Genomic DNA, 144,179 nt, shown 5'->3' with positions numbered 1-144,179 from the left:
GGATCGCTTTGTGTATTTCGTCAAGTTCCAGTTTACGTGCTGGCTTGACTGTGACAAGTCCATAATTTATTGGGGAGTAGGTGTCAGGGATAGTCTCTCTGCCTGAGTTTCAACCACCGTATCTAATTTTAAGGCCATTAGACTGCACGTTTGGTGTTGGTGGGGGTAAACCCGATGGCTATTATATGAGCTACCGTTATCTTATCTCGGTTGTTAAAGATTCAATAGCAGCCGATCAGCCGACATAATAAACTCGAGACTGTTGTCAGTCGCGGGTTAATGTATTAATTAATGCTCTTTGTTTTGAGCCTTCTATCATTACGTATATTTTGCTTTCTTTACGTAACTGGTTTTATATTCATTTACTTGTTTGTTTTTAAATATTATTTTGTATGATCAAATCATGGGTTGTCAATTTTAATGATGGCTCTCTGTCAAGAGTCTTTTCCCGTTTCGTGTTTTCGTCATTTTCTTTTTATTCATATTTGTTTAACTATCATGAGATCGTTGATGATGTCAGATGTTCTGAGATATTTTTGTTCTTTCTGTATGATACAATAGGCGGCTTAAATGTCTCTGAGCATTCGGTGCTTTTAATAATCAAATGCCAGTGTTTCGTAATGATACGTCTGATTTTTCGACTATCTGGATTATATTTCGTTATCATCACCAGAGGCACATTCATATTTCTATCCGTATGGTTGCTGTCGATTTTGACGACAGGTAGATAAACTGGTATTGATAGAGGTGTCTATCTCTTTGCTTGAGGAGCCTCTTTTACGCAGTCTTTGTTTAAATTTATTGAGGCTGGTCTCCAAGATTTTTGGATCAGATGTGTTTCTCATATGGCGTATACATTCGCCCTTTATAAGTCCTTTAAATACAAAACCTGGATGAGCGCTTGACCGGTGAAGGTATTGAAAAGTCTCAGTAGGTTTAATGTACATTTGGATATCAAGGATATTGGAAGCCCTGAATCTATTTCCTTTGTAGACTTTGGTGTCTAGGAATATCATCTCTGTTTCTGAAGTATTATACGTGAATTTGAGGTATTCATGCTCGGCATTTGCGATTTCGAAAAATAGCTTTTTTTGTTCATGAGAGCAAGCAAATACCATGAATCCATCGTCTCTGTATCGGTAATGTAGGAGTATACTATTCCGATATGGATATCTTTCTATATTGCCATTTCAAGATTTCATACATTCGGAGGTCGCATATTTCGGGACTTGGTATAGCCCCCATTGCATTGCCTATGACCTGTTTGTAGTATTGTTTGCCGAATTGGAATTCATTGTTTTCCAATAATATTTTGAGAAGATAAGTAATGTCTTCCCTTGGCGGCATTGATAGAGTATCGGTTTTGTGTTCCAGTGGAATAGCTCTCTCTACTGCCTCGAGAAGTTCTCCGAAAGTCATATTCGTGTACATACTTGTTACGTCATATGAGACTAATATTGTCTTTGATGGAAGTGGTATTCCTTCAATTTTATTGATAAAGTCTTTAGTGTCTTTCAAGTATGTTTTTTGTTTCTGTACTAGTGGACCAAGAAAGTTGTAGATAAATCTACCGATTTTCATAGTTGGCGAGTTGCATTGTGATATGATTGGGCGACTCGGTATCAGATGATGATTCAGTAGGGCTTTACAGCTTACATATTTATCAAAATCATCCTGTTGGAGTTTATGTATTTTCGGTAAGAGGTACAACTTTCCGGGTCCAGTTCGTTTCATGTCTACCAAATATTTGTATGTGGTACTATCTATGGACCCGTCATTGTACATTGTGTTAAATTTTCTCAATGATTTTTTTTCTATAATATGTTCTGTAGAGTGATTCTCAATCGGAACATAGTGTTTATCATATTGTAATTGTCTGAGTCCTTCCTCAATGTAATTTTCTTTGTTCATTGTGACAATCATATTTGATTTATCTGCCTTTTTAATGACAATGTTTTTATTCATTGATAGGCTAGTTAAGGCCATCCTGCCTTTGTTTTTGACATATTGTGGCATTGTTTGCCTTTTGTAAGTTTACTTATCTCCATTTGTGTGGCAAATATATAGTTTTCAATTGCATTGTTCCTACAGTACTTTTGATCAAAGTTCGTATTTTGGTAGAATGGATAAATTTGTTTATCAGAACTAAAATTGCCGAACAGATATCGGCACCGCATTTTGCGCGCAAGTTCTTTGAAGTCAATTAGAAGTGCGTTTGTTGTGTTTACACTTTTTGGCAAGGGGCTGAATTTAAGCCCACGGCCTAATAATAGGACTTCATTGTCAGATAACTTATAGTCAGAGAAGTTTTTTTATGTATTTTCTTGCTTCTGTATATTTGAATTGAGAAGCTCTCTCCCTACGGGATTTTCTAGATTTAGACCTTTTTTGTTTGGACTTTCTGCGCTTTCGCGTCTTATCTAGTCGCCGGTTAGCCATGCATGACTGGGCGGAGTACAGTAGTGTGCCGACTTGTCACTATTGTTTCTATTTCATGGTTTTGGATTTGACCAATCAGAGAAGGTGTAGTGTAAATTTGGCCCTTCAGACTTGTTTTCTGTTCTTAGTATGCAAGTAACATTTTGATACTTTCTTTTTTTGTTTACAACTTATTTATTGGTTGTATATATATACAGAATAGGTTTTTTAATGTATGCATCATTAATTTAACGTTTTGTTGTGGTTATAATTTAGATGATTACTCCAAAAGGAGTATAACATGGATTGGTTATATCTTATATTTCATATGAATATGGACATAGAGAACGTACCTGTAGGTTCTCAGTGACTTGCTCCAATGTAGGAGTCCTATAACTAGGTATTGTATTTTATGGCATGTGCGAGTAGTCTCGTCTTATCGATGATGTCCTTGCGGTGCGAGTCAAAGCTCGTCTTATTAATTAAAACGTACCTGATTTCAACGAACACTATAACACAGAGATGATGTATGGAAAATTAATGTATTATAAACATTATTTTACAACAATTTCACCAATGTGGTTTCAACATAGATTAGAAACATCCTTTTGAATAAACACTGATTAGCCATGTCTTTATAATTCACATTTTTCTTTAATGGCTGGACAATTTTTCGGCTAAAGCTTTCAGTTCCTCAACCACTGAAGATTGGGATGATGTTGTTTTGGGCGATAGCTCCATGGTTTTTTGTAGGGTGTCCTCTTATCCCCTTGTGGCATCCTTTTTTCCGACCGGGGCTTGGATTTGAATCGTTCAAATTCATGTTGCCAGTGCTGCTTTTTTTCTAGGGTTAACCCAAGTTGATGAAAGAAATCAACCCTTATTTTTTGCGTTCCTTCGTTGTTTTGTGTGGAAGTGAGCGATTGCTTCACCTCCTCCACTAATTTTCTTATTTCAATGTTTTTTGACTGGATACCTGTTTTTGCAGGTTTTTATAAGGCTGCTGGTAACAGACTGCAGTCCTTGTTTCTTTAGCTTAGAAAAACAGTCGTTGAATATTCTCGTGGTCGTGTTGTCACATTTTGGGTTAAATTTGAATGTGAAGTCCATGACGTCCACGTGGATGTTTGGGTAGTACCTTACATAACGCATCAGTGCTACTAATATAATCACGCCTACTCTCTTATTGGGTTAATTGCTAATTATAACCACCCGGTTTATAATTGGCGGTCTGTTGTTGCTAATTATAACCACCCGGTTTATAATTTGCGGTCTGTTGTTGTTGGTTGTGTACTGTTGGCTGTCGTACAGCTGGTTCCGACCATACCGTGCAGAAGTATAACTCTGACACCGGCGAATAAGGATTAACTTTAATCATTTATAACATAATTGAAACTTTCCACAGAGAAAGTACCACGAAATAAAATAGTCTTGTGGATATTTATAGAGAACGTAGAATTTCACAGCAACATCATCAATGACCTGTCTGGAAGGTGCAGCTTTTATGGTCATAACACTTGCATAACCATACATAATGCTTATGCTTAGTTGACGTTGACACTTAAAACATAATGGAAAAAAAATGAAAATTAACACATAGTTTTCAAACACCCACAAATTTCTATTTTAAGAAATATAATTTTTCCATTAAATAATACAGATGAAGATTTTAGGATTAACAAAATACATTTTTAAGTGCACATGTTTTTTTTGCAGTAAAAAAAATCAGAATGATTTCAAATAAATTAAGTTTTAATGTTATAATTATTTGGGCATTAATTCAAGAATATCTGTAATGTGCATATGAAATTCAATGATATTTTTAAAGAAAAAAATGCTTAGAAACATTTCTATTAAATGATACATCCTGAAAAATGAACCTATTATTCGTGTTTGTTAAATCCATTGCTGTTAATTTATCGAAACCCTATACATATATGCTTGCATTTCATACCAAGCTGGATACACATTCCCTAGGTGAAGGACACATGGCAAATGATGAGTGAGTGACCTTATAAACCTATTTCATTTGTCTAGGAAGCTGTTCCTGTTATTTACATCACAGGGATCTGAGAATTAGTTACAGATTATATATAATCATGGACCCACCAGAGTACCCAAGACCATTTTTAAACGTTTTTAGAGGTCTATATCAAAAAACGATCATGTGATTTGCATATACATGTAGGGGGAATTGACTTGTAGTCGCGTTTTTTTTTTTTAAAATTAATTTCTCAATGGCGGGATATCACAGTTGTACAATACTTATATGAACTGACTCTATAGTACTTCTATATTTCGCTGGTGAACATATATATACAATTGTATCTATGTAGTGTTGAGAGTTGGTGAACATACAATTGTATCTGTGTAGTGTTGAGAGTTGGTGAACATACAATTGTATCTATGTAGTGTTTGAGAGTTGGTGAACATACAATTGTATCTATGTAGTGTTGAGAGTGTTGAGAGTGAACATACAATTGTATCTATGTATTGTTGAGAGTTGAACACTGCAATACAAGGAAAAAAACCAGCACGTAACGTTACACAACTACATTACAGGATGTATGTACATTATCGTATTTTTTTTTGGTATTTAATCGAAGCAGTGTGTGCGTTTCTGAAACCGTGTACAATTTACCTGTCCTACATCTTGAATGTATCACAATTTAAAGACCAAATCTATGTACGTTATTATTCATTCATCTTTGTAACCGCAAACATTTACATTGATCGAACATTGTACAAACGATCTAGAATAAAGATGAAAAACAAGTACTATGACATTATTCCGTGCAGATAAACCTACCATATCGAACGGTCAAAGATTGTCTTGTAGTTCAAGTTTGTTAACATGCCTGCCATCTTGAAACAGTCACAATTGCTAAACCGACAATTGCCGAAGAGTTTCGTAGATAGGGCCACAGGGACCTGGCACAAATATCTAACCAACAATAATATATATGGTTGGATTTACTTCCTTGTCCCATATTTACCATTTGAAGTAATACGTATCCAACAGACTTACGTTTGATTGGATCCCGTGTCATCTGGAAAATCCTGTTGATATTACTTCTTTGACCCCTATATATGTATTATAGTATCAAGGGTATGAACTCTACGGTAGAGAAAAACAGACATATTTTTGTATCCGAGTTGTTTTTATAAACGGGCTCTACATATCAGTGACGCATATCTAACATTAAAGTTATATGTGCCGTAACTGGACAAAAAATTTGATATGTTATTTTTTCTTTATTAATCTATTGAAAACCACAAGGTTTGACGAATTAAGCTGTGAAAGTCATTCAAATGACTTCAGATGCCTTATAAATATTAGCCTCAACACATATACTGTAAAGTTGTTGTATTTTAAGCGTTATGTATGTTTAGATGGAAACATACCTGCAATTATAATTTTACAATTACTAATTGTGAAATGAAATTGTAGACCAGACCACAATTTGGCTTCATGGTCTGACTGTATGTACTCATTTCAATTCACTATAAATACAAATATAATGATTTTTGGCAGTACTGCCAAAAATCATTTTCAGCTCTTATATGTGCTTGTAAAATAAAAACCTATGGATAGAAAGTAGTGTAATTCTCAAAATGATGGTTACTTTTGGTGATGAATAACAAATTAAAAGCTCATCTTGATTCGTGAGTATGAAAAATACGGCACCTATAACTTTAAAAAGAAATAATTGATACCATAAAACATGTATATACTATTGACTATAAATTTGTGTTAGGTCCCTGTGTTTAGACTTGCACATCTAAAATGTTTGTTTTTCCCGTGCGAAGTTGATCGGGTCACGACAATTACGGAAGCGTTTCGTATGTTCACTGGAGTTTGACGTTCTGTCAATAATAGATAGTTGAAATATATATAAAAAAAATACCTCTATATATACTATTTATATAATGACTTATGTATAGTATAAATATAAGAAATACCTCAATATACTATTTTATATAATGACTTATGTATAGTATAAATATATATAAAAAAACACCTTCTATCCTATTTTATATAGTATATAGGGTATTTTTTTTATATTTTTTTATACTATATATTATTGACAGAACGTCAAACTCCTGTGGTATGTGCCTTTAGCCTATACACTTGTAGCTAACTAAGTATATCGATCGGGCCAAGAAAATGTTTTCCGGAGTTTCCGTGAATTTTATTGTGGGCCACATTAATTATTTCATATTTTTTTTCATGACTTCACATTTGGTGTCAGTAACGTATTACCCAGTTTTAGTCAACATTTTATGCAGGGATCTAGAGAACGTGGCAATTTTCTTGTAAATGTTTGCGATTCACAAAAAAAAAAAAAAAAAAAAAAAAAAGGCCAAAGAGGCCTTCACCTGAGTGCTACTACAGAAAGAGCATTGCAAAGTTGGTTCAAATCTGTTAAAAGTATTTTATGAATTCAGAATAAAACTTTAAAGTTGAACCTTAGTATTAGAATTTTTATTTTTTGTTTTTTATTTTGATAGTTAGTGTATTATGTTACCAAACCTTATGCTTAAATTTCCAATTTGCTTTGCCAACGTTAAACAACAAAACCAAACTAGAAGTCAGTCAGTGTCAGTGATTTTATAGATTTCACTTTTTAATCTATGAAGATTATTTGGTTCCATCAAACCTGTGAATTCAGAAGCAGTTTTTTTGAAATTTAAGCCATTTTGACCCATTTTGGGCACGCCCCTCTGGTCCCTGGGGTCAGCCAAGACCAATATGGATATGGTGTTAAAATGCTATTTCATGGCTAATAATTCTAACCCAGTTTGACTCATTTCCTATTAAAACTAAGCAAATAATGTTCATAAATGTATTTTTCCTATATAAATGTTTGCGATTACAAAAAAAGGCCCAAGAGGGGAAAGTCCGAGATCCGAGGGCCATGCAATTCACAATTTTTGTAAAGGGCCTTATGACCTTCCAATCTATGAAGAGTATCTGGTTCCATCAAATCTGTGAATTCAGAAGAAGATTTTTGAAGTTTTAGCCTATTTGACCCCTTTTGGCCCCGCCCCTAAGGCCCCTTGGGGTCGGTCAGGACCGATATGGATATGACGATAAAATGCTGTCACAGGCAAAAAATCTAACCCAGTTTGGCTAATTTCCTATGAAAAATAAGCAAATAACATTCATAAATGTGTTTTTCCTATATAAACTATAGTAAATTTGACCCCCCTCCCCAGGGGGAAACATGAAACCCCAGGGTCATATAATTCACAATTTTCGTAAAGGACCTTAAGACCTCTCCATCTATGAAGCGTATTTGATTCTACCAGTTCCAGAAGAAGATTTTTGAAGTTTAAGCCTATTTGACCCCTTTTGGCCCCACCGCTAAAGGCTCCTAGGAGTCGGTCATGGAAAATTTGTTAATAGGATTCAATGGCCATTTCATAGGGATAATTCTGACAACATTTAACTAATTTTCTATTATAAATGACCAAATAATGCTCCAAAATGTGTTTTCACTACATAAACTATAGTAAACTTAACCCCCTCCCCAGGGGAAACCTGAGACCCCAGGGTCATGTAATTCACAATTTTTGTAGAGGGCCTTGAGACCTTTGAGTATTTGATTCTGCCATTTCTGTAATTTCAGAAGAAGATTTTTGAAGTTTTAGCCTATTTGACCCCTTTTGGCCCCACCCCTCAGGCCCCTAGGGGGCTGGGACCATATAATTCACAATTTTGGTGGACCTTTGGCTATGAAAAGTTTCTGCAAAATTTCAACAAATTTGGTTCAGTAGTTTTGGAGAAGAAGTCGAAAAAGTAAATTGTTTATCGCCATACGACGCACGACGGACGACGACGGACAAAAGGCGATTAGAATAGGTCACTTGAGCCTTCGTCTCAGGTGACCTAAAAACTGAAAAGTTACCTATATTGTACCTTTAACAGAGCTCTATCTAAAGTTTACATGTATACTATGATATATTGTCAATCTCCTTATTTATTACATATAACTAACAATATTCAGCATCAAAATTACATCAGCCACCTATTTCAATCATTCGCTAAGTGGAATTAAAGTTATAGTAATAGCACAGGCGTTTGGCTCTATAGACATTTTCTCCATATATATATGTATGATACTGTACAATATTACATAAAGAGAGCAAAATGTCTATAGAGCCAAATGCCTGTGGTAATAGTAAGTATACCTAACAGGCTTTACAACCTTTAGAAGTTGGAAAGTATTTATACATGTACAGTATCTCTTTACTATACGAGTTTGAATGTATAATTAAGAAAAAAAGCACAGACCATTTCCACGCAGCCTCGCTTTCAATGCTTTCAACTTTTCTTTACTTTAATGGTCAGAACTGGGAAACTAAACTTGACCGTCGTATTAATATGTGAGAATTTTTGGAAGGCCAATGAACGCATTTAGACTGGTTTTCTTTGCCCGACTATTCACTTTAAGTGTAATTATTACTTTATTAATATTAAAATATTTTTAAAATCAGAATCATCTATTATATATATATTGCCGTGAATATGAGAAGGCTTCATAAGTTGAAATAACTTGTTCCCGATCCCATTGTTCTTACACAGATAAAAAATGTTTTAAATAAGAAAATAACTTAAAACTTTAGTCTGGACTAGGAATAAAAACGAACGTTACATACCTTACCACAGTACACAAACTTGCCTAGACACTGAAGGATCACCTCCAATGCCAGGAAGAGCGCAACGAAGAGTTCCATGATGAATCTTGGATAGGTAGCAAAGAGCGTGCAGTATCGTCAGAGAAAATCTGAGAAGTGGGCAGAGATCTGGCGCCAAATTCAGAACCAACAATAGTCCTCGTGCCACGTGACCAGCATATTAATCCAGCCAGTAGGATACTACGACCGGTTAGTGAAAAGTGGTCAACTCACCACATCACGGGGATCACACAGGGATACGAGAATTACTGATTTCTGATTTAGACCTTTAAAACGTCTAAATATGTCTTAGGGCACTCTGGTCTAAACTGTGACTAATCTCAGATCCCTGTGGAGGATCTGGAAATTAGTTTAGAACGTTTTCTAACTTTTTTTAATCATCTATACATTTAAGACCCTATAAATGTCCCCATAAATAATTCCCAATGAACTGTCTTAAAATAGGTCTAAGACCTTGCAATGAATTTCAAACACTATACACAGAAAATATTAATCCATACTACTGTGACTCTCACTCTACAATTAATATAGAGAAAATATCTTACTATTAGAAAAAAAAGTATATATTAGCGAATATGAACTCCCCGAATATGTTTCAGTTTTTAAATCCACATAACCCACATAATGAACATGATATACTATCTACCTAAGACTAATATCCTAATCCTAATACAAGATTTGTCAGAGAGAGGAAGAAATATTCATATGAAAAAGTAGCCCTAAATTCACAATCTCCCTTTTAAAGGCCCCGCCTCCAAAGCCACCTCGGAGGTCAGGATCCCTATCATATTGTGCAATATTGAAATCCAACCTGTATAAGGATAGCTGACTAATGAATTACGAGGTGTTATCCCGAGCATAATTTTCTCAAGAATAATTTTCGATTTATAGGAAATACCAAAAGAGTACCGCCCTTTTTGACCCTGGCAACTTCACAGATCGATCTCCCAAATGGGTTCAGCCTCGTTCATTTGTACAATTTTGAAGCCCCACTTCTACAATGAATGCACATACCATTGCCATGGATGAGTCTCTATTTCACATTAGCTCATTCTTAGTTACGGAGAAGAAGATCGTTTATATGACGGGAAGACACAACTCCCATCTTTTTACTATTTTAAACATCCCCAAATAGCACTATTAAAAGAGATGCCAAATTCCATTGCATTATGAGTGCGACCCCATTATAAGTTTACAGAGAAGAAGAATTTAAATACTGTAAAAGCCAAACAATTGACTCCATTTTGACCCCGCCCCTCTGGCTCCCAGGGGAGCAGCCCATCATTATCTAGACAATTTTTAAATCCTCCAACACAATACACTATCACAGAAAGCTAGCCTTTGCATTAAAGATGGATATCCCATGCTTATATGGTATCAGCCCCCCCCCCCCCCCCCAAATAGATCAACTTTTGAACAACAGACCCCAAGATCAAAGTCTCTCGGGGGGGAGGAGCTGAGTACAGGGGAGGGGGGGGAGTAGAATATGGTGTGGTGGGGGGAGAGGGGGGGGGGGGAGTGGACAACTCCAGTCAACATTTGAATCTAATATTACATGTCAGTAATCACGATAAATGAATCAAATCCTTTAAATTCCCTGATCCCTTATATGTTTCATACAGAAAAAAGTGCATAGAGAATATATACAGTGACAACAATAACTTAACAATATAACATTACACATAACATAGATATTTAATCACACAGACACCAAATACATAGTGTAAGAAACAACACCCAACACGGCCATTGCACGATCGTCTACGCTAGTGTAAGAGATAGTTTTCGTCATACGATTGATCAATTCAAACAGTATTTATTCTTTTCATCTCTGTTCATGGCCAAATCTATAAATCTTTTCCTAAGTTAGATTATTCTTTATGATTCCTTAGTTTCACAAAAGTTATGCTAATAAATTTGGCCATGCGGAGGATTATTATGAGAAATCAATTTTTAGATAAGAATGAGAGTTTACTAAATAATCTAAGTTAATATATTGTCATTTAATTATGAAAATGGTAACTCAGTTCCACTCAATGCCATCATTAGTCACAAAATCAAATACATTTTTTGAATGTGTCACTAGTCCTATTCATTATTCTTTATTCTAACCGGTTTCTTCTCAAATTTTAATTTGATGAGAAGGAATTGCTATCACATTGTCAAATTTCATGTGAATTCTCGAGGGTGTAGATCGATTATGGAAGAAGTTCGATTGTTGTAATGGGACGGACGACCTGAGCGAAACGCCACAAATCGCTATTAAAAAAAAAAAAAAAACGAGCTTCTCTCCACGCGCTTTTCGTCCAGCATCCACACGAGACAACCACTGGGTCTAATACCCGATCACTTACGTAAAACTCATTATTATCGAAAGTGAACGGGACCCTCCCTAGAGTATCGAGAGGAGTGGCGCTTTCCACGCGTGACCTCTTGTCGTTCTACACTCAGGAAATATTCTCAATGTGTATTAATAAATAACATCACGACTAGAATAACTTACGTTTTGAAAGATGAACGTGTCCACCACTTTAGTCTGTCTAAGTGTGGTAAATGCATGTGTATATAGCAATGAAAAACGATGTCCAGCCCGTCCCTGTCCAGTGTGTGAATGCGAACATATACAGAACGTACAGGTGCACGAACAGGTACACAATATCACGTGAACACATTTGACATAGACACTACTAAAGCACGAGGACTGCTGGCACAACATATCAAACAAACCGATCGTTATACCACAGGGATCTGAGAATCTGAGAAGTTTGCGTGTTATTTTTAAACGGCGACAGCACTTATAGCTTTGTATAGGTCACCGTCTATCATCGGTACACCAGGACTCGAAGCGACAGCTCAAAAATACAGCATGACTCAGGGAATGATTCAGTCATTGTTTTTAATTATACAGCACAAGTATCGGCAGGACTCTAATACCTTCGGATCTCGTCGTTTTCAGAAAACCATGTCGAATTAGATTACAATGTAAAACCATGTAGAGTGAATTTTTAAAATGAGCGATCTTTCTCTCTATACTGGAATAAAAATCACTGATTAGAAAATTTAATATATGGTTGAGAGTACCGTGGCTCAAAAATATTTAGATTACTCACACATTTTTCGTACATATTTTGAAATGAACAATCTATATGGTTACTTTAACTAAAAACACCCAGTTCACACAAAAATCTCATCTACTTAAAAGGATAATACATATATATAGTCACTTTCAATTAACAAAATGTCGGCTAACCTGGGTTTCTTTCTCAAATGATGTCTTTCAGCACACTATTCGTACAGTATTTATCAGAGCGAAACATCAGTGTACAGGCTTAAAGCTGTGGGGTGTATGTGTAACTACTAGCTAAAATTGATTATTATGTGGTGAGATGAGATTCTATTTAGCGTGATAGTCAACAATGATTTAATCAACTTAATTACGTTTCATTCAATTGATACTATTTCGGTTTGCGTTTGCATCATATTTGAGCACGAGTCCAGTTCTAACATCATGTGTGTAATAATGGCACCTCTAGCCCGAGTCATAACTCTGGCCCTAACACTCAGACTTAGACATAATGAACAGATATGAATGGTCCTGTTTAAGGCACAGACAGCATCAGTATACTTTCTCGAAAACTCACTGATTAACGCCGACATACCGTTTGATATACTGGAGGCCAGGGTCATCTCCGTATCGGCAAAAACCCGTAACAGAAAATGAAATTAAAAAACAGATTAGACAAGGATCTATGTTTTATCTATATGTAAATATAAAAAACATTTTTTAAATATTACAATCACCAATAGTTTCTTGATCTAAATTACGATAAATTAACATGTTATACACTATAGTATGCAGAAGTGAAACGATAGAATTTGGTATAACGTAATTACTTATGCAATCTTGTAATTCCCCAGTACATGTATGTGTTACAGTGGATATATTTTCGGTAATGATAGTGCAGTGTAATTGTATACGTTTCTTATTAAAAGAGGTGTGAAGGAACCAGTCATGTGATGCTGTACATTTTTGTTTCTGACGATAGTATTGCGTTCCCCCTGTTTTAACGTAACGTTATCATGAACATTTGTCGTTTCAACACAGACAAACGAGCAAATCTCCTTCATTCTCTTTGCTGACGGCAGAGGGACCATCGAGTTATAGTCTTAGTTTCCCTTAGCTAACTACTTTTTATTGTATTTGTGCATAAATATAAAGTTTAAACATTATACCATGGTCTGATAAGTATAGTTTTTTCCAAATTAAAATGTTTTAATATGATTTTTGAATGCATGAAAACAAGTTTTTTTTACCTGGTTTGTCCAGAACCTGACATTCAAAACCGACAGTGCATTTTCTATTATTGGTGTATAAGTTAATGTATTTTTTTTATCCTACTGCATCTAACTATTTAGGAGTGTATTTAAAAACCCCATGAGGCATACAGAGTTACGTCTGCCGATCGTAACAAGAGGCCCAGAGGGCCTGTATCGCTCACCTGGTTTGTAATGCCAAGTAATGTTCTGAATACAGGTTCATTGTTTCTTTTCTGAAGGAATTTTAATATTAACCTCTAAGTCCCCTATTGGGCCCCACCTCTCCTGCCCCCAGGGTGTCAGAGACAAAGTTCTGTTCTCCTTCCCCCAAGGATGTTTATGGCCAAATTTGGTCACAATCCAAGAAAAACTCTAGGACAAGTAGCGATTTATAGGATTTACCTCTATTTCCCCTATTGGGCCCTACCCGTCCTGCCCCAGGGGGCTCAGGGTCACCATTTATGCAAAATCTGATCCCCCTTCCTCTAGGAAGTTTCTGGCCAAATTTTGTTGCAATCCATGCAGTACTTTATGACAAGTAGCGATTTAAATGAAATGTTGACGGACAGACGAAGGACCAGAGCCAAAATTTATACAAGTTCTGTTCCCCTTCCCCCAAGGATGTTTGTGGCCAAATTTGGTTACATTCCATGCAGCACTCTATGACTAGTAGCGATTTAAAGGATTTACCTCTATTTCCTTTATTGGGCCCCACCTCTCCTGCCCCCAGGGTGTCAGAGCAAAAATTTATACAAGTTCTGTTCCCCTTCCACCCAGGGTGTTTGTGGCCAAATTTGGTTACAATACGTGCAGAACTCTATGACTAGTAGCGATTTAAAGAATTTACCTCTATTTCCCCTATTGGGCCCCGCCCCTCCTGCCCCCGGGGGATCAGAGCCAAAATTTATACAAGTTCTGTTTCCCTTCCCCCAAGGATGTTTGTGGCCAAATTTGGTTTAAATACGTTCAGAACTCTAGGACAAGTAGCGATTTATAGAATTTGCCTCTATTTCCCCTATTGGTCCCGCCCCTCCTGCCCCCGGGGGATCAGAGCCAAAATTTATACAAGTTCTGTTCCCCTTCCCCCAAGGATGTTTGTGGCCAAATTTGGTTACAATCCATGAAGAACTCTAGGACAAGTAGCGATTAATAGAATTTACCTCTATTTCCCCTATTGCCCCCCCCCCCCCTGTCCCCGAAGGGTCAGAGCCAAAATTTATACAAGTTCTGTTCTCCTACCCCCAAGGATGTTTATGGCCAAATTTGGTTACAATCCATGCAGAACTCTAGGACAAGTACATATTTATAGGATTTACCTATAATTCCCCTATTGGGCCCCGCCCCTTCTGCCCCCCGGGACCAGTGCCAAAATTTATACAAACTCAGTTCTTATTCTCTCAAGGATATTTCTGGCCAAATTTTGTTACGTTCCATGCAGAACTCTTTGACTAGTAGCGATTTAAAGGATTTACCTCTATTTCCCCTATTGGGCCCCACCCTCCAGCCCCCGGGGGCCAGAGCCAAAATTTATACAAGTTCTGTTCCCCTTCCCCCAAGAATGTCTGTGTCCAAATTTGGTTACAATCCATGTAGAACTCTATGACTAGTAGCGATTGAAAGGATTTACCTCTATTTCCCCTATTGGGCCCCGCCCCTCCTGCCCCCGGGGGGGTCAGAGCCAAAATTTATACAAGTTCTGTTCCGCTTCCAAAAAGGATGTTTGTGGCCAAATTTGGTTACATTCCATTCAGAACTCTATGACTAGTAGCGATTTAAAGGATTTACCTCTATTTCCCCTATTGGGCCCCGCCCCTCCTGCCCCCGGGGGATCAGAGCCAAAATTTATACAAGTTCTGTTCCCCTTCCCCCAAGGATGTTTGTGGCTAATTTTGGTTACAATCCATGCAGAACTCTAGGACTAGTAGCGATTTAAAGAATTTCCCGTGAAAGAGTCTCCCGTGTATGCAGTGCGTATCGTGGGTGAAGTGCGAGGTGCGTGTTTTGGGAGACTGCGGTATGTTCGTGTATTGATATTTTGTATGTATTCTTATACGGAAGGGAACTTAAAATTCCCCATGGTGTTATTGGAATACATGACACTGTTGTGCCTTATTATAAGTCAGATAAATGTTGAATAAACCGCACGAGCAAAACAGGTAATCATGGAGAGCGAATTTAAGAAAATGTACCAGACAAATGGACGGATAAATTAATATTGCATGCGATATCCCCTGTTTCGGTAAAAAGGGGGATAATTAAAAGTCTGTAAATGTCTTATATTGTTTCGAAATACTGTCCAAAGACTATTACCATTATCATGTCATTAATAGTTTCCATTTTTAGCTCTAGAAGAGAGGGGATTTATGGAATCACTTTGGCGTCGGCGTTCGAAATCCCAGGTTAAGGTTTTGGTGCAAGTGTTGCCATACTGCTATCCGTCACAATTGGCATTAATTTCTACAATCATTTTGTAATTGTTGTGATGGGTATGAAAAATCATTTAGATAAGCAAAATGCTGGATTTTGAGAATTTCAAGAGGCCCAATGGGCCGAAAAGTTATGTTATGTAATGACATTACTATATTTTGTAATACTGAAAAAAAATTACAAAGAACCTTAATTAAATCAACAAATCAATGCTTTATTTGTGATTGTAAATCCAACTATGATTATTTTTTTAAAGATAGTAAATTCCCAAAAACGAACACGTTTTAAAATGTTTTAAACTTGCTATACTCCGTAAACCTTCCCTGCTATACTCCGTACACTTGTTATTTTGAAATGGCTATACTCCGTACACAAGACGACTAAATTACGTATTGAAAACGGCATTTATAGTACAAATCATGTTGTTATATCGGTCTAATTACAATATTATAGCAATTATACATATTGCTAATGTACAATAAAGGTCATCCAAGCCGAAGATTTGCAATAAAATGAAATTATTTTCAGATTTCATCATCTCGCCGAAAGTACACGCCATGAACACCATACATATTGTCAAATAATTTTATAATGACTCCTTCAATTTACAAAGTTTATACCTTTAACGAATCTAGAATAGTTTGTGAAACACCTAAACCAGGAAAAGACAAGCAATATTAATTTTATATAGCTGAAAACATTGATTTGATTATCGGTGTTTTGTGCTGTCGCTTCGAGTATAGCTATATCCGGTGTACCGATGATAGACGGTTGTGTGAGGATGATTTCGCTTTTTCCAACGGTAGAACGAATATACGTACCCGGCCTACTATACCTTTCGGCCGGGTACGAATAGGTTCCTATGTCTCGTAGTGGAGCACTGCCTCCGAAAATCACTCGGGCACAGTTTTCTATACTTTTTTGTAGGTTTCCAATTATTTTAAGCGTATACATGCATTTACATATTATTTTTGTCTAAAACAAACATAACTACCATTCTTAATATATACCGTATCGCTCACAAGACGTCAAATTCACAACTTGTGGAATTGCCGTATAAATTCCCTTCAGAATGACTTTCATATGTATTATGTAAAAAAAATTAATGATCGATGAGAATTTGATATTTTATATAGCTCAGTCCTATTCCCTACTAGGTAGTAGGTAAGCGATATCAAAAAAGTACGATAAAATGCAAAAGAAACGTTTTATAATGGTTTGTAATGTATAATCATTACTTTGCTCCATTAGCAGTAATAGGCACCAATTGTAGCTCTAAAGACGACACCATTTTCTGTCTAAAAGTCTTTTGAGCTACAATATTGCAGCTATTTCCAACGGTAGTAGCCGTTTTTGTGAAGACGTGATAGAAATGGGATTTTTAGCCGCTAAAGCTAGGTTGGGTAGAAGTTTTGTGTCGGGGAGCTTTCTGCCCTTTACGTGTATAGTAAATGTAATGTATGATTTTTACCGATTTTTTTTTATCTAGACCCCTTAAAACAGTCTATGGGCATCTGGTGGGTCCATGAATGATATAAACTGTAATTAATTCTCAGATGGTTCCAGGGTTGAAAATATTTGAATACGTAATAGATTACATAGAATCACCTCAGGACCACAGGGATCTGAGAATTAGTTACAGATTATATAATCTTGGACCCACCAGAGTGCCCTATAACCATTTTAGACGTTTTAAAGATCTAGACAAAAAACGGTAAAAAATACTCTATATAGTACCATGTAGTGTAACTTGCAGTCGGCCGGAAAACATAGAAGGTCGGGTATATACATAGACCCTACGTGACATTAGTTGTCAATGGCAACAAGCATAAAATGATAAAAACCATGTTCCAAAAAACTGCCAGAGAGGTACATGGGAACCTATTTCTCCTTCCCCACTGTTAAGGATGATGATGTAGAGAATCAAATAGTGTAAACATGCTATCCGACAATATTCTATGAATTAAAGAGAAAGGTCGAGTATTAGATCTGAATAGACGATTTAATAAGGGCGCAGCCCTTCGTGCCCGAAGCACTTCTAAGGTAACACATACACGAAAATACAAGGAAAAACCACAATCTTCAAAATTCAATCCTACACACTGACAGCTTCAGTTTGCGGCCGCGATTTTTTCATTCATATGGGGTGGTAGACTGGATTACATGCCTTAGTACCAATTCTCTCCGCTAGCTCATAAATACTGTGTCGTGCATGATTTTAATGCCTGCCTTCAGTCATATTACCCCTAACTCACTAGCACCCCCAGTTATGGCAAGCCGTTTTGATATTTAATACATAATAGCTTAAGTTAAAAAGTTATTTAGCTTAAGTTGAAAAGATTTCAACTTAAGTTAAAAAGATTTCAACTTAAGTCAAAAAATGGTTTTTTACATTATCACTTTTTTTCACTTAAGTCAAAAAAAATCTTTTTGACTTAAGTTGAAATCTTTTTGACTTAAGCTGAAAAAAGTGATAATGCAATTAACCTTATTCAACTTCAGCTAAAAAAATCCGGTTGTAGATAAGTATATCGTATTTCCAATATTCCACCTGCCATCCCCTTATATTTATAATGGGTTAGGCTAGTCCATCTGTGTTCCCGACAAGCTTGTACAGCCATATTGCGAAAAAGAAAATGGCCGACGACGTGCTATCAGCAATTCAGAGAAATATTCGAACGGTATCAAATCAACTACTTCAAGGTAATCCCAACAGGCATCACCTTAGAGACATTATTAGACACTCCAAGGAAAACTTAGACCGTGTTTCCTCCACAGATGCTTTACAGTTTGTCGATGTCCACGCTGCCCTGGATGATTTGTTAGCTCTCGTCGATCGCGATCATTCCACATCTGCCGAACAAGGTTCCGCCGTTGAAGAAGTACAAACTTGAAGAAACGAGTAAGTTCTTTATTAGAATGATATTGTTTTTACTCAAATATGATCATCATATCACCCAACGACTGCTAGAACCACCGTATCAAACGTTTTTCACGTTTTACTTTTTGATAGGATTTTCAAAACTGGCGCTGCGCATGCGTCCTAGACCAACTCAAAACAAAAACAAAAAATTTGGAAAAAAAATAAATTAAAGATGTTCCACCGCTGACAAATGGTATTTTTTCACTATCAAAAACAGTAGCAGACGATTTAGTATTTTTCTTCAGTTAAAAAAGTTACTTACTTTACACCATTGAAAAGTTTGAGCTTCTTATTTTACTTGAAGTTAAAAAAAATATGAAAAATAATTAATTGCATCCTGAAAATATTCCGTGTCACTATATCCTATATAGAATGAAGTACTGATTGCGCATGCACCAAAGGCAAAATTAGTTATTTTATATTATTTTTTTTTGTGTTAATTAGACATATATATATACACGATTAAACACCAATTATTGTTCAAATGATGAATATCATTTATGCTCTGTCGGCGGTGGAGCATCTTTAAAGCGGCTAAAAGCGGTATTAGCCCTTATCTTAGCTGGTGCTCAGAAAAGATTTGATAATAATTCCAACCAAGATAAATATATGGGATAAATATGGGCTATCTACAAATTAAAGCCGCTTTTTAAAAGGTTTTAAGGGGGAACAAGGCTCAAATTTTACATTTTTTGTCACCTGCTAAAAATATTTAAATATCCGTATTAAGTTTTGTTTTATATACAATCAATTATTTTTGCATGATGATGTGCAGTGTATAGGTATATCAACAATATTATAGTAAGAACTGTGTCCCTTTGGCCTATATTTTCCATTAAAACATTTTTTCACAATCATTGTCATTTTTACAGTTGTCCTCGAAAAAAATCCATAACAGTAACAAATCCATACTCCAATTGGGGTATAATACTGTAGTTTGCGTATAATACGCAAATTGGTGGTTTACTGTAACGTCTTACTTTCTGAAGCGGGTCGTCATTTCATGAGCTGTCATTTTTTTTAAATGAAAATTTACATTTCCTCAAAATCTTCTGTCCTTAAAACAAGGACTAGACATCATGAAATTAGTAAGCTTTGTCTTTACATTCATATTTCTTTTGACTCCATAAGACAAGTATATTTGTTGAGAAAAACAGTTTTTATTCTGTAAAGAGAGAGTGACGAATCCTTCATACATATAAATCCTTTACAGCTAGTATAAATGAAAATATTTGTGTTTGCTACAATAATTTTCAGTCAAAGTATGAAAATACATTAAAAAAGAATTGAATATGTCTGAAGTGTCATATTTTTCGTTACGCACCATCTCACTTATTTAAACAGGTTAACGTTGTGGACACTCTCGCATAATTTTATACTACTTAAAATTATTATATAAATGATCCCTCAAAAATACAGGACTGCTATATATACTTATATTATAATATTACTCAAATGCAGGACTATCCCGCATATATAGGAGTGTCCCCAACCTGATAAAATAAATACTTCTGAACTAGCTAGGTTATGTTCTGTGAGGTTCTGAATATGGTTATGTTTTCATTTAACCTTACAATTAATAATACATTAACCTATAAATACTAGGTAGATCTTGTTTAACTTGTAACTCAGTTTACCACTTTTTATTTTTTCTATTGATATAGGATCACATAGAGCACGTGGCCGTCCTTCAAAAGAGATTGACCTCCAGTTTGTGAAAACGCAGCTTCAACATGGCTTCACTGCTAAGGCAATTGCACATCAACTGAATTGCAGTCCGGTACTTATATATAAGCTACTCAAGTCCCATGGCCTGTCAGTACGAGATTTGAAGTATTCAGATATTAGTGATGCTGACTTATACAACACAGTTGAGACTCTTCATAATTCTCATCCAAATTCTGGAAATGAGGTAATTGTCATTGAATTATGACATGCATATGTCTATCATTCTCTTCACCTACTAGCTTATCTGTTCTTTCTTAAAAGTAGTAAAAAAATGGGTTACAGGGATTTGAGTCAGTTTGCTAAATACATATATATATAACTTGCAACTGCTAAGTTAAAATCTTTGTTTTTTTTGTTCATTGTTATTACCTATGTGTTTTAATTCAAAAAATAATTTTTCAAAACTAAACATTATCATTAGTTCTGAAACAATAACAGAAATGCCAGCTGTTTAACCAGATCAGATTTGCCAAACTGCCATCTGATTAAACTACAGATCCTTATAAATATAACCTCTGTTAAATAGAGGATCTGACAACATCCCATAAGGGATGTATACTTAAAAATCACATGCATTTTCTACATCATGCTACATCAAATGAAATAAAACTATGTTTCTTCAAAGTATACAAATTCAATTAGCTTTGGGGCGTGATGACTACGTACACGAAAATAACTGTGACATTTTTTTCAAACTATTTCTTCCCTCTGAGATTCACTGTCAAGAATTTGCAGGTAACAATTTGATTGGCCATTTCCAAAGGTCACCGTGACATGAACCCTAATAGGATTTTCTCAGATCCTCTATCAAACTTCGTGATAATAATATAGGATCTGTGTTTTAATCAGATTGACCGAACTGTAACCACTTTACCCAGTGATTTACTTACTCAATAATATCAGGGCCTATATATACCTTTTCAATTTGGAAAACACTAAATTGCATCTTTTTTAAAACATGTATATTTTAGACTTTGAAGATAATTTGAGAAGATTTTTACATTAGATTGGGAAAATATAACAAAAATTATCGGAGAAGGGGCCTGTACTAGTCCCCAAATGTACCTAAAAAATCACTTTACCAGAAAATTAGGTTACAGCTGACTCAACTACCAACCTAGATTCCATAACAATTTTACATATATATATATATATATATATATATGTTTGACTATGTAGGAATTCCATTACTTTCAGAAGCATTTTTGACATATTAAATGTGTAACCTGCCAGTTATTGTATACAAGGCTTTTTCTCACTGCTTTTGGAATGGGGCCTGTGTCTTTGAATTTGGTAAACGTGCGACAAAACCAAGATTTGGGAAAATTATGAAATATGAAATAAAGCATAACAATAAAGATATATACTTTTCTGAAGCTAATTCACAAATATTTAAAGCCTTAACCAACTAAGTTCATGCAATGTTTTTGGATAGTTTTCAAGAAACTTTGGTTTTGGGAAATTTACGGGTTGAATTGGGAAAAAATTAGAGGTTTTGCCATGGGGAATGGGGCCGATTTTCGGCCCCAAATCATGCTTGGAAAAAGCCCTGGTATAGCAATAATGGTAATAAGATAAAGGCATAAACAGAATTGTGATCTGATTATCCTTTCAAGCTCTGAATATATATGTCCCATTCACAGAAATCAGAATGCAATAGTGAACAATACTATTTCATTTGTAGACTGCAATAGTAAAAATTGTATGTGACTTAGACACCGATTATCATAAACATTTGGACACTATTGGTAAATACATTTTTTAAATACCTAGATGATGCATGGATTCTTGATGGCAGAAGGGATCCAAGTGCAAAGAAGAAGAGTGAGAGAAACCCTGACAGCAGTTGATCCCCCAGCTGCAGCCCAGAGGTGGAGTCAGTCTATACGTCGTCGAGTTTACCGTGTGCCTGTCCCCAACAGCCTTTGGCATATAGATGGACACATGCGTCTTGTTAGGTGAGCTCATACATCAAAAAACTTGTTGCTCACAATTGCTATTCAAAAATAACTCTTGTTTGACAGATCACTCAACATGTGTTTATTATCATAATGTTAAAACTCATGTACTGTTTGCCATTACATAGTGGTGTCATGTGCATGCCAGTGGAGTAATTAATAATTCAAACCAACTTTTCTCTAGATGTGCGTGAGGAGTTGTGTGTGTGGGTGTGTGTGTGTGTGTGTGTGTGTGTGTGATAAAAAACAGAATAAGACTCTATATATATATATAGAATGCATGAGAAGGATTCTAATTGTGGATGAACAAATTATATCTAAGCTTACTGCTGTATTCTAAGAATGTATACGGAAAAAAAAAAATTGAAAAAGTTACAAAACTTTTCTCTAGAACTTTTCAAAACACTTGTTTTAAAACATGTTTACCTTGTTAGGTGCATGATATTGTCTGAAAAACAATTTAATCAGCTAGTCCAGTAGTTCAACTTAAGTGACACTGGCTCAGGTATGGGTATACCAAACAAATTGTTCCTGCTTTATTTAGCATACAATTTAGATTTCCAAGAGTAGAAAATATTTAACACTATCATAATTAATGATTATGGGATGGGTTAATATTTTTTATGTTTTATTTTTCATAAGGAATGTGTTGAACATTATTATTATTCTATATTTTGCTATATGATTTTGTAGTCACAGAATAAGTCTCATTGCATTGTCCCTTTTCAGAATTTTTTTTAAAACATAATTTATTATATATATTCTGCATTTGCCTATAACAGAATTATCTACCCTTGTGAGTAGGTATTGATTGACATTGTTTGCCATTGTAACGTTGTACTTTTCATAGAAAATACCGTGAATTTTGCCCACAAAATAAAAGACATCACAATGGATATGTACCCTCAAGGGAGCTAACTCTGTAATATGGAATATCCTATTGAAAGGAATTTTGGTCTTAAATCGATTTTTTCTTAATTTGCTTTGTTTGTTAAAGTTGACCTCAGTGTTTTTCCCTGGGTATTTTGGGAAATTGCCACCTGGTGAAAATTGGGAATTTTTGTGCGATAAAAGTAGGAAATTGGGAAAATTTTTAACTGTGTTTATGGAAATTTTGGAAAAGGTAGAAATAAACAATTATCCTTCTCTAAGAAACAAGTATAAGAATGTATGCTAAAATACAATGTTCAGACTTGGGATTTCCAGATTTTTTTGGTTTCGTCACACAAAATACGCTTCAACTCACTGATTTGGGAAATTTAGGCATAGATTTGGGAAAAAATAACAAGAAATACAATTGGGAATGGGGCCGAATTCCGGCCCCAAATATATAGGCAGGAAAAACACTGGACCTCAAGCTGTTTTGGAAATTTTTTTTATGCTTATGTCTGTTAGCAAAGAAGAAAATGAACATATGAAGAAAGAAAGCATAATTGTAGGGAAAATTTATTGACAGAATTGAAACATTTTAATAAAATAAAGTCATCTTTTTAATTTGTAGATGGGGAATCGCTACACATGGGTGTATTGATGGATTTTCAAGACTGATCATCTATCTCAGGGCTGGAACAAATAACAAGTCAGCTACTGTTTTGAGACTTGTGGGTGATGGAGTATTAGAATATGGACTTCCATCACGCATCAGGGCAGATAAGGGAGGAGAGAATGTCCAGGTAGCGCTCTTCATGAACTTAATGAGGGAGGGAGAGAATGGCTGTCTCACTGGACGTTCTCAGCATAATCAACGTGTTGAACGGCTTTGGAGAGATGTCCACAAGGATGTAATTGAACATTTTTATAGGACCTTTTACGAATTAGAAGATGAGAAGGTACTTGACCCTGACAATCCGATTCATATCACGGCCATCCATCTTGTTTACTTGCCCGAAATCAATTCTGCACTAGATCGTATGAGGACGGCGTGGAACAATCATAGACTGAGGACAGAGAGAAATCGCTCTCCAAACCAGATTTGGTTTGAAGGTATGACAGATGAAAGATCTTTGGATCATACTCCTGTGAGGGAAATTTATTCAGGGAGTGTGATTAGAGACAGCATTGCAGAGAAATTGAATTCCTTTGGTTTAAGCCTTCAAGATGTTGAGCCAAGTAGTTCTAACCAAATTGACGATGGTGATCGTGTTGTGATTGAGACAACCGGTTTAGACTTAGTGGAGGACTTTGTTGAACGAGTAAGGAGGGAAGCCTCCAATAGTCCCAATATTGTATCTCTTCGGGAAAAATATTTGTTTTTCGTTTCGAGGATAAGTGACCATGATTTTAACAATTAACGTTGATGTATATATATATACCTTAATGCCTTTGGCTGACCATTAGAGTAGATGGGAAATATACAGAACATTATTTGATATTCATGATCACTGCGCAAGTATTAATGCTGTTTTTGATATCCGATGATCATGATATGTATCAAATCTCGGCCATTGACAATGCAATGTATATATGTAATATAGTTTTGGCCATGTACATAAATGTATATTTGCCATTTGCAAGATTTGGGACTGAAATTCGAACCCATTTCCAATGACATCAAATAATTTTTTTTTCCAAATTCAAGCCTTAAATATCCCAAAATTGAAATTAAATCATCCAAAAATTTTGTATGAACTAAGATAGTTAATTAAGGCTTGAATATTTTTGTATTTACTTAAAAAAGAACATAAATTTAAACTACAATGGAAATATTAAAAGGCCTTACATATCAAAATGATGGCCAAGTTCTACTTATGTTGATCAGTTTTGAACATTGAAATTATGGAAAAAAAGCCTATGTAAATTTAGCACAGTTCTAAAATTAACGCTTTGAAATAGAGGCTTCTTGGAAATGTTAACACTGACAGACATAGTCAGTCTGAAGGACATTATATGATAAACTTCTTCGCATGCAGAGCAATTTTGACATGAAATTATATTTTTCTATTTCAAAAGAAATTATACTGGATATATTAATACACTCTTACTGATTTGTGTCTTCATTTTCTCAACTAATCACTATAAATTATTTTCCCAAATCTTGGATTTTTATATCATATTTTCCCAAATTTAAAGTCATGGTCCACATTTGTAGTGGGAAAAAAACCCTCAAAAAAAGCCTTGTCATATATATATGATTGATCATGAGGATGTTTGGCAAGTACATGTACCCCCCAGTCGGTACTACAGAGTACAGGGGTTTGATTGATTTAATGTGGATTGAATAGGTAACTGTTTGATTACAGGAGACTTTTCTCGTACATGTGATAATTATATGTATACATATATGATTTGAATAATATTTAAAGTACAGAATGAAGACACAGTTACCTGGTACATAAAATTTGTTGATTTTGAGATCAAGGGAAAAAATTCAAATTGGTTATATGTCACATGTCCTTTTGTAATTCTGGAGAGACTGGATGTAATTTTTTAAGGATTTTGGATATATATAAGATCTTTTAGAGTGGTTAGTTAAATCAGGTTATTTTTATCTGTTCTCTAGATTTGTACTTTCATTTTACATGTAATTTCCAAATTAATCAGCTCATTATTACAATTAGTGGGTTATATGATAGTTACATGCTGTGGATTTGGCTATCAAGATACTGTGCAGCTTTATGGTGCTTAAGCTTTATATTTATGTATTTAATATTGTTTTTATTGACTTGATATAGTTTCAATGAAACTTTTATTGCATGTAATTTATCAATTTTTAAATTTCTCTATTTTCATTTCACACCAATTAGAAGATATCACAGCTAGGGAACATCTTTATGTAGTTTCCTGGCACTTTGTTTTATAAAAAAAATGCAAATTAAGAAATAGAGTTATTTAATAAACTGATAAACTAATTATATAAACTACATGTACATGTACAATATTCATGTAATCAATAAACAACAATGCATTCATTATCATACTCATCAAAGTTTGCATATGATTTGTGTATTTATAATGCAATAAATGATTATATATATATATATGAAGATTTTTTCTGTTGTCTTTGTTAGCTCACATGATCCATAGGACTATATATAGTTCTCGAGTCAATATTATCTTTAATATGATAATTAAGTACAAATGCTTATACATACATGTATATTTTGATGCACATTTGACAAATTACTGAAATTTGCAAAGTGCTAAATATATATTCATTACATTATGTCACTGGCAACAAATTGAAGATTTATAGGGTATCCTTATTATTTTCAACCCTGGAATATTTCATATCAAAACCGAAGGCAATTCAGTAGGAAAAAACTGCCAATCACTGCAGGCATGCAGAGACTTTTTTGAAGATTACAGTCGGCCATACCCTGATTCAAAGCTACACAGTTAACCAGTGTATGGTTATTCTTTTGATGAACATATTCTAATATAAACTGTCTGTCTTATCTGGTGTAGCCAAAAAAGTCTTCAGATTTGTTATAAATTATTCGGGGGTGCATAAATGATAGTGATAGTAACTCTGCCATGTAGTGTCAAGGATGGAAAATATCCTGCTTAAGTAACATCGTGATGTATCATGATGTATCATGGTGGTGTATCATGATATATCATAGTGATGTATCATGATGTATCATAGTGATCTATCATGGTGTATCATGGTGGTTTATCAAAGTGATGTATCATGGTGGTGTATCATAGTGATGTATCATGGTGGTGTATCATGTTGATGTATCATGGTGGTGTATCATAGTGACATATCATGGTGGTGTATCATGGTGGTGTATCATGGTGGTGTATCATGGTGGTGTATCATGTTGATGTATCATGTTGATGTATCATGGTGGTGTATCATAGTGATGTATCATGGTGGTGTATCATGGTGATGTATCATGTTGATGTATCATGTTGATGTATCATGGTGGTGTATCATGGTGGTGTATCATGGTGGTGTATCATGTTGATGTATCATGTTGATGTATCATAGTGACATATCATGGTGGTGTATCATGGTGGTGTATCATGGTGATGTATCATGGTGGTGTATCATGGTGGTGTATCATGTTGATGTATCAAAGTGGTGTATCATGGTGATGTATCATGTTGATGTATCATGGTGGTGTATCATGTTGATGTATCATAGTGGTGTATCATAGTGATGTATCATGTTGATGTATCATGGTGGTGTATCATGGTGGTGTATCATAGTGGTGTATCATGGTGGTGTATCATAGTGGTGTATCATGGTGGTGTATCATGGTGGTGTATCATAGTGGTGTATCATGGTGGTGTATCATGGTGATGTATCATGGTGGTGTATCATGGTGGTGTATCATAGTGATGCATCATGGTGGTGTATCATAGTGACATATCATGATGGTGTATCATGGTGGTGTATCATGGTGATGTATCATGGTGGTGTATCATGGTGGTGTATCATGTTGATGTATCATAGTGGTGTATCATGTTGATGTATCATGGTGGTGTATCATGGTGGTGTATCATGTTGATGTATCATGTTGATGTATCATGTTGATTTATCATGTTGATGTATCATGGTGGTGTATCTTGTTGATGTATCATGGTGATGTATCATGTTGATGTATCATGTTGATGTATCATGGTGGTGTATCATGGTGATGTATCATGGTGGTGTATCATGGTGATGTATCATGTTGATGTATCATGGTGGTGTATCATGGTGGTGTATCATGGTGGTGTATCATGTTGATGTATCATGTTGATGTATCATGTTGTATCATGTTGATGTATCATGGTGGTGTATCATGTTGATGTATCATGGTGGTGTATCATGTTGATGTATCATGGTGGTGTATCATAGTGACATATCATGGTGGTGTATCATGTTGATGTATCATGTTGATGTATCATGGTGGTGTATCATGGTGATGTATCATAGTGATGTATCATGGTGGTGTACCATGTTGATGTACCATGGTGATGTATCATGTTGATGTATCATGGTGGTGTATCATGGTGGTGTATCCTAGTGATGTATCATGGTGGTGTATCATGGTAATGTATCATAGTGACATATCATGGTGGTGTATCATAGTGGTATATCAAAGTGATGTATCATGGTGGTGGTGTGTATCATGGTGTTTATGGTGAGTATCATGGTGGTGTATCATGGTGATGTATCATGTTGATGTATCATGGTGGTGTATCATGGTGGTGTATCATGGTGGTGTATCATGGTGATGTATCATGGTGGTGTATCATGGTGGTGTATCATGGTGATGTATCATGGTGGTGTATCATGGTGATGTATCATGTGTGTGTATCATGGTGGTGTATCATGGTGATGTATCATGTGATGTATCATGTGTGTATCATGTGATGTATCATGTGTATCATGGTGGTGTATCATGGTGGTGTATCATGGTGGTGTATCATGTTGATGTATCATGTTGATGTATCATAGTGATGTATCATGGTGATGTATCATGGTGATGTATCATGGTGATGTATCATGGTGATGTATCATGGTGATGTATCATGGTGATGTATCATGTTGATGTATCATGTTGATGTATCATGGTGGTGTATCATGGTGATGTATCATGGTGATGTATCATGGTGGTGTATCATGGTGATGTATCATGTTGATGTATCATGGTGGTGTATCATGGTGGTGTATCATGGTGGTGTATCATGGTGGTGTATCATGGTGGTGTATCATGGTGGTGTATCATAGTGGTGTATCATGGTGGTGTATCATGGTGGTGTATCATGGTGGTGTATCATGGTGGTGTATCATGGTGGTGTACTGTTATCATGGTGGTGTATCATGGTGGTGTATCATGGTGGTGGTGTATCATGGTGGTGTATCATGGTGGTGTATCATGGTGGTGTATCATGTGTGTATCATGGTGGTGTATCATGGTGGTGTATCATGTGATGTATCATGGTGTGTATATCATGGTGGTGTATCATGGTGGTGTATCATGGTGGTGTATCATAGTGACTTATCATGTTGGTGTATCATGGTGGTGTATCATGGTGTGTATCATGGTGTGATCATGGTGGTGTATCATGTGTGTATCATGTGATGTATCATGGTGGTGTATCATGGTGGTTTCATGGTGGTGTATCATGGTGATGTGTTATCATGGTGGTGTATCATGGTGGTGTATCATGTGTGTATCATGGTGGTGTATCATGGTGATGTATCATGGTGGTGTATCATGGTGGTGTATCATGGTGATGTATCATGGTGTGTATCATGGTGATGTATCATGGTGATGTATCATGTGTGTATCATGGTGGTGTATCATGTGTGTGTATCATGTTGATGTATCATGTGTGTATCAATGGTGATGTATCATGGTGGTGTATCATGGTGGTGTATCATGGTGGTGTATCATGGTGATGTATCATGGTGGTGTATCATGGTGATGTATCATGGTGATGTATCATGGTGATGTATCATGGTGATGTATCATGGTGGTGTATCATGGTGATGTATCATGGTGGTGTATCATGGTGGTGTATCATGGTGATGTATCATGGTGGTGTATCATGGTGGTGTATCATGGTGATGTATCATGGTGGTGTATCATGGTGATGTATCATGGTGGTGTATCATGGTGATGTATCATGGTGATGTATCATGTTGATGTATCATGGTGGTGTATCATGGTTGTGTATCATAGTGATGTATCATGGTGGTGTATCATGTTGATGTATCATGGTGATGTATCATGGTGATGTATCATGGTGATGTATCATGGTGTGTATCATGTGGTGTGTATCATGGTGATGTATCATGGTGATGTATCATGGTGATGTATCATGGTGATGTATCATGGTGGTGTATCATGGTGGTGTATCATGGTGTGTATCATGTGGTGTATCATGTGGTGTATCATGGTGATGTATCATGGTGGTGTATCATGGTGATGTATCATGGTGGTGTATCATGGTGGTGTATCATGGTGATGTATCATGGTGGTGTATCATGGTGGTGTATCATGGTGGTGTATCATGTGATGTATCATGGTGGTGTATCATGGTGATGTATCATGTGTGTTATCATGGTGGTGTATCATGTGATGTATCATGGTGGTGTATCATGGTGATGTATCATGGTGATGTATCATGGTGGTGTATCATGGTGGTGTATCATGTTGATGTATCATGGTGGTGTATCATGGTGGTGTATCATGTTGATGTATCATGGTGGTGTATCATGGTGGTGTATCATGGTGGTGTATCATGGTGATGTATCATGGTGGTGTATCATGGTGATGTATCATGGTGATGTATCATGGTGGTGTATCATGGTGGTGTATCATGGTGATGTATCATGGTGGTGTATCATGTTGATGTATCATAGTGATGTATCATGGTGATGTATCATGGTGGTGTATCATGGTGATGTATCATGGTGGTGTATCATGGTGGTGTATCATGTTGATGTATCATGGTGGTGTATCATGGTGATGTATCATGGTGGTGTATCATGTGTGGTGTATCATGTGGTGTATCATGGTGGTGTATCATGTGTGATGTATCATGGTGGTGTATCATGGTGGTGTATCATGGTGGTGTATCATGTTGATGTATCATGGTGGTGTATCATGGTGATGTATCATGGTGGTGTATCATGGTGGTGTATCATGGTGGTGTATCATGGTGGTGTATCATGTGATGTATCATGGTGGTGTATCATGGTGGTGTATCATGTGATGTATCATGTGGTGTATCATGTGGTGTATCATGTGTGTATCATGGTGGTGTATCATGTGTGTATCATGGTGGTGTATCATGGTGGTGTATCATGGTGTGTATCATGTGTGTATCATGGTGTGTATCATGTGATGTATGTTATCATGTGATGTATCATGGTGGTGTATCATGTGTATCATGGTGTATCATGGTGATGTATCATGGTGATGTATCATGGTGGTGTATCATGGTGTGTATCATGTGATGTATCATGGTGATGTATCATGGTGGTGTATCATGGTGATGTATCATGGTGGTGTATCATGTTGATGTATCATGTTGATGTATCATGGTGGTGTATCATGTTGATGTATCATAATGTGATGTATCATGGTGATGTATCATGGTGATGTATCATGGTGATGTATCATGGTGATGTATCATGGTGATGTATCATGGTGTGTATCATGTTGATGTATCATGTTGATGTATCATGGTGATGTATCATGGTGATGTATCATGGTGTGTATCATGTGGTGTATCATGTTATGTATCATGTGTGATGTATCATGGTGGTGATCATGTGATGTATCATGGTGGTGTATCATGTTGATGTATCATGGTGATGTATCATGGTGGTGTATCATGGTGATGTATCATGGTGATGTATCATGGTGGTGTATCATGTTGATGTATCATGGTGATGTATCATGGTGATGTATCATGGTGGTGTATCATGGTGGTGTATCATGGTGGTGTATCATGGTGATGTATCATGGTGGTAATGTATCATAGTGATGTATCATGGTGGTGTATCATGGTGGTATATCATGGTGATGTATCATGGTGGTGTATCATGGTGTGTATCATGTATCATGGTGATGTATCATGTGATGTATCATGGTGATGTATCATGGTGATGTATCATGGTGATGTATCATGGTGTGATTATCATGGTGATGTATCATGTGATGTATCATGTTGATGTATCATGGTGGTGTATCATGGTGATGTATCATGGTGGTGTATCATGGTGGTGTATCATGGTGATGTATCATGGTGGTGTATCATGGTGATGTATCATGGTGATGTATCATGTTGATGTATCATGGTGGTGTATCATGGTGATGTATCATAGTGATGTATCATGGTGGTGTATCATGTTGATGTATCATAGTGATGTATCATGGTGGTGTATCATGGTGGTGTATCATGGTGATGTATCATGGTGGTGTATCATGGTGGTGTATCATAGTGATGTATCATGGTGGTGTATCATGGTGGTGTATCATGGTGGTGTATCATGGTGGTGTATCATGGTGGTGTATCATGGTGATGTATCATGGTGATGTATCATGGTGGTGTATCATGGTGATGTATCATGGTGATGTATCATGGTGGTGTATCATGGTGGTGTATCATGGTGATGTATCATGGTGGTGTATCATGGTGATGTATCATGGTGGTGTATCATGGTGGTGTATCATGTTGATGTATCATGGTGGTGTATCATGGTGATGTATCATGTTGATGTATCATGGTGGTGTATCATGGTGGTGTATCATGGTGGTGTATCATGTTGATGTATCATGTTGATGTATCATGGTGGTGTATCATGGTGATGTATCATGGTGATGTATCATGGTGGTGTATCATGGTGGTGTATCATGGTGGTGTATCATAGTGGTGTATCATGGTGGTGTATCATGGTGATGTATCATGGTGGTGTATCATGGTGGTGTATCATAGTGATGCATCATGGTGGTGTATCATAGTGACATATCATGGTGGTGTATCATGGTGATGTATCATGGTGGTGTATCATGGTGGTGTATCATGTTGATGTATCATAGTGGTGTATCATGGTGATGTATCATGTTGATGTATCATGGTGGTGTATCATGGTGGTGTATCATGGTGGTGTATCATGTTGATGTATCATGTTGATGTATCATGTTGATGTATCATGGTGGTGTATCATGTTGATGTATCATGGTGGTGTATCATGTTGATGTATCATGTTGATGTATCATGGTGGTGTATCATGTTGATGTATCATGGTGGTGTATCATAGTGACATATCATGGTGGTGTATCATGTTGATGTATCATGTTGATGTATCATGGTGGTGTATCATGTTGATGTATCCTAGTGATGTATCATGGTGGTGTACCATGTTGATGTACCATGGTGATGTATCATGTTGATGTATCATGGTGGTGTATCATGGTGGTGTATCATGGTGGTGTATCCTAGTGATGTATCATGGTGATGTATCATGGTAATGTATCATAGTGACATATCATGGTGGTGTATCATGGTGGTGTATCATGGTGGTGTATCATGGTGATGTATCATGGTGGTGTATCATGGTGATGTATCATGTTGATGTATCATGGTGATGTATCATGGTGATGTATCATGGTGATGTATCATGGTGATGTATCATGGTGATGTATCATGGTGATGTATCATGGTGGTGTATCATGGTGATGTATCATGTTGATGTATCATGGTGATGTATCATGGTGATGTATCATGGTGATGTATCATGGTGATGTATCATGGTGATGTATCATGGTGGTGTATCATGGTGATGTATCATGGTGGTGTATCATGGTGATGTATCATGTTGATGTATCATGTTGATGTATCATGGTGGTGTATCATGGTTGTGTATCATAGTGATGTATCATGGTGGTGTATCATGTTGATGTATCCTAGTGATGTATCATGGTGGTGTATCATATTGATGTATCCTAGTGATGTATCATGGTGGTGTATCATGTTGATGTATCATGGTGATGTATCATGGTGGTGTATCATGGTGATGTATCATGGTGATGTATCATGTTGATGTATCATGGTGGTGTATCATGGTGATGTATCATGGTGGTGTATCATGGTGATGTATCATGGTGGTGTATCATGGTGATGTAATAAGAATGACTTACCATAACCACATCTCTGAAGACGGTTGCTTTCTGCATGTGATGGCAAAAAGTCTGCATTGGCTTTGGATAAGGGAAAGACCAGAAATTTCCACTCTCTTCCCTTCCTACCTCTTGTTTCTGGAAAAAATGTGTAAATTTTATTTCATTACCACAATCGCTTTTTTGATACAAAAGGACAATTTAGCCTTAATGGTTATTTGACTATTAATAATATGACAAGAGGCCCAGAGGGTCTGTATCACTCAACTGGTTTATTAAAACAAGAGGACCAGAGGGCCTGTATCGCTCACCTGGTTTTTTTTTTGGTTTTTTTTTGTAATTATCACAAAGACTCTTACAATTAGAAAAAATTAGTAAAATTGACTCCAAAATTTATTTAATTTTGAAACACAACCATATAATGATGCTATAGATACCATACAAATATGCTATCCAATACAAAGGTTCAGAGAGGAAGTAATTTATATGAAAATAGTAGCCTAATTGACCTTTTTGGCCCCGCGTCTAAGGCCCTAGGGAGTCAGCCCTATACTTTGTACAATTTTAAATCCCCATCCTATAAGGATGCTACTATTGCATTATGAGTGCTCTTCCATGCTGAGTTGCAGAGAAGCAGTCGTTTATATGATAACAGCAAAAATTGCTCCCTTTCGACCCAGCCCCTCAGTCACCGGGGGGATCAGTCCCACTATTTGTACAATTTTGAATCCCCACCCTATAAGGATGCTACCATTGCATTATGAGTGCTATTCCATGTTTAGTTTCAGAGAAGAAGTCGTTTAAAATGGAAATAGCCAAATTGACCCCTTTTGACCACACCCCTCAGGCCCCCCGGGGGTCAGCCCCATCATTTGTACAATTTTGAATCCCTACCCTATAAAGATGCTACCATTGCATTATGGATGCTATTCCATGCTTATAGTTTCAGAGAAGAAGTCGTTTATATGGAAATAGCCAAATTAACCCTTTTTGACCCCGCCCCTCAGGCCCCCAGGGGGTCAGCCCCATCATCTGTAAATTTTGAATCCCCACCCTATAAAGATGCTACCATTGCATTATTGATGCTATTCCGTGCTCAGTTTCAGAGAAGAAGTCGTTTATATGGAAATAGCCAAATTGACCCCTTTTGACCCCGCCCCTCAGGCCCCCAGGGGGTCAGCCCCATCATTGTACAATTTTGAATCCCCACCCTATAAGGATGCTACAATTGCATTATGGATGCTATTCCATGTTTAGTTTCAGAGAAGAAGTCGTTTAAATGGAAATAGCCAAATTGACCCCTTTTGACCACACCCCTCAAGCCCCCAGGAGGTCAGCCCCATCATTTGTACAATTTTGAATCCCCACCCTATAAGGATGCTACCATTGCATTTTGGGTGCTATCCCATGCTTCATTTCAGAGAAGAAGTCGTTTAAATGGAAATAGCCAAATTGACCCCTTTTGGCCCCGCCCCTTAGGCCCCTGGGGGGTCAGCCCCATCATTTGTACAATTTTCAGTTAGTAGCCAATAAGGATGCTACCAGTCAAATTTTGTTGAAATCCTACCAGCGGTTATGGAGAAGAAGTCGATTGTTGACGGATGGACGGACGGACAGACTGACGGACGACGGACGACAGACGCTACAGTACGGCATAAGCTCACCTTGGTCCTTTGGACCAGGTGAGCTAAAAATTATTAGTGTTGGGAATCAGTCAGACAAATCACAATCGATTAATCGGACATTAAAACTGATCGATTATTGTTAGTACAATCAGTTTCAAGACATTTTTTAATTAATATTTAAATGCCCACTACCTTTCCAAAATGATTTTTAATTTGTAAAATTGAAATGCAAAACAAGGTTGATAATTTTGTAGAGTCGTAATGTTATTGGCTAACTGTTAATACTATACTCATCATATTCTTCTGAAAAATTTAATCAAAATCAATAAAATGTTAATTTTTATAACACAGGTCGTCTTAGGTATCCCGTTGTCATTCTAAATACCACGCAGTAGTTGAAAATTACTGCGCCAGTCGGCAAAACTAAGAAATTAATCTCCACAGTTATCATACATTTCGCAGGAAATCTTGCATATGTTTGGTGTTGTAACCTCATCATAGGCCATCGATTTGTATTTTCTTATGTCATTAATGTTTTAAAGAAACCTTTACATTTAACTCAATATATTTACATTCTTTGTTATCATTTTTATTTAATTTTTATTTAACAAGCCAATTGATGCTGATTTCATTTGCATTAAGCTCATGAAGATTTCTGCAGCAACAATTCTGTTCAAGTATTGCTTGCATTTGTCAATCATGTTACACTAATACATTTCAACTTGAAGATAACATGCATGAAAGTATCTTTGCAAAATTGTAATCAAACATTGCTCACATTGTCACTCCTGTTAACATGTATACTATCTGACAGTAGATTTGTAGTTATTTTATTGTCTCCTTCGACGGCTGTTTGAATGTTAAAAAGAGAAACAAGAGGCCCATGAGCCTTAACAGTCATCTGACTATTAGCAAAATACAACATAGTTGTAGATTTTAGCCTATTTGACCCCTGTGACCTTGAATGAAGATCAAGGTCATTTATTTGAAAAACCTAGAAGCCCTTCATCCCAGCATATCACGGGCCCAATATGAGTATCCTGGGCCTTCTGGTTCTTGATAATAAGTCTTTTAAAGATTTTAGCTTATTTGACCTCTGTGACCTTGAATGAAGGTCAAGGTCATTCATTTGAACAAACTTGGTAGCCCTTTCTCTCAGTATGCTACAGGCCCAATATGAGTATCCTGGGCCTTTCAGTTCTTGAGAAGTCCATTAAAGATTTTAGCCTATTTAACCCTGTGACTTTGAAATGAAGGTCAAGGTCATTCATTTAAACAAACTTGGTACCCTTTCATCCCAAGATATTGAACAATGTGTAAACAGAGACCTAGAATCTCTGAACGTTTGGGCTAAATCTTGGCTAGTGACTTTCAATCCTAACAAAACTGGTAAATTCTTAAACTTTACGGACAAACATAGACACCTTGGTGTAATAATTAGTTCAAATGCTAAATGGGGGATTCATGCGAAATATATCATTCTGCTATGAAAAAAATGTTTAAAAAAATTAAAATTCATTTTAAAAAAAGATGCTCTACTCTGTATTTATAAATCTTTTATTTTACCCATTTTAAAATATGCATGTGATCTTTGGGATGGTTGTTTGCTATCAGATTCTATAAAATTAGAAATAGCTCAACATGATTTTTTTAGCGGCAAGAATTATTACTGGTTTACCTTCATATGTAACTGTTTCAGCTTTATACTCTGAAACGGACCTTGAAACACTTTCTGAGAAATGCAAAAGAAGAAAACTTTGTTTAGTCTACAAGATTGAAAATAATTTAGCACCAAACTATCTCCATTCACTTCTTCCTCGGTTATACAACATGTAATAACTATGCTTTAAGATATAACACTAATTATAGAATTTCTCTTTAAGGATTCCGATTATTTCGTGTAAACCTAATCTACAGCTTGAGTTAAAAAACTTTTCTGCTAAAGTTAATTAAACAAGAGGCCCATGGGCCTTAACGGTCACCTGAGTTCAGATACAGAATGAAACAAAGACATATAAACACTATCGATATTGGCCCATCAGGCCTTGAAGTCAGTCAGTGATTTTATAAATTTGACTTTTTAATCAATGGTATTTGGTTCCATCAAATCTGTGAATTCAGAAGAAAGATTTTTGAAATGTTATCCATTTTGACCAATTTTGGCCCCGCCCCTCTGGCCCCTGGGGGTTGGCCAGGACCAATATAGATATGGTGTTAAAATGCTATTTCAGGCTGATAATTCTAACCCAGTTTGACTAATTTCCTATGATAAATAAGCAAATAATGTTCATAAATGTGTTTTTCCTATATAAACTATAGTAAATTTTACCCCTCCCAGGGGCAAATTATGACATCCCAGGGCCATGAAATTCACAATTTTTGTAAAGGGTCTTATAAGACCTTCCAATCTATGAAGAGTATCTGGTTCCATCAAATCTGTGAATTCAGAAGAAGATTTTTTTTAAATTTTAACCATTTTGACCCCTTTTGGCCTCGCCCCTCTGGCCCCTGAGGGTCGGCCAGGACCAATATAGATAAGGTGTTAAAATGCTATTTCAGACTGATAATTCTAACCCAGTCTGACTAATTTCCTATGATAAATATGCAGATAATATTCATAAATGTGTTTTCCTATATAAACTATAGTAAACTTGACCCCCTCCCCAGGGGGAAAACAAGAGACCCCCAGATCATATAATTCACAATTTTTGTAAAGGACCTTTCCATCTATGATGAGTATTTGATTCTACCACATCTGTGAGTGGAGAAGAAGTTTTTTGAAATTTTAACCAATTCTATCCCTTTTGGCCCCTCCCACAGCCCCCTGGGGGATGGGGGTCATATAATTCACAATTGTTTAGGGACAAACTATGCACGTCATAATGAGGAAAAACGGTATAAAGCTAGTATATTAATAATCCGAAATAAAAGGCCAAAATAAATAAATTCAAAGTAAAATCAAAATCATTTCTATGGAATATATATTCAGCCACTATAGGGCCTTCTTCAGTCCGAAATAACACTAACACAACGTGTTCGTCTACATGTTTGTTTACATCTATTGTGTGCAGGTACGAAATGTCTCGGCCCGTTTGATGTATACGGCGAGTTTGCACGATGACGGACAAAAGGCGATTAGAATAAAAAACTTTTCAGCTTAAGTTAAAAAACTTTTCAGCTTAAGTTAAAAAAAACTTTTCAGCTTAAGTTAAAAAAAACTTTTCAGCTTAAGTTAAAAAAAACTTTTCAGCTTAAGTTAAAAAAAACTTTTCGACTTAAGTTAGTTAAAAAAAACTTTTCAGCTTAAGTTAAAAAAACTTTTCAGCTTAAGTTAAAAAAAACTTTTCGACTTAAGTTAAAATAACTTTTCAGCTTAAGTTAAAAAAAACTTTTCAGCTTAAGTTAAAAAAACTTTTCGACTTAAGTTAAAAAAACTTTTCAGCTTAAGTTAAAAAACTTTTCTACTTAAGTTAAAAAAAACTTTTCAGCTTAAGTTAAAAAACTTTTCTACCTAAGTTAAAATAATCTTTTCAGCTTAAGTTAAAAAACTTTTCTACTTAAGTTAAAAAAAACTTTTCAGCTTAAGTTAAAAAAATCTTTTTCAGCTTAAGTTAAAAAAATCTTTTCAGCTTAAGTTAAAAAACTTTTCTACTTAAGTTAAAAAAAAACTTTTCAGCTTAAGTTAAAAAAAAACTTTTCAGCTTAAGTTAAAAAAAACTTTTCAGCTTAAGTTAAAAAAACTTTTCTACTTAAGCTAAAAAAAATCTTTTCAGCTTAAGTTAAAAAAAAGACTTTTCAACTGATTTTTAAAAACTTTTCTGCTTACATAAAAAAAACTTTTCGACTTAATTTTAAAAAGATCTGTTCAACTTTATAAGTAAAAAAAATCTTCCATTAACAAAATTAATTATGATTTATACATATTGGATCAAATATGCTTTAATAAGATATTTCATAATGTTTTATCTGTAAAATGTCTGTGATTGGTTGTGATTAATTGTAAACTAGTCTAATTTGACTTTTTAACAAATGCAATTTTTTAGATGAGCAACAGGAGCTAAATGAACGTTTGACTTAACAAAGTATACATGTTACCACACATCCTCAATAACTAAAGTTTATTATTGGTACTTATCAAATTATACTAACTTGAATTTGTCCTGTGTATATCTATTATAATTAATATATGCCATATCAATGACATTCCTCCTCAAACAAAAAAAAAACAAAACAAAGCAAATCACACTTGACACTTGTCACTGTCAGTTACTAAAGTATACATCTATTGTTGGACAGATCAAGTGAAGTGGATGATATTTGTATACATTGAAGGGTGGACAATGGCATGTTAGTTATACAGACTAAACTAAGTAATTACATGTCAACATATGTAATCATTACTAGACAAAGAGTTTAATAACCTTGTTTTGAAAATCCACCTGTATATATTCATGTAAATGCACAGTGAAACCATGTATTAATACAAATATCTTATAATACATATATGTAAATCTGAAAAACAAATATTGAACAAATCTGTTTTTCGGGTGCTTTGGAATACACTTTGCAATATTTTAATATGATAGGAGTATAGAAATGTTATACAATCAGGATTGTATGAAGAGAAATCTATAAGATGGAAAACAATTACTTTAATAATGTCAAACTTAGGTAGATACAGAAACTTATCACAAAGTAACCAACTTTTTAAACATTTGATAATTATAATTCTGCTTTTTAATTGATTTTTTTGCATCTACGTGTAACTCAGAAATAAATAAAATTTATGAATTAAAGCGAATGCATCTTTTCAAATTAATAGATTATCTAATAAATATGATCATATGTTTCAAAGGAACTTACATGGCATATAAAGGGTTAATTACAGTCAGCAATAGTATACAAGAATTCACGTGTAGATTTCCATATGTTAAACATCAGTAAATAATTGATTTTTTATACCGATGGAAATATTTGAAAAAATATAACTAAAAGCCTACATTTTCTAATAATATAATAATTTTTATGGAATTGCAAAGTATCACTGGTTAATTTCAGTCATTACATGGTATATCTTAAGGTTCAAAGGAACGTAAAAGGTATTTATATTACATCTTGAAATCGTCAAACTAAAACTTATAGAGATTCAATTAAAGACGCCTTTGTAATAGTTGGTACCGTTACCTTTCCGAAACAGAAATCAATAGTGTCATAAAAACAATTATAACTAACATCAAAGTTATTATTAACTGTGAAGATTGCTTTCGTTGTTTTGTAATCATGAGACGGCCTGCGTTATGAAAATTAACATTTAGTTTATTTTAATTAAAGAAGCTCCAACGCTGACAGAGCATAAACGATACTCATCATTTCAACAATAATATTGGTGTTTAATCTTGTATATATATGTTTAATTAACACAAAAAAAATGAAATAATTTATTCTGCTTTTGGTGCATGCATTATCAATTCTTCATGCCATATAGGATATAGTGCCAGGGATTTTTTTGTGACGGAAATAATTATTTTCAATAATTTTGCCTTGAAGTAAAGTTAGAAGCTCAAACTTTTCAATGGTATAAAGTAAGTAAAACTGATTTGCCTGATTTTGTTATATTATTGCCAATATTTGAAGTGGTCAGTATGTATCTATCATTGGTACATTAATGCAACTTTTGTGTTTTGAAATATGTGTTCACAGAAAAATTATTCAGACAATGAAATACATAAAAATAGTTTATATTAAGTTTATTTACTTTTTTTGTAGGGTTTGTTTTCATTTGAAATTATTGGTTGAACCATGTAAAAATGATTTGGATGTGTTCGTATGATATAGTAATCATTTCAACTTTGGGAATGTCATGGAAAAATGAAATTAAAACATTAAAGTTTCACATACATCACTATAGGATACAATCAGGGTCATGTTATGTAGAAGGTACAGTAATGAAAACATTTATATGTTAACTTTTTGGCAAAATGGTACAGTATACTATCACATTTAGTGTAATTCAATATTATACAGTAAAATCACATTACATCCATAACTAATATTCTTATCCATACATTTACTGTATACGTTTATACACATATGCTATTGATCGTTCTGCCAGTAAATATATGCAGTGTCATAGCATGAAAATAAAGTTTGTATGCACTTTAAAAAAAAAAATGGAAATAGCTGAGTAACAAATACATGTACTGAGTAACATAATCGTAAGTGCTTATAATTAAAAAACACAAATATTAAGTTACTTTAAATTGTCAAATTCGGAAGTAATTGTTCATATTAATAATTAAGACATCTTTCAGTGAAACAACCCAGTTTTTCTAACCATTCATCATTATAAATAGAACCCGGAAAGTTTCCACGTGGTAATCGTGTTTATTAACAAAACTTAACAGTCAACCATTTACTAACCTCCAACTCTCCGTCCGCGACGAAAAAGCCTTCTAGTCGTCTCTAGTATGTCTGCAACTTGTCTTCCTCTGGCATTCTGGACAGCGTCAAGCGCGTTGTTGACGACTGCCGAGGGATCCATTGAACAGAAAAATGCAATATGCAATAGAATAGAATGAAGAGTTTTACGTGCCGTGACGCTAAATATAACGTTTCGGGGCACGAGAAAAGATAGGAAATGGAGTAGGAAGAGCAGAGTATATAGAGAAAGCATAGAGTGAGGAGTCGTCTGCTATACCTACATGTATATATCTATTAATTTGGAAGACGACTCCTAGATTCTAAAATGTCCTACCATGGAATCGTCTAGCAGTAACTAGCCCTACCCATCAAGAGCAGGGGGAAAGGAAGGAACCTAACCTATCAATTTGGTATATAGATTCTATAATTTTGAAGCCCTTCTAATTTATCTATGTGAAAATATCTAAACTATGACCTGTACCTATACCTAACCTCTGGGCCGGCGTTATCACACCTACTCTTCATCGAAAGACCGCAGAGGGGTTTTTATCGTGCAAGGCTGGGCATTCTCACACGGGACACCGTCTTTAAGTCCCGTCCGACGGACTAAGTGTTAGTAGTTGTCGTGCGCGTGCTCGTGAATTTTTTGGTGTCCCTACATTTAAACACAAACCAAGACTGACTCCATACAAAAACTGTTCTTCTTGTCAATGTCTCTGCTTTCTGTATTGCCATACCTATCTTTCGACACATAATACTGTACATTCCGACGTTTTTAAAGTATGTTTGTGCATATTGTGACATTAGTTTTTGTGAGGGAGTAGAGAATTTTAGTAGGACGACTATAGGAAGTTATTATAGAAAGAGGGTGTTGAGCCGAAAGTGCATGTATGGATAATTTGGAAAATTAATAGATAAAAAACAAACAAAAAAAAACTATTAAATGAATAAATAGATAAATATTTCTACGATAGTGGACAACAGAGTGGGAATTGAAAACATGAGGGCAGGAATGGGGATTGTATACGGGGTTGGGGGGGGGGGGGGATGGGTGGTTGTCGATGGATGTGTGGTGTGTGATGTGTTGGCTGGTTGTTTACTTCAGTTCTCACTCCTGGTGTTACTAGAGTGCCCCATCAATGGGGACGAGCCTGGAAGAACTCCCGATGCCATTGTTGTATTTGTTAAAAAAGGGGTGTGTTGACGAGGTTATGAGTTCCGATGGGTGGTGTGTGATGTGTTGGCTGGTTGTTTACTTCAGTTCTCACTCCCGGTGTTACTAGAGTGCCCCAGCAATGGGGACGAGCCTGGAAGAACTCCCGATGCCATTGTTGTATTTGTTAAAAAAAAGGGGTGTGTTGACGAGGTTATGAGTTCCGATGGGTGGTGTGTGATGTGTTGGCTGGTTGTTTACTTCAGTTCTCACTCCTGGTGTTACTAGAGTGCCCCAGCAATGGGGACGAGCCTGGAAGAACTCCCGATGCCATTTGTTGTGATGTTTGAATTATCCCTATATTTGTTTTGCGACGTGATGTCAGTATTGATATATGTTTATGGAGAAAAGGAATAGACAGGAGGTAATGGGGAGGAGTATTGTGCTATGTTCTTTGTGAGAGATGGAGAAAGATAGAGTGTGAGGAGAGTGGTGGGAGAAGATAGAATTTTTGGAAGTGAGAGAGGACGTAGAAGATATAGGGGAGAAAAGAACAGAGTGTGGTGGCCAATCAGGTTCACCACCCCGACCTATTTCTGTGCAACCCATAGTAAGGATATGGCGATGGTTTATTGAATGGATTTCACCATTAGATAGTATGAAGATAGCTGAGAGGGGTTGGACGAAGTATGATGGCCATTCAGATCCCCCGCCCCGACCTATTTCTAGGCATCCCATAGTAAGGAAATGGTGACGGCTTATTGAATGGGTTACTTACTTAGTTCCTGTTATGTTTTTGTATATGGAAACCGAGAAGAGAGGAGAGAGAGAGAGAGATAGAGGGAGAGAGAGAGAGAGGAGAGAGAGAGAAATGGTATGTTGGCCAATTAGGTCCACCGCCCCGACCTATTTCTAGGCAACCCATAGTAAGGAAATGGTGACGGTCTACTGAATTGGTTACATGCCATGTTTCTATTTGTGTGAGTGTTGTATATTTAGGGATAATGTGTGTTATATCTTGTCATAAAAATCTATTGTTCTGAGAAAGTTGAGTAAAAGTGTGTGGACTATGCTCTGTTTATCCAGTGAAGCTAGACAATGGTTGATGGACCTTATGGGAATATGATGTTTATTGAGTTCCCTGAGAAGTTCTAGTCTTGCCGAAAAATGTTTAGAACAAAAGAAAAAAACATGATCAATAGTCTCTAAATTACCACAGAATTCACAATTGGGTGACATGTGTCTTACCATAATACTTATGTTTGATCTTAACTTAGTTTTGCCTAATCTAAGCCGTGTGATAATTCTATCATCGGTTTTGGAGTGTCCGAAAAGTCTAGGTTTCCTAACTGGTTTGTCTAAAATCTGCCTTAAATTATTAGAACTGTCTTCCCAAATTTTGTCCCACTTCTGGTCTATAGCTACATTGATGAGTGAATAGGCTTCAGTTTTGGTAAGTCTGACATCTACATCAGTTACGTTATGACCAAGAGCTTCCCTAGCTAACCTATCAGCAGCTTCGTTACCTGGAATATCTACATGAGATGGTACATAAACAAATTCTACTGTTCTACCCTGATCTGATATGAGTTGTAGGGAACAAAGAATAGAGTTGAGGGTAACTGGTCTAGTAGTGTTTCCGGTTTCAATAGATTGAAGGGCCGAAAGACTATCTGATAGAATGACTGCCTTATCTGGTTTGGTCTGATCTAATAAACGTAATGCTAAGCCTATAGCTATAAGTTCACTGGAGTACACAGAGCAGTTGTCCGAGATCCTAACCGATATGTTTGTGTTGTCGTCAGAGGAAAAAACACCTAGACCTACTCTACCTGTTGTTGGGTTTTTGGACCCGTCAGTATAGTATTTTATGCTATCACTATATTTATCCTCTATAGTTGCCATTGATATTACCTTAGCGCCTATTGGATTTTGCTTTTTATTGGTGGTATAAAGTAGCTCATAGTTTATTACTGGTTTAGGTAATAGCCAAGGTGCGATGGGATTCTGGAACTGTTGATCTATGTTGATGTGATCTAAATTTAGTTCAGATAAAAGTCTATTAACTTGATGATCATATCCTGGTTTTTTATGTTGATGTAATTTATCTCTATAAACAGTTCCCTTAGCATTAGCAACTAGTTTAGTAGGAGGGAAAGTTGTACCTAATGTTTCTGTTCTAGCCCAATACTTAAGAATGAGTTTTTCCCTCCTGAGATTTAGTGGCAATTCGCCGGATTCAGCTAATAAACTAACTGACGGAGTGTTTTTAATGGCTCCTAGTGCTATTCTAAGTGCCCTACGATGTATTACGTCTAGCTCACTGAGTACGTTATCTGAGGCCGAATGATATACTTGACAACCATAATCTATTTTGGATCTGATCAGGGCTCTGTATATATTCAAAAGTGTGTTTTTATTAGAGCCTAGATTGTTGCCAGAAACATAAAGAAGTGTGTTAAGGGCCCTTTTACATTTTTCCTTGATGTATTGTATATGTGGTCTCCATGATAGTTTTGGATCTAAAATCATTCCTAGATATTTCACTTTGTTAACGTACTCAATGCGCTTGTCGCCTAGATATAGATCTGGTTTTCTAATTTTCCTAGAGAAGGACATAGCTACTGTTTTACCCTTAGAGATTTTAAAACCCCATTTATCAGCCCAGTCCTGAATTAAATTTAAAGTTCTTTGAATGACTCTACCATTATGACATATGATGTTATTGGTGTTCCAAATACTGGTATCATCTGCGAACTGGGCTATGCTAGCTATCTGTTTATTTTTGGAGTGGTCTACTAGATGTTGATGTAATTTATTTATAAAGATGTTAAATAAGGTAGGGGAGATGACGCTACCCTGAGGGACCCCGTTATCTAGCAGTTTCTCCTCTGAATGGGAGTTATTTACTCTAACCTGAATTTTCCTGTTAGTTAAGAAATGGGTGAGAAATCTGAGGATGTTACCAGATATACCTATTTCTTTAAGGGATAATAACAGTCCTTCATGCCAGACTAAATCATAAGCTTTCTCTAGGTCTAGAAATACCGCTATAGCATGATGGTTTTTACTTAGCGAGTTTTTAACCTCTGACGTGAGCCTAACGAGCGAGTCTAGTGTAGACCTATTGTTTCTAAACCCGCTTTGGTTAGTGTTAATGATGTTGTGTTTCTCTAAGTAGTGTTTTAATCTAATATGCAATGGGTACTCGGCATATAAATATTGAGGGCCGCCATCTTGTTAGGCAGTTGTCATCGCACGCAAAGCAGTTTCGAAACGGCGACTGTGATTGGCTGTTATGTATGGAGTGTTTTCATTGGATGAGTATATTGGACTAGTCCAAAGGCGATTTCACGGTTGACTTGACTTTTTTTGCATGATCACAATATTGGAACAGCGATCGATATATTTTTACACTTAAGTTAAAATAAGTGTTAATGCAAAAATGAGAAATCTAACTTAAGACAAATTCTTTTTGCATTATCATAGTGCAACAATCTTTTCAACTTCAGCTAGAAAAGATTATTTTGCATTATCACGTTATTTAACTTAAGTTAAAAAGATTTCAGCTTAAGCTGAAAAGATTTCAACTTAAGTTAAAAAGATTTCAACTTAAGCTGAAAAGATTTCAACTTAAGTTAAAAAAAGTTTGATTATGTTAGTTTTTTTAACTTAAGTTGAAATCTTTTTAACTTAAGTTGAAATCTTTTCAACTTAAGCTAAATAACTTTTTAACTTAAGCTATTATGTATTAAATATCAAAACGGCTTGCCATAGTGGATCGTTGAACCTGGAATATCGAGGATGACTTTTGTACAAGCTTAAGAAACAGTTAGACCCATATCATAGCATAAAAGCAACTGGAATTATAAATTATACCTACTAACAGTTACATCTATTAGTATATAGCTTTCTGTATACTGCAATATGTATACATGAACATTAAGCATGAATCAGGACCGGAAGAAAATAATATAGGTTTTATCAAGGATTTATGAGTCATTAGTTTTATTTACATTTCGTATGCAGGCACGTTACATTTGTTTAAAGTGAAAAGTCGGGCAAGGAAAGTTAAAGTTTGTAAAAATGGAGTGAATGTATCCGGTATAATTTCTTATGGAATAGAAAAATAAAATCCACCGTTAAAACCTCTCTACATGCGAAGAAATTAATTTATAGTTTAGGAATCCTAAAACGTCCTCCCGACTGACTATGTCCATGGTTACATTTCCACACAGCCTCGCTTTCAAAGAGTTATTTCAAAGGTCGGAACTGGGCAACGTAAGCAGAACTTGACCGTCGTTCTAATATGTGAGAACATTTGGAAGGCCAATGAACGCACTTAGACTGGTTTTCTTTGCCCGACTATTCACTTTAGTATTCTAAATAACATATAAGCTACTTCCTGACGTTATGTTTATGTAAAGCTTTGTTTCATATTCTCTTGATAAAAATGTGGACCTTTTCTGTAAGTTCAAAACGTTTATTTTTAATATAGTTCAATTATTTTAGTTCAAGGAAAGAACGTCCGTTTGCTTGGCCTATTCATGATCAGATCCCGTCTTTAATACGCCCCTTTATTGGAACTCTTCAGGGTCTTCTTGTAGCTTCCGGTCGATGTTGTTTACATTTTGTTTGAGGAAGAACATGCCAATATAGCACCTCAATATAGGTATGTATACATTGCCCATTGGGTATGGTTAGATTAAAGCTGTACATTAGTCACATCAGCATCTCATATATCTGTGCTAGAAATTTGATCTTGGCATCAACTAGGTCTAGGTCTAGTTTTTCACTTGACTGTCTCATGATCAGTTTCTCATTTCATGTTGGGGGCTACTCCCATAACATGAGAGTCGACTGGTCAGCCGTTTTTTATCGGACGTTATTTTGCTGACTACGACGTAATGTTCAAAAAGTTTCTCGTCGTGATATACCTCTAACATTGTTGGAGTAGTTGGGGGCGAACCATTGATTTTTATTTCACCGCTGGGGGCTACATTTAAGTTAACCGCCAGTAGTTGGGACGAAACGTCAGGGCGCGAACCAACTTCGGGGCTTAGATACCATCTTGGATGAGTTTGATAATGGTCAAAATCCGTCAATATTTGCATGAATTACGGGGCTATAAATATGTCAAAACAGATAAATGCATGGTTTCCGCTCAATAACTTTAGTATTTATTGCCCCATTTCAACTAAATTTTAAATATTGCTTTATATCAATGAGATCTTGAATGAGTTCGATACTGGTCAAAATCTATAAATAAAGAGTTACGGGACTTAAAAGTCGTCAAAACGGATAAATCCATGGTTTCCGCTCATTATCTTTAGTTATCGCACCTCGGACAGAAATGTCCCCAAATGATTGGCGGAGAGCCGTCACGTGGTGACCCCCTAACACTTTATAGGGGGTCAGTAAATTTTATTATGGTGCAATATGGCGGCTGTCGCCCTCGCTTCAAAATTTAAACACATTCTCTTCAACTAAATATACCACTTCATTACCGTAAAACTATATATTACTTGTTAATTTTTGTGTAAAAATAATTTTAATCGTTTTAATACTTCAAATTAAATGAAATGCATTTTTTTAAATACGAGTTGCTTCCCCTACGCCAGTTTGAAAGTTGATGACGCGGCGAAAGTCAAACGTAGCAATTCAAGCGTTTTCTAGACTGTGATTATAAACAAATGGAGGTGTTCGGACCCGCAGATCAATTCTCACTCTACAACCAATTTATCTGCATAACTTTTCAGTGATTATCTCAGCAAGAATGCACAGATGATCAAGGAGATTGTGCTTAAAATGTTAGATGGATGTTTGTGTCACTCTTGTTTGTGATGCTTTCAATATACAGACGGTCTGGTGTAGTATTGAGGTAGGCCTACTGTGTACATAGGAATGTCGAACTGTTGATTTATGAATGATTCAGTATTATTCTGCATGTTCCTTATACAGTGTATTTGAAAATTCTTGAAATTAATAAATGAATAAATAAATGTATAGCCTACTGAAGTAGGCCAATTATTTTAAAAGTGTCGATTGTTTGTTATCATTCGCCAGTATGATTTAAGTTTGATTTCATATTCTTGACCAAACAAATACTATGAAATAGGAAACAAAGAATTAATGAAACAATTAAATGGTCCTCGATGCGATAAATTCGTTATATAGTCAGTTACTGACCCCCTATAAAGGCATAGAGGGTCAGTAAGAAGTATAGGAGGCTCGGGCTACGCCCTCGCCCCCTATAAATCTTACTGACCCTCTATGCCTTTATAGGGGGTCAGTAACTGACTATATAACTAATTATCTTTAGTTATAATGGTAACTTTGACAAAATCATCTTTTTGAAATAACCACTTACCACTTCATTACAAGGTTATGCAATTAGAAACTAAGAGGACTATTATATTTCAAGCCTAATCATCAATTAATTTACCAGAAGTACAGGTGTAAATTGCATGCATTTGTCACTTCTGTTATAACAATTGTCCCTCAAGTTAAAATCGAAGAGATAATAGAAGTGACTGTTATATTACAGAAGGGACATTTTTATGAGGTTTTTCAGAAGTTCAAAACTGTTGAGAATCTTTTTAAATTTATACAGACATGTGCTTGTATTTGAAGTGTGTTAAATATGCAATCCAGGCAATGTATCTTTTTTGTCTCAACATCTTTACAGAAAACTTGTAACAGTAGTGACATTTCAACATGTACACATCCATTTTTAGGTCACCTGGGACAAAGTCTCAAGTGACCTATTCTAATTGCCTTTTGTCCGTCGTGCGTCGTATGTCCGTAAACAATTTACATTTTCGACTTCTTCTCCAAAACTGCTGAAGCAATTTCAATGAAATTTTGCACAAACCTTCTAAGGCATAAGGCCAATCAAAATTGTGAATTATATGGTCCCCACCCCCCAGGGAGCTATGGGAGGGGCCAAAAGGGGTAAAATTGACTAAAATTTCAAAAATCTTCTTCTCCACTCACAGATATGATGGAATTAAATACTCTTCATAGATAGAAAGGTCATAAGGTCCTTTACCAAAATTGTGAATTATATGACCCTGGGGTCTCAGGTTTCCCCCTGGGGAGGGGGTTAAGTTTACTATAGTTTATATAGGGAAAACACATTTTTGAGCATTTTTTGCTCAATTTTAATACGAAATGAGTCAAACTTGTTTAGAATTATAAGCATGAGATAACATTTTAATATCATATCTATATTGGTCCTGGTCAACCCCCTCGGGGCAGAGGGGCGGGGCCAAAAGGGGCAAATAGGCTAAAACTTTAAAAATCTTCTTCTTAAATACTGGAAATGGTAGAATCAAATACTCTTCATAGATGGACAGGTCTTAAGGTGTTTTATGAAAATTGGGGCGGTCCCAAAACCGGTCAAATAGGCTAAAACTTCAAAAATCTTCTTCTGAAATTCTGGAACTGGTAGAATCAAATACTCTGCATAGATGGAAAGGTCTTAAAGTCCTTTACAAAAATTGTGAATAATATGACCCTGGGGTCTCATGTTTCCCCCTGGGGAGGGGGTCAAGTTTACTTTAGTTTATATAGGAAAAACACATTTATGAACATTATTTGCCTATTTTTCATAGGAAATTAGTCAAACTGGGTTAGAATTATTAGCCTGAAATAGCATTTTAACATCATATCCATACTGGTCATGGCTGACCCCCAGGGGCCAGAGGGGCGGAGCCAAAAGGGGTCAAAATGGTAATTTCAAAAATCTTCTTTTTGAATTCACAGATTTGATGGAACCAGATACTCTTGATAGATTGGAAGGTCTTAAGGCCCTTTACAAAAATTTGTGAATTTCATGGCCCTGGGATCTCAGATTTTCCCCTAGGGAGGGGGTCAAATTTACTATAGTTTATATAGGAAAACACATTTAGGAACATTATTTGCTTAGTTTTCATAGGAAATTAGTCAATCTGGGTTAGAATTATTAGCCTGAGATAGCATTTAACATCATATCCATATTGGTCCTGGCCGACTCCCAGGGGCGAGAGGGGTGGGGCCAAAAGGGGTCAAAATGGATAACATTTCAAAAATCTTTCTCCTGAATTCACAGATTTGATGGAACCAAATAATCTTCATAGATTAAAAATTTATAAAATCACTGACTGACTTCAAGGGCCTGATGGGCCAATATATATTTATAGTGTTTATATGCATGTCTTTGTTTCATTCTGTGTCTGAACTCAGGTGACCGCTAAGGCCCATGGGCCTCTTGTTATGTACCCATTTTTTAAATTTTCTTGTTGCATTTTAAGTTTTTGCTTCTGTCAACTTCAGTAATCACTTAATTTGATGTATTGTTTGAAATAAGTCAGATAACAGAAAAGCTATATTTAGTCCATACAAAAACACAACAGAAACAGGAGTGACAATAAAACATGGAGTACATGTAAGCATTTTAATGCCATATTTTCAACAACAAAATTGTGGTTAAAATTCTACATTAAAGAAGTACAATGTTATTTTATTCATTCTGCATCTATGAAAAGGCAAGAAAGAAAATTAATGTTGAAAATTACCTGTGAGATGCCTATTTTGGCATTTTTTCTCATTTTAATTTTTCAAAATTATTAAAAAAAAATCAATTCATATCATTGTTTATGTGTGCAGCCCAACTTTTAACACTAAAAGTACAATTTGAGTAAAAAGTAACCCAGATTAATCATTTACTTATTAAGATATATTTCTTCAACATCTTGTGACACAAAGTGAGGCATTTTTGTAGAATGTCTCAGATACAAAACATATATCATTGCGTGAATTGATTCAGAGTCTTACCACATTTCTGGGTTATAATAATAATGAAATAGATATCATTGATTCAGTTTCTACTACGTTTCTAGATATTAATGATAAAAAAATATATTTTACTCATTTGTACCACATTTCTAGGTAATAATAAAATATAAATTATTGATTAGAACTGTACCACATTTCTAGGTAATAACAAAATATATATCATTGATTCCAATTGTACCATACTTTTATATGTGATATTAAAATAAATATTGATTGAAATTGTACCACATTTCCAGGTAATAACAAAATAAATATTTGATTGATTTTATCATACTCTACCTAGATTTGTATGTAAGACATGAATAGTCTTGATTGTAATGTAATATTAACAGGCTGGTTTGTGATATAATAATCTATAACATCTGTTGCTTTACTTCAATTTCTTTGATGACATATTCTTTACCCTTCAGCATTCAATTTCAATGGCTGACGGCTAAGTACAGACATTTCCTACAGCACTACTAGTGCCCAAGTATTGCTGTAACCATGGCAACCATTCCTGGATCGGTCGGTTTGCCAATTTTAGGGGACAAATCGTACGAGTTCTACAAGGATCCTGTGAAGTTCTGTCAGAAAAACATGAGTAGCAACAAATCTCGTCTCTTCTACACCAGATTTCTCAACAAACCGACAGCATTCATCTGCAGTAACAAAGCTGTTCATGAGTTACTTACAGGTAAACCTGACTTTAAACCTTACAGGTAAATCTAACTTTTAACCTTACAGTTACATCTGACTTTGAACCTTACAGTTACATCTGACTTTGAACCTTACAGGTCAATCCAACTTTAAACCTGACAGGTAAATCTAACTTTAAACCTTACAGGTTAATCTAACTTTAAACCTTACAGGTAAATCTGACTTTAAACCTGATAGGTAAATCTGACTTTGAACCTTACAGGTCAATCCAACTTTAAACCTTACAGATAAATCTGACTTTAAAACCTTACAGGTAAATCTAACTTTAAAACTTACAGGTATGCCTGACTTTAAACCTTACAGATAAATCTTACTTTAAACCTTACATGTCAACCCAACTTTAAACCTTACAGGTCAATCTGACTTGTTTTTGATCTGTGGTCATAGGCTTCAGGACTTAAAAAAAAGCAATAGACTAGCAGAATAATTTGGAGTATGTTTATATACTAGTATGATTCTGAATGATATAACAAGTACCAATAGGTCTGAATCTCAGCCTTCAGATTATCATTCCAAAAACCTCTAAAAGCTGTTTGTTTTATGGTTATACTATGTACTGTAATGATCAATGTATATTTGTAGATCACAACGATTCTATAGAGCTAGGATACAAGGCCTTCATGGGGGAGATCTTTGGGGACAATATTCTGTTTTCTGATGGTAAGTACTTCATATACAATAGATGCTATTATTAATAAAACAGAATTCAGTGTTTATGTTTTCAGTATGAAATGATATAAAATCCAATTGAATTGTATGTTACAGGAGAGGATGCGAGAAATCTTCGGCATTCTCTACAGCAGCTGTTCACTCCAGATTCTGTTGATACTTACCAATTAACTATAGACAGGTAAGTATTTCACTCTCCAACAGGTAATTAATTAGTTCTACTTGTTAACTACTGATTACCTGTACAGACATTTCAGTAGTTTAGATAAACAGCATCAATACCACTTTTTTTTCTCATTTGTAAATGTATATATTCATCACATAATTAAAATAATGTTAATTTTTTTCCTGTTTCAGTGTGGTGGACAAAGCAGTTTCAGCTATCAGTACAGAGTAGGTATATCTGTTTTATCCCATTTATTGTATGTGTTACATCATAGCTCATTGTCTATCTGTGCATTACCTCTGTACATGTATAATTTTGTAACATATAGAACATACAAGTCCTTTGATTGGTAAAGAATCTACGTAGACTTGATGTACATGTAAGTTACGTATTTTTGGAAATTATGTAAACAATCAATTGAAGCTATACAGCCTTGCACAACATATTTTGATCGCTAAAAGTAAATGTCACAGTCTCAGTGTTAGATATTTCTCAACAGTTAGCAAATATGTTGGTCAAAATTAGAATATGATGTGTATTGATATATATTGTAACATCTTATCTTTTGATGAACAAAACACATCAACATATGCAGTTAAACATTAATAATTAAAATATAAATTTGTTATATAAGAGAAATAATTATCAGTGGAAATCTTATTACCTTTGTTTATAACTTGTCAGATACCATTCACCTTGATAAAAGAAAACAGGCTATTGATACAGTGACACATATATAACTATCAGCCCATATTAACATATTGTGTATTACTCCCAATATATTTTCAGCAAATATGTAAGTATGATTGAGTTTCCTGCAGCCCATGTCAAGATTTTTGTGATATTTTTCTTTTTTTATTCTTTCATTTGTTCTCAGGGTTGGTGAGGTTTTTGGTGATGCTGTACGGTATATGTACAATGTACAGAGAACTGCAGCATGTATATGCTTTTGAGTTAAAGATCAAGATAAAAATAATCTGGACAATACTTCAAATATGATCTTATAACAAGCTGTCTGTAGGGCAAGTTGGCTTATGCCATTGAGTGGTATTTACATCTGTCTATAACCATCTGACTGGCATCAATCAAGACATCTTTATTTCCAGCCATTTACTTGGCTTCATCGTTTTCCTTTATTGTTCATTAATTTCTTCTCATACACCAAAAGGCCCAGAGATCTGATCAGCCATGGTATCTATTCAGCCATCTGCTTGGCTTCATAATTTTCTTCAGGCAACTTCTTCTCAAACACCAACATGCTTAGAGATCTGATATTGTGCCTGTAGATTGAATGCTTGAATGAAGTGCATCCCATTTTAAATACATGACATTGAAATTGAAAGGTCAAAGAATCAAACAAGCTCAATGGAAATTTAAAGTTTCTTCTCAAAGGTCCAGATACTCAAGTTATTAAGCATGCTTTTGGTGAAGGACTACCAACATTAGAGAAAAAATACAACAATTATTAAAGTTATGAGCAAGCAGCAGTTATAGTGTAACAATATATATGTAATGTGTTATATCCCCACCAATTATGTCAGCTAGGTGTCCATGGCTGTAATGTTTATCACTTGATGATATTGCAAACTCTCCTTTCCCTACACAATTTGGTTCATCATTTCATTAACTCTTGTCTCAGTTTCACAAACATTCCTTAACTTAAAATTCTCCATTCCAAATTATTACAAATTTTAGGGAATATCCTTTATGTAATGATTTACTATGAGCAATTTTAAGTTAAGGAACGTGAAACTGGGCCTAGGTCCTTTGAATTATCTGTTACACTCTCTATTTTTAGGTAGCGTTTTATTATGATCAGCAATGAAGTCACTTTGACTTCTCTTTTGTTCTTCATAATAGAAATAATGTCTAAGTAGTGTTCCCTTGTCATTGAAGCTTTGTACATGGGTGATGGGTTCCTCTACCAGTAAATCTGTAGAACTAGCAATGTTTCAAGTTTCTAGTAAGCAATTTTTACTGCATGTGTAGAATTAGTTCCAACAATAAGCCATCTGTGCATTAATTTTATTTAATTTTACATCAGGTGGAAAATTTGTATTCTGTGTTGTGTCAGTAAATGTTGTATAACAAATCTGCTTGCAGAGAACCAGTTTGTATCTATTCCCTGATGAAGAAAGTGTGTACAGAGATTTGTCTGAGTTTGTTCCTGGGACTAAACTTTAGTGACGCCTCACAGACAGCTGACACTATTGTTGCCTTGACAACCACACACTGGCATGGTATGTATTGGTTTGTTTAGTTTAACGTCCTATTAACAGCTTGGGTCATTTAAGGACATTCCAGGTTTTATGGTGGAGGAAAACCAGAGTTCCTGGAGTAAAACCACCAACCAGTGTTCAGTACCTAGCATCTGCCTCTTATGGCATTCAAACTTACGACCCAGAGGTGGATTACTTGTGGTAATATGTCAGAACATCTTATCCACTCAGCCACCGCAATCCCATGATTTTATGCCTCCGCCATGAAATGGGGGGGCTTATACAGTTACAGTACCTGAACCGTTTAACGTTCCCAGCCTAACGCAAACGCAACGCAAAAAAATCGTCCGTTAGCTAACGCTAACGATTAACGATTAACGATAAACGGATAACGCAATACCGGCTAACGATTAAAGATTAACGCAAAACGCAAAACGATCGGCTATGATAAACCGGAAATACCATTGTTATAATCACGGACACGGCTTGACGGTAAATAAATTACGGATCTTGACGTTCTGAAATACAAACGAAAGTACAAGAAAAACTGGAGTATGTTCGGGATTAAAGTTTCTGTATATCATATAAACATTTGCCTATGAAAACTATATGGACACGATGAAGTCAAAGACGACAGTACTCAATGCAGTTTCCACTTTACATGTACAAAATGTACGTTTACAAAATGAATTACATGTGCAACTGTGTGTATGGAGAAAGAATGGTATTATTCTAAAGTGTCATTTTACCCGATATTTTAAGAAATAACAAATTATTACAACATCTCTTTACTGATAATAACACAATGAAGTCAAACACGACTGTACTCGATACGAAGTTTCCACTTCACACGTACACGTACGTTTACAAATTACGTGTACAGCCGTATGTATTAAGAGAGAATTGTATTATTCTAAGTGTCATATTTGTCCGACATTTTAAGAAATAATAAACAAATTGTTACAACAACACTTTATTGATAATATTACCGTCACATACTGGTACTTTAAATAGTATCATGGTATTGAAATGACGAATATAACATTTTCACACAAACACATTTAAAATGCAGTAAAAATCAAATTTCCATCTATATGTTTGATTTCTATTATCGATGTTTCATAACTCAACAATTGTAATAATTAACATCTTATAGTGTTTCCCGCATCAATCACAAGTTTCAGGGTTTTTGTAGATTGTCGAAAGGCTCTTCTGCTTAACATGGAAAATTGTATTCTCGGAATATTTGTTTCATAACGGATTACACGCTGTATATTACTAGGGTGTGCATTCATAAAAGCCCATTGCTTACTAGGCATCGATTTTAGGGTCGTACATGTACATTTACAAATGCACGTACATACGCCACAGCTACTGTAATAAAGATTGAACATTTGGATTCGTGTTTCACCATTTGCAGTTCTCTCATTTTATAGTTCATGCATATAATAAAGATATAAAGAATGAAAATATTTCACTTCCAGTTATTTATATTCAAATTAAGTCAATAATGCATAATCATTAATAACAACGACGATGAAGATAGTGATGCACATGCATACATGTATGTACACTGAATATTATATACTGTAAAATTGCATTGCGACAATTTTCTACGTATATTTGTAACTGGTGTAAGAAATATAGTTATTTGATCACATTTCACATCAAGCAACTCTTCAATTTACAGTTTAAACAAATTAATTATTCATACAATGTATAAGTGTAAGTTAATTTTTTCCAGCGTAATCTATACTATATGAAAGCATATTGCACACATCAAAACTTTGAAATACGACAGTACATATATGGACGTGAAATGTACTGTCACAGTGTACGGGGCACAGGTAAGTTGGGTATAAAGTTAATCTCCCTCCCAAGAAGGTGTTAATTACAGGTGAACTCCGCCCGTGGCAAGCTACAGGGGGTTGACACAAGGTAACACCAGTCGTGACCTATATACCTGTACAGGTAAAATACCCGTGCGCGTCACGCTGGGAATTGAAGAGATTCCAGTTACAAATAACAAGGGGTGCCCGTGACTGTCCAGTTTTTATTGATATGAGCTGATTTGACACGCGTACAGTATGTGTGAAGGCTTACAATGTAACGTACCCCTACACAGTTCGAATTATCTACACGTGTTCTACATGTAGTTGTAGGATTGCAAAAATTTACATCATTTTATTCCATTTTCATATAAATAAAAGTACTAATAAATGGCGTTTAAAAGTTTGTACATGTAAATGACAAATCTCACCTATTCCTCGTGTTCAAACTCGTCATATTAATGATTTTTAAATTTCACGAATTTATGCGTTCTTCGTACATTGATAATATTTAACATAACAAGAACAATATTATGCAGCGTGTCTGTAATAACATTTTTATATTTTTATTATCTGTTTTAGCTATTTTCTTGTGTAATCTATCAGTCGTGGTGGATACACGAAGCGGTAAACGTAATATCTTAGTAGATAAAAATGAACATTATATCCGGATCGTCAAAGAAAAATGAACATTATATCCGGATCGTCAAAGCATATCACCGGCATTTGGTTCTATTTTTAGTGGTTAACGTTAGCGGAAGTCGGTCCTGCTAACGATTAACGCAAACGATTTCTAACGCAAACGATTGTAAACGCAACTAACGATTAACGATTGCTAACGCAAACGATAACGATTAACGATAAACGATTGCTAACGTTAACGATTGCTAACGGAAATAACGCAAACGCAAACGAAACGCAAATTTGGGAACGTTAAACGGTTCAGGTACTGTACCTATGTCCATTTTGACCCATCACACTTTAAGGGATGACTAAAACGTAGAAGAGATTATTTTAGCAAATTCAAATTTTCTGGGTTTTTTTTTGGTGTACAATTTGTATACAATTGATGGAAATGTTATATATATGATATATATATTGCTTGTTATTTCAAGGATTAAATGTCTGCAGCCACAATAATATTCTGCAACATCACAAATGTTACTTACCAGACATGTATTGTATGTCTTGCAGACATTTCACTTTAGTTTCAGTGTAAAACAGATGCTGAATTTACTTTTTGATCTATTTGATATGTATGTGAAATATGGGATTTGTTATGAGATTTAATGGATTTATCATAATGATTATGTGTATTTTAATATTATTAATTCTTTTCAAAAAATCTGAGCATGTATGAACTGTATTCTGCAATGCCTTGTTGATACAATATATTTTTATGCAGGCATCATATCTGTACCGTTACCCCTCAAACTACCGATGACAAATGGCTCAAGCTATAGCCAGGCTTTGCATGCAAAGGTAAGTACATGTAAAGTAAAGAGATAACTTATACTGTACCATTGTTTGATAGCAATTTAATTATCTTTACAAGATAGTCAAATGTATAACTATGTTTTCAATTTTGCCATTAAATTAGACTACACTTAAACAGTCAAACCTGCCTTAGAATCTACCTATGTATGAAGACCATCTACTGTACATAAAAGACCACTTTCCAAGGATCCCAAGTAATCAATTTCAACACAGTTTGTTCTGTTTATAAACACCACTTGGCTATAAAGACAATTTTTTAGTCCCTTGGGTGGTCTTTATAGATAGATTTGATTACTGTAGTTGCTAATATTTGCTGAGGGTTTAATTAAAATACCTCGCAAAATTTATCAAATTCATGGTTTGACTATTTTAGACTGTTGTATGATGGCACTTTCAGATGCTACAAAGATAATTTCTACAAAGATAATTTGCAAAAATTAACTCATGCAAATAAGTTTCAAACAGTTAATTGCGAAATTTTACCTCCACAAAATTTAAGAACTATACAGTATATATATTGTTAGTTTAGATAGAATAATAAACTATTCATAAACAAATAATTTCTACTTTTTTTGTAATACTTTATTGGAGACCAATAAAGAATGACATTTTCTAACTTTTTACATAGGACTCACTCTTAAAAATCATAATCTCCAAAAGAGAAGAGAACTCAGGAAAATTTGTAAAGAGTGTTGAGGATACAGCTACTACAAGTACTGATAGCCTTCGTGAGGTTTTCATCAATAACCACCTCCTCTTGTTTACCTCGGCCCTCGTACCAAAGGCTCTGTCATCTCTACTGACCTCTCTAATCATGGAGGTGGGAAAGGAAGATGTACGTATCTTATGTAAAAGTATTTTATTGATGGAACATAGCACTTCATTGTTTTACATGGTAAATGTGTTCAGAAATTGGTCTTGTTGCAATGTCAACAACTGAGAACTTGTCTTGTCTTGTGATGTTTTAATAATTTATGTTTCACATTTGTATAAGCATATTATTGCTTTTTTAAAGGTCATGTGGACAAGTCTTTATAACTGGGTCAGTTGTATGTTTACAGGGGGGCTTACAAGAGAAGCTTCTGAGTGACCCAGCCATGATGGAGGCTGTGCTGTTAGAAGTACAGAGACTTTATCCACCATTTCTTGGTGGACGCAGGATTGTTAAAAAGGTACACGCAATATACCCCTGTCATGAATCGGAGGCATTTATTGGTATCCATGCCCACACCATCCTACCCTGCCTTGCTCTTTTAAAATTTCATTTGGAGATAGGAGCATTTATATGTATGTTTTACATATCTAATTTAATTAAGGATTAACTTGAATAGATTTTTATGTTATAGAGATACAACACAAAAATCTGATTGTACTTTAAATAAACCGCGAAGCGGTGTATGATGAGGGTACACTCAGATTTTTGTGTTATATCTCCATAACATAAAAAATCTATTCAAATTAATCCTTATAATTCAATTTACTAAAGATAATCTCTTCAATATTCAAAATTCATTTTGGGACTCTTTTGTCTATGAAATCATTATGCCGTCATCTCAGCCAATCAGAAGCAACGTTATAAACGGCAAAGCCATTTTTCCTTTATGGGCTGATAAAGTAAATTTTTAAGCCAATAAAAATGCTCGTAACAAGCAAAATTTAAATATTAAGATATAATACTTAATTTTGAATTTGTTATTTGTAGTAAAATATCTGTAGTAACTACCTCTCTATAAATAATGCCTGCATAATAAGGACATTTTCAAGGAAGGTATCCCAAATGGTCAAGCTCAACACCTTGTGACCTGTGTATAAGGCCACTTGGCTATGAAGACCACTTTTCTCTCCCTCAGGTGTTCTTCATAAACAAGTTTGACAGTAATTGATAATAAGCAAAATTTTGGAATCATAATACACATGTATCTTATTGTGAACATTTGTGACTGTCCTTACCATGCAATTTTATTGTTCTTTTTGTGTCTTTGATAAAGGGGCAAATCACCTCTAAAATTTGGCTTTTTTTTGCCCACACTGTTTGAATTACTTCTTTACCTCATATTTACTACATCAAGTAATTTGAATTGAACAGACATGTTTGTTTAGTTTAAAATATATAAATACATATAAGCAGTAATGTAAGTGGAGAGGTTCGATTCCAACATCTGTCTCTACGATTTTGTTTTAGGATGTAGTATTAGGAGGGTATAAGATTTTGTTTTAGGATGTAGTATTAGGAGGGTATAAGATTTTGTTTTAGGATGTAGTATTAGGAGGGTACTATGATTTTGTTTTAGGATGTAGTATTAGGAGGGTACTACGATTTTGTTTTAGGATGTAGTATTAGGAGGGTACTATGATTTTGTTTTAGGATGTAGTATTAGGAGGGTACTACGATTTTGTTTTAGGATGTAGTATTAGGAGGGTACTACGATTTTGTTTTAGGATGTAGTATTAGGAGGGTACTACGATTTTGTTTTAGGATGTAGTATTAGGAGGGTATAAGATTCCAGAAGGACACTCCATTATGTACGTCACACAGGCAGCCCACAGAGACCCGGAGGCATTCACTGATCCAGACAAATTTAATCCCTATCGTTGGATTAATTGGTAATTTTAGTCTATATATATATATAATTAAACATTTGAATAATGATAAAACAATTGTTTCTTGGCAGTGAAAAAGTTTCTGTAATTATTTCTGAAATTAAAATTCAGGAAATATTTCGCTGATTGAAGGAAAATAACAAAATACATGAATGAATACTTTGATATAATAAATGATAATCTTCTTTGCTGCATTTTTAGCTCACCTGGCCCGAAGGGCCAGTGAGCTTATGTCATGGCGCGACAACCGTCGTCCGTCCGTCTGTCCCTCAACATTTCCTTTAAATCGCTACTAGTCATAGAGTTCTGCATGGATTGTAACCATGCAAATTTGGCCACAAACATCCTGGGGGGAAGGGGAACAGAACTTGTATAAAATTTGGCTCTGAGCCCCCGGGGGCAGGAGGGGCGGGGCCCAATAGGGGAAATAGAAGTAAATCCTATAAATCGCTATTTGTCCTAGAGTTCTACATGGATTGTAACCAAATTGGCCACAAACATCCTTGGGAGAAGGGGAAAAGAAAATGTATAAATTTGTGCTCTGATCCCCCAGGGGCAGGAGGGGCGAGGCCTAATAGGGGAAATATAGGTAAATCCTATAAATCGCTACTTGTCCTAGAGTTCTGCATGGATTGTGACAAAATTTGGCCACAAACATCCTTTGGGGAAGGGAAAAGAACTTGTATAAATTTTGGCTCTGACCCCTTGGGGACAGGAGGGGCGGGGCCCAATAGGGGAATTAGAGGTAAATCCTATAAATCGCTACTTGTCCTAGGGTTCTTTATGGATTGTGACCAAATTTAGCCACAACCATTCTTGGGGGAAGGGGAACAGAACTTGTATAAATTTTGGCTCTGACCCCCCACGGGCAGGAGGGTTGGGGCCCAATAGGGGAATTAGAGGTAAACATTCAAATTCCTTCAGAAAAGAAGCAATGAACCTGTATCCAGAACATTACTTGGCATTACAAACCAGTCGAGCGATACAGGCCCTCTGGGCCTCTTGTTAAAAAATCTGATAAAAGTGTTTTTGTTCATATTATAAATTACCTGTTTGTGTTACAGTTCAACAGAAGAGAAGGACAAATTGTTCTGTTTTGGAGCAGGTGCTCGGAACTGTATAGGACAACACTTAGTGGGGAAAATTCTTCAGGTCAGTTTTACCAACACAAATACTCACACTTTATACCTACCCATAAGGCATTCTGATTTACTTCCCTTTGTTTCACTCAATTGCCATTTTAATATTCGGAACAATCGGCTCAATCGTTTTTAAAGTCATTATTTTATGTATAAATCCTGACGGACCTGCAGTTTTTGACACAGGCAATCGTTGTTCACCTTCTTCCCCTGAGGTTCATGTGTATCTTATTCTATTTGTTACAGGCAATCGTTGTTCACCTTCTTCCCCTGAGGTTCATGCGTATCTTTTTCTATTTTTACAGACAATCGTTGTTCGCCTCCTTTGTTCCTGGAAATTCAAGCTCATTGGAGACCAAGATTTCAGCCACAAATGGCTGCCTGTGTCCAAACCAAAGCAGGATGTCAAAGTACAGTTTTCTAGTCGCAACGCTTAACATACTGTATGATCAAGTACTATATAGATACCATACACTGATGGAGGTCAATATTATACAGATCTAAGTGATTTATAGACATATATATGTAATACAAATTGTTATAAATGTGTGATAGGAGTATTTTTGTGTAAGTCTTTGTGTGTATTGAAAGTAATGAGTGACATATATGGAAGAATAATGCAGAGAATCTTCTGTTTTAATTACAAAAGTTAATTTCAGACTGATTAAAATAAGGGTGGGGATAATCTCCATGTTTTTCAAAGATGTAATGTGCCATCTCCTTGCCCCTATTGACTAATGACTTAGGGGACAGGATGGTAGTTTGGGTCCAATGGCTGTATTCCAGTATCTGTAGACTGATATTCTTGCCCTTGTCCCATTGAAATTTTGACTGCATGGTTGTCTGGTTTTTGCACTCTATTACATTTTCTTGTCAAATAACTTGTATGAAAGGAAGTGGTATTATGTATATTACTGGTGATTAATTCTGTACTTGGATTAAGTATTCATCAAAATGTGGATTTATTTTATCTGATAACTGGAATATCAACAAAGAGTTGTTAATATTTTAATTAATACTCAGATCTGAATTATTATTTTTTTATTGATGATCTTGTCATTTAGTGGCATTAATACATGTGTTATATTAGTTTGATCTTTTGTTTACTTTTCTACACAACATTTTGTTTTGTCTTAATATCAAAAATATGTATGTTATAGTGGTGTTCCAATTACAAAATGTAATTAAGTTCATCGAGCATCATTGGTTCTGGTGTTTGACCAATTAATCGATTAATCGAGTTTCGTCAGTATTGCCCGATATCATGATAAACAAAAGTGTATAATTAGCCGGTCAGTAAAACAAGCAAGAAATGTCATAGAAAACTTGTCGCAATCAATCAGACATGTGTGTTGTTACTCATTTCATTTCAAATACCAAGCCTCTACCAATACCAAACGAATTGAAGAGCGCATAAGCACTATGTAGTAATTAAAATGTTCAGTGAGTATTCGAAAACATAAGCGATCTGGGAACATGGCAACACTTGAGTCTGTTGAAGAAAGTTTGTATAATTTTCCTGGAAAACGTACACGGTCAAATATAATCGATTTTTATAAGATCAACGATCGGTTACACAAAACTGATGATTGATCATAAAACTTCAACCGCGTTATATTACCAACACTCTTATGTCATAATGTGTACCTATTATATCATGTTCTTCTTGTTTTATCTATGATCTTGTGAAACATACATATCACAAACTATAAGATCCTCAGTGTGTACATGTATATAGAGTTAAAAGATTTTTTACTTTATTTAATGCTAATGTAATGTTTTTATGATGCTGTAGCATTTATTTTCTAGACCTTTTTTTTTCTTTTACTGGTTCACAAATCAATCAAATGTTTACACAATTGTATTTTTTTAGATCTGTTATGTAGTCTACCTGTAGTTAACATTAAATCTGATCAATCAAGAGTTAATTCCCCTTGTTTTTACTGAAAAAGCTTGCTTTTCCAGTATTGCTACGGCCCGGATGACCCACTAATTTAAATGCGATTGACCTCTCATTTGCATGCGATTTTTTCTCTTTTCCTCTTTCTAGAACAAATATGCTGCCATAGTGCAGTTAAACAACTTCTATGGTATTTCATTAAATAGAATAGTTTCAAACATGTCTACAAAAACTATAGCATGAACGTCTATAATTGAAAAATAGTGAGGATAATTTGCATCAGTGGTAGCGATCGGTGGCCTAATTCTCGCCAACATTTGCATATATTTATGTAAACATCCGGTTTGGGTAACACTAAATTAAGGAATTGTCAGGATTTTGGTATGTAAGTATCTAATTGTAGTTTGATGTATACATTCATAATCTATTATATAATGACAATTTTTTTATTCATCCCGACGTAAGAAAGATACAAAAGTTGTTTGTTTTTACATGTATTATATTGATAGTCATTTTGGAGAACAGGTACGTTCGTATTGTGATCATGTCATTACGATAGCCCACTGAATTTAACCAAGTCTCACTCAAACAGACGCTTGTTAACTACGTACGCATCAAGCGTCTGGGTGATCTATGCAGAAGCTAACAAACACGATAAATTCTGAGTTACGCTGGTTCCTTATCATTTCGCACGGATTGTCAACTAACGCATCCTTTCATTAACGAGGGAATATTTAATACACGGATACAGATACAATGAAATATCGTGACACTCAGCAATAGTGTAAACGGCCGAATGTAAACAAAGACGTCATCACGCAAAGCGGACCTGTGATGTAAACTTGCAAGTCAAGAGATATTTTCCATTTAATTATCGAGCGTAATAAATGCATTCTCATATCTGAAAAACACCGAAGAATATTTGAACACTGCATGTTGCAAGCCACCTTGCTAGTAAACTACGGAATTCTTTTTGTATTTGGAGACAGAAGCAGTGGAAATCGTAAGTTTCATTTCGTTTTGCTTCTTTGCCTATCATGCCTATGGGTCGGTATATTATTATATGAACTATTTGACAGACATCGGCACATGAAGTGAACTTACAACATCAGGAGTATGTGTGAATTCCTGCTAACATCCATATGATCGACGTTTTATTTTATTACAACGCAACAAAATTGAATATCACTTTAAATTTGAAGTAGTATTGTATTACGAGCACTTACCCTGAGATATATAACAAAACTAGTGGTGCCCCTAAGCTCCACAATCGTTTCCAGGTCACAATATTTATGCTTCGTAGTCAGTTTATAATTTCTAGAGCTTTTCTGAATCTCCAATCTTTTTGTAACGAGGCTCATCTCGTGTCACAAGATCCGCGTCACCCAGACGCTTCGCAAATATAACATACATATATACACTATATACAACACTCCTCCCCGTTTTCTTTTAAGGCTTCTTACACCGGGGGCAAAAGTAGATGTCTAACTCATCTGCCTCCGTAGGAGTGATCGATACACATGTCCCATGTAGCCAGTCGCCACACTGGTCACACTGTATCATGAATGTTCCTGTGTCCACACCATGGCAGATGCAGTAGGTCGCTTGCTGGGATTCACCATCCAACAACTTGGTCTTAGCCTCCTGTAGCCAATGCGGAATCTTCCTGTCCAAACAAGGTTTCATTCGGTCATGGTTCACAACTATCACCGTCTTCTCCAGTCGGATTCGATATATGTATGATGAGAGTTTCTTGATGACTATCCCAGGTCCTTGCCACATAGGTTGGGTCTTTTTGGCTGCTACATTGAGTATGTACACCAAATCACCCTCTGAATATTCTGTCTCCTTTACTCGAACGTCATAATCCCTCTTCATGTTCAACTGATGGGTTCCAAGTGTTTTCCGTGCAATCTCGTTTGCTTTTCGACTCGCTTCGACCAAGGTCTGAACATAGCCCTCCTCGTCTGCAGGCTTTCGATCAGATGGGGGTCGATACAGTAAATCAACAGGCTGGTTAACCTCCCGTCCGAGCATGAGCTTATTTGCAGTGAATCCAGTTTGCCTGTTGACTGCGCATCGGATAGCTCCTGCTATCTGAGCCAAGTGTATATCCCATTCCTCACGTGAGCGTATGAAGCAGCGTACCGCGTTCATTATGGTCCTATTGTACCGCTCAACTTGTCCATTGGCGGCTGGTCGATAGGCGGTAGTACGGGTCTTATGAATTTGCATCACATCACAAAGAGCTTTGAACAGGCGGCTCTCAAAATTCCTCCCTTGATCGGTGTGAATGGTAAAGGGGTAACCGAATCTTGAAAAGAACTGGTTAACTGCTGCCATTGCCGTGATTTCTGCGGTTTGGGAAGGTAATGGCACACACTCGACCCATTTTGAGAATTGATCGACTAATACCAATATGTACTCATTTCCTTGGGCAGTCTGTGGAAGTGGCCCCATGAAGTCCAAATGAACACGTTCCATTGGTTCTCCTGCGTGGTACTTCGTCAATGGACAGCGTGCTTTCCTAGCCGGTTTCTTGTTCTTATTACACACGCTACAGGATTTTACGAATGACTGGACGTCCACTGTCATTCCATACCAATGAAACTTTTGCCGAACCTTGGCGTCTGTTCTATTAATTCCCTGGTGCCCGCTTGCCGGGATATCATGACAGAGTGATAACACTTCATTCCTCAATTCAGTTGGTATTACTAACAACCGTGGACCTTGGTCTTCTTTCGATTCGCGCCATAGTATACCATCCTGAAGATGGTAGAGTGTCCGATTTATCCAATAATATTTCACGGCCTTGTTGGATGCAAATAATTCTCCCTCTGATAAATCCTTAGTGTCCTGAAGCCAGTCCAACAGAGGTTTCAGATCCGGGTCATTTTTCTGCGCCTTTTGAAGGTCATCCGGTGAGTACCCAGACCACTGGATTGTGCCAGATACTTTCAATATCACCGCTGCATCCAACTGTTCTGTCCCATCTAATATTTGGACACCTGACCTGGACACTGTCACCGTCAGTGACGAAAGAGCTTCAAAATCATCAACGTTGTCGTTCTTGAGCTCTGCTATTCGAGGCTCTGGGAAAGAAGCTAGAGGTACTGCCTCATCAACCTCAACAACAAACCTTTGCCAATTATTGTGAGCCCTTTCACAATATGCGCAACCTCCACATGGCAAACTCGTCAAGTCCACCCCCATCCTATACTCTCCGCATTCATCATCCTCAGGCAGTCGAGAAAGCCAATCCGCATTCTGGTGATCCTTACCCCGGCGATGTCGTATTTCCAGATCGTATTGACTGAGCTCTTCAATCCACCGGGCAATTTGGCCTTGGGGGTCTTTGAAATTCAGGAGCCATTGTAAGCTACTGTGATCTGTACGAACTAGAACCTTTCTGCCGAGCAAATAATGCCGGAAATGACGTGTCATTCTCACAACAGCAAGTAGTTCCTTACGAGTTGTACAATACCGTTTTTGTTCCGCGGTCAATGCAAAACTGGCATAGGATATGGTTCGCTCTTCTCTGTCTTGTACCTGGCTCAGTTCTCCTCCTACAGCGATGTCCGAAGCGTCCGTGTCAAGTACGAATGGGTCATGTTTCGTTGGCAGAGTCAATACTGGCATTGACGTGAGGGCAATTTTCAGCTGGTTGAAAGCTGCATCGTGTTCACTAGTCCACTGAAATGGAGTTTTCCCTGTCAACTCGTATAATGGAGCTGAAATCTGGGCATAATCTTTTATGAAAGCCCTATGGTAATTTGAAAACCCGAGAAATCTCTCCACCTCCTTACTGGATATCGGAGCCGGCCAATCCTTTACTTTCTGTACATGTTTGTCACCCGCCTCAAGTCCTCTTGAGCTGACTGTTCGTCCGAGGAATTCAACCCTTTCTTTGAAAAATTCGCATTTTGCCGGTTTCAGTTTGAGCTGATACCGTCGGAACCGGCCGAAAACAGCCTTGAGGTTGGCCAGGTGTTCGGTGAAATCCTTGCCCAATACCAGTATGTCGTCAAGGAAGGCTAAGACCACATTCCACGTCAGTCCTCTCAACACAAGGTTCATAACCCTTGCATACGTGGCCGGGGCATTGCATAGCCCAAAACCCATCTTGACAAACTGGAAGAGTCCATGTTTGCTATTAAAGGCCGTTTTGCTCCTATCCTCTTTCCTGATGGGGACTTGCCAGTATGCTGCATTAGCATCTAATTTCGAGAAGAACCTATTCCCGGTCAGTGTGTCGAGACACTCCTCTATGAGAGGTAGGGGAAACACGTCCTTGGAAGTCACTGCGTTCAGGCCTCGGTAGTCTATACACCACCGGACTCCTCCGTCACGCTTACGAATGAGGACAGGGTTTGCTGCCCATTCGGACACGGATGGTTCCACCACCTTGGCATCTAACATCTTCTGGAGGTGCGTGTCTTCTTCACTCGCAAAGCAAGTGGGCGTCCGACGCAACCTTTGCTTGATAGGTCTTGCTGATCCCGTGTCAATGGAATGTTCTATGGCTGAGAAATTGCCGAGGTCGAAGTCATTTTTGGCAAACACATCCTGATACTCAACCAGGACTTTGGAAAAGGTGTCTAATTCGCCTTGGCTCAGGTGCGACTTCACGTTGTCAACCAATTCTTGGAGATGCTTCGGGATTGTCGCATTAGAATTTTTCTCAACTGAAACCAGACTAATAGGAATTCGAGCCTCCAACGAATCACGATTGATCTCCTCTATGATCTCACAGGCTCGCGCTATATTAGACTTCCGTCGTAGGACGACATTATTGTCGGACAGGTTGACGCAGCACAACACTAGAGTGTCGCCAGGCTCATGTAAAGTCCGTGGAATTAAAATCCGGCCTTGGTCTTCAAACCCTTCAATCACGAACTCTGATTTCCCAAAATCACGGTCCAGTTTACATCTTACTCTTGTGACGCTGTTTGGTTGTAAAACAGTCCTTTTCTTCACACACACTCTAGCGACTTCAGTGACTATATTCACTTGCTTTCCATTTCGTAGGTGAATGCTCTCGTTATGGATGTGCAGTACAGGGAGATCTTCTGACATGTCCAGTTTTGCTTTATTTTCTGTCAAAAAATCTAAGCCTAGGAGGATATCATCTTCAATTGGTCCAACAAAGATGTTCCTCTCATATACGTTAGATCCTAATTCCAGCCGGATAGGACCTACAACATAGCTCTTCAAGGTCATATCCCTCCCTGCAGCATTTAATGTCACTTCCTTGATCACAGGAGGGGGTTCTTCCAGTTGTTTATATACCTCGTCCGATATTATGGATACTTCAGCTCCGGTATCCACAATTGCTCTTGTTGTAAAGCCACCAATACAAATCGGAACTTGAAATGTTGAGCCAGACCTCAATTTGGTTATAACCAGGTTGTTGCTGTTGTTGGCTGGTTGGGATTCCAAGTCTTCCTGTGAAACTCTAGTGTCAGCCCCTTCGGAGGCTTCGCTTCTACTCGATGTTTCCTCTTCAAGTTCAAACTGTGACAATTTCTGGTTGAGGTCATCAAGGTCAAGGGGCGGTTCTAGACCTCTTTGTCCGTCCCATTCAAGTTTAAATGACCCTCCTCCTCCTCCTCCGCCTCTTCTGATACCGCCTGTACTTGTGCAGTTTCTTTCTTCTTGAGTTCAGGACAATTATATCTGAAATGCCCTTCATTTCCACATTCATAGCACTGCTTCCCTGGCTGCGGAGTGATTATCTTAAGAATTTTATTTAAGGAAGTCTCCATTCTTCCAACTTTTTCCTCCAAGGTTGATAACCGTTGTTCAACCAACGAGGGTCCTTTGTCATCCTGTGGTGAGCTACCAGTGTTTGGTTTTGAATACGATAGCTTTTGTTTTCCACCGAAACTTCGCTGCTGGCCATACGCTCTATTTACATTTACTGCTTCATCTTCGTCTTCCTCCAAAACAGACTTCGCAGGTGAAGTCACTCTATCGCGGCCATAAATTGCTTTCCGGTTATGCTGGAACCAGCGCATGGTGTCGATTACCTCCTCAATAGTGGCAAGACGTAGGTTGGAGGCATGCTGTCCAGCTTCTTTATCATAGGCTCCCTGACAGATAGTAAGAATTGCCTGCTGGTACATAAATTCTTCTGGAAGATCTTTAAAAGCCTTCGTTGCCAGCGACAGCACTCTATCAGTCCAATCTGTAAGTTTTTCATCCGGGTACTGTTTCGCTGTCCTCAGTCTCGCTTGACTAGTTTCGGCCAACTCCTTAAATCCAAAGCGCCGTTCCATTTTTGACATAATGTCAAAAAATTCTATTCCTGGGTTCCTTTCAAGTTGGACAGTGAAGTACTCACTAGCTTTTCCTTCTAAAATCCAACAAAGATTCTCTGTGCAATCTTTCGCGGATAGTCTATTTGACTCAACAAACTTCATAAATTTGGTGCTGAAAACTTTCCAGTCATAAGCTGGCGTCCCATCAAACTTCAATGATTTGGGAATATTGGTCCGCACTGGCTTCACTTCAGAAGGAGTGTATCTCCTGTCTTGCACCCGCATCTTTGGTAAGTCATCATTTCTACCTCCATACCTCTGTGGTCGGTATGTGTCTGGTTCCATCTTATATCCACCATGTGGTTGCATGAGGTTTGGAGGAGCCATCCTTTGTTGGTGTGAAGAATATTGTGGTCTATAATAATCCTGTTCTTGTTCCGGGTTATTTTGATAACCATACCCCATGCTCCCTCCTGCGCCGACAGGCTCCTGGTATGACTTATAAACTGGCTGATGATCTTGATATTTAGCCTTCATTTGAGGTCGGGCTTGTTGACCATATTCATCGTCAGCTTTCTGGCTTGAGGTAATTACACCCTTTTGACTGTCCATAGGTGTCTCGTATCTTGGGCTAAAATTCAGCATATTTAACATGGTCTTAGTAACTCGAAGGTAGGGAATTTCCAGAAAAACATCCTCCGTGATGTTGCCCATTACATGGCGGACCTCGAGTATCTTGTCAGCCAGACGGTCCCCAATGCCTGGTATTTGCAGCAGATCCCTCTTCTCACAGAAATTAATGAAAATCATTTTGTACCAGGGAATAGGCGACTACAGGTCACCAACCACACTGATGCAATGATTACTCCGATAATTTCTGCCTTTTCCAGCAACGATCTCCTTCGTCAATAGGCTCGTCCTCTTCTTCAGAAGTCGATACTGAACTCTCTGATGAAACTTGTTTGGCTCGTGTTAGAGATGTGATATCAGCTCTAAATCCGGTCAGCAGCTGACTAAACCAAATACGCTTAACGTCAGATTTTCCGTGTAGACCGTCGTACAAAACGTCAAATTTGAAATCATGTATCACTTTCACTTTACGAGCTCGCCCTCTTTTCCTCTTGTGACTCTTGATTATTTCACTGGCCCACTTCACTGTCCACAACGATACACCCGAATTCTGTTGGCTTAAGTTTTGATGACGAATATGAGCGTTAATGTCAACAATGAGATTGTTGTGGTCCCGTTGATAACGTTGTAACGTTTCAGAATCAATAAACTCTCCAGAGGCTCGCTCTGTTTGAAATTTCTGAAAAGACGCTGGAGGAATGGTAATGTAACTCAGTTGTGTCCCCTTGTGACACTGTTGGGCTTCACTTCGAAATGTAAACAATTGTTCAAGAAATGTCTCTTTTGTGATATTCGCAGGAACAAGAACCTTCCCTTTTGGGGTAGATTGTAGGTTTAGTAAGTCATTTATTCCTACTCCAACTTTAACAATGGGTACCTTATGTGGAGGAACAGTTTGTAAAAAATCAATCAATTTTGACTTTAATTCTGAGATTTTACCACCTCGTTTGATTATGTATTGAATCCTGAAATCACTTGGTTGTTTGTAATGATCAAAATTATTTGCACGGGAATCACAAACTAGTATAGGTACATAATTATTCGACATTAGAATAGTGAGAATAATTGTAACGAAAATTTATCAAAAATATTCAGGGGCTAGCGGTTACAGACCACCTACCACACTGAATGTTCAAGAATATTCTTGTCTAGAATAGTATAAGAACAATAACATAACACACTGACCAGCTACATTTTTTTTTGTTTTTTGTTTTTGTTTTTAGAAGACAAGAAATTGGAAAATGGGGGGGGGGAGGGGGGTAACGCTAAATGGGGGGGGGGGGGGGGGGGGGGGAAATGTTTAGCAAACCTCAAAAATTATCAAAAATTAACCACAGATAAAAACGTGTGGTTTCTTAGAAAATTACTTTACGAAAGTAAAGAAATTGAACTCCAAAAATTAAGTGTATATTCCCCACTGGTAAGGCGACAGCAGGTCACCAAACCACGTGAAAGAATCAAAAGATTTTTATTAAATATCAGTATCCGAGGATAACTGATCTCAAAAATTGAAAATAAATCTACAAACGAACACCGACTGCCGCACGCCGTATGAAAATGACACGCCGACTAACCCGCAGCTAGATCTCTGTCAAATTCACAATTCGTTTGTTGCTGGGAAAAACAGAAAATCCAAAATGGCGTCCACCCGCAGCGAACGACAATCTCTGGAAATTATGATTTCCCGACAGGTTAGATGCTCGTGACGCCAGTTATTGTATTACGAGCACTTACCCTGAGATATATAACTAAACCAGTGGTGCCCCTAGGCTCCACAATCGTTTCCAGGTCACAATATTTATGCTTCGTAGTCAGTTTATAATTTCTAGAGCTTTTCTGAATCTCCAATCTTTTTTAAACGAGGCTCATCTCATGTCACAAGATCCGCGTCACCCAGACGCTTCGCAAATATAACATACATATATACACTATATACAACAGTAGTTTGTTGTTATATAATTAGCAGTTGACAAGATTCATTTTTGGTATTATTTTCTAATGCGATGACATCAAATTTAATATTAATGCATAGAGTCAATTTACCAGATTGTCAATATGTATATAAACATCACAAAGCATGTGTGTGTAATACACATGTGAATACAGAATTTCTTTAGATAAATAGAAGAATTGTAATGCTAGATTTATTTAAGACAATTGATATCTGGGATTTCGAAATTGGCGGTATGAACTTAAAACATCGATTAAACAGTCACTACATATATAACTTCATGGATTCAGAGAATTTATAATAACACTTACCAAAATAAACAATAACCTGTGCACTGTAATATATCATACATGGTAAATTTACACTTGCTCAATATTACAGAATTTGGTTTAAAGTAAGTTTTGCTAACAGTAAAAAACATTGTATTTTATCAATGTGTATCAGGTATAGGAGACAAATTAATTATGATGCTAATATATTAAAGATGCTTCACCGCTGACAAATGGTATTTTTTCACAATCAAAAACGGGAGCAGACAATTTAGTATTTTTCTTCAGTTACAAAAGTTACTTACTTTACACCATTACCGCCGTTGAAAAGTTTGAGCTCCAATTTCACAATTTTCCAATTTATGGAATGAAGTACTGAGTGCGCTTGACCCAAAGGAAAAATTAATTATTTTATATTATTTTTGTGTTAATAAGACTTATGAATACACGATTAAGGTTAACTAATTATTGTTCAAATGATGAATATCATTTATACTCTGTCGGCGGTGGAGCATCTTTAACTCAAAGTACTTGTATACATGAGTCCAATTTCTTCCTTTTGTCATTGTTAGATGATTTCTGTAACTTTTTTATAACAAATTAAGAATATTGATATATGCATATGTTAATTATATATATATTTTATAATTACAGGACTCATTGGCTAGTCATCTGAAGCAGATTCATAATTGTTGAAGACTGGAGATTATCAGGATTACTTTGGAAGCAGTGAAATGATTCTAAGGATGACTACCAGGCATATATTAAACTAGCTGCGACAACATACATGTAGCTCTGGACAACAAGCATATGGATTGGTGCTTCTCATTTGCATTGTTTCGTAATGCCAATTAAAACACAAAAATACAAAAAAGTAAATCCAGTATATTTGCAACTTTTGCAAAGAGTTGTCACCATTTGACATACTGCCGATTGTTATCAATCTGTGGAGAGATAGAAGGTGTTTAAACTTTTAACTTTACAGACTGATTCACATGTTAGTCTTTCTGTTTTGTTGTAAAATTCATACAAACAAAAAGAGTTTTCTTGGCTTGAATGAAACACACTATATATGTTCTGACAGACGGTCATTATCAGAACTACAATTCTGTCCCATTGACTGTAATGTTGCAAAACATCAAGTGATGACAATTAGCGAGTGTCGAGTAACTTTGTATTTAGATATATATAGAAATATCCTACATTTATAATATAAACTGATAATTTATTTACCTATCATCACGCCTGAATTATCATTGCTACAATGTATATTTCAATGATTCACATCTGTGACACGGCCATATAAGTACATTGTATATGGAATGACATTCATTTATTTGCTAAAACAGAAACATATTAAACAGTTTTACTTGTTGACTTTGTGCAGTGTGTTCACCAAAATGACACAAATTTTAATGCTTCTGGTGACATAGCCCATTGGTTGTTCCCATTAGTTGATGCCTCTATCAAATGTTTTTACAACTGTTTCTGATCTTGTTACCAATACATGTATAAACAGTTGTAAGTAATGTGACATTAACAACAAGTTGCCAATAATGTGTGATTACATGTACGTTAATTTCATATTCTTAACATAATTAAATGGGAAAAAAACCTTTAAAACATAACAAAAAAAGTATTCATTTTAGTACATAAACATAAAAACCGATCGGCAGTCCGGAAAATTTGTAATCCTGGGCGGTTTAGGCTGGGAACGAAGGTGTCCAGATTATCGAGGGTCCAATGTACATGTCAATGTATACAAATAACACACTGATTTTGAGAATGGTTGTTTTAATATGCTGTTAAGAATTCTCAGTGTCCATTTTATGCATTATATAGAGACAGTATCATACTGAATCTGACTTTGATATGACTTTTCTTCAATATTGCAGCAAAGTATCAAGAACTGCTCTTTACTTACTAATATGCCTGAATACATTGTGTGTATCACAGAAGAGAAGTAGAAAAAATAATGTATTGTGATGTTATTTCATGTTTGTATTAAAGTATTTTTAATAAACATAATTCAAATCAATTCAGTTTTGATTTTGATGCAGTAACCAATTCTTTAAATGAACATTTGACCCTTAGTTTTTGTCATTTCATTTCTTCTCTTGAAAATTATCTAATTAATTGCCTTTTGCCCTTTCCTCCTGTAATAGATCTGTACCACATAGTTCATCGGAAAAAAATACTTGTATATTATATGCATTGCACATAGTTCTTTATAAATGAGGTCTGTAAACAACATTTGCAGCATAAGCCATGAACTTTTGTAAAAATGCCATCAAGGGGTATCCATGTGTCAGATTATACTTTCTTCTTAATGGAGTCTTAATGTTTCCCTTGTTGTCATTTTACTGCAGATTGTTATTAGCTGTAGGTCTCCATGACCTTGTCCTCAAGATCAATTATCAAATAATCATAACTACAATTTTTTTCTCTTTATTTTGTTATTCAGACAATTATATTCAAACATTAGAGAAAAGGTCACATGACACTGATTGTAAATATTTGTTGAAACTGTTGAATTCAAGATAGGTTCAAAGTTCAAATCTAAAAGAAATTTTCTAGCATTTTCTTAAAATCTTCTCATAATTTTTAGATTCATCTTTTGATATGAGGAGGAATGGTTGTCTGCAATCTCAACAATTTATCCAAAATTAATTAAATGAATACTTGGAAGATAAATAACCCAACTTGATAATGACATGGGACTTGCAAGAAAATACACACCCTAAAATGTTACTAATGACATATTTGCCTTCTTTGAACTAAAATTTTGTTACATCAATGCTTTTTCAGTTTAGTACTTACAGTACTTTGATTATTCCTTTGTAGAGAAATGAAGGGAATAGTTGAGAATGTGTTAATGTTTAATTCATTTAAAGCAATGCATGGTTTAGCTTTCACTATACACAGTATTGTAATTTAATACTAGGTGCAGATATTTACTCTAGAAATAAAATATTCAGCTTGAAAGGGAATCCCTGTATTAAGACATTATGATAGAGTTCAAGTTTTAAATAGAATATTTTCATTTCATCAAATTTTATTGATAATGACTTTGTATGTCAAATGGATTAAACAAAAGACAAATCCTATAAAAGCTGTCTCCAATAGTGGCAAAAGTGAGAAGAAAAGCAGTGAGACAAATAAGACATAATGATGAAATGAAAAATAATGCAAATCATTTTTAAAAATATAATAGATGTGTGAATAAATAATAGAATAGAAGATTACAGGTGTTATCATATATATTCTACCTTATTTAGTACATCACATGGTGACTGAATATTTTGCTTCTGATTGGCTACACACTTGAGTACTAGACTGCAGTATATAGTGCCTGCATCCCTGTACATCTTATTAAAGCAGCTTAATATTGAATGTGAATCTATTGTGACTATATCACTAAAGCCCTACATCAGTATAATGTTACTGGTTTAATTCTCAAATTTCTGTTGTAGTTATCATACTTCAGGTAAATTTATAAATTTTGAAGACATCATACTGTTTGTAGATTTAGATAAGAACTTTAAGTTAACCTGAATGTGTCAGTGTTCATTGTACTAGGGATAATATCTGTTTCTCTTTCTTAAACATTTTAAATGCAAGATTGCCCCATTTAGGGACTATATTTTATATAGTTAAAAAGATTGTATTATCATATAATGTGCCATATAGCTATCAAAAATGACTTGCCTTAAATAGTACCACTTTTATAAACCCTGCAGTCTGCATTTTTCAGGTAGAAAGTTTGTGTAGCTTTTTAAACTTACATTATTAGTATTTGGTTTGTTTTACACAACAAAAAAAGTATGTACATGTAGTATTATTTTATTATTTAGATTTATCAAATATTTTTTAAATCAATGACTGCAATATTTGGCTCAACTTTTATTGTTGTCATTTAAATATTACAAAATTCTAATGATGTCCAATTGTGTTTTATACTAAGTCTTTAGAAAACAAAGAAATTGATATTATGTCAATGTATGGGATGATTGGAAAATACATGTATACAAATTGTACATATGTAAACATGCAAATGTCTCGATAATTTCATAACTCTGATGTATCAGAGTTACTCCCCTTTGTTTTAAATCGAAATAAAGTAACCCAGATATATCAGAACCATGTGATTTCATTAAATTTTATTATAAATATTAAGTTTTAAGTACATATTCTATGGTTTGATGTATTAATTGAGGTCATATTTTGTGAAGGTCCTCAATAAAGTTAAGGCATGTACATATATATTCTGAAACATTTCTAAATCAATAATATATTTTGTTTTTAAAATATTAATGTTTCTTGCATATTAGATACAATGTATATGTTTTCTTGACATTGCTGTAACTTTTGCATAATTCGAACAAAATTTCTCAGTTTATTTACATATAAATATATATTGTATTTACACAGCTACATGTAGTATCTTTGACATTAAAAAAAATAGTTGTTATCAGAGGTACATACTTTTCATTTATAATTCAATCAATATTAGTACCAAAAATATTGAAACCAAACTTTATATAAAACTGTATTAATCTTGATCTTGATATTATTTTCCTTTATATGTGATATGATAATTGACTGTCTTTATCTAGTATATAGTTTATGATCTGGTTGCAATAAAATATTTGAAGTATCAACAATGGTTTTCAACAATGGTTTTTCCTCTAATTTCTCGCTGAAAAGTTATTTAGATTTCCTAATTTACAAAGAAATTTGTGGGCAAATGAACATACAATGTATATCAAATAAAAGTACTTAATGTGGACAGAATGGAAGAGTGGCTGATAATAACTCAGGACACAGGACATCATAAAGAGAACTATGTACTATCCATGTTTAAAAATGATGCACCCAGAATCTTTTAAATTTCGTCTGCTGCAATACATGTATGATCTAAAAAGTACCACCATTATGACACATTCATTAATTTGCCACCTGTAATCAACCCAAAGTGACATAGGAAGATGAAGCATAATGGGGGGGGGACAAAGGTCCTTAAGATTTTCTTACCTCCCCTCCCTCCACCACCCCACCTTCAACCCTTCAATCTTGACATATTCGATTTGTCTTCTAGGTTTTTGTTTTAGGTTCAAATCATTGTTTTTATTCGAAAAAGAGGCCCAAGGGCCTTAACGGTCATCTGACTACCTTATTTAATTGGCAATAGTCATATAGGAAATTAATTAAGATATAGTGTCATGATAGCCATCTTTGATTTGGGATCAACCAGAGATGTGACAACACTTTGTCAAGATCATATCAGGATCATTTCAGGCAAGCTTAAGCCAAAACCCAGCGGTAGAACTGTAGTAGAAATTCAAAATGTGTTTTCAATATGGCGGCTGTAGCGGCCATCTTGGATTTCGGATTGATCCAAAAAATTACAACATTTGGTCGGGACCATGTCAGGATCATTCCATGCAAGTTTCAGCTTAATCGCACAGGTAGAACTTGAGAAGAGATCCAAAATGTGTTTTCAATATTAATGTGGCGGCCATCTTTGATTTCTGATCGACCCGAAAAATAACAGCACTTTGTCGGGACCATGTCAGGATCATTTCATGCAAGTTTCAGCCAAATCACAATTAATGGTAGAACACGAGAAGAAGTTCAAAATGTGAAAAGTTTACGCACAACGACGGACGAAACATGATGACTATATATATATAGGTCATCCTGACCCTTCGGGTCAGATGACCTAAACATCTAATATTACAAAACATTACTCCTTACACATGAGGAGATTAATTCAACACACAACCATATATAACGGGAGTCTCCCTCGGTAAAAATATTACGATTTAGAATGACTGAGATGAGTTTTACAATGTATTTTGATGATATTAAAGCATTCTTAACATGGTAATGTTTCTATTTAAAGTTACCTACATGTACATTTAGAAATAATAATTGTGAATGTCATATCATTATGCAACCCTGCTCGATCTGAACATACTTGACCATCGGCAAATGATATTACAGCCGAAGCCTCGCTCATGCGTATTATGAGCCATGATGAATCTTAATTAGCTGCTGTTCAAGGTGTTTGTCATAATGGGGCTTATATGTGGCCAATAGGCCGCCATCTTGTATTTTGATTGTTAAAATTTGAAAAGCGGAGAAAAGATATCCCTCTTTCAATTGTCAGACATTAGATTAATCTTTGGTGGGTGCCAAGATTTCTCTGGGATATCTTGTTTGACATTGCTGCAAACAGTTAAATTGGTTATTATATTGATAATTATTAAAATTTTCGTTTATTTTCTAAAAAGAATGTGTGAAATATTACGATCTTTTACTGTGACATTGATATTGACATTCTCTTTTCTTTTCTTTTTTTATCCTTTACGTACATGTTAGTGAGTTCTGATTGCTGTGCAGTGAAAGGCAATTATTTAAAGTGCGGTAATTAGGAAAACAGTGGGAAACAGACAACCATCATTATGAAAATTAACATTTAGTTTATTTCAACTATATGTAATTGTTCCGAAGGTGAAGTAAATATACGTAGTACTTCACTGTAACAGACTGAGAAATGATTTATAAAATAATAATATGTATGTAATCATTAGCACCTTTACTATAAATAGGCTATAGCTACCATAAACAGATAGGTACATCGTCAGCCCCTAAGAATAGACTTAATTTTGTAAAATATTGAAACCTCTTCTATCACCTTCTCTTCTCTACGCACTGCACACCAAACTTCATTTTTTTCACAGAAAAAGTGCGCAAATTACACAAGTTTTTTTACGGTATTAACGGTAAGTTACTTTCTTTTTGCATAAAATTAGTTGTCAATCTCGTTTTACATATCAATTTTTAAAATATGCCTAGGCCTAAAGGCCGTTTGGTAAAGGTAGTGAACAAGCCTTTAAAGAGCATACTATCCTGTCCAATCCTGCGTTATTATCCTACAAGTCGTCTAACCCAGGAGACAATCTAGGGTCAAGTAAACGCTTTTTGGCTAAAGGCGTGGTGTTATTGTACGAAGCTTCAGATTGAGCAAGACTGGGAACATTTAGAAGAAATGGCGGCATCGAAATCACAACCGAAGCATCGATTAGCGACTCCAGAAAAAATGCAACAGCCTACCATAAAGAAGTCACGCAAGTCAGCACAATGCGCTGAGGATATATTCCTGAATTTTCCAGTTATGTTGGTCAAAGGTCTCGCTGATGTTTTAAATCACTGTCTTCTTGACAAAAACAGTTTCTCGTTCAAAACCTTGACTGCGCTTAAAATTTTGAATTGCAATGCCGCAGACCCCCGTCAAGGCAATTCATTTTCACATGTGTTTTGTAGTGTAGAGCCGTATCGTCAACTTTACGCACTTGGAGATGTATTCATAAAAGGTCTGTCAATGTTGACGGACTTCATCACCACAAGACAGGCGCCCCAGAATGATGAAGATAAGGATGTGCTCAGCAAGCTGTTGATTTTCTTGATGGAATTGATGACGAGAGAAAGTAAGTGCGATAAGTGATAAAACGGGTAATATAGTGGGTGTTTATAAGGGCGCAGCTCTTGGGCACGAAGTGTGAAGTACTTCTAAAGGTAACAGATACACGAAATAATATAATTTTAGGCAAAGCCTATCTGAGAGCGCAGCAGTTGATCCATTCTTTCGTTTGTTGTTTTTTTAAATGTGTAACTAAATAGAAATATGCCAGGTAGATCTAAATAAGGGTTTCCAACGGCGAAAGAGTAATCTGCCCTGACCCATTAGTCTTATCGATATTGACATGCGTTTTGTTTTTATTGCTTATTGTGTGCGTTGACTAACTGTACTGCTAGAAACCATATATAGAATTATCAATCATTAATCATAGCTTTGCTGAATTACTGGCATTGAGTTTATGACAAGAAAAACAATATTGAACTTAGGATACTTCTACTTTCACTTTCTGCAAAAATATGTGACTGCGTCTACAAATTATATCTCAACGTCATTCTCCGTTGCCAGACGGAAAATTCAGAAGCAACTGCTCACGTTAAACAGCAATCAGACTTCCTCTGGCCTTTCCGGCAAGCACGGAATACTTTCAAGAATGCACGAGGAGTTCCGATTGGTTAAACGGCTTTTAAGTTAATATTCAGGACAAAATGTAATTGTTAGATTCAGGTAAGAATAAATTGGAAGGTTTATCTTTCACTTGTTTTCATTTTGAATTTTTGCAAGCGTTACTTGTTTGTAATTATGCGAGAGTGTGATTTTGCAATCACGCGAGAGTGTGACTTTGGATACTGTCTTGCGCGATGCTGGATCTTGTGTTGACTTCCTGTTTCCGGTTTATCAGAAAGTTTTCCAACTCTACATGTATGGATGAATTACATAGATTAACGTTACCGAGACACCTCTATCACAAGAGCTCGCTTCGCGAACGGGCCTTCGTTCGCTGCGCTCTCTATAAGAAAAAACACAATCTTCAAAATTCATCCTACACACTGACAGCTTCAGTTTGCGGTTGCCATTTTTTCATACATATGGGGAGGTTGTGCGTTGCTCCGGTACTGCATGCTCTCCCCAGTAAATATATATTTAACTAGTGCAAATGCTAATGTTTGAGATCATTTCTTTGAGTTTATGCTAGACAATTATTACATCATATACTTCTATAGTTTAAATTGTGTCCTTTTATTTCTAGATTATGTCTAGATCTTCTACATGAAATAGAAAATAAAATAAACAAGTAGATTGAGCTTCGTTCTTCCTATGCCATGCATGATTCATATTAAAACATCTGGCTGTGCCCTTTAAGGCCTTGCCTTTAGTCATATTATAAATTTAATCTCTCAGCCTCCACTAGAGATCGAATTAGCAATTGAACCTTTGGCTTTTGTCACCTGTTATATATATATACAGTGTGATTACACGTTTATTACAGGAGAGGAGAAATGTAGCCTAGTGGCCAGACCTGTATGGTTGCCGATAAAGTCCAGTCACGCTTCACTTCTTTATTAAAATGTCACTGATGAGTTATAAGAGATAAACTTTGTAGACAAATTCAGCAGAGATATTATAATATTATAGTCATTAGGATTACATACATGTAAAATTATAGGCAAAAAAGGAATTAAACGAATTAAAAAAAAAAAATGAGGAATGGAAATTATTCTAATTATATGTACAACTTGGTTCCTTTTACATGTAAAAATTGCCTATATGCAAATGTGCCATAAATCGTATATAACAGGTTGTGGACACTACTGTATATGCAGGATAGTCTTGCATTTGAGGAATAGTCCTGTATTTCAGGGAAAACTTTGTTATGCAAATGCAGGATTCTGTGAAATACAGGAGTGTCCCCAACCTGTATAAATACGCAAATGTCCATAGACTTTTTCATCATTACTAATAAAAGGTAGAATTACACTAAGATAAAGTGAAAGATTGGAAATTCAAAGTTGAAAAAATTATAATGCTTATAAGCTGTTAATTTTCTTTTGAATGAGACCGCTTTGTGTTATTTGAATACATAAATTGCATTTCAATTGAATTATTGAAATATGTATATGTGTACTGTTATTTTTTTTGTTTTTGTTTTTTTTTTGCCAGCAGAAAAGACTCCAATGAAAAACCTTGATGGATACAATGAGACAGAACTGGCCATGGTTTTGGCAAATCATCTCTTTGGGAAACTATCCACAACAGAGTCATTTGTTATAAATGAGCGAAGCAAATTTAAAGGAAAATTAAGGGGAAATACAGAATGTCCTTGTGAAATACCAACATGTCATCTGGATGGACAATTTGGAAATACCAATGTTGGTAAGTATATAAGTACTCTAACATTTAAAACATATTCATCTTGTTCCTAAGGCGACTTTCAAGTTTGAAAAATGATGTCAAAGCAGTTACAAGGATTAACTATGTACAGACCACAAACAAAAGCTACATTTGTAAACAGTCACAGCTAGTATTCATGATCGCTGCTTATTGATAATTATGGAATGTGTTCCTAATTAAAGCTGTTTTTCCTTTTCACCATGATGTATTGACAGGGATATTAATGTTTGTGTTTTTATTTTGCAATAGGAAACAGCACAGTTTGGCATGGACACTTGTGCATTCTCCTGAATAATGCAGTAGTACTTGAACCTGTATTAACGGGAGGATTTGGAGGTGATTCTGTGGATACAGACACAGATTATACTGATGATAGTGACGACGACAGTGACGGCGATAATCCTGGAAGGAAATCTCAAGTAAAAGATTGTCTCTCTAGAAACAGCAGCAGTTACTTGCAGAAACAATTGTATTCTCATTCCTAATTAGAACTTAGTTGTTCAAATCAATCAAATTAAACCCGTGTTGTTTGGGTATTCTGTCTATGATTCTATAAACATGAATAAAGTATAAGATGTATATCTGTATAACTTATGGTATAATTTATTGTAGATACTATTAACCACTTCTTTCATGTACAAACATGATGATACTTATACATGTACAAAATGATCCGTTTTAATATGTACTTAAGTATAATTACCTGTGATGTCGACGGGTAAGCAAACGCGTTACTGAAATCAAGTCTTGTAGAGACTTTGTAGTGGACTGGACTCTCAAACTGAAACATAAACACAATCTGATTAGATAAAAAAAAAACAACAATATCACGACCAAGGGAGATAATCGATAATATCTTTAAATGTATAATTAGTTCTTTAAACCATTTTAATCATGCCATTGTATTATACTACTACATGTACCTTCTATAGTTATATCCGATAAAGATATGTTTTGGAATAAAACATGTAACTTGTATATATGTTATTGATAAAATAAGACTTTAATATCTTATAACTCTGGATTACATTAAACACTCACCCCGTCATCCATCCCAAGGCCAGAATCCTCATCATCAAACAGTTGACAGATGTTCTTCCTCACTTCCGGGGTCATCAGGGATTTGACCTCATCCTCATCGAAGTCAAGGCTGCGGCGTGGGGTGAAGGTCAAAGGTGATTCCATGATCTGAAAGTAATAAAGAGAAGTGTTAACTGAATATGTTCATAAACATGGTACATCAAAAGATTGTTTAGTCTATCAGCGTCTACAAAAATTCAATTTACTTGATCATGACCTAATTACATTGTATATTACGACAATAGGTACAAATGAGTAAAAACTTACGATAGCAATTCAAACACTTAATTTGAAATTAAGTACATACATAGTGTATAGTGCAATTTTACATTAATGTAAGTTATATGGATATTGAATATATACTTACGATATAAAACAGGTCACGTGATTTGAAATGAAGTGTAGAATTGTGGTAACTGTACGTGGATTACTCTTTAAGACTTGTGGATGCTATAGAAGACAAAGTTGATTTGGACTATAGAGACAAGTCTATATTTATAAGGTAAGGAGAAATCGACATCTACTTCCGTTAATATCCTCAATGTGTCTGTGCTCATCTCAATCACACCCAAGCTGTCCCGGGGCCCCGGGGAGAGGTATAGTACTCGATCACCCGTGGTTTTATGTACACAATTGGCGATGTTTTTACAACACACCCGTTTCAAAGTTGATTAATTAATTAATTCTGAAAACAAGCAATTACAGTAATGACACGTTCTGTATAGTTAGAGTTGATTTCTGTGTTGGTACCAGATTTTTTGCAGATTTTATTTCACTCTCAGACATACAAGTATGTAACAGGAGGTCACTATACATAATATAAACATACAAGTATATTGGGCCCATAGCGCAACAGTGCATTACAATATGTATTAGTGATGTACATGCTCAATCAATAGTTTTTCATTTTTTTTTTCAAAAACTTACATATATTTGTCAGAACAGTTATGTTACATATAGTAAACAGGCCTTTCATTTTGATAACACTATGGTTTCTATAATAGTAACTTGGTATATACATTTCTCGTAAACGTTTCACCATTTCATTACTGCATTGAAACAAATAATGATATTCGTTTCCAATATCAGTAAAACATAGATTACAAGTTCTATTTACTTCAGGGGTCCCAGTCCATCTTCCAGTTTCTATAGGTAAGTGCATGTTCGAGGTTCTGAATTTTATGATGATTTGTCTATCTATTGGCTTTAGTTTCACAAGATACTTTTCAAATTCAAAATTAATTTTTAAAAATAGAATAAGTACGACCTCTTGATGAATTCTCTATATCATTAAACCATTTTTGTACAAATTGATCTTGTAATCTTTGTTTTACGATAGATTTTAAATATTCTCTATTATATGTACATACATTCTGGAAGTCCCATATATAATTCAAACCAGTTTCTTCAAAAACATTTTTAACATTATGCATCCATTTGCATTCCACGATATTATTTGTTTGCAAGTTTAACATCAACTTATATATATCACTTGAAAGATTATCAGTAGTAATCAATTTGTGCCAGAACATAATAATTCTGTTTTTAACCTCTATATAGTGAGGGAATCTCCCTAATTCACCATATACCATGTAATTACACGTACTTTTCCTAACGCCGAGTATACGTTTACAAAACTGTAAATGAAGCTTTTCTATAGCTGTAATATTTTCGTGACCCCATACTTCTACTGAGTACATCAATATTGGTAAAACAAGGGAATCATATACTTTTAACTGGAGATCAATAGGAAGAGGGATGTTTCTTATTTTCTTGTAAACAGCAAACATAGCTTTTCTTGACTGTTCCAACAGTTTCAATTTCGTTTTATGAAAACTCCCATTATAATTCATCAATATTCCTAGATAAGAAAACGAATCTACAATTTCAATCTCTTTGTTAAATAATGTGAAATGAGGACGAGTTCGAGACTTCCTCTTTGAAAAAATAACAATTTTTGTCTTATTTGTGTTTACTTCAAGTTTCCAATTTTCACAATACATTTCAAATTTATTCAAGGCTGACTGTAGATCGTTAGCTGATTCAGCCATTATAACTGTATCATCTGCATAAAGAATTACAAATAGTTTTATATACATTCCAATAGTATTACCTAAATCTTTTATATTCTTCAAAAAAACTTTCAATATCATTAAGTAAAATAGCAAATAAGAAAGGTGGCAAATTTTCTCCTTGCTTTACACCGACGTTGCAAGTAGACATATCCAGATACATCATTTCCATTTTTGACACAGGATTTTGTATTTTCATATAGATTAATAATTGCTTTAAACATTTTCCCTGTTATATTGCTTCTTTGAACTTTTTGCCATAAACCGAGTCTCCAAACTGAATCAAAAGCTTTTCTAAAATCAACAAACGAACAGAACAGTTTTTTACTAAGTGAGAAATAGATAGAAGTCAGAACATGTTAGAAAAATATTATCAGTTGTAGAATGGTTTGTTCTGAATCCTGCCTGGGCAGTTTTTGTTTGTTTGTTTGTTTGAGTTTTACGGCCCATCGACAACCAAGGTCATTTAGGGCCAAACTACAAGTCATGCATTATTATCAGGATAAAAGTTCAGGGTAAGAAAAAACAAGTAAGGACTAAAACACAGATTGTAAACGTTTATTTGATAAAAAAAGGTTTGCATGGGATAAAATAAATTTGGCTAAAACACATGAGAAAATCATGCACAATGTTGATGAAACGATGAAATGGTGAGTTGATACGATGTATGATGAAAAACGTTCATATTTTACTTAAAATACCGATCTCTTTGAGATAATTAAAAATACGATTATGTCTCACGGCATGAAACAAAGTGTACATGTCGGAGACATCGTAGTATTTATCTCGTATGTGTTTAAAATCAATACAATGCAATAAAATATGCTCCACTGTGAGAGGAGAATCACATGTAGGAGGATCAAGTTATCAAGTTTATTTCATCAGCCATTTTGTTTAGTCTACAATTTGGTATGGATGTAAAAACTTTACCAAGACTTATTGTTCTATAAATATCTCAATTGTTAGGATCCCCTTTACGCTTATATATAGGTTTTATAAACCCCTAGTTTCCATGAGCTTGGAATGAAGCCCGTATCAAAAATGATATTAAATATCTTACAATATAATGGCATAAGAATTTCTGCGGTGGATTTTAAGTATTCATTTAGAATTCCATCATGACCTGGAGCCTTATTATTACTTAAACCGAAAATAGAATAAGTTATTTCATTCTCAGTAATTTCGTTATTTAATAAATCATCAAATACCCGCCGCCCATCAACAAATTCGCCACCAAAGCTATTATATAGCGAGTTTATCTCCCTTGTTTAAATTTTTTGAAATAGTCATACAAATTCGTCTATGGATTTAATCAATAATATTTTGGTTTTACTAGTTCCGTCAATTTTCTTGAGGATATCCCAAAATGTTCTGGGCTCTTAATTATTGGATACGTTTTCGTAGTGTCCCTTTCCATTTTCTCTTGATAAATTCTGTAAAATTTATTCAGAGTTTTCTGTATTCATTACCAGTATTTTTAGGTCATCTGACCAAAGGTCAGGATGACCTATTGTCATCGCGTTTCGTCCGTCGTCGTGCGCCGTGCGCCGTGCGCCGTGCGCCGTGCGTCATGCGTAAGACTATTTATATCAAAAGCCTACTCCTCCTTCATTCTTTGATGGATTTCATCCATATTTGGTTTGAAACATCATTGGGGAAGGACAATCATATTTTATAAATGAGCCTGGTCCGACCCCTGGGGAGAGGTGGGGGCTGAGCACCAAAAGGGCAAATTTTCTTTTTTTAAGCTTTAAAATCCGACTCCTCCTTCATCCTTGGATGGATTTCATCCTATGAGGGAGGTGGGGCACCCCTAGGGTCAAGGGGCGGGGCCCAAAAGGCAAATTTTCTTAATTTTAAGCTTTAAAATCCTACTCCTCCTTCATCCTTGGATGGATTTCAATCCATATTTGGTTTGAAACATCATTGGGGAAGGAAAATCATATTTTATATAAATGAGCCTGGTCCGACCCCTAGGGGCTGAGGGGTGGGGCCCCAAAAGGGCAAATTTTCTTATTTTAGCTTTAAATTCCTACTCCTCCTTCATCCTTTGATGGATTTCATCCATATTTAGTGTGAAACATCATTAGGTAAGGACATTCATATTTTATATAAATGAGCCTGGTCCGACCCCTAGGGGCAGAGGGATGGGGCCCCAAAAGGGCAAACTTTCTTATTTTAAGCTTTAAAATCCTACTCCTCCTTCATCCTTGGATGGATTTCATTTATATTTGGTGTTAAACATCATTGGGGAAGGACAATCATATTTTATATAAATGAGCCTGGTCCGACCCCTAGGGGCTGAGGGGTGGGGCCCCATAATGGGCAAATTTTCTTAATTTTAGCTGGCCCACTTCCTATTTTCAGGTTTCACTCTCTGATCTCAATGAAAATTGGTCTATAGGGGTTTTAATTGATGCCGAACAACGTGCAAACATTTTCGTAAAGATTATTGTATTCCAAGATGGCCGCTGGCCCACTTCCTGTTTTAAGGTTTCAGTCTCTGATCTTAATGAAAATTGGTCTATAGGGGTTTTAATTGATGCCGAACAACATGCAAACATTTTCGTAAAAAATTTGGTATTCCAAGATGGCTGCTGGCCCACTTCCTGTGTTCGGGTTCATTTCAGATCTCAATGAAAATTGGTCTAAAGGGGTTTTAATTGATTCAGAAGGGGGAACTTTAGGTGAGGACAATCATATTTTATAAAGGACCAGGCTAAGACCCATGGGGATAATACGGCAGAGGTCCAAAGTGGGAACTTAGCTGAAATTTGGCTTTAAAATCTGACTCCTTATATTAATCCTTGAATGAGTTACAACCATATATGGATGAAGGGCAACCAAGTTTGTTCAACAAATGACATTTACCTATTTCAGAAACTTACATATTCAACTAAGGAGTTCCTTGTATTATTTATATTAATTGTTAGCCACTACTTTATACTGTGACTTTGTTGTTTTGTGCCATGGATCAGATGACCGTAAAGGCCCATGGGCCTCTTGTTAAGGGTAGTCTTGTTTGTTGTAGAGGTTTTATCTTGATTATAAACATCTTTTAGCCTTGTGAAATAAAATTCTTTCAAGATGACATTCATTAGTGAACCAAGGTTTATTTCTCTTTTGTTTTTTACATCTAAATGAATGGTGGGATGTTTTCTTTTCGCCAAAAATATGATGTTTACTTTGTCTATTTCAGAAGCGGTGACTAGCTCATTCGGCTTAACTACTAACCTGCCCAATTTTCCCAGTGATCTTGAAGACTACCAAACGCATCTTCTTGGGTATGATTAACATAAGCCATTAATTTTTCATTATTCCATTTTATAGAATTTTTTGCTGAAGTGTTCTCTATATCTATTTCATTTTCATCTCCGTTCAGGTGTTGTGTATTCCCGAAAATCACACTCAACGACTTCTTTATTTATTACTCCGCAGTAAATTTTCTTAGTTTATCTATCTAGTTGAATGGTGCAAAATTGATGCTATAAATGATGATAAATTGTGTTTATTTTAATGATTTACACAAAAAATAAGATTTAAATGTGTTTACAAAAGCCTTTTATTTGGTTGACGTTACGAACTACATCTGATGAAATTACTACGCTTTCTTCCATCTACAGATGTGAAAGCTCGGGTTGCCTCCCTTTAAACGTCATTGCTATTAGACATAACATTCGTTTCAGAATTTTTTTTATTTATAGTTACATTTTAATTATTCAACTAAGATCAAATCAAACAAATACATGTAGAAATTATACATGAGATGTCAATCTCTGGTCAACATTCATTCCATTTTTTTTCTGAAAACATAAGGCCTTTACACTGCTATTTGTTGAATATTACTACGCTCTCTTCCATCTAGAGATGTGTAAGCTCGGGTTGCCTTCCTTTAAACGTCATTGCTATTTATATTACCGGGGATTTGAATATAATACTATTAAAATCTCTGATATCACCGTAGTGAAAGTGCACAGCATAGCACTTGCTGTTCGACTTGTTCAAGCTGTGTTTAAACAAACATACACAACATATTTGCAACAATGTTTCATTACATCAAAGGATTGTTGTATTAGGTAATCAAATAATGACTTTTTATTTGACAAAAGTATCTGGCCATGATTTATAAATCAAAAGTCGGCAAAGCAAAGTGATTCACACGCAAGCAGCCATATCAGGTTGGTCTTTCTTACAAGGAAATCAATACATAATCCGAAAATCGCAATATTTCTGTTGTTATTAAATAGATATTTATTAACTTGTTTCTTTTCTTTTAAAGAGACATTGATGAAATTGATAATTTCAGTAAGTAATATGTGTATATAGAAAGGATTAATTACTTACATGTATAATACGAAAATGGCACTAAGATTTTTACCAGATTGATTGGTTTGATAAATCTTCTTATTTCAGAAATAAGAAATTTTAATATATGAAATATATTTCAGTCAATTTAGGAAAAAAAAACTATATAACTTATAGTGATTGAATCAACTTTAATTATAATAAAATAATTAATATCTTTTGTTTAACTCCAAAATTCAACATTATATAGATATATATATATACAATGTACTACAACATGTTAACTAAATTTAATATAAATGATAAACCAATTCCTTTATTCCATTATTTAAGTCCTTCATTCACAGCATCTATGAGTGGCCTTGACACTTTGGCTAAATTGAACTGTGATATTTTGTAAATTGTCATCCCGTCTTCTAATACATATTTTATCACAAATTTTCTACTTTATGCATTTTAGGTCATCTGATCCGAAGGGTCAGGATGACCTATAGGCGTCATGTTTCGTCCGTCGTCGTCCACCGTGCGTTAACTTTTCACATTTTGAACTTCTTCTACCGGTGCAATTTGGCTGAAACTTGCATGAAATGATCCTGACATGGTCCCGACAAAGTGTTGTTAATTTTAGGGTCGATCCGAAATCCAAGGTGGAAGCCACAGCCGCCTTCTTGAAAACACATTTTGAACTTCTTCTCAAGTTCTACCGATGCGATTTGGCTGAAACTTGCATGAAATGATCCTGACATGGTCCCGACAAAGTGTTGTTATTTTTCGGGTCGATCCGAAATCCAAGATGGCCGCCACAGCCGCCATCTTGAAAACACATTTTGAACTTCTTCTCAAGTTCTACCGGTGCGATTTGGCTGAAACTTGCATGAAATGATCCTGACATGGTCCCGACAAAGTGTTGTTATTTTTCGGGTCGATCCGAAATCCAAGATGGCCGCCACAGCCGCCATCTTAAAAACACATTTTGAACTTCTTCTCAAGTTCTACCGATGCGATTTGGCTGAAACTTGCATGAAATGATCCTGACATGGTCCCGGCAAAGTGTTGTTATTTTTTGGGTCGATCCGAAATCCAAGATGGCCGCCACAGCCGCCATTCTGAAAACACGTTTTGAACTTCTTATCGAGTTCTATTGATGCGATTTGGCTTAAACTTGCATGAAATGATCCTGACATGGTCCCGACAAAATATTGTTATTTTTCGGGTCGATCCGAAATCAAAGATGGCCGCCACAGCTGCCATCTTGAAAAACACATTTTGAATTTCTTCTCAAGTTCTACCGATAAAATTTGGCTGAATCTTGCATGAAATGATCCTGTCATGGTCCCGACAAAGTGTTGTTACATCTCCGGTTGATCCTAAATAGAAGATGGCTACCATGACACTATATCTAAATTAATTTCATATATGTTTAGGCCCTTGGGCCTCTTGTTCGAAACAAAATTTGTTGAATGAAATTGAAAATGATCCTGACATGGTCCTGACAAACTGACACCATATATACTTAATTTTACTATTGCCAATGTAGTCAGATGACCGTTAAGGCCCTTTGGGCCTCTTGTTTACTATCCTATAATTGTAAATGTTGTATATATTGTAAATGTTTACTTGACCATATGAGTGACGAGTTTTAATAACTCAATATGTTATCAAGTCTAAATAAAAGTCTATTATTATTATCTTCACAGGACATCTCAGCAGGCATGTGATTGGTCAGGTTTTTTCTCCTGGACTACTTTCAGTTTTGCTATGACATATTCCAGAGGTGGATATATCGAAGTGATAGTAACCCCTTGAGTATCGAGGGTGCGTGTACTAACCATGCTTAACGAATAGTAACCATTGAGTACAAACCAAGTACGTAATTTAAAACAAACAATACGTGTTTTAAAACAATATTTTATTATTTTGTATGAATAAATGAATAGCATTAGTATACATGTACATGTAAAAGATAAGAGCACTTCCATTGTAAATAGCACTTAATGTGAATAAACTAAAACTTGTCCATAAAACACACGTGAAACCATAATAAGTATAGTCACTTCATTGAATAATAAAGCACATATTTTCTGGATCCTAATCATGCTATCAATGTCATTTAGCACTATTTATGTGTTTCCAGCATCTCTTTAGCACAAATAATCGCTAATCCATATTTAACGAGCTTTCTCATCCTGAATCCACCTCTTTCGGCTAACAACTATGAAGAGCCTAAAGTTGTTTTATATCATACAAGTTGGATTAAAGTAAAACATTTCTGATTATTGAAACTTCAAACATGGCGCCGACAGTTGGTTTTCTTCTTGTCTCCAGCAGACCAAGACTTGGATTTCGACCGGAAGTGACGTAGATCTTTACCGTGACCAGGATGAAGCATGGGCTTGTACTCCATAGGATAACAGAGGGTCTACAAAGATAAAAAAGCATTGTTTATAAGTATAGACACATGTTAATTGATTGTCTTACACAGGAATAGTTAACCTTATTGTAATTAATTGTTTCTTTAATGTATTCAATTATAGACAATCTTTATTTTGCCATTAGGTGTCCGTTCATTTTATTTCCATGATTATTTACTGTTTTGTTTTACTATTTAAACTTACCTTGTCAGTCTGATAGAAAGCCTTAAATCCGCCATCAAGGAGGTACATCTCGGGATAGGTCAAGGCCGGGTAGTTAGCCTCGTTCTGAGCACGGTCCTGGGTCCTCAAGAATCGCATCCTGTGAAAAATATAGAATAAATTCAGTTAATGATAGATATTATTTTTTTATTTTGATATATTGCGTTTATAAGCTTATCCATCTGTTCAAGTTCTCTATTTTAGCACGACTGTTCAAGCACATGTCGAAATTGAAAACGAGGCGCGGTAAAACAGAGCGGAAGTACAACAATCTTTAGAAGCAAAATTTCAGAATGAGGAAAAAATAGCGAAACGACAATACAATTACACGTAAATATCACGTTAAGGTAAGAAAGCTATTTGTTTTCACTTATAAAATTTACGTAATGTAATTCGAGGTTTTTAATCATGGTAGAATCAGTCGACCTTCTTGTGTTTGACAACTTACATTTTAGGACCTCGTTCTGATGAAAATTCACAGTGGAAGATGAGGACAGTTCTCTTTCCGGTGACGTCACAACTCTGTCTGTCGTGGAGTAGCTGCTGAACTTGGTCACGTGTGTACATGTTCTCTGCTTTCTGTGGAAAGAAATGGTATTTTATTAGTAAAGGGGAAGCAAAAAAATGATAGTCCGATAAAAAAATAAATGTTTTTGATATCGTATAATACTCTTGTTCGATATATTTAATCTTGGTCGTTTTTTCTTTATTTGCTTTTACGTGTTATCTCATTTTATAATATTGCATCAATTTGGAAACTTTTATGTCACTATATGGTAACCAATACAAATCTACATACCTGGATATGACCTCCGTCGTACTCATACGGGTATCGACAATCGATGATTCTGTAATCATTGATGACGTCATCGTAACTTCCGGTCAAAATATCTGCCATCTGTATAATAAATATATATATGTGTAAACTAGTGAATCAAACGGATTGCTATGTTAACAACGTTTAAAACAGAATTAATTACTTATTATGATATAAATCTATACAGTGAAATGAAGAGCTTGAGTCATTTCTATAGTTGTAAAGTAGATTTGCAGTGTACAGAGTTTTCCTTTACATTGTAAATTTAGTAGGTTTTAATCATTTGATGTCTTCAAATACAAAATTGTAAAAACCGAGTATAAACCGCTTACCGTATCGGCAGAAATAGATTTGAGGTCCTGGTGTTTGCCCCTGATGGTCGGCAGACAAAACGTGTCTGTCCCGTCCCCAATCAAATCCTCCTCCTCTACCAAACGGTTTACAGCATCCTTCACGTCAGCTGGTGATGTTAAACTTTCCTGTAAAATATAAATAGATAAAATAAACATTATTATGTATTTATGTTACATAATACACTGGCTTTTGCATAATATGCAGATAATTTGTATCATTTTTCTAACGAAAAGGAGAGTAGTAAAACAGATCAAAAATTTGTATTTGTAGAATTACTAAAAGAAGCATTTGACTTTGTACCTACCTCAAACGACGTTGATCCCCGGGACATGGACTCGTCTCTCCTCTGTAACTTGGATGGAGTCGACAAAAAATCCTCGTCCTCATCACGTCGCCGTTTTCCTGAGAAGAGAGATCGTCTGAAGCAGCTTCTGTCGTTTTCATCAGCTATCTGAAAGTCATAAACACAATTGAGTTATGTATAGATGTATAACATTTATCTAAACGATTCATTTGTAATAGCTCACTTTTAATAAAGTCTTATACCGTTATATTGTATTAGAACTTAGATGTTCAAATCCAATCAAATTAAACCCGTGTTGTTTGGGTATTCTGTCTATGATTCTATAAACGTGAATAAAGTATAAGATGTATATCTGTATAACTTATGGTATAATTTATTGTAGATACTGTTAACCACTTATTTCTGGATCTACATGATGATACTTATACATGTACAAAACGATACGTTTTAATATGTACTTAAGTATAATTACCTGTGATGTCGACGGGTAAGCAAACGCGTTACTGAAATCAAGTCTTGTAGAGACTGTGTAGTGGACTGGACTCTCAAACTGAAACATAAACACAATCTGATTAGATAAAAAAAAACAATATCACGACCAAGGGAGATAATCGATAATATCTTTAAATGTATAATTAGTTCTTTAAACCATTTTAATCATGCCATTGTATTATACTACATACCTTCTATAGTTATATCCGATAAAGATATGATTTTGAATAAGACATGTAACTTGTATATATGTTATTGATAAAATAAGACTTTAATATCTTATAACTCTGGATTACATTAAACACTCACCCCGTCATCCATCCCTAGTCCAGAATCCTCATCATGATCATCAAACAGTTGACAGATGTTCTTCCTCACTTCCGGGGTCATCAGGGATTTGACCTCATCCTCATCAAAGTCAAGGCTGCGGCGTGGGGTGAAGGTCAAAGGTGATTCCATGACCTGAAAGTAATAAAGAGAAGTGTTAACTGAATATGTACATAAACATGGTACATCAAAAGATTGTTTAGTCTATCAGCGTCTAGAAAAATTCAATTTACTTGATCATGACCTAGTTACATTGTATATTACGACAATAGGTACAAATGAGAAAAAACTTACGATAGCAATTCAAACACTTAATTTGAAATTAAGTAAATACATAGTGTATAGTGCAATTTTACATTAATGTAAGTTATATGGATATTGAATATATACTTACGATATAAAACAGGTCACGTGATTTGAAATGAAGTGTAGAATTGTGGTAACTGTATGTGGATTACTCTTTAAGACTTGTGGATGCTATAGAAGACAAAGTTGAATTGGACTACAGAGACAAGTCGTATATTTATAAGGTAAGGAGAAATCGACATCTACTTCCGTTAATATCCTCAATGTGTCTGTGGTCATCTCAATCACACCCAAGCCGTCCCGGGGCCCCGGGGAGAGGTATAGTACTCGATCACCCGTGGTTTTATGTACACAACTGGCGATGTTTTTACAACACCCCGTTTCAAAGTTGATTAATTAATTAATTCTGAAAACAAGCAATTACAGTAATGACACGTTCTGTACAGTTAGAGTTGATTTCTGTGTTGGTATCGGCTACATACCATGTACTTCGGGAAAATACACATATGAAGTAAGGGAGATTACAAATTGTAGATAAGTCATTTACAAGATAATTGTATCTGATGTAAAAGTTTCTCTATACATCGTAGATGTATATGTATAGATATTTTCTATACATCGTAGATGTATATGTGAAAGAGAATAAAGTTGAAAGCCAAAGAAAATAATTCACATAACATCTATAATATTATCTATCCATGTAATAATTATCATTAAATTATCCTGATACACTTAAATACCTATAAGGTTTAAGCGATTTTTAAAGATTAAGAGATCTTAGGAAACATATAAGACACATGTTTTGTGTATTTTGCATAGATATACATGTAGACACTTACGTTTACGTGTAACACGGGCTATTGGTTACTAGATCTAATATCGTTTATTGAACATTTATTCTGTAGTCACCAACAACAATTTAAAATGTCATCAACAATTTGAATTAAAATAGAGATGTTTGTTGTCACCGGCAGCCTTTTCTTTGTATATAAATGACTTAATTGAAATCCTTAATCAGGCAAGATGCAGTGTCAACATAGACACAATAAATTTAAGTGCTCTTTTCTACGCGGACGACATAGCGCTCATCTCGGCGACAAAAAGTGATCTACAAAAGTTTTTGAATATTGCTGGAATGGTGCTTCAAGTGGAGAATCGCAATTAATACGACAAAGTCCAAAAATTATTCACTTAATTTCGTCCCAACTCTTTATCACGTACGGAGTCTGTGTTCACCTGGTACAAATGAGTTGGAGATATGTAATGCCTATAAAATTTAATAGGGCTGTGGTTTGATGAATACCTAGATTTAAAAATGGCGGTAAAGGAACTTGCAAAATCGGCCAGCCGAGCTTTGGGAATGTTATCATCGAATTTTATAGCTCCGGAGGATTGAGTTACTCTGTTTATACAAAGCCCTATATAATGGTTTAGTAAAACCAGTTTTATTCTATTGTTCAGCTATATATGGGGTCAGACTGAACACTGCGTCATCAATATAACGTTCAGAACAGAGCTATTAGATTGTGCATGGGAGTCTCGAAATCAACAAATTTTATTATATGCAAATGCATATAAATAGATAAGATAACGGCTATGCCTATATTAATGTTCTCCATGATGGTGTATATAATTCAATTAATTAATTAAGATATTATTTTAGTTTATATTATTAACTGTGGATATCATGTTTAGCTACACAACATATTGAAGTGTTTCGTCTACGCTGTAAACTAAAAACATTGTCAGCGGATAGACTGTTATATAAAGTGTGTAAATGGTCCGAAAGGTATGGCAGATCCTGGGACTCAAAGACATACAAACTGGCTTCCATATATAAGGTAACTAATATTATAAACTGTGCTACATCTATACGTACTGCTGTGAAGTTTATTAAGCAGTGTGTTTTTAGGTATGATGAGCAGACCTGGTTCACGGAAATATGGAATTTTGATAGAAATGTAAACGGAAATAAGCTTAGGACATATAGAACTTTTATTTATTTTTAACTGTAAAACGTATTATGATTTAAGGAAAACTTACATACTTGATAAGCAACTGTTTTATGTGAACATTTTGAATGTATGTTTTCTGATAATCAACTTATCTTTTTAATGAATTGTGATGTTTTACAAATTAGTCTTGCTAAATATATCTTTTTAGCGATGACGAGAAGGCGATCTCTATTATTGTAACCTTAACTTATTATAACTTTAGCTAATAATGTTGTTTTATTCACATATATTGTCCATAATTTTAGTACATTCGTGTCTCTTAAGCCAAGTAATTGCTGGGCATTTTTACTAATGAAGAATATTTTTTTAATTGTAAATGTTGTGTAAAAATGTGTGACACGTTAATAAAATATATTGTTATTATCAAATATTTTATTGTTAAATGCAATCAAACACAGGACATGATAATTGTGAACATTATCGTCATCGTCCTCTTGTTTTACTATTAAATCTACCAATTATCAATTAATTAATAGTGTTTTATTTGTCGACCATGTACCGATATAATGATTTTAATTACACCGGACATCCAACTTCATCAAATTGATTATTAAAACAATTACGTACAGACGTGTAGTAAAAACACCAAACAGTGTGTATATAAAACCCCGGGTGATTGAGTACCTCTCCCCGGGGCCCCGTGACAGCTTGCATTGGTTGTGACCTGCGTGAGATGAGAATAGACACATTGAGGATATTGACGGAAGTAGATGTCTATTTGTTCTTACCTTATAAATATACGACCTGTCTCTGAAGTCCATATCAACTTTGCCTTCCATAGCATCCACAAGTCTTAACGAATAACCGATAACAGTATAGTCTACACTTCACGTACATTGTAACTTGTTTATTATCGTAAGTATATACTATGTCATACATATATATACATATTCAATATTACATTTGATTTCCAGTTAATTAAACAAACAAAACCTTACTGCTACATGTAGTCTTGAATCAAAGGCCACATACTTATCTAATTAATTAAATTCGGCTGATGATACTACATATAATTCAAGTAAGATGAAATTTACATAAACAATGTCTTTAAAATGAAATTTTGTTTGACATCTGTTGCACTATTCTTATAACATATCAGACAACATTTTGGTGCATATGTTCATTAACAGTCATTAATTTTATGTATTGCTTTCAGGTCATGGAATCACCTTTGACCTTCACCCCACGCCGTAGCCTTGACTTTGATGAGGATGAGGTCAAATCCCTGATGACCCCGGAAGTGAAGAAGAACATCTGTCAACTGTTTGATGATGAGGATTCTGGACTAGGGATGGGTAACGGGGTGAGTGTTTAATATGCAGAAATAGAGGATTGAACAAAAGAAAACACCAAAAGAAAAAAAAAACATGAGATACTAGAAAAACAAATTATACATACATGTACAATTATTTCTTTCGAATTATGAAATAATACCTCAACATTGATTGCTATTGTTTTTGTTACATATATGTATAGTGTCTTGATCTAATTAGCCTGTGTTTATGTTTCAGTGTGAGAGTCCAGTCTACTACAAACTTTCTACAAGACTGGATTTCAGTAACGTGTTTGCTTCCCCGTCAGAGGTAGGTAACTAGGAATATGCGTAATACATATACACGATAAATATATAAGTACAAACGAAACAGAGAAAAACAACTACATAAGGCATGTCAATAACTGATGTATACATTATAGATACGGACGTTACATATACAAGATTCCAAATGTTTTACGTCAAATGGTATCTTAATATATGTTTCTATGTTTGTTTTTACTTTCAGACAGCTGATGAAAACGACAGAAGCTGCTTCAGACGATCTCTCTTCTCAGGAAAACGGCGACGTGATGACGACAAGGATTGTTTGTCGACTCCGTCCAAGTTACAGAGGAGAGACGAGCCCGTGTCCCGGGGATCATCGTCATTTGTGGTAGGTACAAAGTCAAATAATCCTTATTAGTTCTACAAAAACATGTTTGATGATGTTTTTCTGTCCTCTTCTCATTTAAAAAGTGAATCATAGAAAAAGGATACCGATTCAATTGATATCTGCACAATGATTGGATACGGTACTTTTTTTAACTGTATTGACTGCCAAAGTTTATTACCAAACCAACATTGTAATGATTACTGTCTATCAATAGCGATGCTAATTACCATTTTATATTTTACAGGAAAGTCCAGTATCACGTGACGTGAAGGATGCTGTAAACCGTTTGGTACAGGAGGAGGATTTGGTTGGGGACGGGACAGACACGTTTTGTCTGCCGACCATCAGGGGCAAACACCAGGACCTCAAATCTATTTCTGCTGATACGGTAAGCGGTTTATATATATTTTAATCTATTTTTAGAAATAACAAGACTATAAAAGCTCAGTAAGTTTAAATAAATTTATTACACGAATATAAATGCACCAAAATACACCGTGCTATAAACATACTTTATGAACCAAATCAACTCGAATAAATGTACACAATACAGCACAGGTGCCATAAATTATCTGCCACAAATCTGCGATCTGTCAGAACCAAATCATGCAATCCATAGTTTCATCAAGCTACTGTTCAATTTTGCTTATTTGCCTCAATTATTCATTTTATTTTCATATCAACAGATGGCAGATATCCTGACCGGAAGTTACGATGACGTCATCAGTAATTACAGAATCATCGATTGTCGATACCCGTATGAGTATGATGGAGGTCATATCCAGGTATGTAGCTTTGTAACGGTTTAAGTTCCCTCGATCCTTTTGTATTTTGTTTTGACAATGAAATTTGTTTAAACAGAAACCAAACGGTTACCATGGTACATGTAAACTTGCAATATCCAAATCAAGATTGAAAACGCAAGAAAAGTATTTTTCGGCAAAATTTATCCACAAAATATTGATAACTTCACAATACAAACTTTGTTTATAAGAAAATATTTTCTTCCTTTCCACAGAATGCAGAAAACATGTACACACGTGACCAGGTTCAGCAGCTACTCCACGACAGACAGAGTTGTGACGTCACCGGGAAGAGAACTGTTCTCATCTTCCACTGCGAATTTTCATCAGAACGAGGTCCTAAAATGTAAGTTGTCAAAAAAAATGTTCGACTGATTGTACTTAGATTAAACACTTTGAATTGTGGAAAGCATAAAAGATTAAACTATTTTAACTATACTTTAAATATGAACAAGCTTACGAACGCACACTGTTAATGTACAAAATTATCTCTGTCATTAGATTAATTTATTATGTACTTTTTATAGGATGCGATTCTTGAGGACCCAGGACCGTGCTCAGAACGAGGCTAACTACCCGGCCTTGACCTACCCCGAGATGTATCTCCTTGATGGCGGATTTAAGGCTTTTTATCAGACTGACAAGGTGAGTGTAAACAGTAAAACAAAACAGTAAATAATCATGGAAATTGTACAATTTATTGAATATGATAAAATAAACGGACACATTAATGGATAAAAAGAGATGGTCTTCAAATGAATAGATATAAAAAAACTCATTGCAATAAGAAAACGATCCATGAATCAGGTAATCAATTTTATTTTTGTCTATATCTATAAACATCACTATATTTATCTTTGTAGACCCTCTGTTATCCTATGGAGTACTAGCCCATGATTCATCCTGGTCACGGTTAAGATTTACGTCACTTCCGGTCGAAATCCATGTCTTGGTCTGTTGGAGACAAGAAGAAAACCAACTGTTGGCGCCATGTTTAAAGTCTCAACAAGCAGAAGTGTCTTACTTTACACTGACTCCCAACTTAATACGATATAAACGACTTTGGATCCTGATAGTTATTAGCCAAGGTGTTGGATGGTTCGTGAAAATATAGACGATTTTTATGCTGAAGAAGTGCTAGAAACACATAAAATGTGCTAAATGACATTGATAACATGAATGAATTTATTACTCATTGGAGATCTGTGATATTTAGGATACAGAATAATGTGTTTTTATTACCAAATGAGTGAAGTTTCACTTGTGTTGTATGGACAAGTTTTAGCTTAGTCACATGAGGTGCTATTTATAATGAAGTGCTCTTATCTTTTTTATGTACATGTATATTAATGCTATTCAAATGTTCATACATATAAAATAATAAAAGATTAGGATAAAAAAGTATTTTGTTGTGTTTTAAATGTGGTTATAGGAAGTCAAACTAGAGACCTAAATAGGCTATCTGTTTATCTGGAAAGATGCATCTGTTGTTTTCATGAGATATCTTACAGATATAAAAAATATCCTATTCATTCGACATCGTATGAAAAATATCCATAAATAACTGATAACTTTTCTGGGAATAAGTTCCTACGTGATTTCTATATGGCCGCCACTCATGCCTGAGGAAGTTACAAAATCTGTTGATCACTTGTCTTTTACCAGACAGAGTATTTCCGGGATAGAAATAAATTGATGACATCCTTAACATCAGGTTTTGTATATCCGGTATATACATCTTCTTCCATACATGTACATACATCATGACGTTCAAAGAAATGAAGAAGTCATTAAGTAAACTTATCACACTTTTGTCTTTGATAATGAACGTTTTGCCCATGCGGTACTGGTGCTGTCCGCGCCGTCATATCATCGCCCGTGCTGATATCACATTATGACGTCATAATTTGATATCAGCCCGGGCTGATATCAGTTATCGGCCCGGGCTGATATCACGTCATCCAGGGTTTTCATTCCGGATTTTAGAGTTGCCGCTTCGATTCAGTTTCCTGCAGACGATAAGTTGAAAAACGGATACAATTTTCAATTTCAAAATAGCTCTCGGATAAACGTATTGAGACAGATATCAGAAATAGCCTGTTTCATGATGATTTTACTGGAGATTTTGTCTTAATTAAGATCAGGTCGAAATGAGTTTTGTCCACATTGCCGAAAACAAAGCATTGCAATTCATATTAACGTGTTTGGTATAAACGAAATAAACGACATGCGTTTGCCAACAAGAAAAGACGCATGAATAAATCAGACAGTTTGATAGTTTAATTTTCCCGACGAATTCATAATTTCTGTCCATTTTAAAACTGATCATTCTGAAATGAACCCGCTTTGCCGGAATTTGTTGAACATTATAAATTTTTATGTGATAGTTAGCCTTCACTAGGATCTTGTTAATTTTGTTTAAAATACATATTTCAACTCGTTCATTTAACCGGGGATTATGTATTTGTAAAACATATCCATGTAATGAAGTTTTTCCACTGTTTCAACATTAATCTGCCTACATTATGGCCAGTTGAATATCGGTCATTGATCCATGTGTTTTAATACATGTTTTTAAATTATTGTTAAAATTTCTTTTTTTTTTCAATATGTGTGATAAAAGGGTTATGATATGACAATTTTGATATCGCACCCTTTATCAGCCCTTGACCTGATATCAGCCCTCGGGCCTGCGGCCCTTGGGCTGATATGGCGGTCTCGGGCTGATAAAGGGTGCGATATCAAAATTGTCATATAATAACCTCTAATTACACCGTGTACTGTATCTGATAATTTTAGCAATTTAACATTTCTAATAAAAATCTTACTTAGAGGCGATGAATTTCAGACCAGTAAGTCTAACGAGTATAATAGGAAAAGCTTAAGAAAAACCTGTTAATGTCGGTTTAATCTCTAGATTTAAGCTGGATGTACATGGATTTCATGAAGATATTTCCACATAGACGATTGCTGAAATCAACTTATAACACTTCTAAGGTAACACATACATGAAAATTTTAAGAAAAATCACAATCTTCAAAATTCAATCCTACACACTGACAGCTTCAGTTTGAAGCTGCCATTTTTTTACCCACTGTAAAAAATCCCATTAGCGTAAATGCGTCAGCTCATTATATAATCAAGCGGTTCAAACGCTTTTATGATCCGACGAACGTAATCTTCATCCGGTAGAAGCTCAGTGCTATTGCTCTTTATTTGCAATCGTTAAAGTGATAGACCACCTTCCAATATAATCAGCTGACATCAAACGGAATATCAGTTACGGAAATTAAAAAAAATCTTCCTTTTCTTATATAGGTTTCCGTTTCAAATGGGGGGGGGGGGGGTGTTGGGGACAAGGATAGAGTGTGAATAAACCAATAAACAGAAAATTCGGCTCCGTTATTTCCATGAATCGAACTTTTTAACATTGCATAGACAATTATTACTGAAACATCTGGCTGCGCCCTTTAAGGCCTTGCCTTCAGTCATATTATAAGTATAAAGAGTCAGTAAATGAATGTCAGAATGAAAATGATGAATATCAAATCATATATCCAGTAAACAGTAGTATCACATAAGGGACCGTACTTAGCCCCATTCTATTTGTTGTTTATATTAACAAAATACCATATCATCATGGCCATCACATGAACATCGTAGTCTAATGTTAACAAGACAGGCAATATAAACCAGAGTTGATCGTCTCACAGGCTTCTCCCTCAAAGCCCGACAGAGCACTGTAAAAGCCTGATCGTACTCCTCGAGCTGAATGTGGCAGTACGCTAGGAGGTTCAACGCCACGGCTTTCTCTGAAATGTTATCTAGGTCACAGCACCGAATCATATCGGTACGAGCCCTCAGCTTTTCGATGTTTCGATCCAGCTTCACACTGCACCAAAACCGTAGGAAACACACGTACACGAGCGGGTCTACCGTGAGGATGTATCCAAAACAATGGGGTCCGCTGTTGACATGTTTTACACTAATCCAAAGGGAATCGAATTCGATCTGAAACGGAGTAGGGAGAGTGTCTTTTTCCATTTCCAAAAATATCAAATCTGAGATGCACGACATCTTATCGCCGGTTAAGAAGTTCTCTTTCGCTCTAAGTTCCTCAATGGACGGTGATTCTAAATACAAACCAATATTCAGATGTGGCAATCTTCTGTATTCTTTGTATTTTTGAACAGCGAGGAATTTCTCAATAATTCTGTTACAAGTGTTGTAGTTGCCATCTATCATTTGGAGGTGACAAATATTGGCGGTGCTATTCACATCCTCGACATTCACATCCTTGAGAATTTGTTCACTGTCTTGTCCGGAGTGTGATAGTCCGCTGACCATGACGAACCGCTCCTGAACGTCATGCAGAATTTTTCCAACTATCTCTATTTCTTCATTGCCTTCATATTTCTTGAAAACCGTAGCTAGCCTTTGCTGTACTTTTCTGCACCAGATACACAATTTGTGTCTGTAGTGAATGTCTGAAAGCGCGTTTTTAAGAATCGCGCTCAGAAAATTGCTTCTTGCTGATCTTAACACTGCTTTTGCTATATCAAATATATTCCCCTTCGAGGTTTCTTGCATCAGTAGCAGGTCGTTCATAGGTAGATGCTTTTCTGATAAGATCTCCTTCATGTATCGTCTGGCATCCAGACATGTGTGTAAGACACTCCCTTTTTGCGCTGAAGGATACCTGTGGGTGAGTAAGTTACAGGTCCTGATAAAATAGTGCGGGCAGCAATCATTCTGAATGAACGTGATTAACTTATCCAAACAACTTTTAACTGCAGAAAGAAGTTTCCGTGGCTGCCAAAGATCTTTGTGTGATTCCTCTATAGTCCAGAATAGAGTCGTTTTGATGATATAAGAACTTATGACAGTTGGAATTTTCATTTCGAAATATGATTTCTTTAGTCATCGAAGTAAAACAAAGCAATTTGTTTGGATTTCATTCATCTCGTGAACTAATTCTATTTCGACGTGCGCAAAAGATATTCTCCAGTCCAAATATGCAAGTTCACACTCCTTACACCCGACCGGTACCACATAGCAACCATTCGGAACATGCTTGTCAATGAATTCTTGGGACGGCCATCCGTTGTGCCGGTATCGTAATACCCACTCGCTAGCAGCTGAAGGCCATTCGGGACACCAAAATCCAACGAGTAAATCAATGTCTGCATGTTTCGCATGACCTGTGTGTGACCTAAAAAGTCTCTTGGTAGACAAGCATGGGCCCGAATAGGCCAAAGTCTCCCTAAAGGTTTCACTTATTCCGAGGAGCGCGTTATGTATTTCTTTATGCATCTCGGAATCGCCAAGCCAGTAAACTGCGTTGGTGAAATAGACACTACCTAACGCTGAACAGTATTCAAACAATCCATTCTTAATATGATCGAAAGGATTCAAAAAGCGCTTGCTCCCTTTGTTCTTTAATTCCAGTCGAACATATCCGGAATTATTGGGACAAGGTTGCATATGAAAATTCCAGGTTGACTTAGGAGCATCAAGACTGAGTTCTTCATACACCAAAGCTTGTTTGCCAACAACCATGACATCGATATCGCTACTGCTACTGCCAAGATTGGACAAAAGGAAACCTTCACCAGTACTGCCAAGCAGTTTAAATTCATTGATCCAGTCGACGCAGTTAAAAAGCATTAAGGCAGCTTCCGTTACTGGTAAAAACCTGTTCAACAAGGCACGGGACGCTCTTAACAGTAAATGACTCCCGTCCAGCTTAGCGTGTAGACGTAAACTACTTTTCTCTTCTTTAGTCGTCATATTGGAAAGTCTGAAACATAATTTGAAGTTTATTATTCAAATAAGACATTGCAAAGAAGACATTAATTTTGTTGGATGATGTTAAATATTTGTATGATATACTGTGGGTATCAGCTCCGAGCAATTCTAAGGAGATATATCTCAAAACCACACAGTCTTGTACCTAGATAGATAGATCTTATAGTTATACTGTTTACCCTGAATATCTTACATGCATCGTTTCATGTCGCGAAATAGTTATTGTTCACACGAGTTATGCCCCTTGTTTTTACAACAGGCGCCAAATTCTCTGAAAACAACATGGCGGCTGAACGTAAAAAGCAAATAACAAACAAGGAAGGCCGTCAGGTCAGTACATACAAGTAAGTTTATATTGAGATGTAGATGCTTGTAATATATGCAATTAATGTTCGGTCGATGCATATGCGGGGAAATAATATACGTTAATTTAGAATATCTGTTAGAATATTTGCGATTTGCACGGTGAATATCAAATACATACCCAGGATATATTGCCCGGCATTGCAAAATTATATTGAATGACATAAATTAATATTAATTATATATCATTTACGTTGTAAACCAACACTTGTGACTACTAGTAATACAGAAATTAATTTAAATGGGTGTATAGGGGTGGGGTGGGGGGGGGGGGGGGGTGGGGGCGTTAGGCCACCTACACTACATGTCAATCGGGGGGGGGGGGGGGGGGGGGGGGTGTTACAAGATGTATCCGTAGCAAATATATATAACTCGTTGGCTTGTGTCTCATATTAATCAAAATTGTTAAATAACAATATTAATATATATTTTATATATATATTAATATTGTTAAGAAATAAAAACAATAACGACTGAATAGTAAGCGCTTTCGCCCCATTTAAGGGAGCTCTTCAGACTGTTTATTATAAATATGATGGTGAATAAACAGTCTGAAGAGCTCCCTTGAATGGGGCGACAGCGCAATGGGGCGAAAGCGCTCACTAGTCAGTCGTTATTGTTTTTATTTCTTATAGATTTCATCCATAAGGATTTTTCTTTAAATTTATCATTAGTATTGTTATATATATATGATTTTAAATATTTATATATATATTTTGATTTCAGTGAACTACTTAAAGTATCATATGCAGAAAAAGATACTGCTAGAAGTTATTCAAGGCCAAGTGATGGTGATAAATTGTGGCCAATCACAGTTGAGGACAGTAAAAACAAGAAAGTCAGAATCCACTACATTGGTGAGTTTTCATATTGATTTATTTTATTTACCAACAGCAAGGGTAATTTGGAAATGTCTTTTGAGTTTTTCTAGGGCTTGTGTTTTATTAGTTTAACATCCTCTTAACAGCCAGGGTCATGTAATGACGTGCCAGGTTTATTGGTGGAGGAAAGCCGGAGTACCCGGAGAAAAAACACAGGCCTGCGATCAGTACCTGACAACTGCCCTACATAGGGTTTGAATTTGTAACTCCAGAGGTGGATCGATGACTACTGATGATGATCATGGGTCATGACACCTTTACCACTCACTCACGGCAGCCCCCTAGTTTTTATATAACTGTTGAAAAATTCTCATGCAACCAGAACAGACATTAGTAACTGAGCCGAAATTACCAAAACAAAAAAATTCTGTGTCTAGACTACATTATGGATGGAGATGGTGTTGACCATACATCATGCTTAAATTATCATTGATTTCATGGGTGATATTTTACACCATTTAAGTCATTTTACTTGATATAATTGATAAATCTAAATGCAGTTGAACTTGTACCTATAGAATAGACATTACATGTGACTATAGCTAGGTGCTTAGAGGGATGAAGTTCAAACTCCAGTCTGATACATGTACATGTACACTTTTAAAGAATTGAAGAATCCATATATACATCTATATTTATCTACATGTACTAGCTATCACAAAATAGTATGAAGGTGATAATGCATATTTTTTTATGTAATGTCTTTTTTATCTGCCATATCTGTAGTTTTTCATTGGTGGTTAATACTGTAATTGTTCAAGTTATCCCAATTAGTAACATGGGTATTATCATTTACAATATTTTTGTGTTTCTGCAGGCTGGCCAAGACGTTATGACGAGTGGCGGAACAGGGAGGATTTGGTTGAACTTAGTGTATCAACCAATACACTTTGCAAACAACTTGCTGTAAGTGTTTTGTTAATTAGCTCATCTGGTTAAGACCCATCTGAGCTTATATTTATGCGATATTGTGTCATCGCAGTTAGTCTGTCTGTCAACAAACTGCTCTGTCTGTTTGATACTCTGTCAGAGTCAAAATTTTATCAGTAGCATCGTTATTGGATGGGGAAACAGATACAAATTATTTGTCACCGCAGTTAGTCATTGATTGTTATTGTCTTGAGAAAAAATATTATGTTAAGCTGACACACAGATGATTATGAATCTACTGATGTAACTATCAACACCTACCTACAAGGGCAGATAACTCAGAATATGATTATGCACAAAATAATTAAATTGATGAGATGGTATGTTGCAAACCAAAGTAAGGTCACTGTGACATTGATTATGTAATTTTAAGAATTACTTATTCAGACTGCTTTGATTGCTATGAGGGATATATTCTTCATTCTCTTTTTGTCCGTTTATTCTTGTGTTTGTTATTTTCTGATTACTGAATCAATATCTGTTACTAGTTCATTGATACATTTGATATATTAACATAAATACTCTATTTCTGCTTTGTCTTGCAGGTCCAAATTAAGGAGCGCTTAGCAAGCACAACGACAGATTCGAGGATTATTCTTCGAATTGCAATAACTGATTTGGAAGATTTCAAGTCTCTTCAAGAACATGCAAGCGTTTACAAGGTTACAACACACAGGATAGTGTACCATATCAAAAAACGTCAGAGTCTAGAAACACCACTTGGTGTGGGATGGGACTATAGAGTAATAAATGAATCTGGAGACAATTTTTATGTAAAAACAGAAACAGTGAAGTTCTGGATGTATAAGCGCCAACCACTTAAAGAATACATAATTTTTCCAGACCATAAAGTGGAAACGGCCATTGACAGAGGCGTTTGCCTAACATTCACGTTTGTGATGTGTGCAGGAAACAATGCGTTCCTGTGCAAGTTGCTTAATAATGATTTGCTGTGAGAAAATATGTTTTACATGTAACAATCTATAATGTAAAAAACTATGAAAGGCAGTTTTGTAATGTTGTAAAACTAAATTTCACTCCACTAAATTTCAGTCATATCTATATGTATATTACAGTAGGTAATTATAAATTATGTTTATTAGCAAATATGTTCTTTTCAATATTCTAAAATCAAATTTTTGGAATAAGGGTATATCTGACAGCATTTTTCAATATATTCAGTTACTTGAGGATCACCTAAATGTATCTTTTATTGTTAATAATCAAGAGATCAAAAATTTGAAAACTATTCTTCATAAGTTGAAGCAAAACGGATTGCAAGCATGCAAAAAAGGTGGCAGACAGTACGCAGAATTCTTAAAGACGTTGAAAAAATCAACTTATAACTGGAATGTATCATTAGATCGCCACATTTTGCAAAAGACACTTGAAGATTCTACTGAGAAAAGCACATGAGCTTGAACATAAAAACAATACATTAACCGAAACTGTACGTTTTCTACAGAATGAAAATCAGGTGTTAAGTGGTAAAGTAAAAAATCATAAGAACATTGTGCGAGATAAAAGTGAAAAAGATGAAAATAACTGTTCCAATGCAAGTTCTACACGAGGGAAAAGGAAGTTGTTTGAAGATTGTAGTAAATCTCATCAGTCTAAGTTACGAAAAACAGAGGTAGAAAAATGCAAAAGTGCCTTATCTTTTTTACAAGAGAATGGATGTCAAGTCACCTCTGTCAACATATTACGCAATGGAAAATGTGAAAGCTTGAAACTTTTTGAGAGAACTAATGATGATGGCAAAGGGACGGGTATGCAGGGGGATATAGAAGAACTCAATATGTTGATATACATATTAGATTCGTTTAATATATCCCAGAAAGCTTATCATGAAGTATCTATGCTTTACAAATCACTACCACGGAGTTACAAGCTGTCGCAGTATATTATTGCAATGAATAGCAATTTCAGTATTACGGATACTCCAGACGGTTGTGGAGTTCAACAATCCTTGAAAGAGAGACTTCCGGTTGTAGTTGAAAAACTAATGAAGGATAATTCCAATTTTTCTGAAAATGACAATGTGCTGCACATCAAAATTTCTGGAGATGGAACAAGAGTTGGAAAACATTTAAACTTGGTAAATGTGACATTTACAATTATGAATGAATCGAGATGTGGATCGGCACAGGGGAACTACCCTCTAGCAATCATCAAAACTCCAGAAAAATATGAGGAATTACAATTGGGTCTGTCGGACATCTGTAGTGATGTAAAAGATATGCAGGGCACAGTTATACAGATAGCACACAGAACATTTACTGTAAGAATTTATTTGGGAGGAGACTACAAGTTTCTTTTGACATCCGTGGGGATATCATCTATACAAGCTGAATTCACTTGTATTTATTGTAAATGTGGAAGGAAAGAAAGAGGAAATCTATCAAAACACTGGTCAATGTCAAGTGCTGATCAAGGAGCCAGACTTGGTTACTTTGAAGAATCATCTGGAGGAAAGAAAGCGAACAAGAAAACTTCATTCTCAATGGCAAGGAAGCCTTTGTTTGAAAATATACCTTTGACAGATGTTGTCATTGATACATTGCATATGTTTCTTAGAATAAGTGATAAGCTTCTTTCTCTCTTGATTACAGAAATCAGAATGCTAGATAATATTTCATCAACTTCAACTTTCAGAACAGGGTTAGATTTAGAGAAATTTCAGCATATGAAATGCTTCGAAAATATTTTGCAACAACTTGGGATCAAATTCAATTTTCACATCAACAAGGAAACCAACAAACTTGAGTATTCAGACCTTCAAGGCCCTGAAAAACATGTATTGTTTGATAAACTGAAGATATCCGATTTGCACTTGGATAGCAAAAGATCTGAACAAATTCAAGATATTTGGGATAACTTTGTCAGTATTATGTCATTGCTGTCATCAGAAGATCCAGATCCAGATACTCTTCATAGACTTGTAGATGAATGGAGCAACTTGTATGTGACAGTATATCAGTGTCGAGACTTTACACCGTACATGCATTTATTGAGAAGCCATGTACCTGAACTTGTGGAGAGACACAAGAACATTGTGAAATTTACGCAGCAAGGCCTGGAGAAGGCAAATGACAACATTACAAAACAGTTTTTCAGAGCTACTAATCATAAAGGAAATGCAGCTTTAAAGCAAATTATTGAAAAGCAAAACAGGATGTTTGCCCTTGAGAAATGTCAACGTCAGAAAGAAAAACAAACAATCTGTACAAAGTGTCACATTGAAGGTCATCGTAGAAACAAGTGCCTTGAAAATACTAATGTTTGAAAATCATTCCCTAGATTTCAGAATTCACCAGTGTCAAATAGCAGGCATGAGTTTTATGTCTACCTGCTCGAGTACATATTTTGCCACATAAAGATTTCATAAATTTTATGTGTTTTATGACCAAACTAGTTAAAGGAACTTTGAAAAAGAAGTAATTTTATATTTCAATTACATGTATCTGTTTATCAGTTGTTGGACATTTCAATCTATATGTGATACATGCCTCCAGGTGGATTGTGATATTGTGGTCACATTGAATTTTTTGTGTGTTTGTCCTTTTTTAATTTGATGAAATATATTTTTTTATATTACTTGCTTTTTAGCCATCCATCATCAGATGGTGGGCTATTCAAATCGCTTTTTGTCCGTGGTCCGTCGTCTAGTTCTCAGACAGTACTGATGGGAACATTCTCAAAATTCATCTAGGTTTCCCTAGGACCCTAGTGGTGCATATTGCATTTTGTAACTGATCGGTCAACAAGATGGCTGACCAGCCGCCATTTTGGATTTTGTGAGTTACCGCTACATGTATTTCTCAGAAGTAATTGAAGGGGTCTCTCGCAAATTCCATACGTATGTTACCAATTGGTCTCAAATGCAACATGCACAACTAGGACCCTAGTTGTGCATAACACCTTTTTAGACTGATCGATCAACAAGATGGCCAACCGGCTGCCATCTTCTATTTCATCATTGAAGTTTGTTAACGCTATTTCTTCAGAAATTACAGAAGCAATCTGTCTCAAATTTTATATTTAGTATGTTTGAAAAAGTTTGAAAAGCAGGGAAAAGATCCCTCTTTCCATAGTCCGGCATAGATCACAAGTTCTTTGGTTAGCGTCAAGATCCCTCTGGGATATCTTGTTATACAATTTTTATTTACATTTAAATTACATTTTGTGTACCTTTATTCATGATATGATAAGGTATGGTGCTCTTATTTGTTACATGTAAGTTCTGAATACTTTTTTTTAGAAGAAATTTTGCATTTAGGGAATAATGTGTTTATTTTCCTTTTGTTTTTATTTTGAAAAATATTGTTTGTTTTATACATTTCTGATTTTTTTTTTACATTTGTTATTATTCGTGATAAGCCAAGATATGGTGCTGTTATTTGTGAACTTTTTTATTATATTTTCAGAAATGATTGCATCAATTGAAATGGTTTTGGTTTCTATCAAATGCAATTAAAATTAATTATTTGTACTAGCATCACTTCTTCATGTATATTCTTTTATTTCAACACAGCATGGGGTTTTCTTTCCTTGCAATCAAAAATTTAATTGTCAAATATCATTTCTTGAATATAAAATAAGTTTATTTCATTTATATATATATATCAATTTTCTACTGATAAATCGTTTGCGAAAAAACTAGAGCTCTTCATTGACGTTTTCTTGAAATATGTAAGGAACGACAACTCCGTAGTAGAGATATGGGGTATAAAATTGCGACTGCACCGGGTGATTTCCCGTGGTTGGAAAAGGCTAAAGTGACGACCTTTTTACTGATTGGCTGATACAGGAAAATCCTTCTATCTATTCTTAGATATTTTGTTGTGGTTCAGGCAAAGGAGCTCGATGATTGGTTGGTTTGTTATAAAAATAGACTCTGTAACACCTTGCTCGACTATGCAAGAATGGCCGATGAAAGCGGGGATTACGCCTCGAGACTCTCCACAAACATTAAAAATGACGTTAGTTTTTCAAAGGACTGTGATATAATTACAACTTTATGGTTAAAATGGGTATTTCATGTAGTTAATGCATAAGGAACAGATGTATATGTTTGTTGATAGAGCCACAATCCAATATCGAAGCTAATTTAATGTTGAATTTCGACAGTTTTGCTAGACCTACTGTCGACAAAGGGAGATAACCAATTATTCGTGTGCGAAGCTGTATTATTCCGGCGTATGATGGATAAAGAGAACAAATCCTGTCTCGACACCTGATGCCTCGACACCTCCTCATATAACTGGATGACAACGCATCTGAAATATGAAGCACAAACTTTACAAAGACACAATGTATAATTTTACACTTACTATGTCAGTGAACTAATCCAGTATTAAACTGTCTATCCTTCCCCAAGACATTTTTGGTTGTACTGTTGTATAATAAATGATTGTCTCATTTCATGTGGATTTTATAACAATACATGTATTTATTTCCTTATAATAATAGTCAGTTATATCCTGTTTACTGAGTGTTGCAAATATAGATGCTTCAAATACTATAGAACATGTACATCGACACTCGTATAAGCCAATATTTCCTGTTTCCTGAGTGTTTCAAATATAGCTGCTTTATTAAGTACTTGAACATCGACACTCGTATACTACCTTACAATTGTGAGTAGCAATTAAAGGTTATATGCGGATAAAAGAAAACCTCATGTGCATGAAGCCAAAGTAAATCAAATAAATATTTAAGATCAACGTTGCTCGGCGAATCAACGTTGCTCGGCGAATAAATGACAACTTAGCTTGCAATAATTAAGGAGGTTTTAAGCTCTTGGAAGTTGCGATAGCATATGTTGCTATTCTGAAGAAAATAAGTTTCATTAAACATAGATGCAGTAGGATAAGGTCTGCGTAACCCTTTCTCTGTCACGCCATGGTAAGCTTTTCGCTAATTGCAGCATGTTTGTATTATTTACATTTTAAGATTTGTGGTTGTGCAGCGCCATAAAAACTGGGATATTTTCTGTTTTCTCTTGAATGTTGAATACAATCATGATGGTTGATCGACAGGATTTATCTCTCATTTCTTTATTTCGTTTGCCTACAATATAGTCTAATGTATCGTTCACATCTTCGTTTAATTTGTTGTCATGTTCTTTGATGGTAAATTCCCTAGTTTGTGTTCGAACATCAGAACTTTATTTCCCAGTGTGTTTAACCTAGATGCGTTGGAGATCTTCATCTTACCTAAGGATTCGTCAATTTTAGTGAGTGTTTGAAAGGTGGTAGAACAGCCGTTCAGGTCCACGACATTCCAGCTACGCATGTATTTCCTTCTTGCGATTCTTTCATGCTGTACGTATTCTTTAAGTTTAGAACACTTCCTACAAAAACCTACCTCACATCCATTGCAGAGGATAAACAACTGTAATACCAGGAGAGCACTCACGTATTACACGATGATCAGGTATACTCGTTATTTCTTGGTCTATTGTTTATATTTGTCTGTGAAACCAAAAGTAATAAAAGAATTTGAAAATGAATATATGCCATCTTGATACTTGTTAGTGCCGCCAATGTAAGGCAATTGCAAGTGTGTAGGTATTATAGGTAATATATCATACAGATAAACATAGTCCATGCATGGCAGCATTGCTTACACTATACCGTACTTTATGTTCATTTCCATAACTGGTAAAAAAAATAAAAAAGAGTCTTATCTCAACCACAGATAACACTACTTGGTATAACCGTAATTTTGAAGATTGACTGCTCCTAGTTTTATTACACATATCAAACAACCCATTCGGAAAATATAACTTTGATGTATCCCGGGACAAAACGTCAAATTACCATAAAATCTAATCAGTTGTCAAATAAATGGAAATATCTCAACAACGAATATTCAACTGTATGCTTTTTCATTCATTTGTCTGGTATGTACTTCCATTTCCATCTATATGAGAAAAAAAAGTTGAATATAGGAAATTAATGACTTCTTTGGAGTGTTTATCCTTAATGTCGAGCATGGATTCGACCAAAGAGAACAAACATTGTCAAACACATACTTGGTGAATAAGGAACATTTTTATACACGGCGATTTGCCTATTTGGTGGAAGGGTCATTTAAAACATTAACAAACACCATTTTATCTCGATGTATATTTATTTAACGTAAACAAACGAATAACCATGTATATATATAAAAAGGCACTTCCTTCCAATAGCACTTAAAATGAAAATTGCCCATATAGTTTATAATGACACTAAAAACCAATAATCACATCAATGACAAATAGCACTTTGAATGTGTTCAAGCACTTAGCACAAATAACCGTCCAACTCGCTCGTCCAATAACCAGAACCTATGGTTGTTCTACGACAGTGTAGAATAGTAGAGTAAAACTTCCGAGATTGGTGAAGCTTTAAGCACGGCGTAGACTGGCAGTTCTCTTCTTGTCTCCAGCAGACCAGGACTTAGATTTCGACCGGAAGTGACGTAGATCTTTACCGTGACCAGGATGAAGCATGGGCTTGTACTCCATAGGATAACAGAGGGTCTACAAAAATAAAAATAAAAATATTTTAATGTTTAGATTGACATTCATATATCGATTTGCATGTACAGGAACACTTTCCTTTTTTATGAAGAGGTTTCTTTAAGTATTCAGTTCAGGGTATATTTAATATCTCTTGTCCCAAAAAAATATCAATTCAGTTTTAAAATATCTCGATATATCCGTATTTATTATTACTGTTTATTCTACTGCATTGACTCACCTTGTCAGTCTGATAGAAAGCCTTAAATCCGCCATCAAGGAGGTACATCTCGGGGTAGGTCAAGGCCGGGTAGTTAGCCTCGTTCTGAGCACGGTCCTGGGTCCTCAAGAATCGCATCCTATGAAATACAAAAAAAAATCAATTAATGACAGAGTTAATACATGTATTTTGTAGTTTGTCATAAGTCGTCGGTAAGCTTGCCCATTTGCACATGTTCTAGATTATGATTCTGTTGGAAAGTTAATAGTTTACACTTTCATGATTTATTCCATTCAAAGTTCCTAATCTAGCTGCAATTAATCGAACTCATTACATATTTTAAGACTTACAGTTTAGGACCTCGTTCTGATGAAAACTCGCAATGGAAGATGAGGACAGTTCTCTTCCCGGTGACGTCAGAGCTCTGTCTGTCGTGGAGTAGCTGTTGAACCTGGTCACGTGTGTACATGTTTTCTGCACTCTGTGGAAAGAAAGACAATAGTTGTCTTAAAAACAGAAGTTAAGATTTCTTATTTGCAAATTTGAACAATATTAGTGATACATTTCTAGCTTTTATCGAACAGAACACCTGTTTTCATACTGGTGATTTGAACAATTATTTTGCAGAAAATATTTCAAAAATTACATTGTTCTTTGTTACTATGGTAACAGTTACAGAGCTACATACCTTGATATGACCTCCCTCGTACTCATATGGGTATCGACAATCGATGATTCTGTAATCATTGATGACGTCATCGTAACTTCCGATTAAGATATCTGACATCTATAAAATGAAAACATATGCCAATATAAAAAAGTTCATTCATTTTTGATATTCAAGTTGGTTCGGTTTACATGTATATATTGGTATATTTTATTCATTTAATAATAAAATAATTATATTGATGTATCCAGACTTCATGAGCTTTATCGTCTTGTTATTTCTAAAATATTTTATATATTTAAACCACTTACCGTATCAGCAGAAATAGATTTGAGGTCCTGGTGTTTGCCCCTGATGGTCGGCAGACAAAACTTGTCTGTCCCGTCCCCAATCAAATCCTCCTCCTCCGCCAAACGGTTCACAACATCCTTCACGTCACGTGACACAATTTTCTCCTGTAATATATAAATACAAATGAAAATCCACGTCGCCTTTCATTGACGTTAATCGTTATTTACATTTACCATGATAATTTATAGTACATGTATATCACAGTGCTACATTTCATTTGAGTCGTTATCTTTTTCCTATTTTGATGAGAGAGGATAGCGTTAAATCTTATGAACAGTTGAGGTTTATAAAATAAATGGTTATAATATAATTGCTTTATAAGATGGAGGATTTGACCTTGTACCTACCCCAAACGACGATGATCCCCGGGACACGGGCTCGTTTCTCCTCTGTAACTTGGACGGAGTCGACAAACAATCCTCGTCGTCATCACGTCGCCGTTTTCCTGAGAAGAGAGATCGTCTGAAGCAGCTTCTGTCGTTTTCATCAGCTGTCTGGAAGTCATAAACACATTTATGATATTCAAAATATTCATTTAAATGCCAATTGACGAACCAAAATACGAATAGGGATATTGTAAAACTGCATGTATATTTATTGTTGATGTTATTATAATTTAAAATACTGCTCATGCTGTGATCATATCATCAGCAATGTCGTCATCATCATCGTCATCACCATATATACATGTATATTCTTCTATCTGTTACGTGTATGGATATATGAGGTGTATTACGTATATTCCGGTTACCTACCTGTGACGGTGTCGCAAACACGTTACTGAAATCCAGTCTTGTAGAAACTTTGTAGTGCACTGGACTCTCACACTGAAACATAAACAGACTAATTAGATACAGGGACAATTTAACGATAACATAAACAATCGATAATGAGGGATTATTTCATACTTTCAGAAGAAATTAAAAAAATCATCGTATACGTAATTTATTGTTCAAGTAAAAATATGTTGTTTTTCTTTTTGGGTTTTCATTTTTCCCTTCCTACACATTAATCACTCACCTCATCATTATCCATCCCTAGACCAGAATCCTCATCACCAAACAGTTGACTGATGTTCTTCACTTCCGGGGTCATCAGAGATTTGACCTCATCAAAGTCAAGGCTGCGGCGTGGGGTGAAGGTCAAAGGTGATTCCATGATCTGAAAGTAATTAATAAAATGATGAACTGATAATGAATATATTTGAATCAAAATAATGTCTGATCTATTATTAGGAGTGAGCAACAGTTACAAAAGACTTCGATGAAATGAAAATTTCAATTCACGTTAATTAGATACATTTACATATGTACACTGTTACATGTTAAATTCATGTAGATATATGCAATGTATGTATGTTGTGTTGGCTTCAAAACTAGCAGTGTTTGATTTAACTGGAAATCAAATATAACATTGGATATATACTAGTGCATACATGTACTTACGTTAATAAACAGGTCACGTGATTTAAAATGAAGTGTAGATTTGCGGTTACTGTGGATTACTCTTTAAGACTTGTGGATGCTATGGAAGACAAAGTTGATTTGGACTACAGAGACAAGTCGTATATTTATAAGGTAAGGAGAAATCGACATCTACTTCCGTTAATATCCTCAATCTGTCTGTGCTCATCTCACACCCAAGCTGTCCCGGGGCCCGGGGAGAGGTACTCGATCACCCGAGGTTTTATGTACACACTGATTGGTGTTTTTACTAAACGTCTGGACGTACATGTAATTGTAAACTAGTACTCAAACAGGAGGATGTAACTAACTGGTATAGACAAATGTGGAACGACTCCGGTCAAGACAACAGAAATAAGCTTAGGACCTACCGAACGTATAAAAATAATCTTGCTCCGGAACCATATGTGACGTTAATAATGAACTATAAACATCGACAAACCTTAGCCAAATTTCGCTGTGGGAGCTTGAAACTTAAAGTAGAGACGGGACGGTATTCTCATCCTGTTATACCTTTACAGGAGAGAAAATGTACTTTGTGCAATTCAGGCTCTATAGAAGATGAGACTCATTTTCTGATAGATTGTGACTTTTACTCAGATTTGAAACTTTCTCTATACAACAAAGCATCTTTTTATCTACCAAACTTCACAAACCTTGATTCTTCTCTTAAATTACAATTTCTTATGCAGAATACGAACCTTCAATCCACGTTAGCGGCCACATTATATAACATGTACAGACGAAGATTATGTTTTGATTTTGTTTAATAATAATATGTACTAGTACATGCTTTTAAGAATCCCAACCTATATAATGATACTGATCAGGTATCTCCTTACCGATATACGATAGAACAGGCACCATTTTACGATCGTGACGAATTTTTTAACTGGATAATTTGATACTTTTTAAATATATATATATTCTTTTAAGTGTCTCGTAAGTCAGATCTGGCTGGGCATTTTTATTCTAATTGGTAAATTATTTATCATGGCTGCTTTTTACCCTGTTGTAAAAATGTGTGACACTCTAATAAATAAAATATTGTATTGTATTGTATTGTATTGTATTGTTTTAATAATAATTTTGATGAAGTTGGATGTCCGGTGCAATTAAAACCATTATATCGGTACTTAGTCGACAAAATACCATTAATTAATTAATTAATTAATTAATTGATAATTAGTAGATACTATAGGGGAATAAGAGGGTGGTGACGGACACTGTTCTCGATTATCATGTCCTGTGTTTAATTACATTGATAAATAATATATTTAATTTTAAATTGTTGGTGGCATATCCTTTTATTTTTGTTATTAACCGAATGTTTAATACAATGTAAATAATTATAGTAACCAGTAGCACGTGTTAAGTGTCTAGATATACATGTAGTTCAAGTTCAAATATTCAATTAGGTTTCATCTTCAATTAAAAACACGACATAATAAATACAACAACGTTTCTTTAAAATGAAGATACCATTCTACAGTATAAACAATAAAAGGTTAATTAATTGATAATTAGTAGATACTATAGGGGAATAAGAGGGTGGTGACGGCAACGACAATAGCATTAATAATTGATTTGTGAATTATTTCTTTTAACTTTCAACTACATTATAATTTTCATTTACGATGTACATTATATAGAGAAACAGATGCAAGTACATGTATATACAGTGTACATTAATTAAAATAAAACTATTTAGTAAATGACTACATACTATTTGTATTCTCCCTCACTTCATTGTGTATTTGCCCGAAGTGTGTAGGGTACCACCACAGAAACCAACTCTTCCAAAGACTAAAAACTAAATTCATACACAATTGGAGACAAGAGGTATTTGATTCACCGAAAGGAACAAATTATAGAATATATAAACAATATCTTATTCTAGAAAGATATCTTATTGAACTCCCTACTAAACTGGCTGTAGGTTATTGTAAGTTAGAACATGTAATGTTAAGCTTCCTGTTGAATACGGTAGATGGCAAAATATTCCAAGAATGGAAAGAATATGTAATTTATGTACCAAAAATGAGTTAGGCGACGAATTCCATTATATGTTTCAATGTGAAATTGAAGTTATTCGTACAAGTAGAAAAAAACTACTGTCCAGATATTACTTCGAGAGACTAAACACTTTTAAATTTCAAACGCAATTCAATGTAATAGAAAACGAGCTCATTTCACTGATTACATTTATTATTATAATTACACAGACTATTGGTAACAATATTTGATGTCCATCTTGTCTACTATTTTGTATCTTATCTGTAAACATACATATATATACTGTTACTGTATTTAGAGATGCATGCGCAAAAGAGATTACTACTCATTGACTTAATTGTAAAATTGATATGTATAATTCTATGCACTGTAAACTTCAGTTTATGAGAATAAAAAATGTCATTGTCAACTCTAACTATACAAAAAAACGTATAATTACTGTGATTGATTGTTTTCGGAATTAATCAATTAACTATGAAACGAGGTGTTGTAAAAACACCGCCAAGTGTTTACATAAAAACTCCAAGTGATCGTGTACCTCTCAACGGGCCCCCGGGACAGCTTGCAATTTGGGTGTGAGTGAGATGAGCACAGACACATTGAGGATATTAAGGGAAGTAGATGTCGATTTCTCCTTACCTTATAAATATACGACTTGTCTCTGTAGTCCATATCAACTTTGTCTTCTATAGCATCCACAAGTCTTAAAGAGTAATCCACAGTTACCACAAGTTTACATTTCATTACGAATCACGTTACCTGTTTCATATTGTAAGTATATATTCAATATCCGTATAAGGGCATACATTAATGCAAAATTGCACTTTGCACTATGTATGTACTTAATTTCAAATTAAGTGTTTGAATTGCTACCGAAAGGTTTTTTTCTCATTTATGCATATTGTCGTAAATTTAGTGCATTATATACAATGTAATTAGGCCATGATCAAGTAAATTGAATTTTTTTAGACGCTGATAGACTAAACAATGTTTTGATGTAACATGTTTATGTACATATTCAGTTTACCGTTTTATTATAACTTTCAGGTCATGGAATCACCTTTGACCTTCACCCCACGCCGCAGCCTTGACTTTGATGAGGATGAGGTCAAATCTCTGATGACCCCGGAAGTGAAGAAGAACATCTGTCAACTGTTTGATGATGAGGATTCTGGACTAGGGATGGATGACGGGGTGAGTATTTAACGTAAACCATAGTTATAAGATATTAAAGTCTTGTTTTCTCAATAACATATATACAAGCTACATGCATTATTCCAAAACATATCTTTATCGGATATAACTACAGAATGTATATAAATTGGTTTTATGAACTTATTATACATTTATAGATATTATCTCCCTTGGCCATGATATTGTTTATCTAATCAGTTTGTGTTTTTGTTTCAGTTTGAGAGTCCAGTCCACTACAAAATTTCTACAAGACTTGATTTCAGTAACGTGTTTGCTTCCCCGTCGACATCACAGGTAATTATATTTAAGTACACACTAAAACGTAACATTTTGTACATGTATAAGTATCATCGTGTAGATCCAGAAATAAGTGGTAAACAGTATCTATAATAAATCATACCATAGGTAATACATTTATATATCTTATACTTTATACATGTTGATAGAATCAGTGGATCATAGACAGAATACCAAAAAACAAGGGTTAAATTTGATTGGATTTGAACAACTAAGTTCTTATACAATAAAAGTGTATAAGACTTTATTAGGGATTAGCTATTAAATGTATTTGAATCTTTTAGATAAATGTTATACATAACTCAATTGTGTTTATGACTTTCAGACAGCTGATGAAAACGACAGAAGCTGCTTCAGACGATCTCTCTTCTCAGGAAAACGCCGACGTGATGACGACAAGGATTGTTTGTCGACTCCATCCAAGTTACAGAGGAGAGACGAGCCCGTGTCCCGGGGATCATCGTCGTTTGTGGTAGGTACAAAGTCAAATGCTTCTTTTATCAATTCTACAAATAAAAGGTTTTGATCTTTTTTACCACTAGATCTTTTTCGTCAAAAAAGTTAATGATTCAAATAATCTGCAGCACTAAGATTTCTTCATGCAAAAGCAAGTGTATTATGTATCGTAAAATAATAATAATGTTTATTTTATCTATTTACATTTTACAGGAAAGTCCAGTATCACGTGACGTGAAGGATGCTGTAAACCGTTTGGTAGAGGAGGAGGATTTGATTGGGGACGGGAAAGACACGTTTTGTCTGCCGACCATCAGGGGCAAACACCAGGACCTCAAATCTATTTCTGCTGATACGGTAAGCGGTTTAAACTCAGTTTTTACAATTTTGTATTTGAAGACATTAAATGATTAAAACCTACTAAATTCACAATGTAAATGAGAACATTGTACACTGCAAATCTACTTTACAACTATAGAAATTAATCAAACTGTTTATTTCACTGTATAGATTTGTATCATTATAAGTTTATTTTTCTGTTTTAAATGTTTTTAACAAAAACGATTCGTTTGATTCATTCGTTTACATGTAGATTTTTTTATTTTCACAGATGGCAGATATCTTGACCGGAAGTTACGATGACGTCATCAATGATTACAGAATCATCGATTGTCGATACCCGTATGAGTACGAAGGAGGTCATATCCAGGTATGTAGATCTGTATTGGTTACCATATAGTAACATAAAAGTTTCCAAATTGATGCAATATTGTTAATTAGATAACACGTAAAATCAAATAAAGTAAAACGACCAAGATTAAATATTGCGACCAAGAGTGTTATACGAGTTCAAAAACATTTTTTATCGGGCGATCCTTTTTAGCTTCCCCTATAAAATATCTTTTTTTTTCTTCACAGAATGCGGAGAACATGTACACACGTGACCAGGTTCAGCAGCTACTCCACAACAGAAAGAGTTGTGACGTCACCGGAAAAAGAACTGTTCTCATCTTCCACTGTGAATTTTCATCAGAACGAGGTCCTAAAATGTAAGTTGTCAAACACACAAGAATTTCGACTGATTATATCAAGATAAAAACATCGAATTAAATTAAGTAAATTTTATAAGTGAAAACAAGTAGCTTTCTTACATTAACGTGATATTTACGTGTAAATATAAATTTTAGTATTGTCGTTTCGCTATTTTCCCTCATTCTGAAATTTTGCTTCCAAAGATTGTTGTACTTCCGCCATGTTTTGCGGCGCCTCGTTTTCAATTTTTTGAACAGCCGTGCTAAAATGGAAAACTTGAACAGATGGATAAGCCTATGAACGCAATATATCAAGCTATATATATCATCTATCATTAACTGAATTTATTCTATATTTTTCACAGGATGCGATTCTTGAGGACCCAGGACCGTGCTCAGAACGAGGCTAACTAACCCGTCCTTGACCTACCCCGAGATGTACCTCCTTGATGGCGGATTTAAGGCTTTCTATCAGACTGACAAGGTGAGTGTAAACAGTAAAACAAAACAGTAAATAATCGTGGAAATTATATGATGTATTGAAAATATGATATTTGAAATGAACGGATACGAAATAGCAAAATAAAGATTGTCTATAACTGAATAAATTGAAGAAACAATTCATTACAATAAGGTTAACTATTCCTGTGTAAGACAATCAATTTACTTTTGTCTATAAACATCACTATATTTATCTTTGTAGACCCTCTGTTATCCTATGGAATACAAGCCCATGCTTCATCCTGGTCACGGTAAAGATCTACGTCACTTCCGGTCGAAATCCAAGTCTTGGTCTGCTGGAGACAAGAAGAAAACCAACTGTCGGCGCCATGTTTGAAGTTTCAACAATCAGAAAAGTCTTACTTTAATCCAACTTCTGTGATATAAATCAACTTTAGGCTCTTCATAGTTATTAGCTGAAAGAGGTGTATTCGGGATAAGAAAGCTCGTAAAATAAGGATCAGCGATTATTTGTGCTGAAGAGATGCTAGAAACGCATAAAAAGTGCTAAATGACATTGATAGCATGAATTATTTTTACAACTCATCGCAGACCTATTGTATTTAGGATTTAGGATCCAGAAAAATATGTGCTTTATTATCCAATGAAATTAATATATCTATTATGGATTGACGTATGTTTTATGGACAAGTTTTAGTTTATTTACATTAAGTGCTATTTACAATGGAAGTGCTTTTATCTTTGACACGTACATGAATACTAATGCAATTCAGTTATTTATAAGAAATAATAATAAAACATTCTTACAAAAACCCTTTTTTGTGTGTATTTTTGTGTTTTGAATTAACTAATTGGTGGTACTCAAATGGTATCTGTTCGTTAGACATGGTTACAGTACATGCACCCTCGATACTCAAGGGGTTACTATCACATCGATATACATGTATCCACCTCTGGAATGTGTCATAGCAAAACTGAAAGCAGACCAGAAGAAAAAAACCTGACCAATCACAAGTCTGCTGAGACATTGACACCCTACGTCAATACCACACAGTCAACCACAGTATAAAGTTATTCAATTCTTGTGTGATGCAAATCAAATGATAAAGGTACGAATCTCATCTGGTGTCGCATCGAGGATGTCATACATGATAAAATAAATAAAAACAGAATTTGTCAGACTAAATAAGTGGGTTTTTTCTGACTTATGTCTGAAAAGCTTGATTTTAGCAATCGTTATTTGTTAATTATTCGTGTAATACAAGGACGGCTATGAAAGTATAAATAAATAGTTCTGTAGATACCTTTGTTTCCTGGCCTCCTGATACAATCATACAATATCAAAAATAACAGTCCCTTTTGTCAACGATTTTTGAAATATTTTTATAATAAAATTTGTGTGTAACAAATGATCTTATATAGTCTGATATTAAAGTCGGTCGATAAGTCCGAGTTCACCGTATCTGGCATTCTGATCTATAAGAGTTGCTTCCCTTCGTTTCTAAGGTAAGTACTGCTGTGTCTTTTGTAACTTTTTAAATATAACTCACTCGTCTGGAATAAATTCCTTATCCAACAACTGCTCGTTGTGTAACCTCTATATATCGATCGCAAATAAATTAATCTGCTTTGACTAATTCTACAATTTTGTCTATATAATCACTAACAGTAACCGCAAATATTAGAAACTGAAAACCTTTTTAATAATCTGTCGCTTTGCTATTTCTGGAACTCATGCAGTTTTACCCCTGTGACAGCGATATGAAGATGTGCCAGAATCGATTTCCAAAATCCGATTGAAAACATTTGTTTGAAACTGGTGTGTTGTCGTCTTAGTGACGACATTTTTTGTAGAATAACTTGAATGGAAAATTATCGATATTTCTAACAGTAATAACTGTGAAGATCTGCTAGAAATATGACTTTTAGCAGGTAAACTAGGTAGGGGTAGATTGCTCGTCTCGTCGGGCTTTCCATCCTTCTTGTATCATACGCCATTTAAAAACACAGTACCGATTTTTGATCTAGACTCCTAAAACAAACTAAACATGGTAGTTCTGTTTACACATTACCGAGTTATCTGCCATTGCAGATAGGTATTGATTGTGACGTCGTGCGTTATCGAGCGTAACGTCATTCTTTTCCATTTGGCAAATCTGGGTCGATTCCGGTACCCAACTGCTGAATGAGTGAGAGATACCTACCCACAAGGAAAATAAATGTCATATGCCAAGACCGAATATGGACAATTCATCTAAAAATTCTGAGATCCGTGTGGACATCCAGGATTTTAAAGTAGTACATTTATGTACGTCAGTCGATGAACAAAATCATATTTGATAACTCAGTATGTGCGTCAGTACATCCCATAAGGGGTCATCATCGGATGACCTTCATACCACATGTACATTACATCAAGTGAAAACGTCATTTCGTCCAATTTTACATATACATTTAGCTTTGGTGTGTTATTTAGGCAAGATGACTACATACACGAAAATTATTCTGTCAGCTTTTTCTAACTATTTCGTCCACTGAAATTCACATTCAAGATTCTGATGGTAGCGACTGGCCATTTCCAAAAGCCACCTGGACATGACCTCTAATGGGATGTTGTCAGATCCTCTTATCAAACGAAGTGATAATAAGGATATGGGTTTTAATCAAATTGAATTCACACTACCTCATTGTCTAAAGCCTGTCTTTACAATCGACATCACGGTCATATTAACACTGGAGTTAAAGGGACTATATATCGGAAACAAATCATCTCTTATGGAAATTAGACTAGTTGGTTTTATAAAGTTATATGCCAGAAAATCCCACTGTAGTGAAAGGTATGTCAAACTCGCTTGCTGTCCGCCATTACATAATATGGTCGGACGTCTTTTATGCCGAACCCCAGCTGACCCTTGCCAGTGTGGTAAAGATTTTGTTTTTGCCTAGAACTATTCAAATCGCTCTTGCAGTAGTGTGTTTACGTTATTACAATAGGTGCATGTATTGTCAAAATATAACTTCACCAACTCCTCAGTGGTTATGTATTGCATTTGATTAACGTACGTAACTTTGGATCGGGTACGGGTACAACACACATGTTGTATACCTGCTTTATCGTTGATCAACGATTTTGAATTTCAACGGTATCGATCAAAATACTTTATAATGTCGTGGAATTTGTCAATATTTCTTATTATATGTTTCATAAAGAATATAGAACAATACATTTGTGTCGTGTTTTGCTTCGTGGTTATGTAACAGAATTAGCCTCCTTGAATTTTCCCTTTAACAAATTATTTTATAAGGTTGACAAGAATACAGTAACGACGACAAATAATCAGCAAAAATAACATTGAAATTGACAGGCTAAGAGAGAAAACCATTAATTTTGTGTAAGGATAAGTAAGGTTAAGGAGAGTGAGAAAGGTCGAAGTACATATGGAAAAACCGCCGACCTACTATTAGTAGGTTGCAACTGTCTGACACGGATGTTGGACTGGCAACCCAGAAGTTAATACTGTAATGGATTTTTACAAAACAAAATAGCAAGTTTTTGATGTCATTTTTGGTTTATTCTCACAAAGATAAAATAATTGGCACAAACTTCACAAAACACGATTTCTCAATTGCAGTGTTTGGTGAACTCAGTACTAATGTCATTTCACTTCTTAGTACATTGTAAATAAAGCACATTCTGACATTCCATTTCCATTAGCACTACAGTCGAAGTTAATTAGCATGTTAATTAAATACCAGACTTGTCAATTAGCACTGTATCAATAAGTCTCACCAACTCAACAGATACTGACGTCACGATATACTTAAATGGTGAAATGTTCTCCCAATATTTCCATATTTAAGTGCTGATGTAAAACCTCCACAATGGTTACACCACATATTACAGGGGATGCACACTTTGTTGTAGATTCAGTCAGTCTTTCTTCAACACAGTCGATACCCTTTTCTTCGAAAAAGTCACACTCCGAGTAAGGTGCGATGTTAACGTTGAAAATGATCGGGTTCTCTTTGTAGTTTTGTTGATTCTCATCGGACTCACACCAAGATTCCGAGGGGACACGAGTTCGACAAATCTGGCACTTTCTGGAATCAAACATGCTTTCTGAATGGTTCTAACGTTTTCGTTGTCCTCAATATTGCTTCCAATTTGGTGATTTCTAGTATCGTCAATTCCGGTTTCTTTGTTTGACACGACACATGTGTTAGAAGATTCATTCTCATATACCACGACGTCAGTTATTCGATCATCATGCTCTACGCTTCTTGTTTCATGTTGTAACAAAAATGTCATATTATTTATCGAAGAAGCGTTGCAAGTGCTCGGAGAACAGCTATCGAGAACATGTTTCGGTTGTACACATTCTCCACTTCCGGTAGACCCGATTTCCTGGCACACATGGTTGTCAGGGGAACATTCTGCCATTACCTTGTTACCGTTCCGTACTGTTCCTAGACGCGCCCGGATCTCCCTATCCCTCTGTCGGAGAGTTTCCGCCCTTCTTCTGATGACAGGCAGCTTCCGTTCCGACATTTTCCCGGTGACATTAAGACTGTTGTAGTTCTGTTCAGTGTCAAAAATGGTCACAGTTGTCATCTTTACATCTGACGATACTTTTGGTTCACTGAGAAATTTCCTAAATTTGATTCCAGTTTTTAACTTTATATCCCTGTTATCCTGAGAATTGTGCACGACGTGTTTCAGCATATTGATAAGGTTTTGTTTTTATCCACTAAAAGTCACAGAAACGCTCAAAAACTTCTATATTACCCTAGAGTTCACAGGCTGTTCACAACGTCTTATAATGATAGTTTTAAATGTTAATCCAATGAATGATGTTTCAATGTGAAGACTGTCGTTCTTATATACGGTACGGAAACGGACATTGACATGGGGCTGAGTCCAGCCTTGGGCAGTCAGTGGTCAGCGCGCGCGAGTCGAGTAGGCAGCAGGTGACATTGGCACGACTGATTTGCATACCGTCCGTGTAATTAATTAGCGATAAATTACGGGATTGTGTGTACGGCTCTGTTTTTACAGGAAACCTACAGGGGTACTTAATGTGAGAGCTTGAGTCGTTAGCTGACAGGAACACTGTAAATGTAAGTAGAGAAAGATAAGAAAATTAAATATTGTAACAATAATTGAACATGTCACCAAATTGGCTCTGTTAGAGTGAATTAGTTTCTTCTCAAGGAAATTGACATCCGATTTTTTTATTCAAATTATTACTTATACAAGTGTACTATGATACAATAACGAGATGTAGTGTGACCAGAAAATTATAGGAAAATGATTAGTTTAGAAGCGCTCATATAAATTAGCCTGTACCTACTGAGGTGGCTTGGTATTCCGCGTAATGAGAGAAATTGTAGTTTTATGTTATCAGATATTGGCACACATTGTATACTCCCATCACTTTTTGAAATGTGAAAATGAATCAGCGATATTTCTAAGAAATAAATTTATTTCAAACTACTGGTTTATTTTTTCTGTTCAAGAAAATTGGAAATATATTTCAAGTTGAAACCTATATAGATAGTTCTTAAAAAAATATGTTGATTAATTGATTTCAAATTAATCTTTGTATCAATCCATGCTTCATCTAATTAAGTCTTTTTTATTTCCAGGTTTTACATATTTATTGACAAACAACATAAAACTTAAAAAGTTTGGCCTAAATTGTTGCTTAGCACATAATAATTTACAATTGAAAAAGTTAAAGTGTTGTCTGTTGATATTACAAAATACTGGTAGATAGTCGATTCCAAAATGTATATAATATATGGCCCAATTCAACTAAGGAAATTCATTTAATTGAAATTATCCACGGGAAGCATTTCAGAAGTTAAGACACAAATCCTAGTAAGTTAATTAGGAACTACATGTATGTGTCGTAATTTTCCTACTCACGAATCAAGAAGACTTTTAAAGATGCTCTAACGCTGACAGAGCATGAACGATACCCATCATTTGAACAATAAATTATGTATAATTGTGTTTTACGTGTATTATTAACACAAATATGCATATAAAAAAATCATTTTGCTTTTGATACTTACACAATCAGTACATGTACTTTATTCCATATAGGATATAGTGCCATAGTATTTCGATCTAGAATATAGATAAGAAGCTCAAAGTGTTCAATGGTGGTATTGGTGTAAAGTCAGCAACTTTTGTATCTGAAGAAAATTTTAATTCGTCTGCTCCTGTTTTTGATACAGAAAAGTACTATTCGTGGGCGGTTGATTATCTTTAAAATATTATTCACCATGAAAAATACCAACATTTTGAATATTACAATACTTACAATGCATACATTTTAATTTCACAAAGTCAAAGAAAAGTTAAAAAAAAACTCATCATAATTAAGTTTACAGCAAGTAGAATGAGTACACAAGTTCAAACAAAGAAGTCAAATATTCATTTCACATTTTCACAGTGATATTAGTACCAATAGTAGTTTTTATTGCAGTCCGTTAAACATGCATGAATTATTACGCCTTTTTTAAATTATTTTTCCTACTATATAGTCAGCTCGCGGTACCTCTTATAAACGTGAAATCGTAGAACAGATTTGGCCTACGCTACGTCAGCGACATATTTCTAATATATCGTCCATATGCAATGCCGGGAAAACGTACACATACCTAATCATTGGAAAAAATCGTGTTTTTTTTCAAAAGTTTTGGTAGGACATGGAGGATGGACCTGACCATACTAATTTAAAAAAGGAACAATAAACCATGGCACATATAGTAACAATGTACATTGTAATTTTTTAAAAATATTTTCTACAAAATAATTGTTCAAATCACCAGTACAAAAATAAGTGTTCTGTTCGACAAAAAAAAATAGAAAACTTGCATTTTAAACTTCTGTTTTTAAGAAAACTATTGTCTTCATTTCCACAGAATGCAGAAACATATACATACGTGACTAGGTTAAGCAGCTACTCCCCACGACAGACAGAGTTGTGAAGTCACCGGAAAGAGAACTGTCCTCATTTTTTTCATTGCGAATTTTTCATCAGAACTAGGTCCTTAAATGTAAGTCTTAAAACACGTAATGAGATTGATTGATTGTAGCTAGATTAGGAACTTTGAATGGAATAAATCATAAAAGTATAAACTATTATCTTCCCAACAAAATCATACTCCAGAAAACAAAATCACTTGTGCAAATGGGCAAGCTTACCGACGCATAATGTCAAACTACAAAATACATGTATTACCTCTGTCATTAATTGAATTTTATTGTATCATTTTCATAGGATGCGATTCTTGAGGACCCAGGACCGTATTCAGAACGAGGCTAACTACCCGTCCTTGACCTACCCCGAGATGTATCTCCTTGATGGCAGATTTAAGGCTTTCTATCAGACTGACAAGGTGGGTCAATACAGTAGAATAAACAGTAATAATAAAATACGGATATAACGAGGTATCTTAAAACTGAATGGAAATCTTTTGGGACAAGAAATGTTAAATATACCTTAAACTGAACACATTAAAAAAAACCTCTTCACAAAAAGGGATTTAGTGTTCCTGTATATTTCAAATCGATTTATGAATATCGTAAACATTACTATATTTTTATTTTATTTTTGTAGACCCTCTGTCATCCTTTTTTTGTAGACCCTCTGTTATCCTATGGCCCCATGCTTCACGGTAAAGATCTACGTCGCTTCCGTTCGAAATCCAAGTCCGGGTCTGCTGGAGACAAGAAGAGAACTGCAGTCTACGCCGTGCTGCTAAAGCTTCACACAATCTGGGAAGTTTTTACTACTCTACTATTCTACACTGTCGTAGAACAACCATAGGTTCTGGTTATTGGACGAACGAGTTGACGGTTATTTGTGCTAAGTGCTTGAACACATTCAAAGTGCTATTTGTCATTGATGTGATTATTGGTTAGTGTCATTTATATTATATGGACAATTTTAAGTGCTATTAGAAGGAAGTGTTTTTATTATATGGTTATTCGTTTGTTTACAGCCCCGCCCCTCCTGTCCCCGTGGGGATCAGAGCCAAAATGTATACAACATATTTTCAACTTCCCCCAAAGATGTTTCATGCCAAATTTGGTTACATTAAAATAAATATAACATCGAGATAAAATGGTATTTGTTAGTGTTTTAACGACTTTTTAATAATAATCAAATTTGAAATCGGAGACTCACAGACGCTGAATCAGGATTTCCATTAACAATAATGATATACAGAACTTGATTTATTTCTTCAACCTGTGCCGTTCCTCAACCACCGATTAGGCAAATCGCCGAGTATGAAAATGTTCCTCGTTCACCAAGTATGTGTTTGGTCATGTGTGTTCTCTTTGGTTGAATCTTTGCCCAACATTAAGGATAAACACTAAAAACAAAAGTCATCAATTTCCCATATTCAACATTTTCACATATAGTTAGAAATGGGAGTACATACCAGATAAATGAAAGAAAAACATACATCTGTATATTCGATGTTGAGATACTGTCATTTATTTGACAAACGATTAATTTGACTTTTTGTCCCGTGATACATCAAAGTCACATTTTCCAAATGGGGTTGTGTGATATGTGTAATAAACTAGCACTAGCTCATTTTTAAAATTACGGTTATACCAAGTAGTGTTATCTGTGGTTGAGATAAGACTCTTTATATTTTTACCACTTATGGAAATGGACATAAAGTACGGTATATAGTGTAAGCAATGCTGCCATGCATGGACTATGTTTATCTGTGTGATATATTACCTACAATAACTACACGTACACTTGCCTTACACTAAACTGCGACACTAACCCGTATAAACATGGCATATAAATAGAACAAGAACAAACGAGTACACCTGATCATCGTGTAATACGTGAGTGCTCTCCTGGAATCACAGTTGTTTATCCTCTGCAATGGATGTGAGGTAGGTTTTTGTAGGAAGCGTTCTAATCGTAAAGAATACGTACAGCATGAAAGAATTGCAAGAAGGAAATACATGCATGGCTGGAATGTCGTGGACATGTGAAGTTGTCCTACCACCTTTCCAACACTCACTAAAATAGACGAATCCTTACGTCAGATGAAGATCTCCAACGCATCTAGGTTAAACAAACTGGAAAGTTCTGATGTTAGAACACAAACTAGGGAATTTTACCATCAAAGAACATGACAACAAATTAAAGGAAGACGTGTTTTAAATTGACAAAGATAATTTAGACTATTGTAGACAAACGATTTAATGAAATGGAAGATAAAATCCGGTCGATCCATCATCATGATTGTATTCAACATTCAAGAGAAAACAGAAAATATCCCAGTTTTTATGGCGCTGCACAACCACAAATCTTAAAATGTAAATAATACAAACACGCTACAATTAGCGAAAAGCTTACCATGGCGTGAAAAAGAAAGGGTCTTGTAGACCTCATCCTAACTGCATCTATGTTTAAATGAAACTTATTTTTCTTCAGAATAGCAACATATGCTACCGCAACTTCCAAGAGCTTAAAACCTCCTTAATTATTGCAAGCTAGGCCCTAAGTTGTCATTTATTTGCCGAGCAACGTTGATCTTAAATATTTATTTGATTTACTTTGGCTATATGTTCATGAACGTATGCCCCCGTGCGGATAGCGCTGTTTACTGGATATATGATTTAATATTCATCATTTTCATTCTGACATTCGTTGATAAGAAGAGTCTAGATTAAATCTACAATTCGCTTGCTGACTCCTTCTACTTATATAAGTTGATTTCAGCAATCGTCTATGTGGCAATGTCTTCATGAAGTCAATGTACATCTAGCTTACCTCTAGAAATTCAACCGAATCACTTTGACAGCGTTTTTTTTCTAAAGCTTTTCCTATTGCACCGGTTAGACCTACTGGTGTGTAATTTTCCGCCTCTAAATTGGATTTTTATAGAAATGTTAAATTGGTAAAATTATGAGATACAGTACATGCTGTTAGTTTACTTAATGGCTTTCCTCATTTCTTGAACGTCATGATGTATGTTCATGTATGGACGCAGATGTTTATATACCGGATATACAAAACCTGAAATGTTAAGGATAATCATTTATGTGTTTCTAGTCCGGAAATACTCTGTCTGGTAATATAAATGACTGTCAAAGTCAAGCGGTAAACAGATTTTGTAACTTCCTCATGCGTGAGTGGCGGCCATATAGATGTCATGCAGTAAGTTATTCTTAGAAAAGTTATATCAGTTATTTGTGGATATTTTTTTCATTCAAGATACAACAAAATTGTATAAGATGTCGAATGAATTAATAAGAACTAATGGTCTCTCAATTAGTTCAGTTTATCAGATGAAGACAAAAGAGTTACGCCCCCTGTCCTTTTATAAGCAGTGGAACTCTCCAGTTGGGAGGTGGATAAAATCCTTTTTAATCTAGTTTACGTACAGGGAAGGTGCACAATATTTGCTCCCATAGATTTGCTATGCTGCATTGATTTGTATATTTGTGAGGAAGAGTTTGATTTTGCTGTTTTATTTGTGGTCGCCCTAATACGCCAAAATTTTGGTTGGGTCGGTGTCCTCTTTTATTGCGATTTGCATAATTTTTGTGCGTACATTTGTTTGGTTACGCTTCCAGCAGAGCAATTGGCTCATTTTTGACATCTGCTCTTCCTCATAATTTGTTATTTTGGCACTTATTTGTATGGTGCATCTTGTAATGTTAGCATTTTATATGCCATTTTTGATATGGCTTGGCACTTATTTGTATGGTGCATCTTGTTATTTTAGCATTTTTATATGCCATTTTTGATATGGCTTTACGCAGCAAATTTATTTATATTTTGACCATTTTTTCTTGGTATTGTCCTGACTGTAACGCATTTCTGTTGGCGGTGACAACATCTTATGTTGTCATTTGGCGGTGTTTCACTTGGAGCAACAGAAAATGCTGATATAGAATTTGTAAGTCTATTATACAACAGCTTCTATTTTGTGGAATTTCCTGTTCCCAGTTTCCATTTTAATATTAGGTGTTTTTAATTCTCATGTTGAAGCTTTGGCCAACTTCTGCCATTCATATTAGTTAAAAATATATTCAAATATAGTTTAATAATTCCCATTGAAGGCTAAAGTATTATAATGTAAGGTTGTTATTGATTATGAATATTGATTGGGATATTTTCAATTAAAATTAAGTCTTGGTAAATATCAATTTTGTGTTTGTCTTCTATTTGATAAAGAGATATTTTTTATATCTTTGAATACCTCATGAAAATATAAGATGCATCTTGCCAGATAAACAGATAGCCTATTTAGGTCTCTAGTTTGACTTCCTATACCCAAGTTTAAAACACAAAAAAATACTTTTTTATCCTAATGTTTTATTATTTTATAGCATAGATATACATATACATGTAAAAGATAAGAGCACTTCATTGTAAATAGCACTTTATGTGACTAAACTAAAACTTGTTCATACAACACAAGTGAAACTATTCTCATTTGGTAATAAAATACATTATTTCTGGATCCTAAACAGAACAGATCTCCAATGAGTAACATCATTCATGCTATCAATGTCATTTTGAGCACTTTTGATGTGTTTTCTAGCACTTCTTCATCATAAATAATCGTCAATATATGTTTTTCACGAACCATCAAATACTTTGGTCAATAGCTTTCTGGACCCAAAGTTGTTACATGTATATATCGTAATAAAATTGGGAGTCAGTGTAAAGTTAGCCTTTTCTAATTGGCGAAACTTCAAACTAGGCGCCGACAGTTGCTTTTCTTCTTGTCTCCAGCTGACCAAGACTTGGATTTCGACCGAAGTGACGTAGATCTTTACCGTGACAAGGATGAAGCATGGATTGTTTCTTATTGGCGAAACTTCAAACTAGCGCCGACAGTTTTGCTTTTCTTCTTTGTCTCCAGCAGACCAAGACTTGGATTTCGACCGGAAGTGACGTAGATCTTTACCGTGACCAGGATGAAGCATGGGCTTGTTTCTAATTGGCGAATTACAAACTAGGCGCCGACAGTTGCTTTTCTTCTTGTCTCCAGCAGACCAAGACTTGGATTTCGACCGGAAGTGACGTAGATCTTTACCGTGACCAGGATGAAGCATGGGCTTGTACTCCATAGGATAACAGAGGGTCTACAAAGATAAATATAGTGATGTTTATAAACAAAAGTAAATTGATTACCTGATTGAGGACCGTTTATCTTATTGCTATGAGTTTTTGTTGTGTATTTATTAATTTTAAGACCATCTCTCTTTTCCCATTAACGTGTCTGTTAATTTTATCATATTCAATTACAATTCCATGATTATTTACTTTTTTGTTTTAATGTTTAAACTCACCTTGTCAGTCTGATAGAAAGCCTTAAATCCGCCATCAAGGAGGTACATCTCGGGGTAGGTCAAGGCCGGGTAGTTAACCTCGTTCTGAGCACGGTCCTGGGTCCTCAAGAATCGCATCCTATAAAAAATAATGAATTCATTTAATGACAGTGATTACCAGTATGCGTGTAAGCTTATCCATATTTACAATTGTGTATAGTTAAAATAGTTTAATCTTTTTGATGCTTTCCACAATTCGAAGTGTTTAATCTAAGTACAATCAGTCGAACATTTTTTTTGTTTTTTTTTGTTTTTTTTTTGACAACTTACATTTTAGGACCTCGTTCTGATGAAAACTCGCAGTGGAAGATGAGGACAGTTCTCTTTTCCGGTGACGTCACAACTCTGTCTGTCGTGGAGTAGCTGCTGAACCTGGTCACGTGTGTACGTGTACATGTTCTCTCTGCATTCTTTGGAAATGGAAGAAAATAGTTTTTTTTTTCTTCTTAAATCAAAATTAGTATTGCGAAGTTAATTAATGTTTTCGTGGATAAATTTTGCCGAGCAAAAAATTTTTCTTGTGGATCCATTTTATTATATGTGATTTATTTTTTAATCTTGATAATTCGAAATTGCACTATCCTATGTTACCATGGTGACCGTTTGATTTCAGTGTAAACATGTTTTATTTTAAAAACAAAATACAAAAGGATCGGGTGAACATTATTTCAACTTAAACCGTTAAAAAGCTACATACCTGGATAGGACCTCCATCGTACTCATACGGGTATCGACAATCGATGATTCTGTAATCACTAATGACGTCATCGTAACTTCCGGTCAGGATATCTGCCACTTGTTGATATGTAAAATAAAAATAACATGAATAATTAAGACAAATAAGCAAAATTGAATGGTACCTTTGATGAAAGTATGGACTGTATGATTTGGTTCTGACAGATTGTAGATTTGTGGCAGATACTAGTTTATGACAACTGTACTGTGTTGTGAAAAAATCTCGGAAAATTTTTGTCTCGCCGATATTCTAGTTGATTTCGTTGATAAAGTATGTTTATAGCACGGTGTATTTTGGTGCAATCATATTCGTGTAATAAATCTCTTTAAACTTACTGAGCATTTATCGCTTTGTTATTTTCTAAATAGATTATGATAGATATGCCACTTACCGTATCAGCAGAAATAGATTTGAGGTCCTGGTGTTTGCCCCTGATGGTCGGCAGACAAAACGTGTGTGTACCGTCCCCAATCAAATCCTCCTCCTCTACAAACGGTTTACAGCATCCTTCACGTCACGTGATACTGGACTTTCCTGTAAAATATAAATGGTAATTAGCATCGCTATTGATAGAGGTTATCATTACAATGTCGGTTTGGTAATAAATTTTGGTAATTAATACATGTAATTTAGTAGAAAGTATCGTATCAAATCATTCTGCTGCACATTAATTGAATCGGTGTTATTTTTTCTATGACTCTCTTTCAAAGCAGAAGAGGACAGAAAAATATCCATGAAACATGTTTTTTTGTAGAACTAATAAGGATTATTTAACTTTGTACCTACCACAAATGACGATGATCCCCGGGACACGGGCTCGTCTCTCCTCTGTAACTTGGATGGAGTCGACAAACAATCCTCATCGTCATCACGTCGCCGTTTTCCTGAGAAGAGAGATCGTCTGAAGCAACTTCTGTCGTTTTCCTTCAGCTGTCTGAAAGTAAAAACAAACATAGAAACAACTATTAATTAAGATACCATTTGACGTAAAACATTTGGAATCTTGTATAAATATAATAGTTCATTTTCTGTCCATGTAACGTCCGTATCTATAATGTATACCAGCTGTTATTGACATGCTTATATGTAGTTGTTTTTTCCTTTGTTTTCGTTTGTACTTATATATTTATCGTGTATATGTATAAAAACTATTACGTATATTCCGAGTTACCTACCTCTGACGGGGAAGCAAACACGTTACTGAAATCCAGTCTTGTAGAAACCTTGTAGTGTACTGGACTCTCAAACTGAAACATAAACACAGGCTCATTATATAAATTAGATCAAGACACTATACATGTATGTAACAATAACAATGACAATCAATAATGTTGGTATTATTTCATTCTTTTGAGAAAAAAAATCGTATGTATAATTTATTGTAGTTTAATAAAAGATATGTTGTTTTTCTTTTGGGGTTTTCCTTTTTTCCCCTCCTATATTTTTGCATATTAAACACTCACCCCGTCATCCATCCCTAGTCCAGAATCCTCATCATCAAACAGTTTGACTGATATTCTTCTTCACTTCAGGGGTCATCAGGGTTTTGACCTCATCCTCCATCAAAGTCAAGGCTACGGCGTGGGGTGAAGGTCAAAGGTGATTCCATGACCTGAAAGTAATAAATAAAATTATTTACTGATAAAATTCCGTCTGGTCTATTGTAAAAATAGTGCAAAAGATATAAAAGATATTCACTCAAACAAAATTTGCAATTTATCTTTCAATACATTGCACGTGTGAATTTGATTTTAAATGAATTATACATCATATGTACTATCATCAGTCACCATAATTAATTAGATAAGTATGTGGCCTTTGCTTTAAGACTAGCTGTAAGTTTTTGTTTGTTTAAAACTGGAAATCAAATATAACATTGAATATATAAATAATAATAATATATTTAATTAACGTCAAACACATTTTACACAACATATACAATTTGAAATATTCTTCAATAGTAAAAATGGCTTTCGAGACAAGAATGTACTAAAATTATGGACAATATATGTGAATAAATTAATATTACAAGTTATAGTAAAAAAGTCAAGATTACTATATTAGAGATCGTCTTCTCCTCATCGCTTAAAATATATATATATATAAATGTATACTATATTGATTAATTACGATCTGAAACAGGTCACGTGATTTAAAATGAAGTGTAGATTTGTGGTTACTGTGGATTACTATTTAAGACAAAGTTGATATGGGACTACAGAGACAGGTCGTATACTTATAAGGTAAGGAGAAATCGACATCTACTTCCGTTAATAATCCTCAATGTGTCTGTGCTCATCTCACCCACACCCAAGCCGTGCCCGGGGGCCCGGGGAGAGGTACTCGATCACCCGAGGTTTTATGTACACACTGTTTGGTGTTTTTTACTACACGTCTGTACAAATTGTTTTAATAATCAATTTGTTGGAGTTGGATGTCCCGGTGTAATTAAAATCATTATACCGTTACCTGCTGTCGACAAATAAAACACTATTAATTCATTGGTTGATTACATGTATATAGACAAACAAGGGGGTGATGACGGAAAACAATAATTATGTCCTGTGTTTGATTGCATTTATCAATGAAATATTTAATTCAAATTGCTGATGGCATATTTTAGATTGTTTTTGTTGACTATATAGGATAAATGTTCAATAAATTATTATAATAATCAATAATCCCGTGTTACACGTAAAATGTACATTAGTATATGCAAAATACACAAAACACATGTCTTATATGTTTTTGGTTGTTTCCTAAGATCTCTTAATCTTAAAAAACTCGCTAAAACCGTAATAGTAATGTAAGTGTATGAATAAGTTAATGATAATTATTACATGGATAGATAATACTTTTTGACAACAGAGAAACCATCTCTTACTGTACATAACGTGTCATTACTGTAATTGCTTATTTTCAGAATTAATTAACTATGAAGCGAGTGTTTGTAAAAACACCAATCGTATGTTTACATAAAAACCCCGTGGTTGATCGAGAGTACAATGTACCTCTGGCCCAGGCCCCGGGACGGCTTGGGTGAGGAGGGAAATGGGCATAGACACACATTGAGAGATATCAACGGAAGTAGATGTCGATTTTCTCTTTACCTTATAAATATACGACCTGTCTCTGTTGTCCATATCAACTTTTGTCTTCCCATAGCAACCACAGGTCTTAAAGAGTAATCCACAGTAATCCACAAATCTACACTTGCACGTGATCCTCTTTTTATAATCGTAAGTATATATTCTCTAAGTCATATTACAATGATCCAATATAAGGGCAGATCATGAATTTAAAAATGCACTACACATGTATGTGCTTAATTTCATATTAAGTGTTTTAATTACGCACTTAAAGGATTATAATACAATTTGGTTGGACATCATTCATCTAATATGTAACAGTTTGGTTAAAAGTAGACTAAAGGGTTACACATTGTGCACAACGGTGTGAACTACGAGTGGAAACACGGAGTAGCACGAGGTTTAGACTACAGGTATAGACACGGATACTCCCACCCCACCTCCAGCCCCCCCGTGCACGAGGTTTAGACTACAGGTAGACACGGAGTGCACGAGGTTTTTAGACTACAGGTATACACGGAGTGCACAAGATTTAGACTACAGTAGATGACACGGAGTGCACTACAGGTTGACACGGTGTCCACTACAGGTGGACATCGTGTCCAGGAAAAATGTCCACTACATCAAGACCACAGACAGACTAGAATGATGTGCCACAGAGATATGAAATAATATGATATTTATTCTGCAGTCTAAATGGACTTATGACAGATAGAAATAATTTTTGCGATCAGAAACATAAAAGTTATTGCAACATAAAATTGCCGTTAATTACTGGAAATCATTCGTACTGTAATGTTTATTTGAATAGATACATATAAATAAAGTAAAATGTATCAATATATATTGGATCATACAATTTCATTAGATAAATAAGACGTTTATTAGAAGTTTATAAAAGCAAATTAACTGCGTACGGTAAACCCACGGTAAAGCCACGTACTGGTTATGTCCACATCAATGGATAGTTCAAGTCCGCATTTTCCCAGTAAAAAACTATTTTTACTTAGCTAGTGATATTTATTTTTAAAGATGAAATTCTTTTTCGAACGCATAAATTGATGAATGAACCTTGCAGGGAGTAAGATTTTCAGTGTTAGCAAATCGTCGCCCAAGGGATAATTTGATCGGCAAAATATTTTGATTAAAAAGGATATATTGATGGGCATAATCTAAAGCAAGGACATCAAGATAAACATAAACAAATTAAATTCTTCATAAGATGTTTAATAACTATAGTATGCATTGAATATATTTTTCTAAACGCAAGGTGCGCGAAATAGTTTTAATCCTGTCAAATGTATAATACCGTATACATTTGCTACATAGAACCTGGCGCGTTGCAAAGCATTGAAAATATGTGAAATCGTCCATAGACGTTTAAAAATCGCATTTCGTACCATAGTACCGTTAAAAATCGGCATTAGAAATTACATTTTTATTGTGTCCAACCGATTGAGGAACCTGTAAGCACTGGTCTTATAGAAAGCAAAAATTTAGTATTCAACACTGTTCCAAAGGTACCGATCGAAAAATGTAGGTCACATGCCTGATAATAACAATTAAACAGACAATCAAAATAAATCCAACTTCTACCCATTTAAACTGTAGATTCAATAGTTGTTGATTAGATTCTGAATTTGTGTCACAATTATTTTAATTCTAGAAAACTCTGATAATTTGACAATATCCTATTCTGACCTTCTTTACAATGTGTGATCCCATACATGTATACATAAGTATCATTGTAACAAATATAGCCTGCTCGAAAGGTAGACCCCTAGGCTAGGACTGCAGTTGCCATGTGTCACTTAGGACTTCATACTGTTCCATCAACCACACGGATATGATAATCTAAATTACCTAACATTGGTTCAGAGTGGGGCCAGGGGCCTGGGGCCTTCATTTGCACCCTTCAATAGGTTCAGTCAAGTGTATCACAGACTAACAACACCTGTATACATGAAGTACCTTATCCCAACCCCAGGAGGTCCATTTATAGCATGCTGTACTTAGGTCGGCAGCCTCTCTACATATACATTGTAACTGCCATACACACTAATGAAGCTTTATATATTAAAATAAAAAATAATCAAAATACCAAGTGTATAATTAACTAAAACATTTATTTCAAATTATTGGAAAATCATATTTTTTCATCCAATACTCTTTCATTAATTTTAATTTTTTTTACACTGCTTTTTGTACATATATCAGAAACCTGATTATCATGACTATTGTATAAAAAATACCATATTACAATGTTGAATAAGTACCATAATCTAAATTAATTTTTATTATAATATACTACATGTATTATTGGTGTAAATTCAAGGTTGTGACAGACATGCTATGATTTCACGCATTGTACAGCTCCCGTCAGCTCCACTTTCAAGGCTGGTCCCTGATCCATGACAATAATTGAGGTGTATTCAGCATCACTTACTATAGTGTTTTGCCACTAGTTTTTACCTCATACCCAATCTACCCCCCCCCCCCCCCTCCCCGGGAAATGGTGTACATGTTTACTCCCAGCTCTACAACAAACATGTACATGTATCTAATTAACGAATGGTAACTTTGTGTTTCAAACTCACAAACCTTATTAATTGATTTTTAAAAGGTAAAGTGTATTTGTTTTGTCTTAACAAACTTCCATTGAAACAATTCTAAAAATCACAATATTATATAAAGATACTGCCTCCATTCTCATAAAGCCGTGCAAACACAGAAGATCAACGATTCTGCCCTCTGGCCATCTATCGATGGTCACCTTGAGGTACCTGTATAGCTGGATACTGTGGCTTACCTGTATGTTTGACAAGTTATAATTATTGGACCATGACGCAATATACGGTCAAGATAACTTGCGGGGATGGATCATAAACATATTGTGTTTACCTCGGTAATTAAGAATCAAAACAAACTGAATTGGGTACTTGTAGGTAAGAACTATACATGTAGCTACGTCATAAAAGTTTGAAGATTTATATTCTGCATGATCTTTTAAAGACGTTCAGCTTTTTAATAAAGAATATGTACTTAAGGTTATTTTTACGTATACAATACTTTAGAACTTGATATAGCAAAGAAAAATATTATAAAAGTGTATATTTTATGAAAGACGATTTACAAGGGTGTCGCTTAGAAAAC

The 144,179-nt window shown here is 35.3% G+C and overlaps 9 protein-coding genes and 2 pseudogenes across 9 annotated transcripts; 7 read left to right on the top strand and 4 right to left on the bottom strand.

Moving 5' to 3' along the window:
• Positions 1–18,462: 18,462 nt before the first annotated feature.
• On the top strand, positions 18,463–26,402 carry LOC138334482 (uncharacterized). Its single transcript, XM_069283138.1, has 5 exons — positions 18,463–18,746; positions 19,660–19,684; positions 20,452–20,699; positions 22,289–22,473; positions 23,975–26,402. The coding sequence occupies exons 1-5, from the start codon at positions 18,501–18,503 to the stop codon at positions 24,762–24,764; spliced, it is 1,494 nt and encodes a 497-aa protein (XP_069139239.1). The 5' UTR covers positions 18,463–18,500; the 3' UTR covers positions 24,765–26,402.
• A 21,395-nt stretch (positions 26,403–47,797) lies between these two features.
• On the top strand, positions 47,798–66,010 carry LOC138335006 (putative cytochrome P450 120). Its single transcript, XM_069283898.1, has 12 exons — positions 47,798–47,913; positions 52,490–52,755; positions 53,361–53,438; positions 53,544–53,628; positions 53,805–53,840; positions 55,717–55,853; positions 59,067–59,143; positions 59,787–59,993; positions 60,220–60,330; positions 61,635–61,762; positions 62,824–62,911; positions 63,204–66,010. Exons 2-12 carry the CDS (start codon positions 52,566–52,568, stop codon positions 63,333–63,335), a joined length of 1,269 nt encoding a protein of 422 aa, XP_069139999.1. The 5' UTR covers positions 47,798–47,913; positions 52,490–52,565; the 3' UTR covers positions 63,336–66,010.
• A 14,943-nt stretch (positions 66,011–80,953) lies between these two features.
• Positions 80,954–84,207, top strand: LOC138334481 (uncharacterized). Its single transcript, XM_069283137.1, has 3 exons — positions 80,954–81,401; positions 83,492–83,704; positions 83,972–84,207. The coding sequence occupies exons 1-3, from the start codon at positions 80,963–80,965 to the stop codon at positions 84,205–84,207; spliced, it is 888 nt and encodes a 295-aa protein (XP_069139238.1). The 5' UTR covers positions 80,954–80,962.
• Positions 84,208–93,108: 8,901 nt separating this feature from the next.
• On the bottom strand, positions 93,109–96,238 carry LOC138334480 (M-phase inducer phosphatase-like). The gene is made up of 8 exons (XM_069283136.1): positions 96,089–96,238; positions 95,760–95,837; positions 95,288–95,434; positions 94,962–95,108; positions 94,612–94,710; positions 94,261–94,391; positions 93,795–93,912; positions 93,109–93,598 (listed from the first exon to the last, which is right to left on the bottom strand). Exons 1-8 carry the CDS (start codon positions 96,236–96,238, stop codon positions 93,464–93,466), a joined length of 1,005 nt encoding a protein of 334 aa, XP_069139237.1. The 3' UTR covers positions 93,109–93,463.
• A 3,351-nt stretch (positions 96,239–99,589) lies between these two features.
• LOC138335004 (M-phase inducer phosphatase-like) lies at positions 99,590–102,151 on the top strand. Its single transcript, XM_069283896.1, has 8 exons — positions 99,590–99,730; positions 99,939–100,010; positions 100,209–100,355; positions 100,600–100,743; positions 101,042–101,140; positions 101,374–101,504; positions 101,686–101,803; positions 102,022–102,151. Exons 1-8 carry the CDS (start codon positions 99,656–99,658, stop codon positions 102,046–102,048), a joined length of 813 nt encoding a protein of 270 aa, XP_069139997.1. The 5' UTR covers positions 99,590–99,655; the 3' UTR covers positions 102,049–102,151.
• Positions 101,841–114,541, bottom strand: LOC138335000 (uncharacterized). Its single transcript, XM_069283892.1, is given in 2 exon segments — positions 101,841–106,958; positions 114,474–114,541. A coding segment is annotated over 1 exon segment (2,172 nt). The 5' UTR covers positions 106,949–106,958; positions 114,474–114,541; the 3' UTR covers positions 101,841–104,776.
• LOC138335005 (uncharacterized) lies at positions 107,177–110,497 on the top strand. The gene is made up of 4 exons (XM_069283897.1): positions 107,177–107,310; positions 108,056–108,186; positions 109,028–109,116; positions 109,686–110,497. The coding sequence occupies exons 1-4, from the start codon at positions 107,204–107,206 to the stop codon at positions 110,094–110,096; spliced, it is 738 nt and encodes a 245-aa protein (XP_069139998.1). The 5' UTR covers positions 107,177–107,203; the 3' UTR covers positions 110,097–110,497.
• On the top strand, positions 110,559–113,635 carry LOC138335001 (uncharacterized). Its single transcript, XM_069283893.1, has one exon. The coding sequence runs from the start codon at positions 110,912–110,914 to the stop codon at positions 112,424–112,426; it is 1,515 nt and encodes a 504-aa protein (XP_069139994.1). The 5' UTR covers positions 110,559–110,911; the 3' UTR covers positions 112,427–113,635.
• Positions 114,542–116,334: 1,793 nt separating the features above from the next.
• LOC138335002 (M-phase inducer phosphatase-like) lies at positions 116,335–119,046 on the bottom strand. The gene is made up of 8 exons (XM_069283894.1): positions 118,909–119,046; positions 118,644–118,709; positions 118,236–118,382; positions 117,849–117,992; positions 117,559–117,657; positions 117,221–117,351; positions 116,892–117,009; positions 116,335–116,671 (listed from the first exon to the last, which is right to left on the bottom strand). Exons 1-8 carry the CDS (start codon positions 119,044–119,046, stop codon positions 116,537–116,539), a joined length of 978 nt encoding a protein of 325 aa, XP_069139995.1. The 3' UTR covers positions 116,335–116,536.
• Positions 119,047–122,417: 3,371 nt separating this feature from the next.
• Positions 122,418–125,462, top strand: LOC138335003 (M-phase inducer phosphatase-like; annotated as a pseudogene).
• An 11,232-nt stretch (positions 125,463–136,694) lies between these two features.
• On the bottom strand, positions 136,695–139,546 carry LOC138334478 (M-phase inducer phosphatase-like; annotated as a pseudogene).
• Positions 139,547–144,179: the final 4,633 nt, after the last annotated feature.

Source organism: Argopecten irradians, chromosome 11 (assembly GCF_041381155.1).
Source record: "Argopecten irradians isolate NY chromosome 11, Ai_NY, whole genome shotgun sequence".
NCBI lineage: Eukaryota > Metazoa > Mollusca > Bivalvia > Pectinida > Pectinidae > Argopecten > Argopecten irradians.
The sequence above is the reverse complement of the archived record's forward strand: the minus strand, read 5'-3'. Positions and strand labels throughout refer to the sequence as shown.

Coding starts and splice junctions, on each gene's coding strand:
- LOC138334482 (XM_069283138.1), top strand. CDS start 18,501: ATGGCCGACGACGTGCTATCAGCAATTCAGAGAAATATTCGAACGGTA. Junction 20,700..22,288: donor ATCCAAATTCTGGAAATGAG/GTAATTGTCATT, acceptor TTAAATACCTAG/ATGATGCATGGATTCTTGAT. Junction 22,474..23,974: donor GGACACATGCGTCTTGTTAG/GTGAGCTCATAC, acceptor TTTAATTTGTAG/ATGGGGAATCGCTACACATG.
- LOC138335006 (XM_069283898.1), top strand. CDS start 52,566: ATGGCAACCATTCCTGGATCGGTCGGTTTGCCAATTTTAGGGGACAAA. Junction 55,854..59,066: donor GACAACCACACACTGGCATG/GTATGTATTGGT, acceptor ATTTTTATGCAG/GCATCATATCTGTACCGTTA. Junction 59,994..60,219: donor TGGAGGTGGGAAAGGAAGAT/GTACGTATCTTA, acceptor GTATGTTTACAG/GGGGGCTTACAAGAGAAGCT.
- LOC138334481 (XM_069283137.1), top strand. CDS start 80,963: ATGGCGGCATCGAAATCACAACCGAAGCATCGATTAGCGACTCCAGAA. Junction 81,402..83,491: donor GGAATTGATGACGAGAGAAA/GTAAGTGCGATA, acceptor TTTTTTTGCCAG/CAGAAAAGACTCCAATGAAA. Junction 83,705..83,971: donor ATTTGGAAATACCAATGTTG/GTAAGTATATAA, acceptor ATTTTGCAATAG/GAAACAGCACAGTTTGGCAT.
- LOC138334480 (XM_069283136.1), bottom strand. CDS start 96,238: ATGGAATCACCTTTGACCTTCACCCCACGCCGCAGCCTTGACTTTGAT. Junction 95,109..95,287: donor GGGGATCAACGTCGTTTGAG/GTAGGTACAAAG, acceptor TATATTTTACAG/GAAAGTTTAACATCACCAGC. Junction 93,913..94,260: donor TCAGAACGAGGTCCTAAAAT/GTAAGTTGTCAA, acceptor TATTTTTCACAG/GATGCGATTCTTGAGGACCC.
- LOC138335004 (XM_069283896.1), top strand. CDS start 99,656: ATGACCCCGGAAGTGAAGAAGAACATCTGTCAACTGTTTGATGATGAG. Junction 100,356..100,599: donor GGGGATCATCGTCATTTGTG/GTAGGTACAAAG, acceptor TATATTTTACAG/GAAAGTCCAGTATCACGTGA. Junction 101,141..101,373: donor ATGATGGAGGTCATATCCAG/GTATGTAGCTTT, acceptor TCCTTTCCACAG/AATGCAGAAAACATGTACAC.
- LOC138335005 (XM_069283897.1), top strand. CDS start 107,204: ATGCCCCTTGTTTTTACAACAGGCGCCAAATTCTCTGAAAACAACATG. Junction 107,311..108,055: donor CGTCAGGTCAGTACATACAA/GTAAGTTTATAT, acceptor TTTTGATTTCAG/TGAACTACTTAAAGTATCAT. Junction 109,117..109,685: donor CACTTTGCAAACAACTTGCT/GTAAGTGTTTTG, acceptor TTTGTCTTGCAG/GTCCAAATTAAGGAGCGCTT.
- LOC138335001 (XM_069283893.1), top strand. CDS start 110,912: ATGCAGGGGGATATAGAAGAACTCAATATGTTGATATACATATTAGAT.
- LOC138335002 (XM_069283894.1), bottom strand. CDS start 119,046: ATGGAATCACCTTTGACCTTCACCCCACGCCGCAGCCTTGACTTTGAT. Junction 117,352..117,558: donor ACGAGGGAGGTCATATCAAG/GTATGTAGCTCT, acceptor TTCTTTCCACAG/AGTGCAGAAAACATGTACAC. Junction 117,010..117,220: donor TCAGAACGAGGTCCTAAACT/GTAAGTCTTAAA, acceptor TGTATTTCATAG/GATGCGATTCTTGAGGACCC.